This window comes from Eptatretus burgeri, chromosome 11, assembly GCF_056783735.1.
Source record: "Eptatretus burgeri isolate ZD-2024b chromosome 11, Ebu_testis_v1, whole genome shotgun sequence".
Classification (NCBI taxonomy): Eukaryota; Metazoa; Chordata; class Myxini; order Myxiniformes; family Myxinidae; genus Eptatretus; species Eptatretus burgeri.
The window spans coordinates 47,494,781-47,616,685 of NC_140971.1; the positions used below are offsets into that span (position 1 = coordinate 47,494,781).

The 121,905-nt window shown below is 43.2% G+C and overlaps 2 protein-coding genes and 1 long non-coding RNA gene across 7 annotated transcripts; all 3 read right to left on the reverse strand.

Annotated features, from left to right (window-relative positions):
• Nucleotides 1-6,491: 6,491 nt before the first annotated feature.
• On the reverse strand, nt 6,492-21,303 carry C1QTNF3 (C1q and TNF related 3). The gene is made up of 6 exons (XM_085846348.1): nt 21,117-21,303; nt 14,802-14,922; nt 10,775-10,929; nt 7,858-7,987; nt 7,234-7,333; nt 6,492-6,983 (listed from the first exon to the last, which is right to left on the reverse strand). The coding sequence occupies exons 1-6, from the start codon at nt 21,183-21,185 to the stop codon at nt 6,824-6,826; spliced, it is 735 nt and encodes a 244-aa protein (XP_085702474.1). The 5' UTR covers nt 21,186-21,303; the 3' UTR covers nt 6,492-6,823.
• Nucleotides 21,304-33,006: 11,703 nt separating this feature from the next.
• SIRT6 (sirtuin 6) lies at nt 33,007-108,372 on the reverse strand. Of its 5 annotated transcripts, none has more exons than XM_085846350.1 (8): nt 108,176-108,367; nt 83,799-83,926; nt 67,952-68,134; nt 60,696-60,755; nt 60,125-60,220; nt 54,153-54,233; nt 45,432-45,555; nt 33,007-40,144 (listed from the first exon to the last, which is right to left on the reverse strand). In XM_085846350.1, the coding sequence occupies exons 1-8, from the start codon at nt 108,239-108,241 to the stop codon at nt 39,839-39,841; spliced, it is 1,044 nt and encodes a 347-aa protein (XP_085702476.1). In that variant the 5' UTR covers nt 108,242-108,367; the 3' UTR covers nt 33,007-39,838. The 5 variants fall into 5 exon arrangements, with proteins under 5 accessions (XP_085702476.1, XP_085702477.1, XP_085702475.1 ...); XM_085846351.1 differs by lacking the exon at nt 108,176-108,367 and adding an exon at nt 107,946-108,149; XM_085846349.1 differs by lacking the exon at nt 108,176-108,367 and adding an exon at nt 91,725-91,744.
• Nucleotides 108,373-119,285: 10,913 nt separating this feature from the next.
• LOC147017014 (uncharacterized) lies at nt 119,286-120,155 on the reverse strand. Its single transcript, XR_015049707.1, has 2 exons — nt 119,451-120,155; nt 119,286-119,325 (listed from the first exon to the last, which is right to left on the reverse strand). It is a non-coding gene; the product is annotated as an uncharacterized LOC147017014 (long non-coding RNA).
• Nucleotides 120,156-121,905: the final 1,750 nt, after the last annotated feature.

The following is a 121,905-nucleotide window of genomic DNA, read 5'->3' on the forward strand; positions in this document are numbered from 1 at the left end:
CAAATTCTCTTCAAATTTCAAGTCCGTTGGATGAATTGACTTTCTGAGGATGAGGATTTATGAGGATGAGGATTTTAGAAATCCCACCCAAGTTGTTGACCTTTGGCCTATGTTGACATTTTGGATTGTGTTGACCTCAAAAATAATTGGTGGTTGAATTCATGAATCAGATATGCAAATCCTGTTCAAATTCCAAGTCAATCGATAGAACATTGACTATTTTAGAAATTTGACCTTTGATATTTTGACCTCAAAAATAGTTGGTTTCCCAATTCATTGATGCTATGCAATTGCTGTTTCATTTTGAACTTAATCAGACGAATAATTGATGATTTTTCAGATGAAAATTGATGATTTTAGAAGTTTAACCTCAAAAATAGTTGGTTTCCCAATTTATTGATGCGCTCTGCAATTGCAATTTAATTTTGAACTTAATCAGATGAATAATTGACGATTTTTCAGATGAAAATCGATGATTTTAGGAGTTTGACCTTTGACCTCAAAAATAGTTGGTTTCCCAATTCGGTGATCCAATCGGCAAATCCTACTCAGCTTTCAAGTCAATCGGATGAAAAAACTGACGATTTTAGAAATTTAACCAAAAGATAACTTTTGACCTTTGACGTCAAAATCAATAGCCTTCTCAGTTGTGACTACCTCTAATACTTGGTAAAGTTTCATGACAATCGGTTTCGAATTGTTATCTGTAGGCGAATGACACAAACAAACAAACAGAAAAACAAAGTCGACTGACCAATATAACCTGCAAAAATTCGATTTTGCAAGTTGCGACCAACCAATATCTTCTTCTTCTTTCGGCAAGCTCTCGTTCGGGGTCGCCACAGCGGATCAACCGTCTCCATTTCACTCTATCCTCCACATCTTCCATTGACACTCCAACCACCTGCATGTCCGCCCTCACCGCATCCATGAACCTCTTCTTTGGCCTTCCTCTTCTCCTCCTGCCTGGCGGCTCCATCTTCAACATCCTTCTCCCGATATACTCCACTTCCCTCCTGTGCACATGTCCAAACCATCTCAATCTCGCCTCTCTCACTTTGTCTCCAAACCGACCTACCTGCGCTGTCCCTCTAATATACTCATTCCTTATCCTGTCCATCCTCGTCACTCCCAACGAGAATCGCAGCATCTTTAACTCTGCCACCTCCAGCTCCGCTTCCTGTCTTTTTGTTAGTGCCACCGCCTCCAATCCATACAACATAGCTGATCTCACTACCGTCTTATATACTTTTCCCTTAACTCTTGCAGCTACCCTTCTGTCACAAATCACTCCTGCAACTCTTCTCCACCCACTCCATCCTGCCTGCACTCTCTTTTTCACTTCTCTCCCACACTCTCCGTTACTTTGGACAGTTGATCCCAAGTATTTAAACCCATCCACCTTCCCCACCTCAACTCCTTGAAACCGCACCATACCACCAACCTCCCTCTCATTTACGCACATGTACTCTGTCTTACTCCGACTGACTATCATTCCCCTTCTCTCCAGTGCATAACTCCTCCTCTCAAGGTTTGCCTCAGCCTGCTCCCTACTCTCCCTACAGATCATGATGTCATCCGCGAACATCATAGTCCATGGGGACTCCAGTCTGATCTCGTCCATTAACCTGTCCATCACACATTGCAAACAGGAAAGGGCTCAGAGTCGATCCTTGGTGCAATCCCACTTTGACTTTAAACCGGTCCGTCATTCCCACCGCACACCTCACCGCTGTCACACTGTCCTCATACATATCCTGCACGATCCTCACATACTTCTCCAACACTCCCGACTTCCTCATACAATGCCACAACTCCTCTCTTGGCACCCTATCATAAGCTTTCTCTAAATCCACAAACACACAATGTAACTCCTTCTGGCCTTCCCTATACTTCTCCATCAACATTCTCAAAGCAAACATCGCATCAGTGGTGCTCTTTCCTGGCATAAACCCATATTGCTGCTCACAGATCATCACCTCTCCTCTCAACCTAGCTTCCACTACTCTTTCCCACAACTTCATGGTGTGGCTTGACAACTTTATCCCTCTGTAATTTCCACAGCTCTGCACATCACCCTTATTCTTGAAAATCGGAACCAGTAAACTTAATCTCCACTCCTCCGGCATCCTCTCACTTTCCAAGACTTTATTAAACAATCTGGTTAACAACCCCACTGCCATCTATCCTAAACACTTCCATGCCTCCACTGGTATACCATCTGGGCCAACCGCCTTTCCACTTTTCATCTTCTTCATAGCAGTCCTCACTTCATCCTTACTGATCCACCCCACTTCCTGATTCACTATCTCCACCTCTTCCAACCTTCTCTCTCTCATTTTCTTCATTCATCAGCTCCTCAAAGTACTCCATCCACCTTCTCAACACACTCTCCTCGCTCGTCAGCACATTCCCATTTGTGTCCTTTATCACCCTAACCTGCAGCACATCCTTCCCAGCTCGGTCCCTCTGTCTTGCCAATCGGTATAAATCCTTTTCCCCTTCTTTTGTATCCAACTTCTCATACATCTCGTCATCTGCCTTTTCCTTGGCCTTAGCCACCTCTCTTTTTGCCTTTCGCCGCCACTCCTTATACTCCTGCCTACTTTCTTCATCTCTCTGACTATCCCACTTCCTTTTAGCCAAGCCCTTCTTCCTTATACTTTCCTGTACTTCCTCTACCAACCAATATACGGTACTTGAAAAGTCTTCGATTTTCACAAGTACCAATCAGAGAATGAAGACTGGATATTAATGAAGGTATGGTAAATCTTGCTTGAAAAGGTAAAGTGTAAATCCATTGAGATTTTCTGAACATCACATCGTTTCCACGTCTTGTTCCTTAAGTGACTGGAGTGACTTCAAGTGACTGGAGACTGACAATTCCATAAGTGACGGAACCAATTTGTGAGAAATCTCAAGGTTGTAACGCCATTGATGATGTAAAAGAACGATGCATTCGTGGAATTAAAAGTGAAACAGAGAGAGATGGTAGATCATCAGCACAAGGCCATGAACTCTCACAGAACATTGAGTGCAGCCCTGAAATTCCAATGTGAAAACTGTGACGTCAACCAAGTCTCTGAAATTCCAACCCAGACAGAAGTAGAAAACTGTGTGAGAGGAGGTCATCAGGAATATCTGAAACAATTTGCGATTGATAGATCATGCGACTGATAGGGTCACAAAGTTCCAACAAATATCCTCAGTTTCAAAATGCCAAACGATGAATAAATATTACATTAATGAACTCTCTCCTCTCATCATTCCTTCTCCCAAATATATATATATATATATATATATATATATATATATATATATATATATATATATATATATATATATATATATATATATATATATATATATATATATATATATATGTGGAAGGATCCTCCTTTTCTCCTTTCGTATGCATTCTGTGGCTGCTGGTTACATCATTGCTGCGGCCTGAGTGCAGGATAACATAATATTACATGGTCAGGTTTTATCTTAATATATTATATCTGAAACTTAATATATTATATCTGAAGGGGGGCTGACATTAAGTATTTCCCCAGGGCCCATTCTGGCTTCCAGCACCCTCGGGTTCAGAAGAGAAGGTTGACGAAAATGCTTTATGTAAATGTTTATCGTGTAGTGCCACCAGTGGTGGTGGCAGAGGGTATTACAAGTCAGCTGTAGAGATAACTTGCATTTTTTTGCACTGTACATGTCCCCAGAGTGGAAAGCCCCAAAGCCAACCTCTACGATCAGGGGAGGCATGGGAAGGGAGGGGGTGGGAGTGATGGGTGGGTGGGAATCCAGAGGGAGGGGAAGCGGTGGGGTGGGAGGAGCCAGCAACCCCAGGTACCCTTGCTCGTCGAAACTTTTTGGGAGATGTTTGTCTGTGTGTGTATGTGTGTGTGTGTGTGTGTGTGTGTGTGTGTGTGTGTGTGTGTGTGTGTGTGTGTGTGTGTGTGTGTGTGTGTGTGTGTGTGTGTGTGTGTGTGTGTGTCACCATTTTTCTCAGAGATGGTCAAATAGATCTTCAATCTTTCCGAAGTTCATTAATGAGTGTCAAGGAGTGTTTTAGGCTTAAAAAGACAAAAAAAAATTAAACACTGGAGAAGTTGGATTTTTTGGGGGAATGTTTTCTTTTGGTTTGCTTTTAATCGCTCTTTAATGCCTAAGCATTTGTAGGTCCATGGAAGGTAATATTAAATGATCCTCGACCACATCCTTACTGGGTGTCGGAAAGCGTTTTAGGCCTCAACAAAATGGAAAAACAACAACATATCTTCAAAATGCCAACAGGATTAAACAGCACTGGGCAATGCCGGCCAGGTACCCTGCTTGGTGTGTTTATAGCGCAAGCAATATATCTAGTTTGATGTCTGTTTTGAAAGCTGATGTACAGCACTTGAAATTCACAACAAGATGTCAGATGTTGGAGCATCTCATGAAAACGACCAATCGCAATGAAAACCACCTGGATCCTGAAAGTCCTGAAATTCCCCTGGATCAGGAGCAACAGTCACTCAACCCCCCCCCCCCACCACAGACCCCCTTAGACCCTGATTTTTTAAAATGCAATGAACAAACATTGGTACATAAATGGTGATGAAGGTTGTGGTCAAGTTTCATCAAAATCATGTGTGTAGTATCTGAGAAGAGAGCAAATGCCTATTTTGGGGAGGCGGGGTCAAAAAAACCCATGTATACCCCCTTCATGAGCACAGATTTCGATGTGGTCAATACACCTTCGTTAGGTATCACACATGAAGTTTGTGGCCAAATTTCATCAAAATCACGTGTTTGATTCAAGCGATAGTGACTGAAACAGTTACGGATGGACTGACTGACTCACTCACCTACGGACACTGCTCGATTGCATCAGCTCACCTGACTAAAGTCCAGGTGAGCTAAAAATCATAAAATACACAATGTCGTGCGATCCTAAATTTTGCGATCACATTTTTCTACAGATGTCGAGGCTCATGGCAGTGCAGAAAGCAGACAATATTTACCACCAGCCTCCAGGGATGTTGCCGATGACATCACAGGAACGTTTCTGCTTTACACTGAAACAAGTGGAAGTTGAAACAGCAATGAAGGAACTTAATCTTTTTGTTTTATCTGACTGCAACATTTTACATCAATTCCAAATAAATTATGAGAATTCCTTCAAACATCAAAGAAAAGTATTGACTTTTTTTATGCAAAGGTCAAAGGTAATGGTAAAATGAAGACATATTCAGAGGGGAGAATATGGACGAGTGAGAGGTTTGGTGAGAATAGACAAGATAGATGAACGGAGAGGGGATAACACAACATGCTGAAGGGTTGCCATCTTACAGAACAATCGTTGTCCCGACCGCCCTTCTGATCCCTTCCTATTCCTTTGCAAAGGAATGCAGTTTTGCGTACTTTTCGTTGAATCCTTCAAGCTCTTGAAATGTTGATCAGTTAGCACCTTCCCACTACAAAATGCAGTAAATTCGTGTTCAAACAAAGTTCGTAGCTCAAACCAATTTTGAATTTGTTCTTCAGAAAAGAATAGTGATAAGATCGAAGTATGATAAACGGGCACTTTTGGGTCTCTCATTTTCTCGTTCACCGATGATGTTCCAAAGTTTCATGAGTGCTATTGGATGGGGAATTATCTGCAGACAACTGGAAGGTAACTTATAGGATTACAACTTCTATCCTGGTGGATTTATTTTTGAGGACATAATATGTTGTATTGAGTCAATGGAGTGTCTGGGCCATCCCGACATAAGAAGTCTACCGAATATATATATATATATATATATATATATATATATATATATATATATATATATATATATATATATATATCATCAGATACACAAACGTTTCCTCTACATCTTCATGCTTGATGGTGTTTTTCATGAAGAGTAGGTTCGTCATTGCCAGCACCATGGTCAGATTAAGAAATTCTTGCCTGAACTGCAGGTAGGAAATGATCTCGTTACCTCTGCCGCCAAAGATGGTCGGAGGTTATGTATTCACCCATTTGTCTATCTGTCAGTCTGTGAGCAGGATATCTTCCAAGTTGGGGACGGATTCGGACGAAACCTGGTGGACATGTCGAGTGTGTGACAAGGAAGAATTGGTTCAATTTTGGTGAAGATCCGAATCCGGATCTGGATTCGAGAATTGTTTTTTCATGGATCCTGCACCATTGATAGGGCCAAAATGTACAGCACAATATCTCAAAAGGTTGTGGATGGATTCACACGAAACTTGGTGGATGATTTGGCTACGTATCAAGAACAAGCCGATTTGATTCTGGTTCTGGTACAGATTCAGATCCGGCCTATCAGTGAGATACAAAACATAAACTTTTCAGCCTGGCAGAGGTATGCGTTCTACCGAGCACCGTTTTAGTCTATCACTTAATGAGGAACAAGATGTGGATGCGATTGATAATACACCCTCATAAGACCTAAAGTTGCAATAAAAACAACTTCGTCTCGAGAAAAACATACAATTTGGCATATTTTATTGACAAATCTGGGGGGTGACTGGGGAGAGGGGGGGGGTTGACATAAAAGTGGTAAAATCAGGTTTCAGGAAGTCCAATGCTCTATAGCAGAGGTCGAAAAAGACACAACTCGGCTTCTCTCATTCGTAAAGTAGCTTGTACTCTGTGGGAAACGTCCCTGTGGTTAAGCCTCTTGAGAAAACGCCCACCACAGCTGCCTCAGGATAGACCACCACAGCTGAACACAGAATGCAGATAGGAAACGCACAATGTGTCGTTTGTCATCGGTGTAACGATGCCAAACCAATCAGGATGCAAGGAATCATCGATGGATCACAAGCTCTCGAATAGAAGGAATCCACAGAATGTGGAGAAACGCTGATGGTCTCCGTGGATCGCTCCATTGCCCAATCTCAACCACACCTCATCACCATCCTTGAGCTTCAGGACTGCGCTGTTTGCAGCAGTGTCATGTTTTCCTTTCAGCCCATAACTATGTCAGACACAAGGACACAAAAGGTCACGTGGACATTAAACTGCTTGAAATTGGATCCAAATGATAATTTATTGACCTTTCGGGTCAGTGAGACATCACAGACTTGGAAAGGTGGTCGACCCGATACTTAGCTCATACAGGGAATGTGGTCTTTGGGGACAAATGAGATCCAAAACATTTTCATTGAAGGACAACAATATCTGGAATGAGTCACCTAACGCAGGTTACGACATCTTAAGGAGCTGACCTGAACATGGTGATAACTGTCTCTCCATTAAGCATCAGGTACACAAAAGTTTCCTCTGCATCTTCATGCTTGAGCATGGAGAAGGTAAAGAAATATGCACCTGTGGGAATGTACATTGCAAACAGTGAAGACTGTGCAAACTACAGTCTTAAAGAGCAAGAAGATGTCTCACATAAAAGGTCAGAAATAATTAGTATACAGTTCCTGACAAAGGCTAAGGGGCTCTTTATTTGTTGTGTATGTACATTTGGTGGAATTTAACAAAGTATTCCTCCCCTTCCCATGACACATATCTCCCCCCTCCCCTTTACGCATACTGTAAATACTCCAAACATTTTAAGTGGTGGTCCATGGTAATACCATGGAAAGTGACGATTGTGCAATGCTCATTTTCAGTGGTGGTCTCTGATAATTCCGTTTGAAGATCTATTCCCTTTTCTTAACTTTAATTTTCTCAATTTATCTCCCTCTGCCCCCCAACCATCCGTTTGTACATAGTACAATGATGACCTCTAAAATATCCTAAATATCTCTTAAAAAAAAAACAAACCTAAAGGATGGTGCCCCAATTACACAAATAGTTGGCCATGAGAGCAATCAACATTATAACAATGTCCAAATTACCAGTTACAGGTGCAGTGAACCTTCCAGTGATTATGTCGAAGTAGTTTCCAAGGTTGGCTTCCACACTGCTGAAGATGATTCCACTGTTTTGGTTGGTGAAGTGCGTTGCCATGGAAGCCATGAACGCAACCTGTGAGAGAAGATAAAAGCAATGGTAATTCAAAGGAAGATGTTTTCCCACACTATGCATGATTGTCATTGGCCCCCCCCAAGCAAAATCCCGGAATGGAGATGTCAGAGACAGCTGAAAGGTGCGGAGAAAGAGGGGGGGGGGTATGGGGGATTAACTACCTACACCCTCAGTAATAAATCGCTGAATAATTACATGAGAAATGAGTTGTAAATTTCATGAGGGGTAATCATCTAACTGGCTAAAACTTCTCAGGACATTTATTTTTAAATTTGTGTATCGAGGCTCATGGAAGATAGTGTAGTAGATAGTAGAAAAATCGTGCAAATTATGATACAAGCATCAAATTTGGAAATTCTGTTCTGCAGGGCTTTCTGATCAAATCGACCTGATTGGCCATTTGAAAATCCAAATTTTGAAAAACAAAATTTTTTTTTTCAAAAAAATTTGAAGTCACAGCTGGCTGAAATTATTGAAGCACAAGTGAACATCCCAGACAGAGAACCAAGGGGAGATGCAGTCATCATCGATGGCTCAGCACTTATCAATGCCCTACCTCCATGCACTTCAAAGATATTTGATGACTATGCTGAAGAAGACATCATCCCAAAGGTGGAATCCAATGGTGCCAGGTACGAGAGGATGGACGTAGTGTTTGATGTGTACAAGAAGTCAAGTCTGAAGTCCGAGGCAAGGTCGAAAAGGGGGCAAGGAATCAGAAGAAGAGTGACAGGAACCAGTAAGACCCCAAGTAACTGGAGAAGCTTTCTTCGAGATGACAGCAACAAGACTGAGCTGTTTCACTTCCTTGCGGAAAAGATGTGTGAAGCACAGACGACAAGCACAGTCATTGTCACAAAAGGAGAAGATGCCATTAGCAACACAAGGAAGTCACTGGATGCTGTGTCTCCATGTTGTCATGAAGAAGCTGACACTCGAATATTTGTACACGCCAGGGATGCAACGACGGATGGCAGCAAGTCCATTATCATTAAGGCTGATGACACGGACGTACTAGTCATCGCAATATCTGTACTGCCATCCTTACAGGAACTAGGTCTTGAGAACATGTGGATTGCCTTTGGCCAAGGAGCCAAGGCACGATGGATTCCAGTCCATGAGGTAGTTTCTGCAATAGGGCCTGAGAAAGCTAGAGGGATCCCATACTTCCATGCGTTCACTGGATGTGACGTCGTGTCTGCCTTCCGCAGTAAAGGGAAGAAAACTGCATGGCAGACTTGGAACGTCTTTGATGATGTTTCCGAAATATTCACCAATCTCAGCCAGAATCCAACATTGATTCGTGATCTTGACTTTTTTGAAGTTTTTTTTTTTTTTCAAATTTTTCAAAATTGGGATTTTCAAATGGCCAATCAGGCAGATTTGATTAGAATCCCCTGGAGAACAAATGCGCCAAATTTTATGCTTGTATCATCATTTGCACGATTCCTCTCAAAAATTGCTGTTATCTGCCCCACGAAGAGCAGAATAACAGGGGCAAAGGTTCAACAAACACAACATGGGGCAAAAGGAAAACAATAGGACAACGACATATGGATACATTTAAGCACAAGAGGAAGAATGCTTTGGTGAAGAGTGCGGACAGGGTCTTAGTGGGTTTCAGAAAGCTGAAATGTAGAAATGGGAGAGACAGAAGTTGGCAATGGTTAGCAAACTTAAAATCGTTGAGGGAAGATCTTGAGATAACACTCAGGAATATGGTTCCACAGCTAAGAGAAGAGTGGGATGAATGAGGGTGACTGTTAAGTAGGTATTATGGGAAGGCAACAAGGAAATATTTTTTTCTGGTAGGATGCGTGCAACCTGGAGGGTTATGGATTGGGCAGAGCAGTAAAAAGGTGGAAGGAACAACCATCAAAATATTGCTGGCGAAAAAAACAACTTCAAGGCTTCAAACCTGTCTACGATAAACAAGTAGAAGACCCTGGGACGAAGATTCCTGTCGTGAGATGCCAATGTCATGTAAGGTCATAAATTCCTCAATTTCAACAGGGGCAAGATATAAGGTAGCAGCACCAATTAATGTCGGTAAGTTAAATTCCATGACAATTCAGATGCAGGCATTGTACACCATTATAAATTGAGGCTGGCAAAGGAAAGACCAAGTCCTGTGGAGAATTCCTGGGTGGTGGCTGGCTTTAGAAGGGAGCTTGGATATATGACCTGCCCAAAAAAGGAAAGAGCTGAGACCAGTGGCAGCATTAGTCATTTAGGGTGCTCAAGCAAAATGTAATAGTGGCCCAATACAGGGGTCCCTGTGAGCACTGTGCCCCTGCCAATCAATCACCACACTAAAATATGCAATTTGGCATCCCTCTGTCTGACATCGATGTATGCAGTTGTTACTTATGGAATATCAACCGATGGTGAGGTGCTGCAAATTATCTCGTAAATGTGTACTGTGTAGCACCGTTCCCGGTGGAGGTGGGAGAGGGTATTACGAGTGATGCTTCAGAATCTTTTGATATATCGTGTTATATATCATTTTTAGCCCAATCTCTTAACGGTAAAGAATCACTGAAAAAAATTCTAGTAGCCAGATCCGGATCCCGATCTTCACCAAAATCTAATCAATTTGTCCTTGTCACACGCCCAACCGGTCCGCCACCATTCCCCACACTCCTTTCCACAACTGTGGAATTATTCCACTGCGCTTGTACATGATAACCTAACATTGACCAGTGAGCCATAAAATGGAATTTTAAGTATTTTTTTTTTGTTTCATAAAGGTACAGTCAAGTGTTGAAGAAAGATGTTTTGTCCGACCTTGAGTTCAGATGGAATTCCCGCTTGTCCTTTCTCTCCTTTGAGCCCAGGGAGTCCACGCTCTCCTCGAGTACCTGGAATGCCTTTGTCACCTTTCCTGCCATTTTCGCCTTCATTACCTTGAAGTCCATTGTTTCCATTATTACCATGGTTACCTAAGGAGGGTGTGAGGGGGAGGGTGGAGGAGGGAGGAGGAATAATTCATAAAACCTTTCTTGTTGAACTCACTCAGTGTTTGCTTCCCAGGATTCTTGTATTTTAGGATGTTGAAAATAATTAGTTTCTCAAATTATCATAGCTGCTCCTGGGTTCTACGATATTGTTATGGTTTTGGAAACTTACCCCAGGGGGGAGAGCATACATGGACACAGAGGAGAGCTGAGGATTTGTTATTTCATTAATCTATGTAGAGATAGTCCTTGGCCACTTGTCTAAGGGTTATTCGGGTGGCATGCGCTGGTTAGTTCATGTTTTCCCGGTGTGATGTCTTCCCTCCCACCCCCACCCCCCTCCTCCTTTCACCAATCCCTCCTTTACCCCATCGATCCGTTTTGTCCTACCCTTACTTTGCTCCTTTCACCAATCCCTCCTTTACCCCATCGATCCGTTTTGTCCTACCCTTACTTTGCTCCTTTCACCAATCCCTCCTTTACCCCATCGATCCGTTTTGTCCTACCTTTACTTTGCTCCTTTCAACAATCCCTCCTTCACCCCATCGATCCATTCTCCCCTCTGCTCCTTTCAATTCCCCATCCTTTATCCCAACACTTCATTTGCCCACCCTCCTTTCAACAATCCCTCCTTCACCCCCATCGGGCTTACCTTCAACCCTGTAGCCATCCCTTCATCCCTCTGTCTGGCTGCATCCCTCTCTGCATTTCACTCCATTCGCGCATTGTTTAATTGGGCACATTTGGTCAGTCTGCATCCTTCTCCATTGCATCGCTGTCTACGCATCATCTTATTTCACACATTCATGGAGGGGGTGGGGGTGGGGGCTGCGTTGAAAGTTCCCATAGAATGATGTGGCATTTTCCACAAGCTGTCATGGACCTGCCACCATAGGATGTGCACCAATGAAGAAGAGGCTCACACGAGCTGAGACGGAGAAAGTGATATGAAGAGGAATAAGATGGGAGTGTGAGAGACAAGACGAGAGAAAGCGATGTCTTGCAGGGAGAAAGGAGCTGAAAGCTTGTCCTGTGAGGAGCAAAGGCTCAGAGATGGGAGAAAAAGTGACATCCTGAGGAAGCATCTAAGGCAGAGGAGGGCGAGTCGCATATCTTGCACACCGGAGAAGATTTTTTCTGCTGGGTCTGGACACCTCAGGGACGCAGCTGTGTGCCCCCATCACGCCGCATCACCACTGCCATCTTCCCCATCCCCCCCCCTTCTCCCATTCTCTAGTATATTTGGACTTTGGCACAGCCCCATTGGGCTGTGTGAGGTGAGAGAGAAAACAATGGACCTACTTTTCTTTGCTTCTTAAGTTCTTCTTGTTTTATTCTTCTACCCTGATTGAATGATGGCTATGTCTTGTGTTAATAAGATTTTATAAGAAAGAATATGTATTATAGTTAAATCTGCTTTTCTGTGCTTTTTGCTTTCTTACCTGTAAATACTCACTTTTAAATGATTGCTTGCTTGAGTGTGTGCAAATAAATAATTGTTTGTTGTTATTTGCAATCTGGCTCGGTTGTCCTTCCCTTTATTGGTCTGACACAGTGTACAAGAACAATTAGATGGGAAGTTGTACCCTTCCTGACTTGCTCTGTTAGCTGGTGCTGCAACGATCTGTTCTACTTGGCAGAAAATCACCAGGTGTGGCGCCGAGGGCGTGACCTCTAGCTAGGTTGCCGTGCCAACAGAAAGGTATCGCGGAAACATCGAAACGTAACCCTGCTCGGCCGGTAGTTCAAGTCAATCGGCTTTGGCAGTGTAAGAATGACAGCCCGTTGGACCATGGAGTTATCTGTGATCGGCGACCTCGGGACCGGGTGTTCTGGAGAAACTCGAGTGCTTCCCCTTGTGGTGAGAGCCAGGAACCCCAGGCCGTAACAAAATGTTCAGTACTCTCATGTATCAGGAATTACAATTATAATGGCCCATCAAATTATTTAAAAGGTGTGAAATGAAATGGGTTGTAATGTGAAATATGTATAGGTGTAACAGCTACATATTTTACTGACTTGGATGGTTTATTGCACTCATACCAATAATATAAGGATATACACAGTGAAATACTTTGGAGATTGTCACTCGCATACATTCAAAATTTAACTCGTTAAACAAAACGTCATTGTTGTCAAAACGTCAAAAGTGGATATTAGTATTTATGGTAAGAAATGTTTTCCGACACGTATATTTGCACAAAGGTATGCAACTACCATTTGTTTTCAAAAAGAATGTTGATCCCAGAAATTGCGATGATCATTTAACTTGAGTTTTTAATTTTTATTTATTGGTATGCAGCCTGCGGCTGCTTGGCTGCATCATTTTCTGCAAGTGTGGCTGTGCAGCTGATGCAGTGCCCCTTGTTAGCAGGAATCTGGTACTCGTTTTGCTGACCCACCTGATGTTAATTCAATGGTTCGAAAACAGTGGCTTGAACTCAAAGACCCTACGATCTGAGGTTGTCTTCGGTGAGATTTGCCTTCCAGGAGGAGCATGTAAGTTGTTTCAAGGCAACTGCCTCACCACAGGATTGCGGGGAGTGGGTGAAGCCAGGAAGTAGAGGGGCAGGGAGGAAATTGGGAGGTGGAGAAGAGCCGGAGAAACCACGAGAGTGAGGAGTTGGGGGAAGGGGGGAGGATCTGAGAGGGGTCAGAACGAGGAGGAAGCTGAGATGGGATGAGGGGAAAGCAGATTGTTGGGGGGATAATACTGACATGGAGGGGGTTGACACCATGAATGGCTGCGAAGGGGAAATTATTGTCATGTGCACATGACCTCTGCAAAGTGGACGTCTTAGGATTCTCAAACTGGATAACCTGCGACAGACTTCCTGGATGGGGTGGTAAGAATATTTATGGCTGAAGACAGGCAGGAAAATTTGGCTGTTGGTGAAAGAGGAGGCTGGATGAACTAAGTGTTCATGAGTGAAGAGGTTTTGAGAAATAAGCCTTGTGAAAAAGTAATGGTAGATATTTTGTTGAAGAAGAAAGACGAATTGCTTGTTCCTGATGGAGCAATAAATAGAGTCAGGAATTTTAAAATACATGATTGAAGTGTTTTTAAATCTACAAAGAGTGAAAAGTTTTATTCAGTGAATATTCCGTTTTGGGATATTGAAAAGAAGAAGGGATTTGGAATTAAGGATAAACTGAACATGGGAGATAGCTTGGTTTTTATTTATTTTTTTCCTGATGCTGTTTTTTTGTTGTTGGTGTTGTTTGTATTTTTTGGAGCAAGGAGGGGAAAGGATTGAGCTGAGGGATCAGAAGTAACAATACCTGAGATAAAAGGAGCGAAAACGAGGCATGTGGGATGAAAAAAAAACAAACAAACAACGGAGGCAGAAGCACTTCCGTGTTATGGAGAGGGGAAAAGAAGATCATCAATTGGCCAGAATTTACCATGGACACAAACTTGATGATTCAACACAACAACATATGGTTTGGGACAGAAACTTGGACAAAAACTTACGACCAGCAATGACAAGAATTAAAATAAACCAGTAAAACACAACGCATCAGGTCCGGGAACTTCGCTTCGATGAGCTGGAAGGAGCAACTCCTGAACAGGATATCCACAAGCAGCAAATCCCTGAACCGGAAATACTCTTCTAACATGTGGCGCATAATAATGTCATGGGAGAAATGAAACGTCCACATTGCAGATGGAACCGCCGGTGTAATGTCTCCTTTGAAAGATTAAATTATTTGCTCCACGATGCATTGACACTTACTCACTTTTCACCAGAGATCTTTAAAAAAAAAAAAGTTTTTAGAATACGATTCCTCACAGAAAGACAAAGTTGATCAAGGCTCAATCCCTGGTGTGATAACTGTGGTTCAAAGACTCTTACCTGGTATTCCTGGGGTTCCCACAGAGCCTGGCCAACCCCTCGGGCCTGGAATCAGAGCATGACTGTGGCCACAGCAACCACAAGGAGATACATGCTCAGAAACATCCAAGGATTCCTGTGGCTGTATGGGGATCAGGGTGGGAAGACAAATGCCTGTCAAAATGGTAAAAATGATCATTTGTATCAGAACCAAAGCAATAAAAAAAAAAACAACAAGAGCGAGGATTCAATTACAAAATTAGTCCACTGGTTGCGTCATAATTAACTAAGGGGCGGCCGTGCAGTGGCCTGTCACATGGGTGGAGAAAACTTAAAGTTTTGTAAAGGGTGCTGAGAACAACTTGCCTACTCTCATGTAAAGACAGTGTGGGATCTTTAACATCTATCATCTGAGGCCAGTGAACAGATCCACTCCATATTCACATCCATTTGATGTATGACACAATCACTTCTCCACGGTTCTGCCCGCAAGGCAGCATGAAGATTACAGTTTATATACCATAGTGAGCTTTGGAAATGAGCTGAGGTTAGACAGCTCAAAGGTGAGTGTGCTACCTCTGATGTATCCTGCCAGACATTGGTTAAATGAGAAGCTGCAACAAGTATCATAAGCAAAAGCAGTAGCATTCATGAAAATGGACTCCTCAAAAGAGTGAAGGTACAATTGAAATTGCGTGTGCGTATGTATTTATGTATGTATCGTTCAAGGATGCACTGGAGAGGATGATGGGTATGGTTGAGCAGGAGGTGATGCTATGAATTGTGCGGGACTTTAATGTATATGTGGGAGAATCAGAACTGAGTGAAGAGGTATGTGTTGGTAAATTTGGTTGGGGAATGAGGAATAGAGAGGGCCGAGAGCTGGTGGAGCTGGTGACAAGGAATGGGATGGCCATAGCTGGTTCGTTCTTTCAGAAGAGGGAGAGTCACAGAATTATTTATAGGAGAAGACAGCATACAACAGAGTTGAACTTGTTGGTCATGAGGAAGCAACAGTTGTGGAGGATCAATGACTGGAAGGCGGTTGTGGTATAGCATGTCACCACCCAGCACAAGCCTGTGGTGTTTTGTTGTATGCATGCAAAATAGAGGGAAGTGAAGAGCAGGGGTCGGAAGATGATAAGGTGGGGGAAGTTGGGACAGCATTGCCGTAGAGTAGAAGGAGAGGATGAGGGCCAGGTATGAGGAACTTAGTGAAGACAACAAAAGTTTGGAGGAGAAATGGAAGAGGTACCGAGAGGCTTTTGGGGGGATTTGCAGAAGTATTTTGTGGAAGAACATCAGCAAAGGTTTCATCATCTATAGATATAAACCAGGTATGATGCATTGATGAGTAGTGATGGAAGTTGGTGAAAAGAGGGAGGTTTGGAAAAGGACAGATAATATCAAGGAGAGAGGGGCACACAACCAGATGCAGGGTTGCTGCACCTGTTTGGGCAAAATAAGAAAGCAACAAGGAGAGCAGTGGATAAGACGGGGAATGATATGGAAGAGGTGGTGGACAAGTTGGAAGAGGATGGTGGGAGGAAGATGATTATAAAATGGCTCGTGACAGGGATGAGGATAGCAAGGATATGGGAGGCGATGATTGAAGATGGTCGTGGGACGCGAGTGACAGAGTGGGGTGGGCAGTATTGAAGGTATGGAATGGATATTTCAAGGGGTTATTGACCAGGAAGGAAGTAACGGCAAGCTGTAGCTTCTGTGTTATGTACAGGGGAAAGTGTAAAATGGGGTTAGTGATCACCTTGGAGGAGGTGAAGACAGCATTAAAGAGGATGAAGAAGGGAAGAGTGCTAGTCATTGATGAGGTGTGTACAGAGATGCGAGTTGCTGCAAGAGAAGTCAGTCATTTGGAGGAATAGGCTGTTAAATGTATGATTGAGAGAGACGGAGAGACGGGGAGAGACGGAGAGACGGGGAGAGACGGAGAGAGGGGGAGAGAAGGAGAGACGGGGAGAGACGGAGAGACGGGGAGAGACGGAGAGCTATGAGAGACGGAGAGCTATGAGAGACGGAGAGCTATGAGAGACGGAGAGCTATGAGAGACGGAGAGCTATGAGAGAGAGAGAGAGAGAGAGCTATGAGAGAGAGAGAGAGCTATGAGAGAGAGAGAGAGCGAGAGCTATGAGAGAGAGAGAGAGAGAGCGAGAGCTATGAGAGAGAGAGAGAGAGAGCGAGAGCTATGAGAGAGAGAGAGAGAGAGCGAGAGCTATGAGAGAGAGAGAGAGAGCGAGAGCTATGAGAGAGAGAGAGAGAGCGAGAGCTATGAGAGAGAGAGAGAGAGCGAGAGCTATGAGAGAGAGAGAGAGCGAGAGCTATGAGAGAGAGAGAGAGAGCGAGAGCTATGAGAGAGAGAGAGAGAGCGAGAGCTATGAGAGAGAGAGAGAGAGCGAGAGCTATGAGAGAGAGAGAGAGAGCGAGAGCTATGAGAGAGAGAGAGAGAGCGAGAGCTATGAGAGAGAGAGAGAGAGAGAGAGAGAGAGCTATGAGAGAGAGAGAGAGAGCGAGAGAGAGAGAGAGAGAGAGAGAGAGAGAGAGCTATGAGAGAGAGAGAGCGAGAGCTATGAGAGAGAGAGAGCGAGAGCTATGAGAGAGAGAGAGCTATGAGAGAGAGAGAGCTATGAGAGAGAGAGAGCTATGAGAGAGAGAGAGCTATGAGAGAGAGAGAGAGCTATGAGAGAGAGAGAGAGAGCGAGAGCTATGAGAGAGAGAGAGAGAGAGAGAGCGAGAGCTATGAGAGAGAGAGAGAGAGAGAGCGAGAGCTATGAGAGAGAGAGAGAGAGAGAGCGAGAGCTATGAGAGAGAGAGAGAGAGAGAGCGAGAGCTATGAGAGAGAGAGAGAGAGAGCGAGAGCGATGAGAGGGAGAGAGAGCGAGAGCTATGAGAGAGAGAGAGAGCGAGAGCTATGAGAGAGAGAGAGAGAGAGCGAGAGCTAGAGAGAGAGAGAGCGAGAGCTATGAGAGAGAGAGAGAGACGAGAGCGAGAGCTATGAGAGAGAGAGAGCGAGAGCGAGAGAGAGAGAGAGAGAGAGAGAGAGAGCGAGAGCTATGAGAGAGAGAGAGAGAGCGAGAGCTATGAGAGAGAGAGAGAGAGAGCGAGAGCTATGAGAGAGAGAGAGAGAGCGAGAGCTATAGAGAGAAGCGAGAGCTAGAGAGAGAGAGAGAGAAGCGAGAGAGAGAGAGAGAAAGCGAGAGCTATGAGAGAGGCGAAGCTATGAGAGAGAGAGAGAGATGAGAGCTATGAGAGAGAGAGCGAGAGCTATGAGAGAGAGAGAGCGAGAAACTATAGAGAGAGAAGCGAGAAACTAGAGAGAGAGAAAGAGCTATGAGAGAGAGAAAGCGAGAACTATGAGAGAGAGAAAGCGAGAGCTATGAGAGAGAACAGCGAGAGCTATGAGAGAGAGAGAGAGAGAGCGAGAGCTATGAGAGAGAGAGAGAGAGAGAGCTATGAGAGAGAGAAGCGAGAGCTAGAGAGAGAGAGAGAAAGCGAGAGCTATGAGAGAGAGAGAGAGAGAGCGAGAGCTATGAGAGAGAGAGAAAGCGAGAGCTATGAGAGAGAGAGAGAGAGCGAGAGCTATGAGAGAGAGAGAGAGCGAGAGCTATGAGAGAGAGAGAGAGAGCGAGAGCTATGAGAGAGAGAGAGAGAGCGAGAGCTATGAGAGAGAGAGAGAGAGAGCTATGAGAGAGAGAGAGCTATGAGAGAGAGAGCTAGAGAGAGCGAGAGAGAGCTAGAGAGAGGGAGAGAGAGATAACGCTAGGGCTAGAGCTCGAGCTAGAGCTAGAGCTAGAGAGAGCTAGAGCTGGAGCTATGAGAGAGCTAGAGCAGAGCTAGAGAGAGAGAGAGCTAGAGAGAGAGAGAGAGAGAGAGAGAGAGAGAGAGAGAGAGAGAGAGAGAGAGAGAGAGAGAGAGAGAGAGAGAGAGAGAGAGAGAGAGAGAGAGAGAGAGAGAGAGAGAGAGAGAGAGAGAGAGAGAGAGAGAGAGAGTTCGACTCTGGGGGAGTGGAGGACAGGGCTAATTGTGCCGATATGGAAGAGGAATGGCAATGTTCAAGATCCGAGGCAAAACATAGGCATTATGCTCCAAAGTTTTACATATAGGTCGATTCGAATGAGGAAGCCTGCTGTGAAGCGGGTGAACCGTTGCCTGAGAATGGTGTTGCTCTTGCTTATTGCTCAAATTTGTGGAGTAGATCTGGTTTACTTTTGGTTGGAAGGTTGTGTGTGTGTGTGTGTGTGTGTGTGTGTGTGTGTATGTATACATCTGTGTGTGTATACATCTGTGTGTGTGTGTGTGTGTCTGAAAATCACGGCTGGTAAAATCCACACCAAATTTTGCACACGTGCTGGGGGTACCCATGGCCATGTCATGGGTTCAACCCCCACCCCCCCCCCCCCCAAAAAGGCAACTCTCCATATATTTGTGTGTACATCTTAGTAGAGGAAAAAAACCCGCTGGACCAATCTCAACCAAATTTTGAAAATGTGCTGGCAGTACCCAGGGGCAGGTCAGGGGCACAACCCCTGCCCCCATCCCAAGGAATTCTCCATATGGATGCGTGTGTATGTCTGAAAATAAAGGCTACGCCAATCCACAACAAATTTTGCATATGCTATTGGGGTACACAGTCAGGTCAGAGAACAACACCCCCCTCCCCATCCCACAAGGAGGTTATTCTCTGTATGTATGTACGTGTATGTATAAAAACCAAGAAAATGATCTCAAACAAGGAAATGACGCCATTTGGCCCAACATTGCTGTGTTTTCATTGCCCAACATGTTTTATTGCCCAAGTGTTTACATTGCCCAACATTTCATTCCCTGGTTAACAACTAGGTCTCAACATCAATTTTCTTGACGTTTTGCTGAAGTCGAAATAACCTGATCTTTATCGGGTAATCCAACTTGTGTGCGCACGCACGCACGCACAATTCCACACCCTGTGTATTTTTTGTGATTGTTCCTCCAAGGCTGCGAGAGGTTGTCAAAAAATGTCTCAAAAATGATTCTAAAACCTTTGATGTGATCGTTTGACCTTTTTTGAATCTCCCCAGACTTAGATCGTAAGATCATTCATTCTATGGATTCAAAAAATATCCCTGTGCAGCAAAGTGTTTAAAAAAACACAAACAAACAACAACTTTAATTCATACTCACCCTTCCTCAAGGAATGAAAATGCTTCACTGGACACCACTCTGGTCAATGCAGACTCTTTAAATATAAATCGTTTATAATGATAAATATTCCAACAAATAAAGTTACAAAGCTGGAATATTAAGAAACATCCATTCAGCATTTTCATCCCATCAAAATGTGCAAACAACCATTTTACCAAAATCAAGGAGTACAATTGGTTCCAAGCACCATGAGTGTGTTATTTTCACATGATTGCGCCGCTTTCATCACAAGGCCTGCAATTTGATTTCAATGACAGTAAAATTACAGAGCGAGTCATTGACTAAAGTCGGACTTTGCATCTCATTGGATGAACTTGTAATTCCAGACACTAAGATGGTTTGATGAATTATATTATTGAACATCTGAAATAAATTTAACAATACATCACCTTGTGCATTTTAAGCAAAACAAAAACAATTAATTACAATTATTCACATTTGGATTGTCATTATACAAATGATAGAATTGAATTATTTAATAATGTGATTTTTAGGTTTGTGAAAAACCTTTGTGATTGCATTTCGTGCTGTCTCGTGTGGGTTCGAATCCCAACCCAGCTATAAACTGTCGGAGAGGTGCTGCACAGGCAGTGTGATGCATTGATGAGTGTGCCATCCATTGGAAGGACGTTATGCTGCCAGTCTCGTCCAGTAGCGTTTGCTTGTAATCGCGAAATATCTGTCGGTACCTTTCAAAAAGAGTATGTCATTGTGCCTCAATATTTTACAATTCCTTCAACGGCCCCAAATATTCCCACCTCCTCGTGTGAACTTATTTGGCTCAGTTGACCAGGTCTGACGTTCGGCCGAAGTGATTTGGGCAGGAATTTGTAATTTTTCAGGTTGCTGGCAATAACTCTCCCATTCTTCACGAAAGATACCGAGGGATATTTAACATCCACCAACTAGTGCTGGCCAACTGATGGTCGGTCGGGCTTAATGTCGTTCCAAGGGATGGCACACACATTGATGCCTTGCTCTCCATGAGAAACACCAGTGTGACAATCAATGCGTAGTTGGGTCGGCACTCGAACCCAGGATAGATGTGGATGCTCATACCTCGATGAGCTACCCTCCACATTACCAAGTTATCAGGAGTCTGCCTGCTGGGTAACCTACCTGACTTGTCTCACTCACCTCAAGCTGTTGTGTGAAGGACCAAGAAAGGACGAGCAACGTCAGGAAAGGTGTTCCGTTTCTCCACATGTTAGGAATCCGCGAGCTCTACTGCACACCCAAAAGTGGAACGTATTTCACACGCTTGTGGGAAAAGATGGACTTTATTGGTGTGCGAAACCCGTTTTATACCCCCAAGGAAGCTGTCCATGTGGAGCACGGATAAGGTTTTCATTACATGGTGTTTAGTCAAATGCCAGGCACCTGGCAACTTCTCCGCACAATCTCCCGTTTGTCCACTGTGGGCAAAACCCCTTTCCTGGTGGGGTTTGAATGAGCGAATTCATAAAGCGGAGACACGATCAGCTGTTCGTCGTTTTTCATGCCACCATAACATTATTTTCAACCACAAACGAATTCTTGGTAATATCTTTCTTACAAATAAATAATTCTCAAGTCATTCGAGACCAAGACCTATGAAGGACAAAAGCTTGTCCAAAGATGACGTCATAGCTAGGTTACTAAAGCCAAGAATAAATCTAAAAACACAATGGCATTTCAATTGTTGAAAGAAAACTTTTACAAAAACTTGCAGCTGCAGGGAATCGAACAAAAAGTTTGAACCCAAACTCAATTTAGCAAACGTAGTTTTTTTTTTACTGCCAATGAAGCAGAAAAAGACACCACCTCTTGTTATGTACAGAAAAAAATGTTATTAAACTTGGTTGGAGTAACATGAGAAATTTGTTTCATTCAAAAATCCGGGATGCATTATTCAATGTACATATTATCTCAGTTGCATGGTATGTGAGGGAGGAGGTACTGCGGAAAAGTTGGCGATGCCTGGAGCGCCCCTCTTTTACCCGGGCATACTCGGAGGACGCTGCTGGATGATACAGTCTTACCCCATCTAAAACATGACCTTTTTGAAGGTTAAAAAGATTCAATCCATCCCACAAAGCTGGGTCACACCACACAACCTCAACCAATCATATCCACTTAATTCAGGTCATCCAAAAGTCAGATTACACAAACGGTGGTTAAGGCCTTATATAACTATTTTACCCCCTCCCATGTATGTATATATATATATATATATATATATATATATATATATATATATATATATATATATATATATATATATATATATATATATATATATATATATATATGTGCGTGTGCGTGTGCGTGTGCGTGTGTGTGTACATATAGGGTGTCCCAAAAAATATACAACTTTTAAAATGCTTCGTTTGATCCAAAAACGCAGTAATTTTGTCACTAATGCTTCATTTCTTGTTGCAGAGACCCTGAAGTGTATTTTGATACCAAGCAAGTGCCAGAAAAATGACAAGACTGACCGTACAACAACGGATGAAAATTGTTGAACTTTGGCACCAGAAGAAGTGTCATACAGGTGCAACGTCTTTACTCGAGACATTTCGGTAATCCATTTGAGCCATGCACCAAACTTTCGGACAATAAAGTGCACCATCACGAAGTTTACCAATGTGGAAACCATCTGTGACCTTCACAAGAGTGACAGTGGTTGGAAGAGGACAGGTCGTAGTGAAGAAAATGTGGAAATAGTGAGACAGGCGGTCATTCAGAGTCCAAAAAAATCGATTCGACGACTTTCTGCCGAGACAAACAATCATAAGAGCACCGTTCAGAGGATCCTTCGCCAAGACATTCATGCCTTTTCATGCAAAATTCAAATGGAAACGGTGCTTACTGATCAACAGAAACGCAAACGACTCGACTTTGCAAATTGGTTCTCAGGAAGGTTGGAGGAAGATGCAGACTTCCTCAAAAAACTTCACATGACGGACGAATGCCATGCTCACTTGTCCGGGGAGGTAAACAAGCAAAACTTTCGGTCCTGGGGAACTGAAAATCCTGGTAATGCATCAACTGAACTGGTGCCTTGATCTGTTCTCAAAGTCACCGTGTGGGTGGCGGTTGGTTGGTTTGGGATAATTGGTCCATACTTCTTTGAAGATGACCAAGGACGCACTTGCACGGTAAACCAGAGGAACTATCGCGAAACGATTCAGGAATTCTATCTGCCTGAGCTACGTACTCAGGCCCGTAGGAGAAACAACCTGATTCAAATGAGAACCCAGTGGTTCCAGCAGGATGGGGCACCGCCCCATACAGCCAGGGAAACAAGGCGTTTTCTCAACCAACATTTTGAGGGCCGCTTTATCTCCCTCTACGAAGACGTTGAGTGGCCACCGTATTCCCCTGACCTTACTCCTCCAGACTTCTTCTTGTGGGGGTATCTCAAGGACAGGATCTATGGAAACCCTAGGCCTCAGACTCTTGATCAGCTGAAGGAAAACATCGACCAAGAAATCCAGAACATTCATCAGGAAACGTTTCCCAAAGTGATGGAGAACATGACAACGCGTTTGCAGGCAGTGAGCAGACAACGTTGAGCCTACGTCGAACATGTGGTCGAAAAGAAAACGACGATTTTATACCAACATATAAAATTTTGGTGGCAATTGTGACATTGGTACAATAAACTTCAACCTTTCAGCTTTCTATCTGGCCATATATCTTTTTTTAAAATATATATGTTATGACCATCCTCTTTGCAGATGAAAAGTTGTATATTTTTTGGGACACCCTGTGTATATATATATATATATATATATATATATATATATATATATATATATATATATATATATATATATATATATATATATATATATATATATATATATATATATATTGATGGACCCGTACCATACTCAGACGAGGCTTTGAATTCTGACCCCCCCCAATTCAGAGATTATGCTGTAAGCATTACACAACTGCATCTGGTGTGTGTGTGTGTGTGTGTGTGTGTGTGCGTGTGTGTGTGTGTGTGTGTGTGTGTGTGTGTGTGTGTGTGTGTGTGTGTGTGTGTGTGTGTGTGTGTGTGTGTTGTTATGTTTGTGAAAATAGATCCCAGGCAGAGCATCCATGAACATATTGGGAAACCCTGAGTTTCAGGCAGTTCTGGCTTGATGTCCTTCAAAGAACATCAAGAAAAGCAGAGAAAATTATACAGAAAAAAAAATCTCGCACTGCAAATCAATTATACAGAAAAATCAGAGAGGAAGAGCGGAGCGTGGTTACGACCCCTCACTTACCCGACACAAACACCCGGATTTATGTTGGTCCAAATTGCAGGGAAGGGGAGTGAGAGGGAGGAGGGGAGTTGTGTGTTTACAAGTGTGTTTACATAGTTACCTGCCCCTTGTACAGGGGAATGGGGGGAATGTGTTGTGAGATTAGCATGTTTCATCATCACAGTGTGATTCCGCCCCCCCCCCCCCCAACCGGCCTTTTCTATAACACTTACAATCATTAAATCCATAAATCTATCAGTTAAAATAAATTCCTTTCCTTCTTACGCTGCATTTCCTCAGTTTAAAACATGACACTTTTTACATCAAGGGTCGCTCTTAGCGCAAAGGTGGAGATGACGTCGCCAGAAGACTATAATGGCGGATTCTTCTGGAAGGAACTCGAAGACTCTGGGAGCCGGGAACCAATGCACAGAGTCCACAAGTGGGTGGAAGTAACCTCGGGATGTCCTTGCAACTTCTTGGTTCTGGCTACATAAATGTGACCAGACAACGAGCCGCCAGAGCCAAGCCAATGGGAGGATGAGATTCACTGAAGGTAGCCTGCCTTGAACGAGAACCTCTGAGTTTGCCCGCCTGATGTCTGTACAAGTCTCTGCCATTCGTCTTTCTCAGCAATGAGGGCTCCAGCTATTTCTGTTTGCAAGGACGTTCCTGCTTTCTGATCCACGGGCAGTGTGCAAATCAATCTGGGTGAACGGAACACGGGGTCCCCTGACTTGGCGGCTCCAGAAATACACGATATCTGACACCACACCGACATTGCCACCGCATCGACATTGACACCGCAACTCCCTCCTCCCTCTCACTCTCCTTCCCTGCAATTTTGACCAACATAATTCCGGGTGCTTGTGTCGGGTGAGTGAGGGGTCGTAACCACACTCCGCTCTTCCTCTCGGAGACTCCATACCGGAGACAGATGTTTGGTGCAAAATGGTGCGGGAAATCATCCCAAGCGATGGGACAGAACCGGCACGGTCACAGAGGTGTTGGATCACGACAAATACTGCGTCAAGATTGACGGTTCGGGGAGGGTGACAACAAGGAATCGCAAATTCCTCCACGCATTCGTCCCGGTTTCAACGGACATTACCATGCCCGCTTCCGCCCCATCGTCATACCCGCCGCGGCGAGACTCGCAGCCAACGGACTCAGACGAGTCAGACTCGCAGCCAACGGACTGGCGAGACTCGCAGCCAATGGACTCAGATGATTACCACGTTGCACAGGGCGAGCGTGGCAATTCAGAGACTCCTGCCACCGAGCGTAGCGTGTGTGAAGCGACGACTCTTTCATTTCCCAGGCCTCCCGCCATGTAGGCCTGATGTTGGGGTTGGAAAACTTTTCCAGTCGGTTCACAAAAAAGCAGCGAGTCTCGCAGCGGCTTCCCGAAGATGATTTGGGCAGGCGAAATGTCGCAGTCGGGGTCGGGCGTGTTTCTTAGTTGAAGGAGGGCTCGCAGGAAGCGGTCGTTGTCGAGCATTCCGGTGGGACCGACGTTGTTTCTTAGAAGCCGCTTGGTGGTTTTGACTGCAACCTCTGCTCTGCCGTTTGATTGAGGCTGGTATGAGGATGAGATGCGATGCTTGACGCCCCATCTAACGAGAAAGTCACGGGTAACACCGGCAGTGAACTCCGGCCCACCGTCGCTGGAGAGTTCTTCCGGTACGCCAAAAGTGGCGAATAGTGAGCGGAGGCACCCGATGAGGTCCGCAGAACCTGCATGCGAGGAACCGGGAAGTCATGCGAATACTTCCGACCAACCCGACAAGTAGTCACCGACAACCAAGTAATGGTTTCCTGCAAAATCGAAATAGTCAGCGTAGACAGATTCAAAAGGAGTCGAGGGAGGCACCGTTGATGCTGCAGGAAGAGGAGGCTGTGACGGCGTATGCTGCGCGTATCGCGTGAATGTCCGTGGTGATTCCGGGCCACAAGACGATGGCACGTGCACGGAGCTCCATAGACGAGGTCCCTTGGTGAGCGGCGTGGAGGTTGTCCAAAAAGCACGGCGGAGCGATGGTGGAAAAACAACTCTATCCTCAAAAAGGATAGCACCGTCTGAGATGCAGAGCGCGTCGCAGTACTGCCAGAAGGGGGAAGCATGAGGCAAGTCTTTGTCAGTTACTGGGAATCCGTTCACGACCGTGTGGACCAGGGCATGCAGGTTGTCATCATTCTGGGTTTCTTCGATGATTCAAGACCATGGTAGCACCGAAATCTCGGCGGCTTCGCGCTGGATCACAGCGGCGAGCGCATGTTCCATTTGATCGATGACGGCCAAGGAGCTTACTGCAATTGACGGTGAAGGATGGCGAGACGTCACATCGGCTGCCAAATTGGACCTCCCAGGAATGTGTATGATGGAGAAGCGCGAAGGCAAGGTGTGCTGCTTTAGCTGAAAGAGTCTGGTGTTGGTAATCTCATAAAGGGTGCGGTCACCAAAAATCTTGACCAACGGTTTGTGGTCCGTCAAGACTCGCAAGTTGTCGCAACCCTGCGTGAAGAAACGGGTTTGTGCCAGACCCCATGCGACGGCAAGTGCTTCCCCTTCAATCGGTGCATATCTCGACTCGGCGCTGGAGAGGAAGCGAGAGCCGGCAAGAATGATGAGTCACCCATCACCCAGCAGCAGTCCGGTGCTTCCGAGTGGCATCCGCAATGTTTCTGGAGCAAGAAGTATCCAATGCTGTTTGTGGACGAATCAGGCCTGAGGCAGGTCTTCTTTGCCATATCGAAGATTCTCACTCCTTCCTGGATCGCTGAGATGATGGCAACTTTCGAGGCCTGAAACGCCTCGTCGAGTACAGGGGTCCAGAAAAAATTGTACTTCAGACTGAGGAATGGCTTGAATATAGCCATTATGTCTCTCAGCTGAGCATAGTTGCTCACCTGGTTCACTAAGCAGAACCAGCTGTGAATGTCTGTGGTGGAGTTAGGCGTCGGAAAGTCCCTGATGGCATCTCGGAACTCAGCCAGAGGTTCGATGGAGGTGTCGGTGATGTGGAAGCCGGCGAACTCCACCTCCCGCTGCGCAAACTGGAACTTGTCCAGATTCAATACCACGCCTGCATTATCGACAGTCTTCAGAAAGTCTATGGTCCGCCACCAGTGAGAGTTCAAGCACTCGTCATAGTGGGTGGTGTCATCAACACACCTCTGCTTGCGCCTGAAGTCAGACAAGATTGCGTCAAAACGGCGGTTGTAGCCATCGCCCAAAGCGAGAAAGCCCTGTGGAGCTCAACAGTAGTGCCATCTGCCGAACAGGGTGATGAACGTCGTCAAGTGACGGTCGGATTCACGAAGAGGAGCGGAATAGTAGCCATTCCAGGCATCCATAACGGTCTTCCATGTATTCCCTGGTATTCGACGAGTGAGGTGGAAGGGCGACTCAGCGGCAAACGGTTCCCTCTTGCAGAGCCGGTTGAACAAGGAAAGATCCACTGTCCGGCGTGGGGTGCCATTGTGTTTGCGCGTGACTACCATCCTGTAGCACCACGTGGCCGGCTCGCCATAGGGGACCCATTCTATGATGCCAAGGGCTTTGTCACGTAGCAGGTCCTCGTATACTTTTTTCTGCCAGTGTACGGGGATCGGTGCAGCAGTGTGGCACACACGAGGGACGGCCGCCTCGTCCAGGTGTATTTCCACTGGCGGGCCATCCATGACTGGTAGAGGGCGGTGGGGGCACGTGTTAAAGTTGGACGATGAGAAACGGTCAAGCAGCCAATCTCGCTTCTTGCTGTTGTTCTCCGGCGTGCAGGGGAAGGGAAGAAACGAGGGTCGCTCCGGAGGGCTTGTCGTCTGGGGCAGCCGCAGACCTCGTTGCCCTCAGTGCCCGCGCTGCATCCAGCGTTCAGCGCTCTGATCGCACCAATAGAAGATTGAGTCTCGGAGTCGCTGGGCAGCTTGTGAGCGCCACCGATAGTCGGGAAGTTGGGTGGCAAGATCCCGAGGGCAAGGAGGGATTCGTGCGACAGTAAGAGGCAGTGGATGTCGCTGCTGACAGAGATCATCGCACGGCGTGACATTACGTTCTCCTGAGGATCGCGGCCCTCAAGGACACCGAAAAAGGCGCCATAGATTTTGATTTTAGACTTGTTGGTGGCTTGCAAGTTGAGCAACACAGGACAAAGATCGTTTCGGGAGAAGCCATGTGCTAGGAACTGGTCGAGGGACCACACGTCGGATTGCGCGCCACTGTCGGTGACCGCGTCTACATCGGCGAACGTCGATGAGCGGAAGGGGCGACGGGCACCAGGGGCGGCCCTGTCCATGCTGACACGCAGCTTGACGGTAGGGTGTTTCATGAACCGAACACGACGCCACTCGCCCGCCGTGAAAATGTGATGCTGTAAGACGACAACTTGGGGGTCAGACACCGGTGCGATCTGGCGTCGCCCGCGATAGCATCGAGTTGTGGCGATCGACGAGACTTGGGCGAACGAGTCTTTCTCGTATGTGACAGCGTTAGTCCCTTCCGGTTGTGCTGCACTGCGGCAGGTGCTGCCGCTGGGCCAGGTAACACTCTTTGCACCACTTGTGAGCTTTGAGATTCCACCCGCGGGCAGTCTCCGAGAACACGAAGACATTTCTGCTGCAGTCTGGGCAAGGCGCTTGCTTGGCCCTGTCGGCAGAGGAGGTGGTAGATGAGTCGGCGTTGGGCGTCGCACATCCGTAGCTGTGGTGGCCGTGTCGGGTCTGAGGGTGTTGGCGCGCTTGAACGAGGAAATGGCCGAGTTGCTTGGAGACGGAAGGGCATTTCTGGCCATTTCTCTACCTTCAACGAATCCGATGACGTCGTTAACGGACTTCAGCTGAATGCCCTCGATGCTGAGAGCCTCTCGGCGGATGTCGAGGTCAACTGTCCCCACCAGAAGAACATCGTGAATAGTCTCATCAGTGTAATTCACGAGATATATTTTCCCGCATGCGCATTTATCTGATACGCTAAAACCACAAGTTTCCGCTTTACCACGGACTCTGGCGGCAAAGGCCCGAAAGGGTTCGTCGGGGCTTTGGTGCATGGCGACAAGTTTGGCGCGTTTGACTCCGCGAGACACAGGGATGATGGCCAGGGACTTCATGGCCGCATGACCTGGTTGACGGTACGTGTTGTGATGATAGGGTCAGCTTTAAGGAGGGCATCTCCGAGGGCGTCGCCGGCGCACTGGAAAAGCTGCACCGATGCAGATGCAGCGTTGATTCCAGAGCCGTGGCAGAAGTTGTCCCAACGGTGCTCAAACGAGTTCCAAGTCTCACTCTCAACTCCCATGTTGATGCGAGGCCGCTCCAGCTTTGGGCCCTTAGGGTGGGCGGCAGCGTTCGTGTCATTCCCGGTGGCGAGCTGATGAGTGAGATTGTGGTTCATGAGTAGGGCAACAATGATGGTGTCAGTTCCATCGACGGTCCTGAAACTGCAGTCTGGCATATCACACTCGAGGACCACCATCGTGAAGAATGTTGTCCGAAGTTGCACGATATGTGATGAGCAGTCTTGACTTGCTGGGCCTCGATATAAAATGCTATTATCATGAACAAGAACTCTTTTGTCAAGTTGAACATTTTATTGACAATGATAATGGCATTTTATCTGCAATCAAAAGGGGAAATAGACAATATTAGGCTGACTACTTTCACACAGGAAAATGCCATGAACTAACAATGAAGATCTCATATCCGCATTTGCATATCGAACATTACAAACTGGCGATATACAATTGCACTAATGATAATAATAATATGAACCAACGATAATGTCCAACTATAATGAATAAAATAGTAACGGACAAATGCACAAGACACGAGGACATAGGGCAATGACAATCACTCTTCAATATTCATGTTCAGTGACATAGAAAGCTGAAATTTTGCGTTCCGACGGATATCGAAGCCAATAAACTGGGAAATATCACAAAATCATTGCAAAGTGTCCGTAAATGAAAATATTGGAAAATAAGTGCAGCCTTGTGATCACTGCAGGTGAGCCACCCAAGACAATGTGTACAGCATCGTGGTAAGTGATACAATTTGTATAATTTCAAAAAAAATGCTCGTTTATACATTTACATAACTATAAACTGTGAAACACAAACCTCAATTGATATCTAGCATTTGAAAATTGTAATTTGTACAACTGTAAACTGAAATGAAAAACTCAATCGATATCGAGCAGGTCGGTGATGCTTGCCCATAATCATAAAGCTTCTATTCATTACGTACCTGTGTATGAAGTACGGTTCGTTATTGCTTCCAATGTGTAAGCACAACCCACGTGTGTGTGTGTGTGTGTGTGTGTGTGTGTGTGTGTGTGTGTGTGTGTGTGTGTGTGTGTGTGTGTGTGTGTGTGTGTGTGTGTGTGTGTGTGTGTGTGTATATATATATATATATATATATATATATATATATATATATATATATATATATATATATATATATATGTATATATATATATATATATATGTATATATATATATATATATATGTATATATATATGTATATATATATGTATATATATATATATATATGTATATATATATATATATATATATGTATATATATATGTATATATATATGTATATATATATATATATATATATATATATATATATATATATATATATATGTATATATATATGTATATATATATGTATATATATATGTATATATATATATATATATATATATATATATATATATATATATATATATATATATATATATATATATATATATATATATATATATATATATATATATATATATATATATATATATATATATATATATATATATATATATATATATATATATATATATATATATATATATATATATATATATTTTATACACACACGATACCGGTCAAAAGTTTTAAAACACCCCCATTTTTCCAGTTTTTACTGAAATTTTAGCAGTTTAATGTTTCAATGTACTCTGAAATTAAAGCATAGAACAAATAAACAATTGCAGATAAAAAGAAATCATGGAATCGTTTTGTTAAACAAAATTTAATTGAAATTTTTGACTCATCAAAGTAGTCACCTTTTGCAGATATAACAGCCGAACATAATCGTGGCATTCTTTCTTCAATGGAAATCAAATATTGTTCGGAAAGTTCTTCCCAACACTGTTGCAGAAGTTCCCACAAATGTGTTGTACTTGTTGGTTGCTTTGCTTTCACCCTTCTGTCCAGTTCATCCCAAACCAGCTCGATGGGGTTTAAGTCTGGAGACTGTGATGGCCATTCATTGATTTGAAGCAGACAATCTTGTTATTTTCTTCTACGGTAGTTCTGACATAGCCTGGAGATATGTTTGGGGTCGTTATCTTCTGTAGGATGAACCCCTGACCAACTAGGCGAAGACCAGAGGGTATTGCATGGTGCTGCAAAATGCTGTGGTAGCCCTTTTGGTTAAGGGTGCCAGTCACTCTGTGCAAGTCGCCGACTCTGGATCCAGCAAAAGAGCCCCAGATCATCACGCTTCCTCTTCCATGTTTGACAGTTGGTGTCACACACTTAGGAACCATCCTTTCTCCTACTCGACGGCATACAAAAACCCTGCGTGATGAACCGAAGATTTCAAATTTTGATTCATCGGTCCATGAGACCTTCTTCCAGTTTTCAGAAGTCCACTGACGGTGCTTCATGATCTAAGCAAGCCTCTTTTTCTTATTTGCCATCTTTGCAATGGCTTTCTTACTGCCACTCGACCTGTCAAACCTGCAGCTAGAAGTCTTCTCTTCAGAGTTGAATCAGAGACTTCCTTACTTCGACCAGCGTTGAGCTGTGCTTGAAGCTGCTGTCCTCTGAGCCACCTTTCACGCAAGCTGTTGACTCTCAGAAACTTTTCTGATTGTGTTGTGGCTTTGGGTCTGCCAAACCTCTTCCTGTGAGAGTTTCCTCCAGTTTCCAAGCACCTTTTGATGGTGTAGGAAACTGTACTCACTGTCACCTTGGCTTGCTTTGAAATTTCTCAAAAGGAAAGACTTACACTTTTAAGGGTGAAAATGGTCTGTCCGTCTTCCTTTGTTAATTGTCATTTTCTCACCATTATGATAGCAATATACTACTTCCTGCAGTGCAATATTGTCCAAATAATGCTTCAGAGATTGTCGCAACAGTCTGTTCCAACACTGCTTATATACAGAGGGTTTGTCACGAATGAACAAAATTGGGACACCTGTTGTAATTGTTTGCATCAACTTTCAAGGCTTAATTTACTTCCATTGCTGCAGAACAGCTGCAGTTGCGAACCCATTACTTGTTCCCTGAAAAGGGCCTTTTTAACAACTCTGAAATCTACATTATTTTTCAGTTTTTGGGAACCTAAACTGTTTTTTTAACCTCTGGCAGTTTACCGCTTAGCTTTGTACCATTTCAGGTTATTCACTGGACTTGAACTGCTTAAATTTCAGTAAAAAAACTGAAAAATGTGGGTGTTCGAAAACTTTTGACCGGTAGAGTATATACACATACTGTATATACATAAAAATGAGGAAAGAGACCACTTTTTATCTGCAAATTTTATTTTGTTTCTGAAAGGTAACATCACGATTTCACCGATACGTACTGTTCGACGATAATACAACCACCAAAAATTATGCAATAGTTTGGAGTCATTCATGCAAAACTCTCAACATAATACAGGAATTGTTTTGTCATTTTGTTTTCTCCGAGTTAAACTCCCTTATTCACATGAATTCTTGCCATAAAATAAGCAACTCCCCCACAAAAAACAAAAACACATCCAACACATTATATTTCTTTTGTAAAAAAGAAAAAAAAAAAAGAAGAAAAAAAAAGGAGAAAAATATCAGCAGAAAAACATCAAAAAGATATTTAAAATACATTTATGCATCGATTTGTTAAAGTAGCCGGATTTCTTTGGCCATCCCTGGGTCTGTCACGCTCTTTTCACTGGGAAGTCATTATGTCTATCACCAGGATCGGCCTCTACAAACGTGTTCAGCACTGAACCCATCCATTCGCTTCGCTGACAGCAGTTGAACAACACAACCCATACATCTGACTGAAGTCTGTAGGTGACTGGCTGAATGCCAGACACTCAGCGTTGGGGAGGATTTTGTAAGATGGCGTTACATCTGGGACATCATTACGGTGTTACGTCTAGCACTAGGCTACACCTTTATGGTGGCGTATTATTATTCATGACTCGATGAGAATTGCATTTTGCAACTTCGAAAAAAAAATGACATAACAGCTGATCCCTGGGAACATAAAATGAATGAATGGTATTGTTTTTTTGGCGAATAAGTAGGCATATTAATTACTAAAATTAATGCTGGGTTGGTAGCAGTCAACAAAATGTTTCCAAAACGAAAACAATTGCAATGAGAAGGGCACTCGGTAGAGCGCATACATCCGCCACGTAATGCCTGATCCACGAGAACATATCGGGCCTAATAAATTCTTCAAATATCATGCTACATATCGATTTTGGCCCATCTCTCAATGGTGAAGAATCACTGAAAAAAGTTATTGGATCCGGATCCGATTTTGGATCTTCACCAAAATTGAATCAATTTGTCCTTGCCACACACCCAATGTGTCTACCAAGTTTTGTCCGAATCCATCTACAACATTTTGAAATATCCTGCACACAAACAGACAAACAAGCCGGTAGGCGACATGGGTGGTCGCTACATAATTGCATATTAGTCATACAGGTTTTGACGGATCGGGATGAAATTTTTTGACAAAGAGGTTGATTACAGTGCGCATAAAAGCCTGGAAGCCGATTTTTGATTTTCGAATTTTTTTTTTTTTTTAGGATTTTTCAAAAATTTCAAAGTGCCGTTGCTCGGCAACGGTGGTGTCCATAGCAACAGTGCTCAAAAGCATAGAACTAGATCCTGGTATGAACCTACTGTCAAGTTTCATCAAAATTGGTAGACTCCTCTGGCCTCCAGAGCTGTCCATTACAAACAGACATACAAACATACATCCAGACAGATGGAAAAAGTGAAAATAAGGGTACTCTAGTGACCACCCAACAAACAAACATACAGACAGACGGAAAAACTGAGAATAAGGGTAGTCTCGCAGCGACCACCCAACAATCAAACAAACAGACAGAGAGATGTAAAAACAACTTCCTTCCACCTTCAGTGGCGGAGGTAAATGATGACCATCAATTAACTATTACTGTACAGTAACATATGTTTTGTTGTTCAACTACCGTCAGCGAAGTGACAGGTTCACTACCAACATTATGACCAGAAGGGGTACCCAGCGAAAAATTAACTTTCCCTTTTTAAAATTGTGTGAATATATTATTGAAATATCAGCTGCTTTTTTGTATCCTTTTCTCACCTGTGTTGCAAGTAGAGCGAAAGGCAGTGCATCATCAGAAATAGTTTGATGGGGGCTATATATTAGTCATATGAATAAAATGGAAATGTTGAAAAAAAAAGAAGTATTTAATATAGCAAGCGTTTTCTGAATCTAATTTTTTTTAATAACGGGATTGAGTCACCATTATTATAAGTGAAGAAGTAAATGAAGGAGGAAGTTTTTGTTTCTATGTAAATTGAATCCAGACCATCTATCCTCACCTTGCTCAACTATATCATGCTGTTTGAGGATTGGGCTTGATTAGTGGTATCCCCTGTGGGACAATTGTGGACGGACGCAGGCAGGGACGGACAAGGCACGCAGAGACTGGGCTCCTTTTATATTATAGATTGGAGGGTAGAATAAAATCATTGTGGAATGCAGAGATTAATATATGATTGAAGTGAGTAACGATAGTAAGGACGAAATAGTAAATGTGACCTCATTAGAGCTATTAACTTCAAGGTCAGCTTCGGAATGATTAGGTGGAATATACAAAATGTCATTCTGGTTTGCTCAATATGCCTAGTGTTGGCTTAATGGCTAGAGTGGTGGGTTTGGGATCTGAGGGTCCTGAGTTCAAATTCTGCTTGGCTGTTGAATTAATACCAGGTGGGGTTGACTCTGCCTGTCATCCTTCTGAGGTTGGCAAAATGAGGACCAGCATGCTGATATCCTGTGTCAGAGTGGTGACCCATCCAGGATTTTGCCCAATAGCCAAGGAGACTGCTTAAGCAGCACCAACGCTCTGCACAGAGTATGATCCCAATGGATGGATGGTTCACTCAATAACATTAAATATCCCACAGTACCTCTTAAACAAAAGTATATATTATTTAGCAAATATACCGTAGCTCAAAGTGAACCAAAAGGCGAACATCAAAAACAAGTTATTCCATCTGTTGTAGAAATTTTTTTCACTTTACTTTATATGAAGGAATGCACCACAAAAGCAGCAAATGCAATTGCGGTGAATTCCCTCTGAAATTCCACGAAAGAGCCGTCATTTTGACAAGTGGTTGAACCATGTCATGCCCACTTGTATATATTTGTACAATTGGTGTTCAAATCAAGTTATACAAATGAGATACTCACATTAGTCTCAATACATGTGAAAAGGACTATGAGACATAGAAAAGATTTTCTTCATTATAATACATCCTCATTTACTGAAAAGATAATGTCAGTGTGTCTTGGGCTATAATATTGTATTTCCTTGAAACCTGCTTATCCACCACTCCTCATAAGCCCCTGGTTACGAAACGCTTGTGATGCTTTTGTATTTCAGCCAATTGTTGACAAGATGGTCAATGGTCGAATATCAAAAAAGGAGTAATTTTAAAAAAACAACAAAAAAACATTTAAACGATCTGCATGGGTTCGTTCGGAACACTTTTAAGTACAAGCACAATTTCAATTAACATGATTTTGAAGATAAAATGCAGTTTATTTGACATCAGGTAATTCTCTAAAATTACATCTTTTTTCCATAATGTGAAGCACCATTAAAAAAAAAAAAATCTGGATTTTTACACAAACCATTGGAAACATAGCCTTTTCAGTAACAGGTGTACCAAATAAAAAACATTCACACTGTAGTGATACACTCCAGTCATGTTGTTATAAGTCTAGTCCTGAAATATTTCATGATAAACTGCCACTTCCAGGCCATCCCTTTAGCCATTCTTTCATCAAAAGATTTTCCCTTGTGGAGATTTTTCCCCAAACTCAAGTAGATAGGTCTGGACACCATGGCACCTGTCAGTTATAACTGTCATTCATAACTATAAATTATAGTCTTGACAAAGCTTCAAATGATTAATCATAAATTCACTTTCAAAAAATTGCCATTGCTCACTCTTTTCTATGATTTTGTTCATGTGCAAGATGCCTGCACCTTTAATACCATTTTGGAAAAGAAAGTCAAACGTAGTTGGTATTTGGGAAGAAATCAGAAAGTACTGCATTAAAGTTTTAAAAATGGGGATTGAAGAAAAAACAGAAAAAAAGAATAAACATGAAAAGTTATGTTGATAAAAGAATGTGCTTATACATTGTTTGCAATAACTTTCACGAAAAGTATCAAGTGACTGACATTATTTAATACAAAGAAGTGAGGGACAGACGAAGGATTCATGACTCCTTGCGTGTCGTTTCCGTGGTCTCTGCATATGCTCCGAAAGAGGTGAGTGATCTCACCGTGAAGGACGCATTCTGTGCCACGCTCGAAGCTGTGGTTGATTAGTGTCCTAGGAGATACTCTTCTAGTCTTGTGGGATTTCAATGCAGACTGGAACTGATAGGGATGCTTATGAGACATGTGTTGCTCCCCATGGGTCTGTAACTGTGAACCAGAACAGCACTAAGTTCCTTGACTTTGCAAAAAGTCATGGACTTAGGGTGGCTGGTTCATGGTTTCAGTGCCCACAGGCTCATCGCTGGACTTCGTATTCCAACGCAAGTGATGCGGCAAACGAGATTGACCATGTCCTCGTTGATGGTTGTTGTAGGATGATCCAGAACTGCAGGGTCTACCGGCGTGCTCAGTGCCTCAATACAGACCACAGGCTTGTTGTAGCAACTCTGAAGTTGCAGCTTAAATCCAGGAGAATGGCACAATCCCAGCCTATGCTGGATGTTGGCAAGCTCAAGGATGAGAGGGTAGCTGAGGAGTTTGCGAACAGGCTGAGTGGAGATTTGGGGGGTCTGGGTGCTTTGGGAAATCTTAAAGAGTTGTGAAGTGCCTTCAAGACAACCAGACTTGATGTTGCTGGTGGATGTCTTGGAACTCACCATATAGCGAAGAAGAATTTTGTCTCTCAAGGGACACTGGATATCATTGACCAGTCGCAAGCCCAGGCTTAATAGCAGAGTTGAGCAGTTCATGGAGCTGAGGTGTAAAATGGGATGGGCGCTAAGGGTGAACAAGGAGGCCGATGTGTGAGGAATTTGTCAGTGAGGGGGTAGTGCATTACCTGTGGTGAAGTGATTCTCATCCTGCTTACAGGGGAATTTGCACATTCTGTTCCTCCAAAGACCGTCCCCACTTGTATATATACAGCACTGCAGTTGGAGCAGACGGTGGTGGGCTCTTGACAGAGGAGTCCAAAGAGAAGGCCCGCTGGGCCGGTAATTGTGAGCGGCTGTACCAGGCTGTGGTGAACCAGTTGAAAAGGAGTAAAGCTCCTGGGGTCTGAGGCTTCCACGTTGAGCTTCTCAAGGCTGGTGGAAATGCTGTACTCATGTCGTTGCATGCCGTTCTGTGCTCTGCCTGGAACACAGGTATCATTTCAACTGACTGTAAGAGAGGCCTTGTTGTCTCTCTTTGGAAACAGAAGGGTGATCGCCAGGACTGCAACAACTACCGAGGGGTGATGCTCCTCTCAGTGCCGGGCAGGGTCTTTGCTCGGTAATTATCAGTAAGGTCCGCCACCATCTGCTTGAGCACCAGTGCCCAGAGCAGTCAGGCTTTACACCAAAGAGGTCAATGATTGACCTATCCTTGCCCTTTGGATCCTCACCGAATGCAGGTGAGAATTTCAGCAGGAGCTGCTTGCAGCCTATGTTCATCTCTGCAAAGCGATCGATACAGTGAATCGGGATGCCCTCTCGAGGATTCTTGGTTTTCATGTGGTGCCACCAAAACTGATCAATGTGATGTCTGAACTATACTCTGGCACTGAGAGTGCTGTCAGATGTGGTGATACCATCTCCGACTTATTTCCAGTTGTTACTGGAGCTCGTCAGGGGTGTGTACTGACCCCCACACTCTTTAGCACTTGTATGGACAGGATTCTGGGGAGGATGTCAGAGAGATCAAGATGCGGTGCTTTGTTTGTGAATGTCAAGATCTCTGACCTTGATTTCACAGATGATGCAGTCATCTTTGCGGAGACTTTGGACATCCTTTTGAGGGCCCTCGAGGTGCTGCATGAGGAGTCGGAGCCGCTGGGGTTACGGGTTTCCTGGGTCAAAATTAAGATCCAGGCCTTCAATGACATCTTGGATGCTGCCATCTTGTCTGTGCCCGTTTGTGGTGAGGATGTCGAGGTCACGGAGAGATTCACTTCGCCTGGCAGCAATATTCATGTCTCTGCTGGCTGTGAGCCAGAGGTCAAAAGACATCTGGGTTGGGCCTGGGGAGTCATGGATTCACTGGATCATGGGGTGTTGTCCTGTCAGTACCTGCGCAGGATGACGAAAGTCTGAGTCTTTAGGTCCTTGGTGCTTCCAGTCTTGCTCTACGGATGTGAGACTTGCACTCTGACCAGGGATCTGAAATGAGACTTAATTCCTTTGGTACCAGGTCTCTTCGGAGAATCCTTGGCTATCGCTGGTCGGATTTTGTGTCCAACGAGCGGTTGCTGAGAGAGACTCGGATGAGATTTGTTACCTGCATAGTCCGTGAGCGTCAGTTGCGGCTGTATGGACATGTGGCTTGTTTTCCTGACGCTGATCCTGCTCAACAGATTCTCTCAGCGAGGGAGCCTCATGAGTAGAGGAGACCAACAGGCCGACCACATGCCTCATAGTTGCAGCATATTGATCAGCATCTCAAGTAGATGGGGATGGGCCAGGCATCTGCCTGGGGGATAGCCAGACGGAGGCCCCTGGAGTACTGGTGGAAATTGGACGCAGTGACGCGCTGCTCCGGCATGCTCCCATACCTGACCTGACCTGAAGGACTTCAACAAACCACATTGGAAATGAGCCACACTATGTGGAAACATGTCCAAAGGGTTTGAATTCCATGTTCACGAAAGGTTTATTGCACGAAAGGTTTCAATAAAGTCCAAACATTTATTTTCATGTTTGATGAAAATCCTACATTAATCGACAGAGATATAATTGCAAAGGGATAAAGAGTCGTCGTAATGAGTGAAAAAGGCAAGACGTAAGTGGAGAAAGAATTTATCGCTATGTATTTAAGATCAACGAAATTATTATCGCAGGTGATTAAAAAGTTGACTTCAAGGAGAAAACTTTGTGTCGTTCAATCACCAATTTCCCTTCGGTAGACTGCTCCATTCGGCAAACAAACCAAAAACTCCATTTACTACAAAACTTCATCAGCTGGATGCTGATGCATTAAAACAACAATATAAGAACACAATTGATATCCTATAATGATGGAAAGAAAAAAAAACAAAAAAACCTGAGTGTCAGATCAAAATATTTAGCAAAAATGGTCAAGGAAGCAATTCCTCTTTAGTTAAAAAAACCAACAACAAATTAATGTGCATCAACGAACCAATGTACCACCCAGTTTGGTTAATTTTGCTTCATTGTCATTGATGTGATCATCGGTGTGTGGCCTTTTTGAGCTTTGAGCCTCCTCTGCAGATGGTAGGATGTCGAGCGTGATTCGCTCATTCAAGAGATATACCTTTGACTCTTCCTTCACATCCTGTGCATGGTCAAGGTTGGCGGATGTTGTTTCCACGACGACGGGTCCCTCCCACTTAGGAATAGGCAGCTGAAGGTGTTGCATAACCTTGGACATAACAGTATCAATGGTGCTGTAAATACGGATGTCTGCATGTTTATCCTGGGAGGGTAACAGAATGGGAAAACACAAATGATCATCATGACAATTTTGGCGGAAATTGATGCTGCATTTATTGTATGACATTGTCAAACCATGTGTATTTGAGCATGGCACCAAGTAAAATCTGTGACAGAGAATGCCAAGGAATTACAATAACAAATGGTTGACAAGCTTGCTGCGAAAGGTTCAGAATTAAGAGTTAACTTTTAATTAATCTGACTCGATGGCGTAATGGTTAGGGCGTCTGCTCCGAGTCTGGGAGGTCAGCGGTTCAAACTCCGACTGAAAAACACTTAAAAAATAAAAAATAAAAAAAAATTTAAAAAGGTACAAGCGGCTTCCTTGTAAGAAGCTCAGCAAATAACCCTTTGAATTTTAGCGGCCGTTTTACCAGCCGCTACTCAAAGCTCCATATGCCCAAGCGGCTGGAACTTTCTCCAGGGAACCCAGGGTGAGGGAGCCGAAAGTCGAAGGAGCTTGGGGTTCAAAGGTTTAAAAAGGATAGAGCACGAACAACCATGGGTTGGCGACCATTGTGCAGGCCTTCTGGGCCAAAAGGGCTCCTCATGAGTCAAAGTTCCTTATGAATTAATCCGTATCCTTACAATAATTCACGGACCGGTGTTTGTTTGTCGCGCGACTTCTGCGACAGTTCTGGGCAGATTACATCCAGACTTGCTACATAGGATCAGCATGACCTAAAATAATGTAGAGGGGATTTTTAATCTTTGCTAGTGGTCTTGGGGTGGGGAATAGGGGAGGACACAAATTCTCTATGTAAATGTGCATCATGTAGCACCACTCCAGGTGGGAGAGGGTTTGACAAGTCTCCATCCTTTATAGGACAATATTCCTGTCCATACGTTTTCCAGTGCAGTGAGCCGTTTTGAATTATAAGCAATAGGTACGTTTTTGCTTCATGTACGTGACCCGAGTTTTTTGTTTGCCTATATACAGGCAGCGTGAGAGGAGGAATGGAAGGCAGCGTGAGAGGAGGGAAGGAGGTGCTGCTCCGGCACATGCTCCCATACCTGACCTGACCTTTTAAATAATCACAAAGCAGCTCACTCCACTTGCAACACAGGAGAGAAAAGCATACGAAAAAGCACTTGATATTTCAATAATTTTTTCACACGATTTTTAAAGAGTGAAAGTCAATTTTAATTCCGTTTTTTTTTTTTTTTTTAAAGGAATTACGCAAATATTGGTATTTCCATCAGCGAAGTGACGGGATTACTGCTGGTGGCTTTGAAATGAACAACCAAGCAGTGTGGTGAGGGCTCACCAAGTTGGCTTAAGCACCCAAGCAAGCACTCCAACAGAACGCCTGGCTTAGCAAGCGACTACCGGTCATATCAACCCATGCACCCAGAAAAACCCAAGCAATACCGAATTGGACAAATTAACACATTTTTAGCAGTCGGATCTGCTGCCAAGTTCAATTCTGGAGGTTACATTTTGTAATTCGGCTTGGTTTAAGTGACTCAAAGCTACGGCATGTGTGGAAATGCAATAAAGCCACAAACACTAGCGTCTCCGGGTGTTTATAAGCATTGCAATTTATCCAGTGATTTGTAGGTATGATGAGCTATTAGATGATGTAAGTTTTTTCAATAAGTAACATTCGATGCTGCGAGGAAAGTAAAAAAAAAAAACTATCGTGAAGAAATCGTTGTGGCCTGTACCAAGTCAAGACATGGTTCAACAGGCCAAAAAACATGGGGGCTTCAGACCCCAGCGAGGTAACCCAGGATGCGCTTTAACACCCCATGGAGAGCGAGGTGGCTGAGGATGCGCCGGGTAATGGATATAATTAAATAAGGCTGTTACATCATCTTCAAAAGGTATGTTTTAATTAACCCAAACACCCAAATTTCACTCATGCACTCCCATGGAGAGCGAGGTGGCTGAGTATGCACCAGGTAATAATTAAATAAGACTTAAATCATCTTCAAAAGGTACGCTTTAATTAACCCAAACACCCAAATTTCACTCATGCACTCCCATGGAGTTCCCTTAGTATGCATGCAAAATTTCAGGCCATGAGGATTCATGGTTTTGCAGTTATGGAGGGACACACACACACTGACACACACATAATTTATTCATATAGATGTATAAAATAAACTATAAAAGGTGATTAAAATAGTATTCAAATATGTTTTCATACAGGCTGCGACAACAGTGACCTGGCAGGGGAATTTATGCATTACATCGCAGATGCTGCACATGAGAAGCTTGCCCTGATACAATGCTCTGTGAATGCTTTTTCAGTACTCAATGATGGGTCACAGGTGAGGAAAACTGGCAATGAAAAAGAACTGGTACTCATACATGTAGTTTGAGATGGATTTCCTATGTACTATTGTGTAGCTCTGCAAAATATTGCTGAATTTGGTGATGCAAATGCCAACAACTTGAAGCAGTCCATCGATGACGTATTCACAAACAAGGAAAAAGTTGCTATTTGAAGTGATCACTACACCAAAGCATTTATTTCTGCTCCAGCCATTGGTGCATTGAGGAGGAATAAGCATGGGTCAATACTGGTATATACATACAATGGTCTTCTTCTCCAACATAAAAATGACAAACGCCCATGGTTAATTATGATACAGTGTGTCCCATCGCGTGGAGCGTGCTATCAAGGACTCGTTACTACAAGCTGTGGACTTTGAGAATGGTAGAGAATTTAAGATTTATCTATACTACTTATTCAAAGTCAGAAAGATTTTCTCATCACTTCAAAGCAACAGCTGAAGGTCATGGAATCACCGTTTCAAAAGTTCAAGTTTCAAAAGGTTCACGGAATTTGCTTTGTGAAACATCAGCGGAGGAGCACTGCCAATCTCCTTCACAATTGGCTAATTCTGGCTCGAACAATTGAAAGCTCCATTGAAAGCGACCCCAGAGGTAATAAACACACACATCAACAATGACGAAATCAGATGTACTTTGCAAAAAGCAGGACACATGGCAAAGAAGAAACAGAACAGGGAGTGCACAACAGTAAGCTACAAAAGAATGATGAATGTAATTCAGGAACAACCAAAGTTAAAGCTCTGAAATCAGATGTTTAACCATCACTTCCACAGGGTTTGGAATAGAGATTCAGATCCTTTGATCAAGAGGTTTACAAGCATAAGAAGTGGCTTGAACGAGCCAACTGCGGTGATGTCGAATCCGATTTCCAGTCACTTGAATTGCTGGCGTCCTGGTTTTAAGTTACACTTAGCCACTGCAACTTCGGAAAGTCCAAACTGAATAAAATTACCCCCCCGTGTGGGGGTGACGGTCATCTCTATAATGTTTTTTTACCATCATAATTGATGAACCGTTGCCAGATATCTCCTAAAATGACAGACTAGATAGGTTTTGAAAATGGTGACTTTCACAACTTTCGTGACCTCGTGACCTTGACCCTGACCTCGAATCCGGGAAAAAATATGTCGTTGGGTATCACTCATCGACCTCTACCCACATACCAAAATTCATCAAGATCGGAAGTTACAAGTTTTCTTTGTACCGGGAGGTGTTTTTGACCATCTTCCAGGTTACGTGGCGGCCAAACGGGAGGGAAATTCAAAAATCTGTCCGGTTAGATACAAGATAATATTTTTTACTATCATAATCAATAAATAGTTGCCGAATATCTTGTAGAATGGCAGACTAGATAGGTTTTGAAAATGGCGATTTTTATAACTTACGTGACCTCGTGACCTTGGCCCTGACCTTGAACCCGGACAAAAGTTATATCGTTGTGCAACACTCATCGACCTCTACCCACATACTAAGTTTCATTAAGATCGGAAAGAAAAATTGTTGACAGACAGACGGACGTACGACGGACATTTAGTCTGGCTTTATTAGGTCATCTCGGTAGAGATGACCTAAAAAGGAGTGGAAAGACCTGAGATAAACAGTAAAGGTCACTCGTTTAACAAAGTGAAAGCCAAGTCTATGTGGAAAAATATATTCGAGTACCACAAACATGAGTTTTGAAATTTGTGTTTGTTGGCAGAAATACAAATGTGCACAGGCATCAGCAATAGTATTGTGGGGGGGGGGGGGATTTGGCCATCTCACTCGCATGTTGTCAGACAGAAGGCTAAATGTCAAGCATGGCACCGTGGAGGATCTTCTTGTTAAAATCAGCAATTTGGTTTGGACAGAAAAAGAGGGGGAAGAAGTGATGGAAGCTGCTCTTAACTACATGAAACTATGGTGAAGGTCAAACTGGATGTCACTGACTACCCATCAGGCAGCCTTGGAGCCCCAGCAAAATGGTGTAAAATCAGACACAGTGGCTATGACAAATCAAGGAGCAGCAGTGACAGTATTGTTCGCATTAGCAGTGATGACAATTATTCTGGAGGTGGAAGTGGCTATGTTCGGAATGATTCAGACATGTCAGATGTGGATGACGACGCTCAATGATGCTGAAACAGAAGTGTTTTTGGAGGCTCTTGTTGGAAACTCTGAGAATGACGACATTACATTGGCTGTGTTGAACCCAGGCTGCTATTGGATGACTTAGCATTAAGAATGTTTTCCAGTTATAGGTTGGCTAGATATTTGTATCAGGGACAATATGTATGAAATTGACAATGCATTGGAAGTGTTCCAAGTGTTTTCTCTATTTTTTGGACATTTTCATTATAAAATACAATGTGCAGCACTTGTTCTTTTCTATAGTTCTTCATTTACTTGAACAAATGCAATCTCACTCGCAAAAAAACATATAAAAAAGTGAGGAGAGCGATATTGACGGGAGCGATCAATCTCACAAAAAAAATCCAGGAGAGCAATTTACAGCTCTCACAGATTTTACAAACACGAGTGCAAATCAATATATGTATCTTTCAAAAACGACATTTTCCTCTTATTGGGCAACCGACTGAAATAATCATAGGCCATAATCGTATGCGATATGAACAGGATCTCCTCTTTCCATTTAAATTCTTCCTTTAACTCGACCTTATTTATATTCACCCGATGCATGCAGAAACAGTTCATTAACTTGCATTTATTTTCTTTTCTGCATTCGGATATTTTCAAAGCCCAATCTGCATTTAGAGTGGTGAGTACACGCAACATGGGCACAATGGGCCAAAATACTTATTTTTGCATTTTTATCTCATTATTTTCTGGTCCTATTGTCTATGAGTTACTTTTCAATATTACATTAACCTTATGAACCATTCTTCATGCCAAGTGAGAAAAAGAGTTGCAATTCATGGAGACTGAACAAGAAATAAGACATTTACATATCAAACAACAACTTTACCAAGTTCGTTGGCTGGAGATTGATGATAACAAGCTTTCCTCCTCCACGCTTTGTCAACAAAGGGAGGTTACTGCTTGGCTTGATCTGCAGTGATGTGCCCAAAGCAACAGCAACATCGGCATTTCTATCCAATGAGGCAAAAATAGAAACAAGTGCAAATCAAAATCAAGCGACTGGTTGTTCCATTGCAACAAGAAAAAAAAATGTCGCAAAGGCACATTCACACAAACCAATCATGTAAATCATCATCACTGTAACATGCTAAACTACAATCAGATATCTATCTATATATTACTAAAACTCATCTTGTATGTATGTATATGTATGTATGTACCCAAAATACAGCCAAAACGGTACACGAGAGCACAAAAATTTTAGGGCCACCTTACCATTCTCCTGTGGTGTGCAGTATCACATTTCGTTCAAATCGAGCAACGAAAAAAATTATTAAAAAATAAATTCCCACCCGATTCAGTCAAGTACTCTTTGGGAGTATTTGATCAATGCAAGCAACCTCAGGGGTATAGTTTGCTGGAGCTATCTTTTTTTTTTCTTGAAATAATTTATTTTAAAACCTCAAACATTTTGTATAGACAAAGAACGATTTATTTTTAAGCATAAAATAAACATCACCATTTTGATCTAATACTTCCGTGTTCATTAATAAATAAAATTGTGTTTAGAAGATTACGCACAATAATTTATTCGACTTTCTTTTCTCTGCTATTTTTTTTTTTTCACATTGACGCAAAATATCAAGTTTCGTTCAAATCGGGCAACGAAAAGAATTATTAAAAAATAAATTCCCGATTCAGTTAAGTACTCTTCGGGAGTATTTGATCAGTGCAAACAACCTCAGGGGTATAGTTCGCTAGAGCTATCTTTTTTTTTCTTGAAATTATTTTTTTTTTTTTTCATCAACTGCTGTCACAACGGGAACCCAACTGGTTCATGGGCATCTATATATATATATATATATATATATATATATATATATATATATATATATATATATATATATATATATATATATATATATATATATATATATATATATATATTGTTGCGGATTCGCGCCCGCCGGCGTGCTGACGGCCATGTAACTCGAATCGCGGCACGTCGCCCACCGGACGGACAATCCAGTCGTGACCCTCTCGGACTAACGCCGGGAACTAGTCACGGGTGGACCTTTCGGTCTCACCACGATCGTGCCAATCGGCCCCCGCGTGGGATAGGGTTGCTCGCCAAATTCAACCTACCTAAGTACCCACACGGAGGGTAGACCGGGCGATCGCACCTCGCCGCAGGTCGACTTCGGACACGGGCCACTTTAAGCGACCCGTTCCGTACTATCGGGATAACCGAGCGGTGTTATTCCTCGGCCTCGACGGTTCGATTAATTATCGGGCATTTTAGCCCACGACCAACCCTTTACGTGAAGCAAGATGGAGATTCAATAGAGAAAAAGACGAAGCGAAGCGGGAAAAACAGTTCAACAATAAGCACATTTATTTTGCGATGAACGGAAAGTACACATATACAATTCCACCAAAAGCACATGTAAAAGAAGAAGACAATGCAATATTACACAAAAAGCAAATGCAACAATGCAGATCTAACCGACTACCGGGCACACGGCAACATTTATACAATTTTACTTCACAGACGGCGCCGACAACACATATTCCCAAAGCAAAAGAAAAGAGAACCACCCTCCAGGATGAGGCGGGCCTGGGGCCGAGACCGGGTCGGGCCTACCCGTCTGATGATGAGACGCGAAGTGGCGGTGGTGCCTCAACTCCGCGGGCCTCGCGGACAGTGTCTGGTAGGGGGTGGGAAAGGGGCCCCCTTTGTCGCACTATCTCAGCGCAGGGGGAAACAGGAGGGGGTTGCTGATGCTCGGGGGAGGGAGGATATCACCCTGTCTCGGGTCCCGCGGCGAGCGTCTCCTCCTCGACCTCGGTCGCGTTTCTGGCCTCTCCCTGTGCAGCTCCCGGCACCGACGCGTGCACCCCCTCGTCCGCCTTCGCCGCCGTCACCTCTCCACAGCTCCGTCTACTCGCCCTCTCAGTCTCCTCTCTTGGCTCGTCCCAACTCTTCACTCTTGACTTCTCTCACTTCTTTCCAGCTCCACCGACGACTCTCTTGAACTCCGCACAACTCTCAACTTTTCTGACGAACGCAGCCGTTTATATAAGCCCCGTGGCTTCGCTCTTTCACCCTTGACCCTTTGCCTCCGACCCTTCACCTCTCTAACTGGCTCCCCATTGGCCCGAGGAAAAGTGGGCGTGAATGCTTTGTGATCCATGAATTTGCATATAGCGACCGCCCTCCAACGCCCTGGAGGCGGGGCCAAATCGCCCCTCGCTCACCGATTGGACGGAACAAAAGTGGGCGCGAGTCATTTTTGATCCGTTTTCTGTGGAAAGTCCGTGATGTTTTTGAACACGCTGCTCGGTGCGCGCCCTACACGAGTCCCGTATCGGTGCCCACGAGTGGCGCGAGATGGTGTGGATGCGATGGTGACGAGTTGTGACGGTAAAGGTCGTGGCGGTTGTGGTGAAGCGGCGTTGTGGTTGGTGGTTGTTGTTGTGAAGCGGCGTTGTGGTTGGTGGTTGTTGTTGTGAAGCGGCGTTGTGGTTGGTGGTTGTTGTGTGATGGCTGTTGAGAGGTGGTTGGTGGTGGTAATAATGGCGGCTGGTCCAAAATAAAGATAGTAAAAGAAAAACGGCTATCCTGAAGAATCGCAGCCCGCATGAATGACATTTATTCCCTCTAGACAACGGGTTTGGGCCTAACTACACAGATACTTACAGAGATATCTCACCTAAGGGACCTGAATGGTGGTTTGTGAATTTCGTCAACCACAACAATATATATATATATATATATATATATATATATATATATATATATATATATATATGTAATATTCCATATTCAATTTGTTATGCAGCTTAAGGTCTGAACCACAGCTCTCCATGCTTTCCGATCTGGCACTAAAATCCTGTTTCCTCCATCGTAATTCCACATTCAATTTGATCCTTCTCCACCGTTTGCTTCCATCTCGTACGAGTTGTTGGTCTACCCATGAGCCTTCTCTGGTTCGTCCAACTTTGATAGCCTTCTTTTTTCAATCACTTATCTTTCCTCACCAATCTACAGTGGACTGAAAAAGTATTCATCCCCGACCAATAACGCAACAATAATGTGGAAACAATTTTTCCAAATCAACTTTTTTTATTCATAACTGAAGAGGTCAAATTAAAGCGTTATAGTTGGAGGTTAAATGTCAGGAATACCTGCAAAAAAAAATGTACAAATCAAAATTCACTGGCTGCAAAAGTATTCATCCCCCTTAGGTCAGTACTTCGTAGAAGCACCTTTTGCACCAATGACTACAATGAGTCTTTTTTGGTCGGTCTCTATCAGCTTTGCACAGTGAGATGGTAAAATAGTTTCCCATTCTTCACATGAAAATTGCTGTCGTTCTGCCAACTTTGACAGGGATGTGATTGGTCGGAGATGCCAACTTTGAAGTTTCGCCATAAATATATATATGTATATATATATATATATAGATTTTTTTTTTTAATACCTTGTGGAGGCTCGTATGAAAGTGAACACACAACGCACAGCAAGGTGGGCATGAGACAAGAGGGGTGGGAGTGGGAAGGACAAAACAGTGGGGAACAGAGAATTTAGGAGATCTGTGGAAGGGAGAGGGATTGGGTGGGGAACACAAGATGGACATTACAGGAACTTTTAGGAAGGAAAGCAGAGAATTTGAAGGAGATAGGTTTAGGGTGGATAACGGGGGCAGAAAAGATCGAGGATTTGGATGGGGACAATAAGAGGTGGTGGTGAACAGCTGTTTTGAAGGCCTGGAGGGAAGAATGGGATTGAACGGAGTGAGGGAGTTTATTCCAAAGGCAGGAAAAAAGAGCAATGAAAGAGTGAAGGTGAGCAGTGATTCATGATTTTGGTAGTTTTACCCGAAGGGGCTTGTTGGCGGACCTTGGGTGCCCTGCGGAAATATCGCAGACACAGCGGGGGGCGGGGGGGGTTGAAGCTGGAGAGGAGACAGAAAGACCACCGACCTGCCTGCGGTGAGAGAAGGAGAGGCCCAAAGACTCAGCTTCATCGTGGGAGATGCCAATGATCCTAAATGCCTTGGTTTCCACAGCGTGAAGCCGAGAAATGTGGGAGGCAGGAGCACCAGCCTGGAAGGGAGAGCAGTACTTCATCAGAATGCGGACGAAAGCTTTCTATATGGTCAGGAGCTCAGGTGGGCCGAGGAAGGACTTTGCACGACGGAGGATTCCCAGTCGGCGACTGGCTTGGAGGCGAGGTTTGAAATGTGGCTTTCCCAGGAAAGAGCATGGCAGATAGTGAGACCCAGAAGCTTGAAAGAAACGACTTCTTCCAGAGGATTGTTGAGAAAGTGGATGGAGGGTTTTCCAAACGGTCCTTTCAGAGAGACATCATGTGAGTGTGAGATTTGTCCCGATTGAAAGACATGTTCCACGTGTTTGACCAGTTTGTGATTTTACCCACATCTGCAGTGAGCGAAGAAGCTGCTGCATGCCAGTTTGTGGGATCGCAGATGGTACGGCAGAGGGTGGAGTCTTCAGCAAAGAGATAGAGGATTTTCCAGAGTCGGAGAGATCATCTATCTATAATTCCAGCAATCTCTGTGTGTCTGTCTGTCTGTGAGTGTCTGCGACTGCCGTTTCTCGACAACCACCGGTCCGATCTGCTTGAAACTTGCCAGGAATATTGCTGGGGACCCGTGGATGTGCCTTTTCCAGGTTTGATATGAATCGGACAAGCGGGTCCCAAGTTACGGCCATTTATTTGCCAACCAATGACAGGACACGGTGCTATGACATCACGATTGACGTCACAAATTTTTTTCCACGATTTACATCAATTCTTCTTCTTCGTTTGATATGACATCACAATTGACGCTGGGGCCCTCTGGATGTGCCTTTTCAAGGTTTGATATTAATTGGACAAGTGATTCCCAAGTTATGGCCATTTATTTCCCAAACCAATGACAGGACATGGTGCTATGATGTCACAATTCTTCTTTTTTTTTTGCACATACGGCCACACACGTATGGGCCCGCACTAGTTGATGAAAACCAGAAAAAGAACAGGGCCCAGAACGCTACCTTGAGGAACTCCAGCCTGGACACGAAGAGGGGATGAAAGAACTCCATTTAGGGCCACATGTTAACTGCGACAGGAGAGGAAGTCTGTGAGCCATGAGTGGAGATGGCCTTAGATACCTTAGATGAGCAGGGCAGGGTGCCAGACCGTGTCAAAAGCACACGATATGTCTCGGGATATGGCTCTGATTTCATATCCGGCATTGAGGACCTTCATCCATTGTTGGGATTGCAGAAGCAGCAGATCCAGGGTAGAGTGACCTGGTCTGAAACTAAATTGATGATCGGAAATCAGGCCATTGGAGAAGAAGGATTTAATGTCTGACGTGATGATGTATTCCATAACCTTGCTGAAGATTGGGAGAAACACACACAAACAACAATTGGGTTTGAGTCAGGACCAGCATTCATTTTCTTCTCATTCAGCCACTCCAGTGTGACTTTAGCTTTGCGCTTTGGATCATTGTCCTGCTGAAACATGAATCTCCTACACAGTTTCAGAATCATGGCCGACTCAAGAAGGTTTCCATCAAGGATTCTCCTGTACTTTGCACTGTCTATTATCCATTCTGCTCTGACAAGCTTGCCAATCCTTCCTGATGAGAAGCAGCCCCACAACATGATGGATGCTGCCAGCACCATCCTTGATAGTATGGATGGTGTTGACTGGATGATGTGCAGTGTTCGGCTTGCGCCAGATGTAATGCTTTGAATTTACACCAAAAAGTTCAATTTTTGTCTCGTCTGACCACGAAACCCTTTTCCACATACCTGCAGTATCATTAAGATGCTTTTTCGCAAACTCCATATGAGCTTGTAAATATATCTTTTTCAGTAATGGCTTTTTCTTGCCACCTGTCTCTTGAGACCTTTGTGAAGGGAACGGGATACTGTTTATTTTTGAGCACTGACCCCTATGAACACTGACCAGACATAGAGCCTTGCAGATCATTCAAAGTCATTGTTAGATTTACAGTGACATCTCAAACCAATTCCATGCTTGCCCAGCTGCTGAGTTTGGATGGGAGACCAGATCTGGGTGGAGTCTGGGTGGTATGATACGTCTTCCACTTCTTAATGATGGATTTCACCATACATTTCAAGGAAAACGAGTTATTTAAAATCTTCTAACCCTCTCCTGAAACGTTGGGTGACCTTCAACAATTTGTCTGACTTCTTTGGAAAGCTCCCTGGTCTTCATGTTTGCCTTGTTGGTTGACCAAATGAGTTGCAAATTAAAATTAATTAGATAAGTGGGGGAGCCTATTTTTTTTAAAGTTAACCAATGCTGACACAGGGGAAATCTATTACACTTATTTTGTAACCTTTCAGTAACCCTTCCTGAAGTGATATGTTAATTAGGCAAAGTGGTTGAATAATTATGCACATGAGAAACATCTGATTTTTTTAAGTTGTTGTTGTTGATCTAACTTGTTCACATATTATCTGTATTTTTTCATGTTATCGCTTTGGAGTCATTTGTGAAGACTCTATATGTTGTTTGATTTGAAAGCATCATGAAACTAGAAGGGCACTCGGTGTTGCGCATACCCCCGCCACGCAATGCCTGACCCACGAGAACATGTCGGGCCAAATAAATTTTTAAAATATCATGTTGTATATCATTTTTGGCCCCATCTCTCAATGGTGAAGAATCACGTTTTAAAATTAAATAATTATCGTATCCAGATCTTGATTCGGATCTTCACCAAAATTGAACAAATTTTTATTTGTTGCACCCCCAATGGGTCCACCAACTTTCGTCCGAATCCGTCCACAACCTTTTGAGATATCATGCTATGTATCATTTTTGGCCCGATCACTCAATGGTGAAGAATCACTTTAAAAATTCCAGTCATTACATACGGATCTTCCCCAAAATCTAATCAGTCATCCTTGTCACACACCCAACCTGCCCACCAAATTTCATCCGAATCCGTCCACAACTTTGAGATATCCTGCACACAAACAAACAAACAGATAGAGAGGGGTGAAAACATAACATCCTGCACCTTCGGTGGCGAATGTAATAAGCTCAGGTGGCATCAAAATATGAAAACTTTAGAGGGGGCTGAATATTTTTGCAGGACACTGTCTATATAATGGAGGGAAAATGTTGTGTGTGTGTGTGTGTGTGTGTGTGTGTGTGTGTGTGTGTGTGTGTGTGTGTGTGTGTGTGTGTATATGTGTGTGCGTGTGCGTGTGTGTGTGTGCGTGTGTATATGTGTGTGCGTGTGCGTGTGCATATATATATATATATATATATATATATATATATATATATATATATATATATATATATATATATATATATCTTCTTCTTCGTTCGGCTGCTCCCGTTAGGGGTCGCCACAGCGGATCATCCGTCATGATCCGCATACTGATTTGGCACAGGTTTTACGCCGGATGACGTAAACCCTGGTTTACTTCCTGACGAAACCCTGGTCGCCTCTTACGACACAGGGATATGAATTGGGTTTCGCCATTATTCTGGGCTGCCCTCCACCCTCTCATAGCGTGGCCCAGCGCAGAGCAGAGCTCCCGTCCTCAAGCGATCCTCCAACCCAAGCCTCCGAGTAGCCGGATTACAGGCGCACGCCACTCTGCCCGGTGTATATGTATATATATATATATATATATATATATATATATATATATATATATATATATATATATATATATATATATATATATATATATATATATATATATATATATATATATATATATATCAATATCATCGACTTAAGAGGATTTGACCAAGGAAGCTGAAACTTTCAGAGATTGATGATAGCACCCTGAAGTTCTTCTGGTGCAGGTTTTGTTTGATTCAAAAAGTTAAAGAAAACAACATTTTTTTTCACCTTGGCATTGTCTTCCTCTGGGTAGAAAGAAGTGGGGGTGGGGGGGCAGGGGGAGGGGGTTGCAATTGGAATTATCCGAGCGATATAATCATGGCGTATTGTTTGTGCATTTAAACAGTACACATGTTTTTGCCTCAGACACATAACCAGGGTTATTTTTATTTTCAGAAGCAATTGAGTCAGCAATCTGTTGCCTATACACCACCCAAATAAAGGGATGTGTCAGAAGAAATTGTTGCACACTTAGAACAATATCACCCTGAGGGCAGGTGCTCTGTTTAGTCTTTCAATATATCCAAAACACTTCAGTCATTCACGTATTCTCACGTTCAAGTCTTTTGATGAAACATTCAGTTCTAAAATCATCCCATTTTAGAATCAGCATGATTCTCAATAAGTGCATTTCAAAGGAAATCACCAGAAATCACTTTCGATGAACATTTTTTTAAAAAAAACGCATTTTCTAACAAAGTAAATACTGTATGCGATGACAGGATAATATGCAGTACACAGATGGAGTTCACAATTGGTTAACGTTTCACCTATTTTGGAGAATTAAGGTCACAGCCTCGAAAGTTACAGGCAAAAGTTAACAAACGGACACAACAAATCAAGAGTAACATCCTTTTGGCGACATTACCAACATCAAGGTGCTCATTGGTCTCTTCAAATGTGCTACCCACCGGCTGGCTTTGTCTGCTTGGTTCAGCTCTTCTTCAGGTAGAGCATCTTCCCAGTCAAGGATTGTGTCTATAAGTTTTCCTCTGAATGAAGCACCAAAAGAAAAAAAAAATGTATATTTTGGCAATAATTTAGGCAATCCTGAACAGAGCACACAGCTGCTTATACTGAAAGATAAAAGTATTGTACCAAAACTTGAAAGCAAAACTATGACTATTATACAATTTTTAAGACATAGGAATGACAATTTTCAATACTTTTTGTTTTCATGGCTAATTAATTGCTTTCTTATCCACACGCTTTGAAAAAATAAATAAATAAAGCGTTTCATCGAGTCTGCGTCTTACAGATTGTCTGTCTACCAATCCATCCGTATGTATACATGTCCGTCTATCTGTCTGTCTATATGTCACGCTATCTCCTCCTAAACCGTTGTGCAGAAATTCACCAAACATGGTCAATATGATCAACATATGGCAAGAAGGTGGGAGAGCACTATAATTTTTGGGCTCCAGCCCCTTGTGCCCTCAGGCAGGGTCAAAAACCACAAAATACAATTACAGGCACATTTTAAATGAAACTTTGTATGTGCTATTAACAATGGGAGAGTCATGAAATATTGTTGCGGATTTGGAAGTTTACTGCACTCAACGTACAGGTCCTATAGATCAGTTATATCGGTATGTACATGTTGCCAGTTAGGGTCCCCGACCCGAGTCTAATGGGTAATTAAATGTTCCTGCGCTGTGGGGTTATTTTAATAGTCAGGTTTTCTTTTCGTTTATTTTTACACCAACATCAACGCCGACCATACCGCATCACCCTCACCTTCACTTCGCTTCCTTCACCTCGCTCTGGCCGACGTCATGGTGGGGGGAGTTCAAGGAGCCGCGCGGTGGCCCTCGACCAATCAGCGTGCAACAAGTGAGGTGACTGTCGTCCTGCCAATCAGATCCCGCGAGAGGAGGAAAGGGCTCCGCGTGATGTCACCACGCCCCCGGGCCAATCAAGGAGCTTGCTGCCCGTTTTGGGGAGTGAGAGACGAAGAGCGAAACCAGCCAGTGAGAGAGGGAGGGTGGCGAGGGGATGCCTCCCCTCCCTCTGAAGAGGGGGGTATAATTATAGGCACGGTCTGCGCGTTCTGGGTTGTACTGGTTCTGGCAAGAAGTGTGCGCAGTGGTTGTTCTGGTTCTGGCAAGAAGTGAACAGCTGCGCGCAGGGCGATTGAGTTCTGAAAGCATCTGCGCACGGTGTGGTCTGTGCCAGAAAGGGTCCTCTCCTGCCAGCTTTCGCCGTGCCGACTTCGTTCGCCTGGAGCCCGGTCGTGAGGGCGTCTGGATCGTGCTGAGGGTCCAGTCCTGCCCCGAGGACCTGGTCCTTGAAGACCGCACGAGGCGGACAGGTCCGAGATAGGCATCGATAAAGACCATTTGGTCCGATTCTTTGGGTGTGTGCGTATGTGTGTTCGTGGCACCAGTCAGATAAGTTGTGAATTGTATAAGTGCCGTGATGTACATACGTGCCTTTAATAATCGGTTTAACTTTGCTCTTGTGTGCTTCCCTCGTTCCCCAATTAGTATTGTGAATAAATACCCCGATTGTTGAATGTTTCAGCTCGTTCGTGTCTTTTCCTCCATTGACTTAGCATGCTGCGTGTTGGGAAATTAGCCAGGCTTTTGCCGTTGTAAGGGGATATTTGGGACCGACGGACCTCGGCGATAAACTGCTCGGATCGCATGCGGTTCGAGTACGCTAAGCGGCTCGTTCCGTACGGGTGCCGGCGAGGGTGTGGAGACTCGGTAAATTGCCACGTGGTCTTTCGGTATTTTGAAAATTGGCGAATAACCCTGTACCACGTGGTAGAAATATTGACCCTTCACGGTCCGATAAGGGACCCGTACTTCTCAGACATTTCCGAAAAAGTTACGATCTAAGTTCCGGGTGATCGGTCGAGCCGACTCTACTGCTCCATCTGGTGGTTGTGCCCGTGGCCGACGACCGGCCCCGGAACAATATGTCACGATTATTTGGTATTTGAGACCAGGTTCATGCCCATGACCACCCGTTTCATGCTCATTCCACAAAACACGCAAAAAATACGCAAAGAAACTGGAAAACCCACGACGTGGGAGTACCTCCTGTGCAGCTCCCTTCATAGGGTAGGTCACAGATGATGGGATTGGGGGTAAACCTTTGGGACCCCATTCTTTGATGATGAGGAAAATCATGGGGCAACCTTCTTGGGTTGGATTGCGGTCGTGTGTTGGGATGGTGCTCAGGTGTGTCCAGCAGACGGTGGTCTCCTTGTGTTAACCTGAGGCGGTCCCTTGGGGTGGGTGCCTGGAATATCTTGTCCCTAAGAGAGGATGATCACTTGTCTCTGCTATCATCTGAGCTCCAGCGTTTGAACATCAGTATTGCAGCACTCTCTGAAGTTCGGAGACCGGACAGTGGTGAAATCATTGTGGACAGTTGTACCTCTTATGGTCTGGTCTGGTCTGGTGCACCACTGGTCTGGTCACTCCGATAGTTACCATACCCAAGGAGTTTCTGCAGCTGTGTCCCATAAGTTGACTCCCATGAATATTGAGATATCACTGGTCAACGAGCAGATTTTAAGCCTGAGGATTCGTCACTCCTTGGGTGTAATTTCCCTGGTCTCTGTACATGTTCCAATTTAGGCGAGTGATCTCACTGTGAAGGAGGGATTCTATGCCGCGCTTCAGTCTGTGGTTAATGAGTGCCCCAGGTGAATTATTCTTCTCGTCTTGGGGGATTTCAATGCATCGACTGGCACTGATATAATTGAGACATGTGTTGGTCCCCATGGGTAGGGAACTGTGACCAAGAACAGCAATAAGTTCCTTGACTTTGAAAAAAAAAAGTCATGGACAGAAGGTGGCTGGTTCATGGTTCAAGCACCCACAGCTTCAGCACTGGACTTGGTATTCCAATGCTGTGGTGTGGCAAAGGAGATTGACCATGTGCTTGTTGATGGGCATTGGAGGATGAGTCAGAACTACAGGGTCTACCGGAGTGCTTAGTTCCTCAACATCGACCAGAGGCTTATTGTAGCAACTCTGAAGTTGCACCTTAAATCCAGGAGAATGGTACCATCCAAAGCTAGGCTGGATGTTGACAAGCTCAAGGATGATAGGGCAGCTGAGGAGTTTACAAACAGGCTGAGTGGAGATTTGAGAAGTGAGGGGGTGGAAGTGGAAGGGGGGGGGTGGGAGTGGAAGGGGGGTGGGATCTGGATGTTTTGGGGATTCCTGAATAGTTGTGGAGTCCCTTTAAAACTACCATCCTTGACGGTGGGTTCCAAGACATCCACCGGCAACATCAAGTGAAGAGGAACTTTATCTCCCAAGGGGCACTGGATATTATTGAAAAGAGTTGCAGGGCCAGGCTTGGTGGCAAAGCTGAGCTGTTCAGGGAGTTGAGGCATAAAACTGTACGTGCTCTGAGGGCAGACAAGGAGGCCTATTTCCGAGGAATCTGGGAAGGGGCAGAGCATCACCTGTGGTCAAGTGATTCTCTTCCTGCTTGCAAAGGCATTTGTGCATTGCATTCTTCCAAGCCCATCTCTCAGTGTACTGCAGTTAGAGCGGAAGTTGGTGGGCTCTTGACAGAGGAGTGCAAAGTGAAGGCCCACTGGGCCGGTTACTTTGAGGGGCTGTACCAGGCTGACCACCAGCTGTTGAGTTGGAAGTTAGGGGTGTAACTATCCCTATTGATGACCCTCCAATCAACTGTGAACCACCTTCGTTTGTGGAAACACACGCTGTGGTGAATCAGTTGAAGGGGTAAAGCTCCTGGGATCTGTGATTTGGAACAGTTCTGTGCTCTGTTTGTAACACAGCATCATCCCAACTGACTGACAGAGGGGTCTTGTTGTCCTTTTCTGGAAAGGGGAGGGTAATCGCCAGGACGGCAACAGCTATCGAGTAGTGATGCTGCTCTCATTGCCGGGCAAGGTCTTTGCTCGGATAATTATTGATGGAGTTCGTCAACATCTGCTTGAGCACAAGCTCCCAGAGCAGTCCGCTTTTACACCAAAGATGAAAACGATTAGCAGTATCCTTGTTCTTCAGGTCCTCACCGAACGCAGACAAGAGTTTCAGCAGGGGCTGCTCACAGCCTATGTTGATCTTTGCAAAGAATTTGATTCAGTGAATCAGGATGCCCTCTGGAGGATTTACTGTCTTTGTGGAGTGCCATCAAAACTGATCGATGTGATTTATGAACTATACTCTGGTACTTGGAGTGCTGTGAGGTATGGTGGTTCATTCTCCGACTTATTTCCAGTTGCTAATGAAGTTCATTAGGGGGTGTGTACTGGCCCCCACACTTCTCAGCACTTGCATGGACTTGACTCGAGGGAGGATGTCAGAGAGATCAAGCTTCAGTGCATCGTTTGGGAATGTTAAGATCGCTGACCTTGATTTTGAAGATGATGCAGTCATCTTTGCAGAGATACAAAATATCCTCATGGGGGCCCTCAAAGTGATGAATGAGGAGTTGGAGCCACTGTGATTATGGGTTTCCTCGGTCAAAACTAAGATCCAGTCTTTCAATGACATCTTGGAAGCTGCTACCTTGACTCAACCTGTATGTTGTGAGGATGTTGAGGTCACGGAGAGATTCACTTACCTTGGCAGTGATATTCATGTCTCCACTGGCTGGGAGCCAGAGGTCAATAGACATCTGGGTTAGGCCTGGGGAGTCATGGATCATGGGGTGTGACACTGTCGGTACCTGTGCAGGACGACGAAAGTCTGAGTCTTCAGGTCATTGGTACTTCCAGTCTTGCTCTACGGATGCGAGATTTGGACTATGACCAGAGATCTGAGATGGAGACTTAATTCCTTTAGGACCAAGTCTCTTCAGAAAATCCTTGGCTATCGCAGGTTGGACTTTGTGTCCAATGAGCGGTTGCCGAGAGAGTCTCAAATGAGATTTGTTACCGGCATAGTCTGTGAGCGTCAGGTGCGGCTGCATGGACATGTGGCTTGTTTTCCTGACACTTATCCTGCTCATGCCTGGTGTTGGCTTAATGGTTAGGGTGGAGGGTCCTGAGTTCAAATCCCACTCAGCTGTTGAATTAATACCAGGTGGGGTTAATTCGGCCTGTCATCCTTCCAAGGTCAGCAAAATTAGTGCCAGCATGCTGGCATCCTGTGTCGGAGTGGCGACCCATCCAGGATTGTATCCAATACCCAAGGAGACTGCTTAGGCAGCACCAACGCTCTGCACAGAGTATGGTCCCAATGGATGGATAGATCCTGCTCACCAGATTTTCTCAGCGAGGGAGCCTCGTGAATGGAGGAGGACAATGGGCCGACCACGTGCCTTGTAGTTGCAGGAGGTTGATCAGCATCTTAAGTAGATGGGGATGAGCCAGGCATCTGCCTGGGGGATGGCCAAACAGAGCGCCCCTTGTCTACCGGTGGAAAGTGGACACAGCGATGCACTGCTCTGGCGCATGCTTCCATACCTGACCTGACCTGATATGGTATGCATAAGTATGAGAATGCAATAAATGACTTCATCGTGTGAAGAAAAATGGAAGTTTGCTGATGATGCAAAAATAGTAAACCACCACGCACAGAATGGTCCCTTCAATAAGCAGCAATAGGGGGTTGGAGAAATAAACACCCAGGGCATTTATTTGAGGAAATGCGCTACATACGTGCACGCATGCACACACGCACACCACCAGAATGTCAAAATGATCAGTGGAAATAAATTGTATCATGTACAAAGAAAGTATTGCATCCAAAATGAATATTTCCAAACAGAAAATACAATTTTGAAAATGCACCCTCCCCCCTATTTGTTTTGTCAAGCAATTGGGGGATTATTTGTTTGAATACAATGAAATAAAAATGTATTGCAATAGATAAGGTGTTTTAACTGTATCTGTAATCGCAAGCAATTAAACACATACATGACATACCACACAAATGCTTACCTGCAACCTCTCAATCGCTTTCCCTTGGCAACTTCACAAAGCCTTCCAGTAAACTTTAAACCGATTGTTCCCACCACATTTGTGCGTACATACTGCCTGAACAGAAATTGATGATTAATACCTTAAAATTATCAAAAAGAAACATTTTAGTATATTGATGCAATCGTAGTACAATTCAAAGATTAAGGATAAGCTAAAAATATGAGCATTATCTTATGGTGACATAAGGGAGTATGAATGATTATACTTGCATGCAAAGCTGAAGGATAATTGAAGGTAACTGAAAGAGTTGAAGGAAGACAAACTAACCTCTGATGGACAGGGAACAAACAAGCAAATAATAATAAAGTGAGTAGATAAAGCTGCAATCAGACAGAGGTGGTATAGTTAACGAGGATAGAAAAGATTGCGAGTCGGTCTCCTGGACGATAAATACGATCGATTTTGGCAATCATTTCTTCGACACTACGTACATTTACATCCCGGTGAGTAAAATCAAGCAATGTAAGCCGGGACCTCACAATTAACCCAACTGTGAATGAAGACTCACAATAAAATTTGAGATACTTACTTTCCACACTTGGTGCATTCTTCAACAAACATATTGCCATGAAGTTCTGACAATTTATCCCTGTCAAAAAACAGCAACAACAAAGTGTTTTGAAAAAAAAAAATTACATTTCCAACGATTTATTAAGTCATCATCAAAGCGAGTGTAATTGAGGAACAGATAAGCAGCAATATGTCAATGATTGAGACAGAGGGGTTAAGAGGAGACTTTCCATTGCCAATTGACATCAAGCTTGGATGCAAGGTAGATAGCAAAAGGTGGGGGTGATCACCTTAAAGAAAATCAAGTGGTTCTCAGAACATTGGCAGAAGTGGCAGATGGAGTTCAACATTGGAAAATGCGACCAATTTGGGTGAACATGAGCAGGAATTATAGAAATAAGAACTCGTGTACAAAATAGAAGTAGAGTTTTTGGAGTGTGTGACGCAGTAGAAGGATCCAGTGGTTGTTGTGGATTTGAGGCTCAAGCAGTCAGCAGAGTACTACATAAAATAATGGAAATGAGTTTTCATTATTTTTGTTGTTAGATACAAGATAATTATCGTTTGTACAGTTGCCATGGAAAGGGTAAAGAGCAACTTAAATATTTCTAATGACATTCAAAGTTGCTCTAAAACAACTTGCTGTCACTTCCTGAAAAGCAAAATCCGACCAAGGGCAATCTCAGCTCATTCCACGGAACCCACAACAAGTGTGTGTCCACTCTCGGAAGAGCCAGGAAGGAACATCTGTCCAACCTCAGCATTGAATTTTAAAACTTGTCTCCCTCATCTAAACACTCAGTGGCACCTTGTTAAGTCTGTCTCTGGTGGATGCTCCCCTTCCACCCCTTCCCTCATGTCAAATGGCACTGCAGCTGACTTGTGAGAAGACCAAATGCCTCAATTCTGTGTTTGCTTCCAAATATCGTGTCCCCAACACCTCGCTGTCTGGACTTAACCGACCCAGTTGCACACAACTGCTCCTGGACTCTGCCTTTTGCACCTGAGAAGGGGGAGAAGTTTCTGGCAACCCGAGACTCAGATTCTGCAACTGGACTGGACAGAATCAGCCCAAGTGTCCTAAAAACCTGTTTTGGCACATCCTCTTTCTGTTTTTTTTTTTTACTCTATTTGCCCTACGTCCTCTTCCCTCTGTTCGGAAACCAGCCAACATCACTGCATTACACAAAAAAGGTGCAAAAAGGATCCATGAAATACAGACCAATTAATTTACTTCCAATCATTAGCAAGGCCATGGAATCAATCATTGCAGTTGATATGAAATCCTTCCTTTTCTCCAAAGGTGTCATCTCAGATCACCAAGTTGAATTCAGACCAGGACATTCTATCTTGGACATGCTGCTTCTCCTCTCCGAACAATGGATGGAGGCCCTCAATATCAGACATGAGATCATGGCCATCTTTCTGGACGCAAATCAAGCTTTTGATAGAGTATGACATCCTGCCTTGCTTTCCAAACTCTCTGCCAATGGAATCCAAGGACAACTTTACTCGTGGATTACTGACTTCATTCCCTCTCACAGACATGTGGCTCTCAACGGAACCCTTTCATCTCCTCTCCCTGTCAAGGCTGGAGTACACCAAGGCAGTGTTCTAGGCCCCATAATATTACTAATCTTCATCAATGATCTCACTGGCTCTCTGGAAAATCCTCTTTATCTTTTTCCTGCTGACTCCACTCTTCACCGTGACATCTCTCATCCTTCTTAAAGACAGGCAGCAGGCTCTTCCCTCTCCTTAGACCTCGTCAAATTAACAAACTGGTCAAAACAATTTCACTTACGTATCTATATTGTCCATCCTTTGCATTCTCCCTTACCCCTCATCGTTACCGCATTCCCGCATCTCCATCTATTTTCTCACTCCACCATGCTTGTTGGTGTTTCCCCTTTCTCTTACTTTTCCCTTTGTTATGTTATGTACTGATTACCTCCACCACCGAAGGTGAAGCAGGTTATGTTTTCACCCCTTTCTGTTTGTCTGTGTGCAGGATATCTCAAAAAGTTGTGGACCGATTCGGAAGAAACTTGGTGGACACGTTGGGTGTGAGACAAGGGCGAATTGATTGGATTTTGGTGAAGATCCAGATCCGGATACGAGCTGCCCCTTTCTATTTAACATATGGCCATCATTCTGGAAACACTCCCTTTATCCCTGAAATGATTCCCACTGCTTCTTAAATGTAAAACCTTCCTCCCTGCACCATTCTTCCAGCCATTGGTTGATGTCTATCACTCTGCTTATAATTTCTATATTGTTTGCCTTGCCTTGTCTATGCATTGCCTTGGGAGAATCACAGAAAACATGACCTCACACCCCTTTGCTTTCAGCCACCTACCTAATATCCTGTATCTATTTTTCAAAACCTCTGAGTAAACATTCCCAACATCATTCGCTCCGAGGTGTACCACAACTAACTTCTTCCTGCCATGACCCGACACAATATCATTTACCCTTCCTTCAATGTCCCAAACACCTGCTCCTTCAAAGCTGCACAGAATTCTATGTCTACAATCCTTCCTGTAGAATGAAGAATGAAGAATCTCCATATTTAATTGTCTCATCAATCACAAAAACTATTTACAACACCTAATTTCCATTGCTGCACAGACACCACTGCCTACATCCGCTGTACCACTACTGCTTGCACCCAGTGCATCTCCACCACTGCCTGCCCCCGCTGCACCGTCACCACTGCCTGTACCCGCTGCAACGTCACCACTGCCTGTACCCGCTGCAACGTCACCACTGCCTGTCCCCGCTGCACCATCACTACTTCTAGTATCCGAAGCAACCTCACTCCACAACGAGAACCAACTATTATTTACAAATTTCTCACATTTTGCTACTTGCTGCAAATTATCTATGCATTCCTTCAACCTTGTAATAACTATCATCAAGTGGGCTATTCCCTGCAACAATAAGAATCCTATGCTTCCCCTATTGTAGACGTGGCCCACGTTGAGCAACCATCACATTTTATAACTCCTCTTCCTTTCACCTTCGGTCTCTATTTATACCCTTTTATATCCCCATACTCCCAAGGCCTCAACTGACTTAACGCGACACTTAACACGAGGCCTCCCCCTGCTTCTTTATTAAAACTAACACAAATACCCGCTTTATAAATACAGCTCCACGTATTGGAGATGTCATATTCACAATCCCTATGATAAGTTTTCCCTTTAAACCTACCAAAGCGACACACACATGCGTGTATGTATGTATGTATGTATGTATGTGTATATATATATATATATATATATATATATATATATATATATATATATATATATATATATATATATATATATATATATATATATATTGTTGCGGCCACAGGTACCGAGACACAAGCTTGTCTCTCAGGGGGATTAATCCCCGGTTGTCCGAGTTAGAGCCGGACCTGCGGCCACCGCTCACAATTAACGTTGGGGTACGGTGGGTTGTTTTAAAACCACGAATGCCACCCAGTCAACCACGAGTTCCAGTGTCCGCCGTCTAATTATTCCGTTTAACTGGAGGTCACGTGGTTATCTGAGCGGGGAGTGCGCCCTCGGCAAAGCACCAATGTTATCTGATTAGATTTTAATTTGGGCAGCCGAGCGTTGTAAACCGCTGGTGCGTGGACTATTTTTGGTGAAATCTGTGGTAATTACCTCCCAGTCTATTTCGGTTCTGACAATGCTAGACCAATGGAGAGAAAGGACAAACACAGACAGTTTGGAAATCGACAAATGATTTATTAATAATAAAATAAATAAATGGAAATAACTTTTATTTTCTGAGGTAAATGAAAGAATAAATTTCAAAGCAAAATCAATCAAAATGCCTAAGCCTCGTGTTGGCTCAGTGCTTCGGGTGGCGGCTTGGGGTCCTAGGGTCCTGAGTTCAAGCCCCATCGGCCGCTGAATTAATACACCAGGGGGTTGACTCAGCCTGTCATCCTTCCGAAGTCGGCGAAATGAGTACCAGTTCCAGTGTGTGTACTGGTAGAAGGGCACTGCATCAGCGACACAGTCACGCTTCAAGAAATGATAGCTACCCCGGCAGCTAAGCTGCCATACGACCACCAATCAAAATGCCAAGAAAGAGACAAAGAGCAGATGCTTATCAGGGGTTGACTTACAGCTAAATACAGACATGGGTACCCAACAGATAATTGGGGGGGGGGGGGGTGGGGGTGGGGAAGAATCATCTCGCTCACCAGAAAGTAGTCGTCCGTGAAGTGAAAACGTCGTGAACTGCGTGCGTGCATGTCACATCCATAGTCAGCACCCAGCTTTGCCGTGTACCCTCTCGCGAATAGCATTGAACGCCAGTCGAAGTCTGGAGGGCACCGGGATCATCTGTCGTGGGTTTAGACCCCGGTGTTGGTGACCGACCCGTGCCTCACTTGTTGGCGGCGCTGCTCACACCCACACGCTCGCTTCCTTCTCCTCTATTGCACGCTTCCACCCACTTCTTGCTCGCTTCTCAAGCTTACTTCTCGTTCTCTTCTCCCTCCCTGGCTTTCTTTCGCCCCGCTTTTTTGCCCCGCTTTCTTTTGTCCCCGCTTTCCTCTCTCCCGCTTTTTTTCTCACAGAAAGTACCTCCCGTTCGTTTTATATCTCCGGGCCATCTCCTCGGGTGCAGTCCGCACCAAGCTCACCCCGCCCCACTTGTGCACAGTTACCATGACGACCCGTGCGCTCTCAAAAAAAGGCGGGCGTCGGAGCTCGCGAAAGAATGTTGCTGAGGAAAAATGAGGACGGGCTTCAGAGCTCGTGAAAGAAATGTGTGTAAACGTGTCTGTCATAATGAAAAAAGCTTCCCATAAGAGAGGGCATCTACCCTTTGCCCTTCTCAACGCATTACATTTAAGATCGCATTAGACATGGGCATGGGGCTAATCTGAACATGCATTTAAGGAAATAACTGTCTGAGGATCTTGATGTGTGGATGCAATCAGGAAGACCGCGGGAAGAGAAATCCGGGAGGTTGGAGTTTGGTACAGGAGCTCCGGATCGTGTCACGCCGGATGTGTAAATGAAACCGCTTCCGGCCCCAGGAGCCTGGCAGGGCATGGCTCGGACCGCTGTGGCCCAATAGAGAAGTGGGATTCGGGTCACAGCGTGTTGCTTTGGGTCGTCACCCCACCCTTCACACGGGGCTTATAAAAGGCGGATCAGAGCCATCCGCAGTCTTCTTTGCCTCTCCCTCTTCTTCGCCTCTCTGCCTCACCCTCTTCTTCGCCTCTCTGCCTCACCCCCTTCTTCGCCTCTCTGCCTCACCCTCTTCTTCGCCTCTCTGCCTCGCCCTCTTCTTCACCTTCCTCTTCTCCTCTCTGCCTCACCCTCCTCTTCACCTCGCCCTCTCCTTCGCCTCTCTTCCTCACCCTCTACTTCGCCTCTCTGCCTTGCCGCGTCCCTCTCCTTCGCCTCTCTTCCTCGCCCTCCCCTTCTACTCTCTTCCTCGCCATCTCCTTCACCTCTCTTCCTCTTCTCCTCTCTTCCTCGCCCTCTCCTTCGCCTCACCCTCTCCTTGGCCTCTCTGCCTGGCCCTCGCCTTCGCCTCTCTGCCTCGACCTCTCCTTCGCCTCTCCGCCTGGCCCTCTCCTTCACCTCTCTGCCTCACCCTCTCCTCTCTGCCTCGCCCTCGCCTCTCTGCCTGGTCCTCGCCTTCGCCTCTCCGCCTGGCCCTCTCCACTCTGCCTCGCCTTCTTCTTCAATGCTAATCATTGTCTGCCCGTCGCATGATCTTCACCCATGGGTGGTGTGCGACAGACGTTCTTCTGGGACCAGTGCGGGGCGCATATTACCACGAGTCCCGGCAAAGTAACTAAGCAACAGATAACGCGCCGACTCCTGAGGTGGGAATACTCAAGCGGAGCGTCCCACGGAGGTACAAACTACACTCACAGACCTATGCACGACTTGGCGAGGTATCTTTTTCCTCACACATCTTCTCTCCTCCATCTCTTTCCACCCCTCTATCTTGTCCCCTTTGGACGCACAAAAGAGCATCCATCACCGATGCACAATCACAGTTTCCTCTGGCACGACACCACACCCCCCATATTTCACTACATCACACCGCACACTCCCACACCTTAGACACCAGTATTTCTCCCTCCCCCGAAGCGTACTGGGTTGAGTTGGTCGGCCGACCGTGACAGGTACTGCGAGGCCATTTATCCTCATGTGCTCTCTTTCTTTCTGGCGATCTAATCTTCCATGTGTGTGTGTGTGAGAGTGAGTGAGTGAGTGAGTGAGTGAGTGAGTGAGTGAGTGAGAGAGATGGTACGTGTCGTAGCATAAGTTAAGGTTGAAGAAGTTCCAACGGGAAAGTCTGCTCTGTCTGCTTTTGTAAATTGCTTGCTTTTTGTCACATCCCACAAATTCCTTGCTAACACTGCTGTAAATGCCAATAAACCCAATTTACTGTGCCACATACCTTTCCTCACTTGAGTGTAACTAAATGCTTGTATAGAAATGTTCCCAGCTCGTTTTCGTCTTTTCCTGCATTGGTCCAGCGTGGTTCATATCCGAGCCTAGCCGGGACGTTATCCCCAAACGATCTGTTTTCCTCACCAGTATGTCCTTGGACAGTTACACTTGGTTGCATCTGATCCAGTAAGGTGATCCGGTTTGAACAAGGCATACCGATGGCGTGTCCCCAGGTAATTAGATAACGTGACAGTAGGTAAACGGTATTTATTAGACGGAGGACCCCAAGTCACGTGGTCGAGTTATTGGCGTTCATGGTCGATCAGCGACCCGCCGCGTCACAAAGTTGTTTGTGTGCGATGGCCTGCGATTCCGGAGAGTCTGGTGGGAACCCGAGGGAGCTTCCCCAACCCCTCCCCCCACCTCCCTCGTGGTCTTCTCGTCTCCGACACAACACACGTATATATATATATATATATATATATATATATATATATATATATATATATATATATATATATATATATATATATATATATATATATATATATATATATATATATATATATATATAATCAGGTAAAAAAGGAGGAAATTTGGCCTTAAAATGTAAGTTTCTTAGTTTAATACTTGAAAAATATTTTTATTCCAACAGGTATTGTGGTATTTTTGGCATCATTATGATGTGATAACGCACAAGCGAAGTATTAATTCAGCTTCATTTGGACCAAAATAAAAGTTTTGTTCAAGTGCAACTCATAGGTTCATTGACTCAATTATAAGCGTTTGAGAGTTAACACACAAGCAAATGAATAACCGAGATAACCTGGGAAAGCCTGAACGGACGTGCAAGCCATCGACGTTCTGACTAATGAGGAACTTGAGTAAACCAACACGCTGAAGCACCGTTAGTGCGAGATGGGTCAGGGTGGGCTTTGCTTCCTCAAATGTCACATCAAACTTTGGTACCAAGCCTTTCTCCTCCATGGTCCACACTCCATTAGGGCCTCTGATGGGGGTTGGGGTGACAGTGGATCAAATGAGAGATCTTGGTAACAACACCAATTGCATTTAAAATTCATTACATTCCCCTTTGTATTTCACATCTTCATAAGGACTACTAAACCGCTCTTCTCTTTTCATGTCTCTCATGAGCTCAGGTTCAATCGTATGAATGCGCCTCAAACTTGACCCAGGCTTTCATTTATATTCAAGCTTGTTTGTATTTTTAAAAAAAAACAAAAAAAAAAACATTTTACTTGCATAACTTTAAGGTATTCTTCATAACAGTATGCTTTCCGATAGCATGAACTACGGTATGTAGTATCGTGGGGAATATCCACAATTATCTTTCAGTATAGAATGCAGGAATGTTTGTTCGTTATAAAATGGTTTATGCATCTTTCTGGTGTTCATCTTGTTTTTGTTTGTCTGTCTGTCCGTCATCTATTTTAGAACATATAATTATGTTACCGGCTTGAAGGATCACCAATGGGAACTGAATAGGTTTGAACCAAAATGGGGTGGGAAAAAGATGTGAATCAGGGTTTCCCCGATGAAATGTGGGTGGAGGAACTATGGGCAGAGGAAGTGGTGCAGGCTTGCAAGTGATTTCATTTATGCAGGAAGCATGGGTGTGAATAATGAAGTGGAACTACTCAGATTAATTGTCATCACATAGATTCCTGTGCCAGTTGAATTTGTGACAAAAAGGGGTGGGGTTCAGATAGAGAGTCAAGGTGGCCTGAGGGAGAGTTGGGGGAATCAGAATGCAGTCATGGCCCAGAGATGTTGATGAAGACCTAGAGATGTGGTCAAAGAGCTAATCCATAGACAAGAGGTTGATCACATCTTTTGGGAATTCTGATGATTCATGGACTGCTGGGGGTGGGGCCTTGATTCCATGAAGCTTGCTTGCTCAGTTTGAACATGCACTCCTTCAGCTCTATTCAAGCTTGCTTGGAGGCAACACCTTTGTTTATGCTCTGTGTGACAGGACTGGGAGATTGAACTTTTTTTGTTCTGCTGCTGATCTCCATTCATCATACCTATAAACCAACGCCGAGAAAAAAAATTGATTCTCAAGGAGTAAGGTTGATGTCCAGAATTGCTCTTCTTTCCCTTTTTCTGTGGTCCATGCATTTGTTGTGTTTTTTTATTTTAAAGCTTTCATTCATTGTTGAAATTTAGTGTATAGATTAATTGTGCAGAGCCTTGATGTTGTGTACGACCACTTAAAATGGATGTCGGACTGAAGTGTCAAATTATTTAAATATCGATATTATTGCCCAAATAATTGTCACTGTAATGTTTGGAATCGAAATGGTGTAATAAATATAATGGGGCTGACAGGATGGCCTAGAGGTACATACAATCACCGCTGAGCTGTCTAACCTGGGTTGAATCCTGACCCAGCTATGAACTGTTATCCTGGTGTTTCACAGGCTGGGTGATTCATCAATCTGTGTGCTGTCCCTCGGATGGACGTTAAACGACCGTACCATCAACCAGAGTTAGTTGTTGGATGTTGAAGATTCCATGGTGTCCTTTGCGAAGAGAAGGCAAGCTATCTCTGGGACCATGACCAAATTCCAAATCACTGCCCTGATTCAATGTTGGAGTGGCGATCCAACCAAGATTGTGCTCCCTGGCCATTGAAACTGGCTTGGCAAACGTATGCGCCTGATGGTGCGATAGGGGAACCAGAGACAGACAGAGAATAAATCTCATCTATCTACAATTCCAGCAATGTGTGTGTGGTGTGGTGTGGTGTGGTGTGACCGCTGTTTCTCGACAACCACTGGTCCGATCTAATTGAAACTTGCCAGGTATATTGCTGGGGACCTGAGGATGTGCCTTTTCAAGGTTTGATATTAATCGGACAAGTGCTTCCCAAGTTATGGCCATTTATTTACCAACCAATGACAAGACACGTTGCTGCGTAGGCGTGGCCGCTGGGGAAGAGAACCTCAACCGCGTTCCCCATTACGGGTTACAACGTACGGACTTCCGGATAGTGATGACTTACTGTATTCCAATAATTTCTCGATTTCTTATGCGTATTTAAAGATAAACACAATGCCCCAATCCAGTTGTCGGTTATGAGAGCGAAGGAACGGCCTGTGTAGTTGTTTGAAAGGTTTTTTTATCTTGCCAAAACGAAGTTTTGCAAGATATGTTAGTCAGCTTGTATGTTTTTTTTTTTTTTTTTTTTTTTTTTGTCTGTAATCATGCATAAAAAATTCTGCAGAGCACAGTTATCATCGGAAATTTTTGTAACTTCGCATATCAGAGGCCATAGAGGTCCCTTTCAGTGCACAAAATTTTGAAGGTCAAGGTCAAAGGTCAAGGTCACTTTGGCGCAAATCAGGGGAGTCGACGAAACCCTTATTTTTTGAGTAATTTTGATCGGATCGTCTTCAAACTTCATGGGAATATAGTTCATGGTCTGGCGCTCAGCTGATTAATTTTTGGTGGTGAATGCGAATGGCCTTGACCTTCATATGTTTTTTTTTGTTTTTGTTTTTTTGGTCTGTAATCACGTATAAATCACTCTGCAGAGCACAGTTGTCATTGAAAATTTTTGTAACTTCGCATATCAGAGGCCTATAGAGGTCCCTTTCAGCGCATAAAATTTTGAAGGTCAAGGTCAAAGGTCAAGGTCACTGTCGCAAATCAGGGGAGTCGACGAAACCCTTATTTTTTGAGTAATTTTGATCGGATAGTCTTCAAACTTCATGGGAATATAGTTCATGGTCTGGCGCTCAGCTGATTAATTTTTGGTGGCGATTGGCCTTGACCTTCATGGTGAGCGCCTCAGGTCAAACATATTTGACCCCAAGGTCAAATTTTCAAGTTTTAGGAACCATATCGTGTAGTACCTCAAATTGAACACCTCGATGAGTGCTTTCTAGATATGTCAAGCTTGAGATATTATGACGTCATTTGGTGACGTTATGAGGCAAAAGCATATTTTTCATGGTTACTCTGTAGAACGATTCTCTTCGGAATCTCTCGTAGGCAGATATTCCTCAAGGAGTCGCTCCTGGTGGATAGCAGCTCTGTTCACCTCAGTGTGACCTTAAAGAAGTCACACGTGGTCACCTTTTGGCAAGATACGGGTCAGGGTGACATTGTTTTTTTTTTTGTTTTTTTTTGCACGTACGTTTTTTTTTTTTCTCTTCTCTTTGTGTTTTTCCTTGCGATATCGCGAAAAGGCAAAATGCGTTGGTGCTAATTGAATAATTGGCCATTAAAACTAAATTGCGAATAATCATAACTGCGATATGCAAACTTCCAGACAGTGAGGACTAAACTTCCAGACTTCCGGATAGTGACGACTTACTGTATTCATTCTTTCTCGATTTCTGTACTTTCTCAATTTTCTTAAACACAATGCCCCAATCCAGTCGTTGTTTACGACAGCGAAGGAATGGTGTGTGATGTTGTTTGAAAGTTTTTTTTGTTTGTTTGTTTTTTGCATGTACGGCCATGCACGTACTCGTGTTTATAATTTGCCAAACTGGACCTTGTTGTCATTCCTTACCCAAACTGCATGAATTATTGAATCAATCACCTCCACAAGATGAATTATAATTTGAATAAAAAAATAGTTCCTTGATTATTCTTGCAACAAGCTTGCAGTGACTTTGGATATTTAGAATGGGTACATGATAGTAAGCCTTCAATGAAAAGTTTACCACTGCAGAATGTCATTTTATTTTATTTAATCCCCACGACAGATTTAATGCCCATGGGTACCCCAAGCATGAATGAAACATTCACTGGAGGTCTGCCACACCATTTTGGATTCCATAAGTAACAGACATACAGATCCAAAGACATTGCTTTGTTTGAGTTAGATTCCTCCTCCCCATGTATGCCAACTTATAGGGATTTTCCATGCTCTTAAACTTCTAAATGTTGACCGACAACCTCGGAAGAAGCATGTACCACTTTTAAAGTCTTTGGTATGACTCGGTCAGGTATTGAACCACCGACCTCCCAGACTCGGAAAGGTCGCTCCGACCATAACACCACCAGATCTGGTGACCAAGGTGCCTTCCATCTCGACAGCAATATGGTGAGGAAAACACAATTGAAAAAAAAAATTACATACATTTAATAATAATAATAATAATAATAATAATAATAATTGGAACCATACTCTGTGCAGAGAGTGTCGGAGCTGCCGAAGCAGTTTCCTGGGCTATTGGGCACAATCCTGGACGGGTCGCCACTCCGACGCAGGATACTCGAATGGCTCAATTATCCCAGCAAGTTGGTACTCAATTTGCCGACCTCGGAAGGATGACAGGCTGAGTCAACCCCCTGGTGTATTAATTCAGCGGCCAACGGGGTTTGAACTCAGGACCCTTGGATCCCAAGCCGCCACCCTAACCGCTAAGCCAACACCAGGCTTATACATACATTTAAGGTGTGCGTGAATCCACACCACACAATCATGGAATTAGATGAAAACCCTCTGGTAACAAATCTGGACTGGAAGATAAACCTGGTAGGATTTTCCAACCGATGTTCTACAAGTTTGCTGTCCTTAGCTGCATTGAGTGAGATCGAGTGCTGTGCATCATGTGACTCTTCCTTATTGTCGGCATGCATATATGTATGTATGTATATACTGTATATACATAGACAAATAAATGTCAGTATGTGTGTGCCAGTGTGTTAGCGTCTCCTCCATAACTCCAAAACAATGAAACCTCACAGCCTGAAACCTTGCATGCATACGAAGAAAACTCCAAGAAAGTGCATGTCAAAAAAAATTGGGTGTTTGGGCTAATTTAAATACCCCTTTTGAATATAATTAATTGCCCTATTCAATTACATCGTTTATCAGGCACTATTTATTAAACCTACCACCCACTTTAATAACGAGAAAAAGTGGCGCAGTTCTGGTGGAAACTCAAAATCACATTTGTATCGAGATATTACCGAACCAGCGAATGGTTTCACATGCAGTAAATGGCAAAACTGCTCATGCCAAACCAATGAACAGTTTACATGCAGAGAGGGAGCTGTTTTGTACAGGTGGAAAATCAAAATAATAATTGTATTGAGAAATTTATGAAATCAACCACCTACCATGTGCAAATTCTCCTGTAATCAGGATGCGAATCACTTGACCACAGGTGATGCTCTACCCCCTCACAGATTCCTTGCACATAGGCCTCCTTTTCCACCCTCAGTGCACGTAGTTTTATGCCTCAACTCTATGAACAGCTCATCTCTTCCATTAAGCCTGGCCCTGCGGCTCTGGTCAATGGTATCCAGTGTCCCGAGAGACAAAATTCTTCTTCACCATTCGGTGAGTCCCATGACGTACACCGGCAACATCAAGGATGGTGGTCTTGAAAGTACTCCACCACTCTTCAGGATTCCCCAAAGCACCCAGACTCCCCAAATCCCCACTCAGCCTGTTCACAAATGCCTTAGCTACCCTCTCATTCTTGATCTTGCCAACATCCAGAATAGGCTGGGATGGTACCATTCTCCTGGATTGCAGCTGCAACTTCAGAGTTGCTACAATAAGCCTGTGGTCAGTATTGAGGAACTGAACACTCCGGTAGACCCTGTAGTTCTGGATCATCCTCCAGCGAGCATAAACGAGCACATGGTCAATCTCCTTTGCCACATCACTAGGGTTGGAATACCAAGAGCAGCGATGAGCCTGTGGGTGCTGAAACCATGAACCAGCCACCCTAAGTCCATGATTTCTTGCAAAGGCAAGGAACGTAGTGCTATTCTGGTTCACAGTTCCAGAGACTCATGGGGACCAACACATGTCTCATAACCATTCCTATCAGTTCCAATCGATGCATTGAAATCCCCCAAGACTAGAAGAGTATCTCGCCTGGGGCACTGATCAACCACAGACTCAAGCGTGACATAGAATGCATCCTTCACGGTGAGATCACTCGCCTCAGGCGAAGAATATACAGAGACCAGGGAAACAGCACCCAAGGAGTGACAAATCCTTCGTCTCTCAATATGCTTGTTGACCGGTGTTACCTCAATTATCATTGGAAACAGCTGGAGCAACTCCTTCAGCATGGTAACCATCAGAGCGACCAGACCAATAGTATGTGTGACCACCCGCCATGATCACGCCACTACTCATTCTCTGAGGTCAACCGTTTGCACATCAGTATTGGAGCACTTTCTGAGGTTCGGCTGAAAACAGACAGGTGATTATCCTCTCTTCGGCATAGGATATTCCAGGCACCCACCAAAAGGGACCGCCTCAGGCTAAACCAAGAAGACCGCTGTCTGGTGGATGACACCTAAGCACCACCCCCACACACACCACCACAATCTGATGTGGGAAGGTTACTCAGTGGCTTTCCTCCTATGATCAAAGAGTGGGGGTCCCGAAGGCTTTTCCCCAATCCTTTCATCCAGTGAGCTGCCCTGTGAAGGGCAGTTGCACAGGAGGTACTCCCACGGAGTGAGCTTTCAAATTTCTTTGAGTTTTTCTTGTGTTTTACTGAGTGAAGGATTTTACGGTGGCCGGAGTGCAAATCCTGCTTCTAATCTCCTCAAAAACAAAGAAACCCAAATGCAGGAGGACGTCCACAGACAGTTGGGCACTAGATATGGATGGCCATTGGCTCACAAGGAGCTCCTCCACTCACAAGATCGACCGACGTGAAACTTCACAATTATGATTAAATAGTGATGAGGAAATATATGTTTTAAATTTCAAGCTGATCAAGCACATGATCTGGTAGCCAGGGTTATTTAAATTTTTTGATCTGGGTTTTTTTTTTTTTATTCTTTTTTTTTGACCAAGACTCACTTTGCTGTGCCTTGTTGGGTTTGAGAGCAGAGGAGTAGCAGCTGAAACCCGAATCTTATCCAGGTTCCTCCTGATGAGTTCATCTTTGCTTTTTACTTGTTTGCGTTCTTTATGACAACTCCTTTGCAGGACTGTACCTACAGTATTTGGTCTTCCATTTGATTTAAATGGAATTTATTTTCATACCATTCTGAATTCAAATGAATCAGAATAAAAGTAATGGGTCAGGGTGAAGTGTAAAATCAAAGTGTGATTTCTTGGAACTCACACTTTGCCATCACTGCCAGCAGTTATAAAGTGGCAGTTCTACTGTGGTTATGTCTGTTATTAAGAACAAAACACACCACTACACAAACACCACAAAAAAAAAAAAAACAGTCCTGGTAAGGGTCTGCAATCTCTGATTGCTCTTTTTCTTGTTGTGTGCTGTATTTATTTTATAAATGTTAATTTCAATGTTGACATGCTTTTTATACGAGGTGTGTTCAAAAAGTATCCAACCTTAATTTTTCGTGCGTAAACAAATGAAGCTAGGGAGGCGTGGTTTGGTGCACGTATGTAGGAGATCCTAATTCGTATGCGTGAATATTTTCCCGGCTGCAGAAACTGTCAGTCTCCGACAGACCGCCGATGAGTGAGGAAGTGTAAGTGAGCGCCGTTGGATTTTCGTTTTTGACAAAATGGCGGAAAAACTTGAACAACGCTACTGCATCAAATTTTGTGTAAAGCTTGGCGATTCCCAAGTGGAAACAATCCGCAAGATTCAACAGGCCTTCGGGAACGAAGCAATGGGCACCACGCAGATAAAAGAGTGGTACAACCGCTTCAAAGATGGTCGCACATCAGTGGAAAATGAAGCACGTTCTGGTAGGCCCTCAACATCCCGAAATGAGATAGTCATTGAACAAGCGAGGACCCTGCTGATGCAGGATCGTCGAATCACGATCAGAGAACTTGCAGACGAGGCGGGCATCAGCATTGGATCCATGCATTCCATTGTGACTGAGGATTTGGGCTTAAGGAGAATCTCAGCGAAGTTCGTGCCAAAGCTGCTAACGATCGAGCAGAAGCAACTCCGTTTGGAGATCGCACAGGACATGCTGGAGACTGTGAACAGCAATCCCAACTTCTTCAACACAGTGATCACTGGTGATGAGACCTGGGTTTATGGGTACGACCCAGAAACCAAGTTCCAGTCATCACAATGGAAGCATTCAACATCTCCGAGGCCAAAAAAAAGCAAGGAAGGTCCACAGCAATGTCAAAGTCTTGCTAACCATCTTCTTTGACTCCAGTGGCATGGTTCATCACGAGTATGCACCACACGGCACAACCATCACCAAAGATTACTACCAAGAGGTACTGCGTCACCTTAGTGACGCTGTGCGACGCAAACGGCCGGACCTGTGGGCAGCGGTCAATTGGCAACTCCATCATGATAACGCACCCGCCCATTCTTCACATTTGATAGTTTCCTGGCCAAACACAACACACCTGTGCTTCGTCAGGCTCCCTACATGGCTCCATGTGACTTATGGCTTTTCCCCCCCCCAAGCTGAAAATGCCCTGAAAGGGACCAGATTTCAGTCCAGAGAAGACATCATGCGGAATGCGACGGACCAGCTACGCACCATCCCAAAAGAGGCGTTCCAGCGCTGCTTCCGACAGTGGCAGAACCGTTGGGAGAAGTGTCTCGCAGCCCAAGGGGACTACTTTGAAGGAGATTAGTGTAAGTTTGGTGTATCTGGATACGGGTATTTTTTTGAACAAAGGTCGGATACTTTTTGAACACACCGCGTATATATATATATATATGTATGTATGTATCAGGCCTTGTCACACCTTAACGATTTAGCCAGCAGATGCCGACGTATGAAAAATTTGGCTAAAACGCTGGAACACGTCGAATACGTATGGGTAAGTTTTGTATACTTAAAGAGCACGCTGGCATACGTCGTAGCACGCCGAGCTGTTAGACAAATTTTCCATGCTTGAAATTTTTCGACGTATGCCAGCGTATGACTCACACGTTCCGCATAACGCTGGCCATAAGTTGTAGGCACGTTACGCGATCGTTGACACACGTTACTTGTAAGGTACTCACAAGTCGAAACACATCGAGGTAATGGTTAGCGTCAGTGTTCCAGACTCCCTGGTTTTTTTTTTCTTCAGTATGACGGTGATGTCGACACTTGGATTTCTAGTGCGGTTATAATATAATATAATTAATAGTCTGCCGCTCAACGATTTAAATCATAACCGCACTAGAAATCGAAGTGTCAACATCACCGTCATACTGAAGAAAAGAAAAAAAATAATAAAAAAAATAAACCAGGGAGTCTGGAACACTGACGCTAACCATTACCTCGACGCGTTTTGACTTATGAGTAACGTATGTCGACGTGGGTCAACAATCGCGTTGCGTGCCTACAACTTATGCCAGCACATGCCTAACGTGTGTCATACGCAGAGTACGTTAAGAAATTTTCAACATGCTGAAAATTTGACGTACTACGACGTATGCCAGCATGCTCTTAATGTATACAAAACTTACCCATAACGTATTCGACGTGTGCCAGCGTTTTAGACAAATTTTTCATACGTCGGCATACGCTGGCTAAATAGTCAAGGTGTGACAGCAGCTTGACACTTCGATGTCTAGTGCGGTTATGATTTGAATCGTCGAGCCGCAGCCTTTCAATAGGTGATGCCACGTGATAGTCGACGATACACTGCCGCGCTATGCATAAGTTAGATTATCGTTGGGCATAGGTTGTGAACGTCGACAACACGCTCAGTATTCGTTGGTATAAGTTATCTATATGTGATTGAAACGTTCTATTTACGTTACTAATACGTTATGCATACGTCCAAAACTGGAAAAAAACAGCAATAGTTCAGCGTACGCCAGCGTTTTACATACATTTTGATACCTTGCCATACGCTGGCTAAAACGTCAAGGTGTGACAGCGGCTTAATGTATGTATGTATGTATATATATATATATATATATATATATATATATATATATATATATATATATATATATGTATGTATGTATATATATATATATATATGTATGTATGTATGTATATATGTATGTATATATATATATATATATATATATATATATATATATATATATATATATATATACAGTAGACGAGGCGTAAGTCGTCACCATCGGGACCGAGAAAAAAAGTGATGACTTAGAAATGTGACGACTTACGCGTATGCGAACATTCATGATGACTGTGGGGTGAAGGATGAAGTCGCGCGTGGCCTGGACACATATGTGTGAGAGCCTGCTATTGAAAACACAATCTTCGGGGCATAGGTGGGGGTGAGTTGGTGAGTTGGAAAGTGATCAAGCAAAGATGGAATTCATGAATCAGTTTATCAAAAGTAAAGATAATGAACAACTCTGTAAGACAACTCGTATACCATCGGTGATGGTATGGTGACAAATTACATGACACACAGTCATCGTGGTGATGATTACCACTCAATGCCTATGTGTAAGTGAGTGCGGTAATGTACAAAACAAGACAATATAAAACCATGATCGGTCTTCAACACTCAGCTCGATCGATCCTTTACTTCTTCGTGAAGTAATCCGTTATGTTTGAATGCCTCAAACTCTTGGGCATCTGGTGCATGAGAAAGGATTCAAACCGGTCATTGTATTCCATGATGTTGGCTGGGCAATCCTCCACCGAAAGACAGTATCGGCCGAATCCGAATATTTGGCTGAGCCAACATTTGCCGAAACCAGATGATGAGCGCGTCATCGACATCTTCAAAGGAAAAACATTTCACGCATTTCACACTTCCCACCGGCCTCACGATCTTCTCCACTTGTCCAAATATCTTGCCCTTATTCTTCAAGATATCGTTCAATGCCTGCCGTTTGATGTCCAACTTCTCAGCTATGTCTGTTTTCTTAATCAGTGGATTTGCCTCGCAAAACTGGATAATGTCGTATTTTTCTTGGTAGGTTTTAGTTGTAAGCTTACACTTAGTCGCCATTGTCCTGCCTGCAGTGTGATCAGCGTGTGTACGCAGTTATAAACAGCCTATCACTGGCGGTGTACACCAATGAGCGAGCATCACGATTCCATGAAATCGGGCTTCTCATGAGGCAGCAGTTCCGTATGACGAGTTAGGAGTGATAATTTACTTGAGTTTCCATTACGTGGGAATGGACAACATCTGACGACTTAGACGAAGTGACGACTTAGAGAGGGATGACCCTTTATTCAAAGGGATTTAACATGAGATAAATTTGGGACTTTTTGACGCTGCCGACTTAGGCGAAGTGACGAGTTACATGCTGCCGACTTACACCTAGTCTAGTATATATAAAAATAAAATATATATATATATATATATATATATATATATATATATATATATATATATATATATATATATATATCTCTTGGACCTTCATTTAAATTGTAATGTGTTTATTTCTGGCTTCTGTTCACCTTCTTCTATAATTCCTTAAAGTCAAGGAACTGAAACCCCTTTCCCCATTGGCCCTTGATTTCCAAGATCGTGGAATTTTCCAGGAACCGAACCAAACACAATATTTGAGGATTTACTGCAATATATTGTTACGGTTGTGGAAATTCACAGAACACCATTCAGGTTTCCCAGAGATCAGTTATGTCGATAAGTGTGTTCAGATTAGATTTCCCCACCGATGTCTAAAGGGGTTTATTCGTGTCACCGGGCTGTGATCTTTGAGTCAGCCATTATTCTTTTGCTATCTTCATTTTGAAACAACCACTACTTCAACAACCACGCCACCCCCACCACAAAGCAACCACAACATCACCTCACCTTCATCTCCACAAACGCCGCCATCTTTTCGCCAGCCACGGCGAATCCCACGGACGAGCGGCATCTCCACCGACAGACGCGGGAGCTGATGATTTCTACAACGTCCGCTTTCCACGGCTGATGATTTCTACAACGTCTGCTTTCTCCGCATTTCGCGATAAAAATCGGATCAAAATATCAAAAGGGGCGGAGCCAGCGGGGGGTGATAGGTCGAAGGTGGGGGATCAAACTCACCTCCCACAGACCCCATAAAAAGGCGCGCTGGAATGCACAGCGAGTGAGTTTTTCTTGCCTGGAGAGTTTGTCTGGAGTCGGTCTGGGTTCACCAAGCAGTGAGTCGAGTTGAGTCGGTCTGGGTGCGCCGTGGAGTTAGTCTGAAGTCTGGGAGCGGAGTCGAGCTGCAGTCGGGAGAACACCACAAGGTTCGAGTCCACTGGAGGGCAGTCGGAGCGCAGCGAAGCCTGGAGCACAGCCAAGCCTGCAGAGCCGTGCAGCACTGCGGGAAGGTGGAGAAAGCCGGAGAGAGAGGTCGCCAGCCAGCGAGTCACCACGAGGGTGGCAGGTAACCAGCACGGTTTCCTGGAGCTCTTGCAGTCTTCACAGTTCCACGAACATAAAGGCCGACGGGTCCAGTCTGCCCTTTCCTTTCCTGGGTTTTTCTTTGTATGAAAGTTGTGGCCCGTGTCCATAAGTAGAACTGTTAAGTGATTGTGTACATCATAAATAGACAAACGGCTGTAGGTCTTTGTTTGCTCATGTCCTGTCCCTTACCCCCATTGCATTCATTGCCTTGACTGCATAAGTGTGTAAATAAATGTCCTTGTTTAAATATTCACCTGTTCGTTGCGTCCTTTCCTGTCATTGACTGCCATTATTGCATACGGAATATTAGCTGGCTTTTAAATAGCCGATAAGATAATTGGGTCCAACGGGGCCTCGCGATAATACACAGCTTGGCAAATCGCAAACGGAGCGAGCTGCTTAAGCGGCTCGTTTCCATGCAGGTCCCGTTGAGGTGTAAATCCCTGGCATTTCTGTCTGCGCACATACGAAGGTAAATCGACAATTCGGCAATCGGACCCTGACGCGCGTGGACAGAATAGTTGGCTGATTTACGGTGTGAGTAAAAACACACCCGTAGCTGGATTTCGGCATTGATCTGAAAGCTGCGACTAGGTTTGCCACGTCCGGTGGGCGCACGGCTGCGATTAGTTAAAAGCGGTCGCTGGCACGCCAGAGTGGTGAGAAACTATATATATATATATATATATATATATATATATATATATATATATATATATATATATATATATATATATATATATATATATATATTATAGATAAAACATACACAACATGACCAAAACTATGTGGACACCTCCTCATCTGACATCTCATTCCAAAATCATGGGCAATAATATGGAGTTGGTTCCCTTTTTGCTGCTATAACAGCCTCCACTCTTCTAGGAAGGCTTTCCACTAGATGTTGGAACATTACTGCAGCTGCAGAGATTTGCTTCCATTCAGTCACAAGAGCATTAGTGAGGTCGGGCACTGATGTTGGGCGCTTAGGTCGGGCTCACAGTCGGCGTTCCAATTCATCCCAAAGGTGTTCGATGGGGTTGAGGTCAGGGCTCTGTACAGGCCAGTCAAGTTCTTCCACACCGATCTCGACAAACCATTTTTGTATGGACCTCGCTGTGTGCACAGGGCGAATTGTTCTGGTGAAACAGGAAAGAGTTTTCCCCAAACTTGGAAACAGAATCATCTATAATGTCATTGTATGCTGTACTGTTAAGATCTCCCTTCACTGGAACTAAGAGGCCGAGACAGAACCATAAAAAACAGCCCCAGACGATTATTCCTCCTCCACCAAACTTTATAGTTGGCACTACGCATTCGGGCAGGTATCATTCTCCTGGCATCTACCAAACCCAAATTCGTCTGTCGGACTGCCGGATGGTGAGGCACGATTCATCACTCCAGAGAACGCGTTTCCACTGCTCCAGAGTCCAATGGCAGTGAGCTTTACACCACTTGAACAGACGCTTGGCATTGCGCATGGTGATCTTAGGCTTGTGTACGGCTGCTCGGCCATGGAAACCCATTTTATGAAGCTCTCGATGAATAGTGCTTGTGTTGACGTTGCTTCCAGAAGCAGTTTGGAACTCAGTAGTGTGTTGCAACTGACGACAGATGATATTTCCACGCGACACGATTCAGCACTCAGTGGTCCCATTCTGTGAACTAGTGTAGCCTACCAATTCACGGCTGAGCTGTTGTTGCTCCGAGATGTTTCCACTTCACAATAACAGCACTTAAGTTGACCAGAGCAGCGCTAGCAGGGCAGAAATTTGATAAACTGACTTGTTGTAAAGGTGGCATCATATGACGGTGCCACGTTGAAAGTCACTGAGCTCTTCAGTATGACCCATTCCACTGCCATCGTTTGTCTATGGAGATTGCATAGCTGTGTGCTTGACTTTATGCACCTGTCAGCAATGAGTGTGGCTGAAATAGGTGAATCCACTAATTACAAGGGGTGTCTACGTGGCACACATACAAGGCGAGTCAACGGAATGTACCAGTTTTTAAAGCGTTATTGTGGAGAACTGGGTTGAATAAAATGCAAAACAGCAGTACAATTCAATTTATTCATCTGTACTTATTTTTTTTTAAAAACAACATCTTTTAAGTGGCCTCCACCACAACAGATACACTCATATAATCTGGACTTTAAATCGCCATAACCAGCCATGATAAACCTGTCAATTGCTCAAAGTTCTTCAGTGATGCGTTGTTTCAATACAGTGATGGTGCGAGGTTTGGTGGAATAAACTTTTGACTTCAAATACCCCCATAGGAAGTAGTCGGCAGCTGTTAGATCAGGGGACCAAGGCAAACAGTCGATATCTCCAAATAGTCCAAATCTTCTCTGCACCTGCACTACCGATTGACATTCAAAAAATTCCCTTCCTGCAAACACGAGTTGTGGCACTGACCAGTTCTCCATACCGTTTCGAGCTACACCGACAGGAGAAACTGTGTAACTTGCAGATCACGTGACACACAAGGTTTCCCCCACCACAGTGTGGCTTTAGCTGCAGCTGCTTTCTGAAAACCATCACATTCCATTGACTCACCCTGTATATGTATGTATACAGGTAGTGGTAAAAAAAAAAATGCATCAATGCAAAGTCACTTAATAGGGCATTATGCCACCACATGCAGCCAGTATGGTCTGTATGCGCCGTGGCATGGAGTCCACCAGCATCTGGAATTCTGCAACAGGGTACGGCACCATTCTTCGAAGAGAAAGTCATTCAACTCACATCGGTTTGATGGAGGTGGAAAACGCTATCTCAGGCGTCGTTCCAGAATATCTCATAAATGCTTTATTGGGTTCAGATCTGGTGACTGAGAAGGCCATAACAAATGAGTAACATCAGTGTCATGCTCATCAAACCATTTGGTGACCAACCACATGTGCTCTGTGGATGGGGGCATTTTGGGGATCTCCTCTTGGTCTCCATAACTATGGGCAACCAGGCCTGTGCAGCATTTTTATACATGACCCCAAGAATGCTGTGATGTTATTTGCTTCATGAACACGTGAACCACACCTGTGTGGAAGCTGTTGTTTGGTGCTCCTTATTTACCAAGGTGTTTCCATTTTTTGTCCACCTGCATTCAAGTATCAAGGATTGTTTAAAGAATAGAAAAATAGGTAGAAAAGGGTCAATGGGCACAAAATCGACTGAATGAAAATAGCAGGACAAAAAAAAATATGAATGCATCACAGCACAAGAGGCGGAATCATGGGTGAAGGGTGAGGAACATGGTTTCAGTGGGTGCTGTAAACGTCAGAGGTCGAAACTGGAGACACAATAAGCATTGTGTTTAAAGGAAAAAAAAAATTGAATAGCCAACAAATGTCAAAGCTGAAAAACTCAAAAATCATTCATCAAGAGTGAGGTTCACACATATTGCCAATAGTTGAACATACCGGAAGTCTGGAATGCCAGCAGCCGTGCTAATGCCAGCACCAGTGTGCATGACAAGATGTCGAGAATTCTTTATCAGTTCCGCAAGCTGAGCCACTTTTATATCCAGATCTTCTGGATCGTCCATTTTCTGGAACAACACAATTTGGAAGTAGGTTTTTGTATCATCACCTCATGCACATCTACATATTAATACTGAAGGACCAATTTTGTGCTCCTCCTAGCGGTCGCGTCACGTTTTTCTCCATACTGTGACCTGGAGTGAAAGAAACTTCGTACCTGTAAGAGTGCATCGCACATAATGGCAATAGTCAACTTTCAACTCTGAAGCAGAATAAAGACTTTTCGTTTCACATTCGTTTACATGGCGACGTGCGACGTCACTGCTGAGAGGCGTCAGGACGTCCTGACATCATCGGTCATTCGGTGACGTCATTACGTCTGTCGTCGACAGAGCGTTACCGCTAAGAGGTGTAATTCCACTCCTCGAAAATAGCGTCTGCAATGTAAAACCCTCTCTGCACATGCTGACCACCTCAGAATGTGAATTTGACACAAAAAATGTAACAAGAAACATTGTATCTTCTACATATTAATACTGAAGGACCAATTTTGTGCTCCTCCTCGAGGTCGCATCATGTTTTTCTCGGTACTGTGACCTGGAATGAAAGAAACTTCGTACCTGTAAGAGTGCATCGCACATAGTGGCAATAGTCAAACTTCAACTCTGAAGCAAAATAAACACTTTTGGTTGAGACGGGGGTGAGGAGGGAAGAGGCGGGGGCGAGGAGTGAAGAGGCGGGGGCGAGGAGTGAAGAGGCGGGGCGAGGAGTGAAGAGGCGGGGGCGAGGAGTGAAGAGGCGGGGCGAGGAGTGAAGAGGCGGGGGGCAAGGTAAGCAAATTGAAAGCGGGAGATGGGGGGGAATGGGGCGGGGGATGAGTGGGCGGGAGCTGAGGTGAATTAGGCGGGGTTGAGTGTGAGGGGGTGGACGGGGGCGGGGGCCCGGGGGCAAGTGTGGCGGGGAATCAAGAGACGGGGGTCGGGGAGTGAAGGGGCGGGGGTGGGACCGGGGTAATTAAATTTTTGGGCGGGGGTAAGCAAATTGAAGGCGGGGGGCAGAATGGGGCAGGGGCGGGGGATGAGTAGGCGGGGGCAAGCACGCCCTGTCCAGTCCATGTCCCTCAAGTGTGAGTGAGCTGGTGAGGGTGGTTGAATGAACGGAATCCGTCTGTGATGGGGTTTCGGCTAGTTACATATTATGAATATATTGTAACTTTCATTTGTTTTGAACAAGAGTTAATGAAATAATCCTACAGGCGACCAATTTCAATATGCTGGCTAGCTCGGACTAAGGGCACTATAAAGAAAACGAGATGATCACAAATGGCAGGAGAACTACTTTTGATAAAAAATAATTTTTTCCACATTTTCCAAAATGGGGAAGGTGTTTTGTCACTGGATAACAAAATTGCAACAAAAAAAAGGAATCATAAAGACAAAAACAAAAAGTTGGAATTTTGATTTTCTCCCCACCATGCTCAGCATCCTCTCCACTTCCTTTGCATTTTCTTTCCGTTATCCTCACACTCTCCCACCGTCCCTTTTGTACTATATCCCCTTGCTTCTCTGATATTTCCTCACTTTTGTTTTCAATCACTATTACCTTGACAAGATGAAGATGGCTTGATGATTTTGGTTTCATATCATTACCTTCGCCACCGAAGGTAGACAGGGGTTATGTTTTCACCTCTGTTTCTCTGTTGGTTTGTGAGCACGATATCTCAAAAAGTTTTGGATGGATACAGACGAAATTTGGACAGGGTCGGTGTTTGACAAGGATGAATTGCTTCGTTTTTGGTGAAGATGCGCATCCGGATAAGTGAAAACGATGATTCACCATTGAGAGATGGGGCCAAAAACGATATATAACATGATATCTTAAAAAGTTATGGATGCATTATTACAAAACTTGGTGGATGAGTTGGTTCGGTGACAAGAACAAGTCAATCCAGATCCGACCTATCAGTGGGATACAAAACGTACACTGTTCAGCCTGGCGGAGGTATGCGCTCTACCGAGTGTCGTTCTAGTTTGATGCATTTGCTGCATTTTATGTCCTCTGTTCTTTCAGATTATCATAATCGTACAGAAGTGGATTGAAAATTGTCAGCAATTTGGCAAATTTGGTCCTGAAAATCTTTAACAAAATACTGATTCCTTTGAGCCAAACAATGAAAACAACATCAATGAAACAAACATAACAGATGAGAATATGCACAACCATAAAAAGGGAACAATATCCATCACCAAACATGAACAGTTATGGAAATATTAATCAACCTATTGTTTGATTTGGCTCTGGAACACAATCTGGGCTAATACGTGTGCTGTCCATTTTCACTGTACTCGATGCAAAGCCACTTGCTCCTTGATGAGTCTCATTTCATACAAAATTTCCTCTTTTTCAATTCCTACTCTATTATCCCCATCTCAGTCTTTTGCTGGTCTTTACGCTTTGAGAAACTCCCTACTAGCTGCGTTTCAACATCAAATTTCACTCTCCCCACCCCTCCCTCCCAAGAAAGATGAAATGTCTCTTTGAGTGGCGATAAAATAACTGTAATCCAGCATTAATGCTTGTGCTCCAGGTTACTGTTTGTGCTTCCAAGTTAATGGCATGGGTGTATGGTATTGACTTTGACCCGTACATTTAATAAGCTTGTATAAATCTTTTTTGAACAACTCAAAAAGTCGAGGACTCGTGGAGGAGCTAGAACATAGAATGGCTCAGGACATAACAGAACAAAAGGAACTGTTCAAAAGATAGGGTGGAAACACACCAACAGCAAGGTTAAGGGACAAAATAGAGGGGAACGTGAACAAATAGAGAATGTGGAGAAGAATGAAGAATAAAGGAGGACACATGGGGTGGACAAGATGGATAAAGCCACAAAATCTCAGGAAGGAAAAACTGGAAATTTGGAAAGAAATGGGCTTGAGAAGGGTTCAATGGGGATAGAAAAGATCATGATTTTAGAGTGTGTGTGGGAAGGGGGGGAGGGGTGATCTGATATGGTGGAGAACAGCTGTCTTGAAAACCTGGAGGGAGGAGTGAGATTGAAGAGAATGTGGAAGTTGGTTCCACAGGCAGCAGAAAAAAAGGAACGAGTGAGTGGGGTTGAACACCGACACTGGATTTTCATCAGAAGGGGGTTGGTGGTGGACCATGTGCACCCTCCAGAAACCTGGGGGAAGGGAAGCACAGAAAGGACAGAGGGTGCAAGACCAGAAAGAAAGCGGTAGAAGAGAGAAAGACCACCGACAAACAATTCGATATATATATATATATATATATATATATATATATATATATATATATATATATATATATCCATCAAACCATCCATCGGGACCACACTCTGTGCAGAGCGTTGATGCTGCCGAAACAGTCACCTTGGCTATTGGACACAATCCTGGACGGGTCACCATTCCGACGCAGTATATCAGCAAGCTGGCACTCATTTTGCCGGCCTCGGAAGGAAGACAGGTAGAGTCAACCCCACCTGGTATTAATTCAACAGCTGAGTGGGGTTTGAACTTTGGATCACAGGACCCCAAGCCCACCACTCCAACCATTGAACAAACACCAGGCATATACATAATTTTTTTTTGTTGTTACAGAAGGTACTTCCAACCAAAAGTAACAAACGAGATCGATTCCGCTCATTTGAGTAAAAAAGCGAGAGCAGACCCGGTCTCAGGCAACGTTTCGCCAGCTTCGCTAGGCACAATCATGCCTCCATTATGCCTGATGAAGCCGGCGAAACGTCGTCTGAGACCGGGTCTGTCTCACATTTTTGTCAAATTAGCGGAATCGATCTAGTTTTCTTACTTTTGGTTGGAAGCGCCTTCTTCTTTAAAAATGAGAAATCCCAACCGCTCCAATCTTAAACAAAACAAATATATATATATATATATATATACATATATATATATATATATATATATATATATATATACATATATATATATATATACATATATACATATATATATATATATATATACACACACACACACACACACACACACACACACACACACACACACACACACACACACACACACACACACACACACACACACACACACACACACACACACACACACACACACACACACACACACACACACACACACACACACACACAGTAGACTAGGCGTAAGTAGTCACCATCGGGACCGAGAAAAAAAGTGACGACTTAAGCGTACACGAACACAAAATGTGTTCCGAACACAAAAAAAAATAAGGCTATTGTACCAAAAGGGAAACACAATCCTCGGGCATAGGTGGGGGTTCATTGGCGAGTTGGAAAGTGATCAAGCAAAGATGGAATTCATGAATCACTTTATCAAAAGTAAAGAAAATGAACAACTGTAAGACAACTCATATACCATCGGTGATGGTATATGACCATCGACAAATGTGGAATGAATGGCTGTTAGAATTAATTCATTGGAATGAATGTAGAAAGTGTTTTCATATGGAATGAAAACTCATATACCATCGACAAATTACATGACACACAGTCATCGTGGTGATGACTACCACTTAATACCTATGTGTAAGTGAGTGCGGTGATGTACAAAACAAGCCATTATAAAACCATGATCGGACTTCAACACTAAGCTCGATCGATCCTTTACTCCTTCGCCAGAGACTGCATTGCGCAGCCTGTCTAGCTCTTCAGATGCCTGTGGGACGGCACGCTGACTGAGCTGAACGCAGCGCAGTTATCAATAGCCTATCACTGGCGGTGTAAACCAATGAGCGCACATCACGATTCCATGAAATCTGGCTTCTCACGAGTTAGAAGTTCCATGTGACGAGTTAGGCGTGGTAATTTACTTGTTTCCATTATGCAGGAACGGACAACACCTGACGACTTAGACGAAGTGACGACTTAGAGATGACGACTTACAGACTTTATTCAAAGGGATTGAACATTAGATAAATTCGGGACTTTTTGACGCTGCCGACTTCGGCGAAGTGACGAGTTACACGCTGCCGACTTACGCCAAGTCTACTGTACACACACACACACACACACACACACACACACACACACACACACACACACACACACACACACACACACACACACACACACACACACACACACCTGGAAGAATAATGATACTGAGGAGGAAGTCAACGTGGGACGGAATCAGGAAAATATACCAATGAACCAATGTTATAGCAAATACCGATTTTGGGGGGCAACCACCATCCCCTAAATCCCCTCTGACCCCATTTTTTAAAAAATAGAGTGAACAAACTTTGGTACACCTCGGGTGATGAAGGTTGTGGTCAAGTTTCATCGGAATTGTGTGTGCAGTTTCTGAGAAGAAAAAACAAATACCTATTTTGGGGGGTAACCGGGTAGAACCCCTTAGACCCCAATTATTTTAATGCCGTGAACAAACTTTGGTCCATCATGGGTGATGAAGGTTGAGGTCAAGTTTAATCGGAACTGCCTGTGTAGTTTCTGAGAAGAAAGCAAACACTTATTTTGGGTAGCAATGCTGCAGACCCCCTTAAGGCCCGATTTTTTTTAATGCCATGAACAAACTTTGGTACATACCGGGTGATCTGTTCTGTTCTTGCGTATGGCAGTAGCTATCATTTCTTGGAAGCACGGCTGTGCCACTGATGCTGTGCCGCTCTATCAGTATACTGGTACCATTTCGCCGACCTCAGAAGGACGATAGGCTGATTCATCCCCCCCCCCCCAACCCCACCCGCCCCAGTGTTAATTCAGCAGCCACGGAGCTCAAACTTAAGACCCTGAGATCCAAAGCCAGCCACCCTAACCACTAAGCCAACATCAGGCTTATGCAGGGTGATGAAATTTGTGGTAAAGTTTCATCAAAATCATATGCATGGTTTCAGAGAAGAAGTTGCAAGTATTTGTGGATAGATGGACAGACGACATGCCATCCCATTAGCTCCCTGGAACTACGTTCCAGGTGAGCTAAGAACACAAAGCACGGTCCGTCCATGAAGACGATATGCCCATTAACCACGTCCTGTTTGAACATTGTTTGCAGATTACACAAACATCTGTAAATTACGTGCTATTGGAATGTACCTTTCACAGTGAAGCTGTGTGACTATATGTCAATCAACGTACTGTGTGAACGTCGATTAGACTGCACATACATCTATTAATTACGTATTGTTTGAACGTTAGTTGTACCATGACAAACACATATGTCTATTAATTACGTACCATTCAAATGTACATTTTGACACTTAAGACTGCTGAGACCCTTTGACCGTTGAAGACCCTTCAAGAATACCAAGATCCTTCAGACCCCAAAGACCCCTTCAAGACACAAAAGACTCAGAGGACTATAGCAATACTGAGGACCAAAATATCCTCAAGAACCTTCCATCCCCTTAGACCTTAACACCATTCAGACAGAGTAGACAGCTTAGATCCTTGACAACTTATACCATTTGGATCTTTTTATGTTAAAAATAAATTTCAAATAAACATACCAGTAATACCACCAATATTACAAATAAATGTTTGTATTACAATTGGTGTAAATCATGACAACACAGGAAATCTGTCACATCAATCTCTACAACAGCGTGTGGAGAGGTGAGCATAGCAAGACGATCCACACTCGAGTGCAATAAATTTTGGAAAAAGCATTTATGGTTGTAACCCAGGCATCATGAGGATCCTTCCTGGTGCATTGTGGTTCCTTGATAAACAATGATGGTTGTATCAATTGCACCCATTCATGGAAGTAAACCAATTACCCCATCAGAACTTGACGCGAGTGAAGCATCACTGAACAGACCATTATGATAAATATCCAGGCAAAAATGCTGCAGTTACAACTACAGTATATAAGAGTTGTACTCTCATATACTACAATAGTCTGCAGAGAATTACTACAGGAAAGGAATGCTATTTTTGCCTGGGTATGTCAGATATACCTCATGGAACTAATCTCCAAACATTGTTCTTTACGAATGGGAATGTTGTCAGGAACTGGAGGAAAATGGGGAGGGGAGGACAGAGAGTTGGGATGGGTAGAGAGGGGATAGAGAGATGGGAGAGGAAGGTTGAAAACTTCAACTCACATTTGGCAAAATTTCCATGGGTACCTGCACTGGTATTTAACAAAAGGATTTCAAACACGTTTCTCACTCTTTAAACTCAACACAAACATTTAACGCGTGTGCCAGATGTAAAAACAAATAAGGAAAGGATTAAAATGATGTATCATCCTTTCGTGTTTAAATAGCTTTAACTTGGACAAATGAATAAATGTGGAAACTCGAGTGACAGGAAACTATAAAAATATACGCAGCATGTGGAAACGCTTTTATTCAGCTAAAGTGCATCTTGCAACAACATATAAATCTTTACAAAGTCAAATCTATGACCCAATTAAGTGCCCATTAAAATGTTTGAAATTGGCTTTTTCAAAATTAAAAGTCGTCATTTGGATAACAGAATGCAAGCTTTGGTTAAAAATATCTTTGCACATCCTCGTTTGGAAAGTCTCCAAAAGCCCTTCCTGCATGGTACAGTGAATAAAAGTATGCCTTTGGAATGTCATCATGGCCAAATATTTTCAATTTTCTTTGGCAAAATTTCCTTGGGGCAGTGTAACAAAACCATTATCATTTCTCACTCACTTAGCTGACATATTATACTCTGTTTAACCAGTAGATAAATCATGCTGACAATTCTTTATTGGTTCCAGCTGCACTCAGATATTTTCAAGGAATAACATCACAGATTTCTGCAAAAGGAAAACTAGCCTTCAAAGCCAGTCGCAGATTGGGCAACCAAGTTATTCCAAGTTCAAAGTCATTCCTTGATAAATCAGATTGACTCACAGAATATATGGTACAAGGCCTTTCTTCGTCTGTAGCGCAATGGAGTGCTGCTCTCCCTGATGATGGGGGTCCCATCATGTAATCCGTCTCTCCTGGATTTTGTGGAATCTAAAGCGCTCAACATCATTGGAATCTCCCGCAATGAGGTCGAAGCAATCTGCTGCTCTCACGTCGCAGATTGGTTGAAGGCCACTGTTTTTTCACAACCTCTTTTTACGGTCTAGGTCCCTCTGCTCTCTCAGCCTTTTGACCTTCCCCAAGTCCCTCCAGTAATCCCATCCTGGTCAAACCCCAAAAATTCAAGCTTTCCACCAACTTCCACCCTTTTGTGCCTTTCCTACGATTTAAGCAACTGCTTCTGTTCACACATAATCCCATCCACATCAATGTAATTCCCTCTACTAATCTTAGTTCAATTATATTCCTCCCTCGAGTGGTTCAAAGAACCAGTGCACGATCATTTCAGTCTTCCTCATTCCTTTTTGTGACATTTTCTACCTCTATTAATGCAACCTAAACCAACCCAAAAGCTCTTACTTGCAGATAGCTGTTTTTATTCTCTCCACCCCCATTTCCTCTCCTCTCCTCTCCTCTTTCTCTCCCCATTCCCTTGCACAGATACCTGCTCATATGTCAAACTGTGTTCCACACTGTCCCACTGTCAGTTTGTTACCATTTTTCCATCTCACTGCTTTTCCAAACTCAATCCTGCACATAGAATTTTTTTCCCCCATAGATTTGGATCTGGATCTTTCAAACTACATTTAAAAATGCCAATCTCACAAGTCATTTCAGTTTATATCTGGTGTATTACGGCAAAAAGTTCAACATATCGAGTCGACGAAAAGTCAAAGTTGGTGCATCACATGAAATTTATTGAACTGCAAGTTGAAGGCAACTACACTGCACCGATTGATATGGGGTTCCTTTGGAGAAAGTCTTCCCCCTCTGTTAAAGACGAATGATGAGACTGAATACACATGGTTGGATTGGTCTCCGTTAATCTTTACATCTATATGTCAGACACACAAGAATGCAACAACAATAATCTGTGTCAATGATTACTACGATGATGACATTGTTAACATCAAAGATCGTGAGCACGCAACGAGATCAGGAAGCAGCGATGCGACATTCGTTGGAGATTCAAGGAATGATCAGGAAGCAGCGATGCGACATTCGTTGGAGATTCAAGGAATATCTATCCATGCAGGAATAATACATTTCCTGCAGCAAGGGAATTCAACCAAAATGTTTGCAAATAAAGGGAACAAACGGATAACACAATTCTTTCTACAAGAAGAGTTTTCATCCTTGTCCAAAGAGGAAAACATCAAAGTGATCTACAAGGTCCATGATAAATGCAATGATATATCAGTCACGCTCCATCGTCACATTACGGAATATGATTGTAACCATTCTGAAGCCGATAAAACATTATTGAACTTTTCTGTATGCAAGAATGAGAGAATCGGGGATCACTGAAGATATTGTAATGGATGCAGAGGACACAGATGTTGTTGTGCTGTGTGCATATCCTGCTCACAAGAGAAATGGTTCACTGGGAATGAAGAGAAAGGGGTCAATTTACGATTGCAAGAAGCTGTGTAACAAAGAAGTGGCTAATGTTATCATTCCTACACATGCTAACAGAGGGGCAGATGCTATTTCAAGCATTTTAGGGTCAAGGAAAGAAGGCCATATTTGACAGAATAGCGAAATCGAACCAGTACAGATCTCTTCTTTCATCTGTTAGGCAGACGCGCCAAGTTTCCAAGAGGACAGTCCATGATCTAATGATGTTCACAATACAATGTGTCTCCAATGACAATAAAAGTAAAAGCTTGGGTGAAGCACGTGCAAAGAAATGGTCTCCCATGAAGCAAAAATCCACATTGAAACTTCTCCTTGATGAAGAGTCACATTATCTCAGAGGTCTTCGCGTTGCATGTTGAGAATATGTTTGGTTCCACTTTGAGATGCCTGAGGCTCCACCGTCCCCACTGCATTACGGTTGGCAAATGGTTGATGGAAAATGTGTGCCAATACGGTATAGATCTGCTGCACTTCCTCAAGTGCTCAACATTATATGTACAAAGCACCAATCAGTACTTTCAGGAAACCCTGAAGACTCCGATACAAGCGATGAAAGTGACGAATCTGGAAGTGATGATTCAGACAGTGACAGCAAGCACGATTAAGACGTTCCATATTCAGCTACTGAAAACATTGACGTTACACAGTTTATGCATTTTGATTTTGTTTTGCTTTGAACAAATTGTTGGTAACATTACTGGTTGTTTGTTTTTGTTAAAACAAAGACTGAAAACGATTTTTTGTCAAATGTGGTGTTTCTAATGTACATTTTATTGAATATAAATAACATGTAGACAACTGATACGACTGACATACTTTGAGCATGACCTCAACCTCTGATCGTATTTTTACTGATTCAATTGTACCCAACTGGTCTAAATTACTGAAAAAAGACCCCAATATTTATTTTCTGTCTCTGCTGGTTCAAATTTAACAGCATTTTTCACATTTGACAATTTCATGGGAGTCAACTTGGATTTGACCCTCCAGCAGATTTTCCCCAGACGTTTGAGAGGGTCACCCCAATCATTTTGATCAGGGGGTCTCAGTGATCTAAAACAAGCTCAAATGAGCTAAGATCCTCGTCCCTCTTAATGATGACGTCATAAAAACGAATATGACGTCATTGTGATGTATCAGGTTTGCGAAAAATTATCTGTGCTAATGCCCGGCTTGATTCCCGCAAACAAAATTCAAACAGCTTGCCAAGTTTCGGAGATAATGGTATAGGCGATATTATGACATCAACATTTTTTCTAGGAAGAATTTCCAAAATCGGAGATGGTTACTGCCTGCGCGTGGCCTTTCTGCATATACATGGCAAGTTTCACAAAGATCTGATGAAAACTCTGGGTTGTGAAACAAAAAATGACAAAAAATAGGAATGACGTCATAAAAATTGATATGACGTCACAGTGATGTATCATATGTGCGGAAATTCATCTCTGCTAATGCCATGTTCAATTCTCGCAAACAGAATTCAAAAAAGTTGCCTAGTTTCGGAGATAATTTTTAGGCGATTTCCATTAGCGGATATATTTTGGCATCATAACTTTTTTTCTAGGAGGAATTTTCAAACTCGGAGATGGTTACTGTCTGCGCAGGGTATTTTTACATATACATGCCAAGTTTCAGGAAGTTTTGATGAAAACTGTCGGCTGTGAAACAAAAAAATGAGCTAAGATCCTCGTCCTCTTAATGATGATGTCATAAACTAATATGACGTCATTGTGATGGATCAGGTTTGCGAAAAAATCTGTGCTAATGCCCAGCTAGATTCCCGCAAACAAAATTCAAACAGCTTGCCTAGTTTCGGAGATAATGGTATAGGCGATTTCCATTAGCGGCGATATTATGACGTCAACTTTTTTTCTCGGAAGATTTTCCAAAATTGGAGATGGTTACTGCCTGCGCGTGGGCTTTCTGCATGTACATGGCAAGTTTCACGAAGATCCGATGAAAACTCTGGGTTGTGAAACAAAAAATGTCAAAAAATAGGAATGACGTCATAAAAATGGATATGAGGTCATAGTGATGCATCATATGTGCGGCAATTCATCTCTGCTAATGCCCTGTTCGATTCCTGCAAACAGAATTCAAAAAGCTTGCCTCGTTTCAGAGATAATTTTTTTTAGGCGATTTCCATTAGCGGAGATATTTTGACGTCATAACTTTTTTCTAGGAGGAATTTTCAAAATCGGAGATGGTTACTGTCTGCGCAGGGTATTTTTTTTACATACACATGCCAAGTTTCAGGAAGTTTTGATGAAAACTGTAGGCTGTGAAACAAAAAAGTCCACAAGAACAATAACGTGAGTAAGACTTAGAGATCCTCCACGAGGATCTAAAAACTCTTTGAAACTCAGTACCCCAAATATTTGTCACAAAACTTTCATTATTGGCTCTACTAAATTATACTTTATTGTCCTCAAGCCAACATGGAGGTAGAATGAATATTTTTTGCACACTCTGGGTGAAACTTTTGGATTTTTGCATCATCAAGCTGCATTTTGAATGCGAAAATGGTGACTTAGACAGAGGAGCAAAAGGAAGCACAACTAGGCAGAGAATTGTTCGTCAACAAACAGATGATGAGAGGACATCAAGGAAGACACAAAATAGTCTCCAGAATTAAAGAAGGTGGCATTCAGCTCGACACAGACAGCACAGTCTGCACAGTCTGGTGAGCCTCTAATCTATAATATCATAAAACAGTCTTTTTCTTCTGCAGCAGTATTAGCCCACTTCAAGTGGAGTCACTGACACAGATCCTACCCCACCACTAGGTCTCCTAATCACCTTTTCGCTTACCTGCAGTCAGACCAAAAATCTCTTTTCCAACATTCATGATCTTGTTTGAAATCTCCCACCCGCTCCCTTTTCATACTTCACTGCTCTCATCTCTCTCAAGACTCGTTCAGCAAACACTTCACTGTATTCCTCATCTCCCAATTTCCACCACCTCACCTTTCGTGTTCGTTGTTGCTTACATCGTTTCACTCCCTTGATAACCATATCCAAGTCCAACATTCCATTTGGGGTGTTACTGCATCACCAGGTATGACCTTACAGTCGTTGACCTCCTTCCACTCACCCCTTCTGCACAAAATATAATCTTCTGTGACAGTTTACCTCCGCTCATATATGTGATCTGATGTTATTTTCTTTTATGGAAAAATGTATTTGCTATCGCCATGTCATGTATGCAACCACAAAATCAACAAGAGCGAGAATAGCTTTGCAATACATGTCCCCAAACCAGTCACAATGAATGTTCGGGAGATAAAAATTAGCGTTTAACGCAAGCTCAGACCGATACAAACCAAAATGAAAAAGAAACCCTATAGACCACTGTGTTTGGGTCTTTTCGGCAAAATAAAAGGAAAAGCAATTTTCATTTGGCGATACCTTTTGTAGACTAAAGGATAACAAACCGGAGATATAAAAAGAGTTCGTAAAAATTATAACCAACACTGGAACCAAAATGACGAAGATGAACCTTTCTAACTGATCATGGTTCGTTTGTTTTCTTGGCGTTGCTCATTTCATATTAAAATAACCCAATGTACAAACACAAAAGCAAAAACATGCGAATGACTTATGTGCATACACTATATAATACATCGTGGTTATATACCTGGGATCATACCAATTGCAATGGGCCATGGACCAACTCCTAAGCCTAAAGCCTGCAGATCTGTGTTGCTTCATGCAATGGTGGTGCATGATTATATTGGGGGTGGATCATCAGGCCAGCTGTCCAGCCAATGGATGCAAAGCAGTGAGGTGGTGACAGGGCAGCTGAACACTGACCCATGTATAATATACGATATTTTGTAGATTTTAAAAAATGGTAAAACTCTGTGAAAAATTGATGAAACGCCCTGAAACATATCATATCATAAAGCAGCTATGTACTAAGTTTCAGTTGAATATGTTAAAGGGTATGGGGGGGGGAGAGACTGAAAAACCACAGGTGGGTTGCAAGGACGGATGGACAGACGGAGAGCAAACCTACAGCCACCTCTGATGAAACTGGTAGGGGGACTAATAAGCTGTTCTCCTTCGTTTCTCTTTCTAAATCCAAAATGACCTTGCACTCTCTCTACACCTCCATTTGCCTCACCAATATGCCCAATAAAGTCATCAACCACGAATCTTTCTGCCCCAGTTACCTTTGCCATCACTCAATCCATCTCACCACCTTGGCATCCAACCTGAGGGGCATAACCACTTATCCACAAACATCTAACCTCATGCTCATAACTGTCACCCACTCTCTCCACCTCCACCAATCTTTTCTTAAATTACTTATCCAATATGATACCAACACCATTTCTGCTCCCATCTCCACGACTGTAGAAAAGCTTGAAGCCACCCGCTAATGTCTCGCATCTTGTTTCCCCTCCACACACAGAATATGTACCCTCCTCCTCTCCATAACATGTATCCCAACTATAATTCATGGACCGGTGTTTGTCATGCTACCCTCCTACAGTTCTGAGCCAATTACATTGACTTGCGACACAAGATCAGAATGACCCCAATTAGTGTATCGGGGTGTTTTATCTTTTCCGGTGGTCTTGGAGGGGTTGAGAATGGGGGATGCAAATTCTCCGTGTTAATGTGTATCAGTATCATGTAGCGCCCCTCCAGGTCGGAAAGGGTATTACTAGTACCAACTCTTTACAGTGCAGTATTCCTGCCCCCATGTTTTTCAATGCAGTGAGGTGTTTTGAATAAGTATGTTCTGGCTTCATGCAAGGACAGCAGGCTTTTTTTTGGGGGGGGGGAGCGATCGAGGCAGTTGTCAGTCGTCTATACACTACCCAAGTAGAGATATGTGTCAAAATAACGTTTTGCATGCTTGGAATAAGATCGCCCATTGTGAAGGTACTTTGCTAGTAACACAAAAGAAAGCCCCCCCCTTTGCTTGGGATTGGGTGATTCTAGTAGTTATCAGGGGCTGATCTAGAAATTTTTTAGGGGGGTTCACATAAGGTAAAGATGTTCTCATATTGTGAAATATACCACCAAGCCTTATTCAAGTCAATGTAATCGGCGAGGAAAAAACGGTTAATTCATCCAGAGCTGGCAGTGTCAGACCATAAATTTACATTCTCCACAGGAAAATTTGGGAATGTCGAGCTACTTGACGGAAAGGCCTCAGAGCTGTCAATAACTGATTCTACAGAAAAGCTGAAGATTTTGGAATCTTTGTGATGGATCATCACAACAACAATGTAAATACACAAAATGTTTCCAAATCAAATCAATGAAAATATCGAACGGACAAGCACAAAATGAGGGTAAATGACCCCGAGCACTAAACCTAAACTCACCATTGTGAATCATCACATCATCTATATATTACTAAAACTCTCATCTTTTATGTATGTATGCTTTACAATACACACATGTATGTATTGTTACGGTTCTCGGAACCGTATGCATACAACATACAGTTGTCCCGAGTCAGTTACTCCATTAATATACGTGGAGTTAGATCCCTTCCTTGTGTAGTGGGAAGACACGGGGGTGTGTTGCGATGGACTTTAGTTCGGTTATTAAATCATTTTTCCCTTTTATTTTATCCCCACTCCATTTCATTCCTGAGAAAATCCACGACAACCCATGGTACCCTCCCCAACGATCTGTTCTGAGGCAAAATCGCAACGTGCACCATGGAGTAGTAGACCGGCGCTTTGAGTATTCCACCGTCTACTCCAAACCAGACTTGGGTGGTGGATCACTATCGTTTTGCACCCAGGTGGGCGGGCCAAACTAGCGTCTGGCCGAAACCCCGCCCAGAAAGGCGGACCACATGAAGGCCCGGTCCAATCGGAATGCTCGGATGGGATGATGACGTCCGTTTCGCCATGGCTCCTCCCTGAGCTCCATGGTCTATAAAGTATGGAGCAATCCTCAGAGTTGGGTCGAGCTGGGTTTTGCGGGTTGTTGGAGAGGTCGAGTTAGAATTGCGAGTTGTTTGGTCGTTGAAGAGAATTGCGAGTTGGAGAGGTTGAAGAGAATTGTTGTGAAAGTGTTCCTGCTGCCTGGTTCTGCCTACGTCTCGCCTCGATGGCCCGCCTACTGTACTGGACCTCGACCAAGCCTCCTATCTGGTCCTGCCTACTGCTCATCTCTCGCCTCTTTGGACTCCACCAGACACAATTACCACGTGTGCGGCTGTGGACCGAACCACACAACTTTTGCCGGGTGCCGCACCATGGAGCATTCCTTCCCCCCGAAACGCTCAGGTACCAAAAACTGTGACCTCAACTCCTTCCCTCCCTTGCTGCAAAAGTCCTTTGCCTTTCATTGGGTTTATTTTGTCTGAGTGTGTGTCTGAGTGTGTTGGCGCCTGTCCGTTAGATAAGCCTGTATAAGATCTTCATTGTTCTGATTGCAATTGTTGCTTTTATTAATCTCGCGTCAAGTCTGCACTGTGTCCGCTTTTGTAAGTTGCTTGTAAATTTCTGCACCACACCTCTCATCTTTCCCCTGCATTACATACCGAACTAGAACTACGTTGTCAATGGCACACCATCGCATATTCCCACGTGCACTGCTTTGTCCCATTAACACGAGGTGAAATTATATCTTGCAAAATGGATTGACTATTCTTTTCTATTTGATGTGCTTTATGACCAAAGACTTACTATGTTTACAAAATCAGAAGTAATTGCAAGCATGTCAACATTTCATGAAACATTAATTTAACATTGTTCAGCAATATAGAACTGTGCATCAATTTAATCAGAGGAATGAACTGTGTATAATATTAATTATAATTATTCATAATCAATTAGATAAATACAGTAAAACCTGTGACTGTTTGTCACTCATGGGGGCCACATAAGTAAGTTCTTTATGAAAGAATTTACCATGTACAATGGTAAATATACTTAAAAAAAAAAAAATCAGCCCCCATGACCCCACCCCCTCTGGCCCAGCCCCTAGGGGTCATATCAAAAATCCGACAGTGTTGTGCACTTACCCATACATAAATCTACTATGTCCCAAAGTTTCAAGTTCCTATCTCAAACGGTGTAGGAGGACCTATTTTGACCCCCTATCCGCTAAGCACCCCCTACCGCCCCCCCCCCCCAAGCACCTTCTGATCATCATGTGTTTAAAAAAAACGTTGTTAAATGTATAACTCATGAATATGCTTGATTTAAAAAGCTGTAAGAAAAATTTTTTTTAATCGACCCCCATGACCCAAACCCCTGTGGCCCGGCCCCTAGGGGTCATATCAAAAATCCAAAAGTGTTGTGCACTTCCCCATACATATATCTACTATGTCCCAAAGTTTCACGTTCCTATTTCAAATGGTGTAGGAGTTACAGGGTAAGACAGATAGACAGACGGACGGACGGACGGACGGACCTTTTTATGTGCCAATGCTTTTCCCCGCTTATTGTAAACTAATAAAGGTGCCCGTCTTCGACGGGCGTCACTGGCAACATATGGTAAAAGACAGATAGCATGAATGTATTTTAAACAATATATTATATCATTTTTATCCATTGATTATCATTCAGGTTTTCCCCTTCGACTGTCCCGCAGTAGCTCCACTTCGATGACATTACCACGTAGTTTAGTGACTACACAACGTGTACCATTCGTGAGTTCCGGAGGATCCATAGAGCGCATTAAAATTACAGGGCACCCTACTTTAAAGTGATCCAAAAGGCCGGATCAGTTTCGTCTACATATTCATATCTTGTAGATTTTAGCTGGCCGGATCAGTTTTGTCTCCATATTCATATGTTGTAGAATTTAGCTGATTCTGAAACTGTTAACAGCATGTCGATCGGATGGTTCTGTGATTTTCTACGGTAGTAAACAGAAGTACGACTTAAGCCTGTACGCCACTATGCGGAGAGCCGAGGACCTAATATTTCACAACAAACTAAAAACTCACAAAATTTGAAGATATTTTAAATAAACAATTTATTATAATATCAATTAAATATCATTTTTATCCATCGATAATATGAATTGTTCTGTACAGCTATAGTTGTTCTCCTGGGATCTGCGCATTCATCCACAATCTATGTTCTAATGAAGTGCAGTCGGAATAATAAAAAGTTGGATGAAAACGAATTTTGAGGGGCCTCTTCAGGAAGACAATAATATCATTACTAGATATGTCAAAGCTTGTTTCATTTCATGCAGTAACAAAAATCTGATGGTGGAACAAAAAAAGGGGCGTGCCGAAATATTAATATATATATATACATATATATATATATATATATATATATATATATATATATATATATATATATATATATATATATATATATATATATGATAAGATAATCATGAAAACGAATTTTGAGGGGCCTCTTAAGGAAGACAATAATATCATTACTATATATGTCAAAGCTTGTTTCATTTCATGCAGTAACAAAAATCTGATGGTGGAACAAAAAAAGGGGCGTGCCGAAATATTAATATATCGATAAATAATTGTAGAAATGTTCCCAGCTTATCTTTGTCTTTTCCTCCATTGGTCCAGCATGGTTTGAATCTGAGTTTAGCCGGGTCATTATTCCCGATAATCCGTTCCTTCGAGCCGGTATTTCCTTGGCAGTACAGCTCAACTGCATCCGATCTGGAAAGGTAGTCGGTAGTTGGTAGAGTGATCCGGTTCGGGCAAGGCGTACCGAGGGCGTGGTTCCCCAATAGTCGAAACCACGTGGTTAATTAGATAACTTGATTCTAGACAGGAGGACCCTACACCACGTGGTTGAGGTATTGGCGTCCACGGTCGGTTAAGCGACGTGCTGCGTCACGGAATTATCTGTGAGCGACGGCCTACAATTCCGGTGAGTCTGGTGGGAATTGACTTGGCTTCCCCCACCTAATGGTCGTTCACCACCAGACACCTGGCCCGCAACAGTATATTACCGAAATACAGCCAAAACGGTACATGATAGCGCAAAAATTTTAGGGCCACCTTACTCATCATTCGCCTGCGGTGTGTAGTATCAAGTTTCATTCAAATCGGACAACGAAAAAAATATATTAAAACAAATCAATTCCCGATTGTCAAGTATTCTTCGGGAGAATTTCATCAATGCAAACAACCTCAGCGGTATAGTTCACTGGAGCTATCTTTTTCTTTTTCTTTTTTGAAATGATGTTTTTTTTTTAAATCAACCGCTGTCACAACGGGAACCCAATCGGGTTTACGGGTCGTCTAGTTAATTATAATAATGGACAATGTAGCCACTGAAACTTTGAATTACCAAGTGAAATAGTTCAGGATTGTACTGCGCTTTACTGTTGGACACAATCCCAAAAATGTTGCCTTTCTTTTCGGAGCCATAACTTAACACCTCTTCGTGCTATTCTTGCGTATGGCAGCTTAGCTGCCGGGTTAGCTATCATTTCTTGGAAGTGCGACTGTCGATGATGCAGTGCCCCTCTACCAGTACACACTGATACTCATTTTTCCGACCTCGGAAGGATGACAGGCTGAGTCAACCCCTGGTGTATTAATTCATCGGCCAACGGGGCTTGAACTCAGGACCTTAGGATCCCAAGCCACCACCCTAATCACTAAGCCAACACGAGGCTACAACGAAACACTGAGTCACAGGGATTAATGCAGAACCAGCGGAGAAAAGTATCACAGCTCAGATTAATTGCTGAGTGAAAGCGAAAGACGTGCAATTGCCGATTGTCCAGTGATATCTCGCACGATGATCACGGGACATAATTGAAAGGGTGGAGGGGAGGGGTAGGGTTCACGTGCACCCGGTGAACCCTCCTGGATCCACCATTGCTGGTTATAACTTCTTATTACCTCCGTAACCTCGGGTTAAGGAGGTTATGTTTTCACCCCTTACTGTCTGTTTGCTTCGTTTGTTTTCAAAGTGAATCTTCAAAAATGCTTTCAGCAAGTCGTTTTGGCACCTCAAATATTTTTCTGAAGCACACTCAAAGAACCAGAGGGGGAGCACTCGGTAGAGTGCAAAACCTCCACCACCAATACTGCTAGGTCACTCAAGTGAACCTGATATCCTATTCATTCAATTTGACGTCAACAGTGCTCACAGAGTTATAGTTTGCAACTTTCCCTTTTACATACTCAATTCATTCGTCATAACTAGATTACTTGAGACAGAAATTGATTTTACGTGGATATATCCACCTGAAGTTCCAAAATGAGCCGCAATTATAATTTTGGCATGTTTTTTTGTTGGAAATCACTTATAACATGTGGAAATGCAAAAAGAAAAGAAAAAAAAAATCGAAATTTTGTTGAAAAAAAAGTTGCAAAATTGTTTTTTTTTTTCCTTTTTTTCTCTAACAATTTTTTTTTTTTATTTTGGTTGGAAATCACTTAAAACATGTAGAAATGCAAAAACAAAAATTCAAATATTTTTCAAAATGGCCACCATAGCGACCATATTGGATTTTGGACCAAGTCCAAAATATAATGGCATGATCCTTGGACCATACCTAACCCTCCCCCCCACCCCCCGCCCCCACAAAATTTCGTCGAAATCCGTCCAGGAGTTTCCATAATACTGTTCACAAACAAACAAACAAACAGACAGGGGTGAAAACAGAAACCTCCGTCCATCTTCGATAGCGGAGGTTAAAGAGGGGGAGCACTCGGTAGAGTGCAAAACCTCAGCCGCCAATACTGCTAGGTCACTCAAGTGAACCTGATACCCTATTCATTCAATTTGACATCAACAGTGCTCACAGAGTTATAGTTTGCAACTTTCCCTTTTACATACTCAATTCATTCGTCATAACTCGATTCCTTGAGACAGAAATTGATTTTACGTGGGTATATCCACCTGAAGTTCAAAATTCAGCCGCAATTATAATTTTAGCATGTTTTTTTGTTGGAAATCACTTATAACATGTAGAAATGCAAAGAAAGTCGAAATTTTGTTGAAAAAAAAAAAGTTGCAAAATTTTTTTTTTCTTTTTTTTCTCTAACAATTTTTTTTTTTTTTGGTTGGAAATCACTTAAAACATGTAGAAATGCAAAAACAAAAATTCAAATATTTTTCAAAATGGCCACCATAGCGGCCATATTGGATTTTGGACCAAGTCCAAAATCTAATGGCATGATCCTTGGACCATACCTAACCCTCCCCCCCACCCCCCGCCCCCACAAAATTTCGTCGAAATCCGTCCAGGAGTTTTTCCATAATACTGTTCACAAACAAACAAACAAACAAACAAACAGACAGGGGTGAAAACAGAAACCTCCGTCCATCTTCGATAGCGGAGGTTAAAGAGGGGGAGCACTCGGTAGAGTGCAAAACCTCAGCCGCCAATACTGCTAGGTCACTCAAGTGAACCTGATATCCTATTCATTCAATTTGACATCAACAGTGCTCACAGAGTTATAGTTTGCAACTTTCCCTTTTACATACTCAATTCATTTGTCATAACCAGATTACTTGAGACAGAAATTGATTTTACGTGGATATATCCACCTGAAGTTCCAAAATGAGCCGCAATTATAATTTTGGCATGTTTTTTGTTGGAAATCACTTATAACATGTAGAAATGCAAAAAAAAAAAAAAAAAAAAAAAAAAAAAAAAAATCGAAATTTTGTTGAAAAAAAAGTTGCAAAATTTTTTTTTTTTTTCCTTTTTTTCTCTAACAATTTTTTTTTTTTTTGGTTGGAAATCACTTAAAACATGTAGAAATGCAAAAACAAAAATTCAAATATTTTTCAAAATGGCCACCATAGCAGCCATATTGGATTTTGGACCAAGTCCAAAATATAATGGCATGATCCTTGGACCATACCTAACCCTCCCCCCCACCCCCCGCCCCCACAAAATTTCGTCGAAATCCGTCCAGGAGTTTTTCCATAATACTGTTCACAAACAAACAAACAAACAAACAGACAGGGGTGAAAACAGAAACCTCCGTCCATCTTCGATAGCGGAGGTTAAAGAGGGGGAGCACTCGGTAGAGTGCAAAACCTCAGCCGCCAATACTGCTTGGTCACTCAAGTGAACCTGATATCCTATTCATTCAATTTGACATCAACAGTGCTCACAGAGTTATAGTTTGCAACTTTCCCTTTTACATACTCAATTCATTCGTCATAACTCGATTCCTTGAGACAGAAATTGATTTTACGTGGGTATATCCACCTGAAGTTCAAAAATCAGCCGCAATTCTAATTTTAGCATGTTTTTTGTTGGAAATCACTTATAACATGTAGAAATGCAAAGAAAGTCGAAATTTTGTTGAAAAAAAAAAAAAAGTTGCAAAATTTTTTTTTTCTTTTTTTTCTCTAACAATTTTTTTTTTTTTTTTTGGTTGGAAATCACTTAAAACATGTAGAAATGCAAAAACAAAAATTCAAATATTTTTCAAAATGGCCACCATAGCGGCCATATTGGATTTTGGACCAAGTCCAAAATCTAATGTCATGATCCTTGGACCATACCTAACCCTCCCCCCCACCCCCACGCCCCCACAAAATTTCGTCGAAATCCGTCCAGGAGTTTTTCCATAATACTGTTCACAAACAAACAAACAAACAAACAAACAAACAGACAGGAGTGAAAACAGAAACCTCCATCCATCTTCGATAGCGGAGGTTAAAGAGGGGGAGCACTCGGTAGAGTGCAAAACCTCAGCCGCCAATACTGCTAGGTCACTCAAGTGAACCTGATATCCTATTCATTCAATTTGACATCAACAGTGCTCACAGAGTTATAGTTTGCAACTTTCCCTTTTACATACTCAATTCATTCGTCATAACTCGATTCCTTGAGACAGAAATTGATTTTACGTGGGTATATCCACCTGAAGTTCAAAAATCAGCCGCAATTATAATTTTAGCATGTTTTTTGTTGGAAATCACTTATAACATGTAGAAATGCAAAGAAAGTCGAAATTTTGTTGAAAAAAAAAAGTTGCAAAATTTTTTTTTTCTTTTTTTTCTCTAACAATTTTTTCTTTTTTTTTGGTTGGAAATCACTTAAAACATGTTGAAATGCAAAAACAAAAATTCAAATATTTTTCAAAATGGCTGCCATAGCGGCCATATTGGACTTTGGACCAAGTCCAAAATCTAATGGCATGATCCTTGGACCATACCTAATCCCCCCACCAAGTTTAGTCGAAATCCGTCCAGGAGTTTTTCCGTAATACTGTTCACAAACAAACAAACAAACAAACAAACAGACAGGGGTGAAAAGAGTAACCTCCGTCCATCTTCGATGGCGGAGGTTAACAAGGAAATCCAATACAGGTGGAGACCATTCAGCCCATCATGCCTGCGCAAACACCACACCAACCCATCCAAGGAAGAAAATGCAAAAAATGATTTTAATCAAAAAAATTTTTTTGTACCTTTTGTATTTATTTATTTACTCATTTTTCCCTTTTCTTCCCCTCAGGAGAGGGGGCATGGGCTTGGTTAAAAAGCCACATCAACCACACAACCCCCCACCAACAGCACTCCGAACACAATCACCCATCAATACTCAAACTACCGAAAAGTCTTATCAACATCCCCATAACTTTCAGGTACCTATCCAATTCCAATTTATACTTATCTACTTTTTCTGCTGTTACTACCTTTCCAGGGAGACCATTCCATGCATTAACACTCTCTGAGTGAAAGTCCCCTGCCTTACTATCTTAACTCTCATCTTATTTACTCTCAGGCTACAGCCCCTGGTCTACTCTGTTGAATAATTCATCTGCACTTATTTTATCCATACCTTTCATTATCTTAAACATCTCAATCACATCTCCTTGTAACCACCTCCTTTCTCGTGAATAAAGCCCCGTCTCCTTTAACTGCGCCTCATAGCTAAGTGTAGCTCGGCCCAGAATCAATATAGTAGCCCTACGCTGAACCCTCTCTGTGGTCAAAACTGTGGTGACCAAAACTGCACACAATATTCTAGATGTGTCCCTCACTAAATTCCTGTACAATGTGAACACCACCTCTTATGATTTATAATTGATCCCCCTCCTGATACAGGCTAAACCCCCATTTGCTTTACCTATAGCTGCCTGGCACTGTGCTGCCTGCTTACCTCCCATATCTATTACCACCCCCAGATCCTTCTCCTGTGTGACCCGCTCCAAAATTACCCGTTGTATCCTGTAATCTCTATTTTCATTGTTATTCCCCATCCCCAACACCTTACACCTGCTCAGGTTAAATTCCATCTGCCAAATGTTTTGCCCAATCCATACAAGTATCAATACTTTCCTGAATCTGATCACCACCCCCTCTGCTGTCCATCTAACCTCCAAAGTAAATCATTTAACCATAAACACCACCACTCTTGCGGAATTCTATCGAGATCAAGCATCGATTTGCCGTCCTCTGCGGGTTGAGGCATTCGTCTCCGGCACACTCCGAATACAAAGGACGAGGTGTGAAGAAAGTAATGGTCTCACGTTGCCTCTTCTTCATCGTCATCTGGTGGTCCACATTTTATTGATGCTTTCTGAATGCCACCTCAAACGTGGAGCTCATCGATAATTACAAAGCACCTCGTTCTTTCATACAAACGACATTTTACTTTCTTTCTCCTCACTATAAACCTCCTTCTGTTTCAGTTTATGCTTTTTCGATTTTCATTCTTGATACTCACGAGGGAATGAGACCCGACCTAAAAAAAAATGCCGCCTTGGTGCAGCGCAGGACGTGGTAGGGCAGGCTTTGTCCTCTCGACAATCGAATCGGTTTTAAAATGTCGAAGCAAGAGTGGATTTCGCTCGAGTTGGCCTTTCGAATAGAATTATAAAAACCACAGCAAATTTCAAGTTGCATCAACAACACCTGTCGATGGTGATTACGTTTTATACAAAATGTAGTTCGTACCTCAGCTTGTCCGCATTTCCCCTTAAAGACGTATCGAGAGAGGCCTGCCGCATAGTTCACCGACATTGTCACCGCACAATGAGCGCCGTGGCGGTAACTGAGCTTCCACAAGCCTTCCTGCCTTCCTGAGGACGATTTAAACAACAACTACTATGCCTGTGGTGACGAATTTTGATCTCTGAACCCACACGCACGTGACGAGGGTGTGTGCCCCATTACCAATCCCCTTACTTATCGCTTGCCAAGCCAGCCGTTCCTTATCAACCGTTTCGATGGAGTACTTAAACTACTTGGGGAGAAGAAGAAGAAAAATTAAGAAGAGGAACAACAACAAGAAGAAGAAGAAGCAAAGAAAAATTCAAATAAATAAATAAATAATTGCATTTTCTTCTTTGGATCTTGTGTTGATAAATGAGTGTGGTGTTCGCGCAGGCATGGTGGGCTGAACGTACTGATCTCTACACCTGGATTGGTCACGTCCACAGCGATTGTTTTCCGAGGAGTGGTCACCGGAAGTTCATTTTCCGCCATCTTGTCTCCCCCAAAACATCACTCCAGCGATTACGAAAACAGAGGACTGGCAGGAAGAAATCTCCAAATGCAAACAATAAACTTTGCATGTGACTCATGCAAAATTTTATTAGTTGGTGCAATGAACTTGTGGAAATCACAGACCTCGTGTGACCGTGAGAGAATGTCACTTTGCATGGTTTAATTCTAATTAATTAATTATTCTTCTAATTAACAAAAATTCAATCACCTTTTACGTCTGTGCGCTGACAAGGAACGTTAACATTTCACATTTTCATGTGTTGAGTGTATTTTGTGACGTCATACACACGGTGATTAAACGCAGGTGGAGACCTTCGGCCCATCATACCTGCACCACATCAACACAAGAAAATTCCGGACTTTTTTTTCCAACTTCCAGAGGAGTGGGCATGTCTTGGTAAAAAAAAATAAAAATAAAAATCAACAACAATCTGCAGACATGCACAAAATCATCCATCAATGTTCAAACTTGCAAAAAGACCTGCCAAAATCTCTCTCTCTCTCTCTCTCTCTCTCTCTCTCTCTCTCTCTCTCTCTCTCTCTCTCTCTCTCTCTCTCTCTCTCTTTCTCTCTTTCTCTCTTTCTCTCTTTCTCTCTTTCTCTCTTTCTCTCTTTCTCTCTTTCTCTCTTTCTCTCTTTCTCTCTTTCTCTCTTTCTCTCTTTCTCTCTTTCTCTCTTTCTCTCTTTCTCTCTTTCTCTCTTTCTCTCTTTCTCTCCTTCTCTCCTTCTCTCCTTCTCTCCTTCTCTCCTTCTCTCCTTCTCTCTCTCTCCTCCTGGCGTATATTAATTCAGCGGCCCAACGGGGCTTGAACTCAGGACCCTGGGATCCCAAGCCGCCACCCGAACCACTAAGCCAACACCAGGCTTTTTCCTCCACCCCTCAATCTCCATAACTTCCAAGTTCCTGTCTAATTCCAATTTAAACCCATCGACTGTTTCTGTCACCAATTTATTTCCAGGGATACCGTTCCATGCATTAACTACTCTTTGAGTGAAAGACCCCTACCTCACTACCTTCTTAACTCGACTCTTCTTTACTCTCAAGCAATGCCCCTGGTGCGAACACTGTGTCTACTCTGCTGAATAATTCTTCTGCACTTATTTTGTCGATGCCCTTCAATACCTTAAACATCTCAATCATATGGCCTCGTAACCTCTTTCTTTCTATTACATACAGCCCTGTCTCTATAAGCCGCTCCTCAGCTGAGTTGAGTGAGGCCCGGAATCAATCTGTTCGCCCTGCGTTGAACCCTTCGACATGGCAGCTATGTCCTTCCTGAGTTGTGGTGACCAAAACTGCACACAATATTCTAGATGTGGCCCTCACTAAATTCCTGGGCTATGTTAACAACTCTTTTGATATATAATTGATCCCCCTCCAAATACAACTAAAATTAGAGGGGTTTATACTTTTGCACTCAGTAGAGTGCAAAACCTCTGCCATCAATACTGCTGGGTCACTTAAGTGAACCTGATATCCTATTCATTGTAGGTCAAAACGGATCAGACTCTACTGAACCACAATTGAATAAACTAAACAAGATCGATGCGCATGTAGAAATGCCCAAAAAATAAAATCGACATTTTTTTGAAAAAAAAGTTGAAAAAATTCTAAAAAAAATTTCTCTAACAATTTTTTTTTGGGGGGGGCGGGTTGGAAATCACTTAAAACATGTAGAAATGCAAAAAAAAAAAAATTCAAATATTTTTCAAATAAAATCGAAAAATTTTTGAAAAAAGTTGCAAAATTTTGTTTTTTTTTTCTCTCACAATTTTTTTTTCGTTGGAAATCACTTAAAACATGTAGAAATGCAAAAACAAAAATTCAAATATTTTTTCAAAATGGCCGCCATAGCGGCCATATTGGACTTTGGACCAAGTCCAAAATCTAATGGCATGATTCTTGGACCATACCTAATCCCCCCACCAAGTTTCGTCGAAATCCGTCCAGGAGTTTTTCCGTAATACCGTTCACAAACAAACAAACAAACAAACAAACAAACAGACAGGGGTGAAAACAGTAACCTCCGTCCATCTTCGATGGCGGAGGTTAACCAGATTTGCTTCACATTTTGCTGCCTGACACTGTGCTGCCTGCTTACCTCCCATATCTCTTACCACCCCGAGATCCTTCCTCTATGTGACACACTCCAACATTACCCCTTGTATCCTGCAATCTCTATTTATATTGCTCTTTGGAAGAACTTCTTCCCCATCCCCAACACCTTACACTTGCTCAGGTTAAATTACATTCTCCAATCTTTTGGCCAATCTATGAGAGTATGAACACTTTCCTGAATCTGATCACCACCCCCTCTGCTATCCACCTTCCCTCCAAGATTTGTGTCATCTGCAAATTTGGAAAACCTCTTCACCCCTGTCTCCAAATCATTGATGTAAATAATTAATACTAATGGTCCGAGTCCTGACCCCTAAGTACATTTAAAGTTGACAACATTAAGGGAAGAAAGAGAGGTGGGATGGAAGGGATCCATGGTGTAAGGGAGGGAAGTGACCAAGGGGGAGAGTCTGATGGGGGGGGGGGTTCCTTCCCCCACTCCTCCAAAAGGTAGGGAAATGTTGATTTAACCTGAAGTTTGTGCATTCTAAAACATTCTTGTGTGCAAAATGAAAGCAGTCTAATAATCTTCTTCATTTATTGATGCAATTTTTCAGTCTTTAACACGTAACTCCTGAATATGTTTTGAACTTTACATTGTATAACACATAAGAAGTGTTGAGATGGGGGGGGAGGGGGTACCCCACGCTGCCTGTGAGAAAGGTACACAGCTACATGATATTATTTACGAGAAGGATATTATATTCATAAGGTTTCAGGATGTGTTGGACATTGAAAGGCTATGTATGGAGTTATTGGCCTCGTCGTAGTTAACTTTTGCCTGCGAACTTTGGTCTCTAAATGGCCTTGGAGCCAACATCTCGTAGCTTACAACCTTGCCCCGAAAACATGAAGAAACGTAGAATAACAAAAAAATTGCCTGAAATAACAAAACATATTTTAACTAACATAAAAAACATGACTTTAGTTTTGTTTTGTTATTGATGAAGTGAGCTGGAGCCGAATGTAACTTGGATGTTTCGCCTATGTTTGTTTTCCGATCCAACCCAGTGTCGGGCCTCATAATATGCATCGATCGCCTCCTTGCAATTGCCAAGGATCTCCAAGGGAATTTTCCGGAATTCGATTGAGTAATAGGAAAAGTAATTTACTTCAAAATCCATTAAAATATTAGACAGAAGTTGAAATATATTTAAAGAAATATATTTTGCAAAATCGGCCGGGCCCGGATCAACGTTGCGTGTTACGACAGTTCGCCTCTTTTGGGGGAGACAAGATGGCGGAAAGTGCACTTCCGGTGGCTTCACGCATGAGCCGTCGTGACCAATCCAGTAGTAGAGATCAGTGGCTGAACGGCCTCCACCTGTGTCTTTCCTTGTATCAGAGTAAACAGTAATCGTAACCAATACACTGCATAAAATCTTGAACGTCAGGATTTATCCCTACAACATATATACCGTATGGTATACACATGGTGATTTTAACAGCGTGGCGACATCGCGCTGTTATATAATTGGCTATTCTGTCCTGTTAGTCGGGTGGTAGGAAGGGGGAATCACCACCGGAAGAGGGACAAGTTTTCATCCAACTTTTATTTGTGCATTTTTTTGTGTAGATTACGAATATGAAAGGTGATCAGCCAGGTTTGGGGGCGTTTCCGAGATATTGCGGGTCAAATGGCAACCGGGGTCAAATTTAGCCAATTATGAGTTTTTACTATAAAACTGATTCTGAAAGCTAAAACACTCTGTATTTATGGCTCGTTTATACTTTCAAGTGTCTAATCTTTATCAAAACAGAAAATCAAATCATTTTAGGGCTGACCTTAACTCAAAGTTCAAAGGTCAACAAATAACAACTAGTGAAAAAACATAAAATGCCTAAAACTGGTCTATGTTGCTGAAAATTGTGATCAATGTTTCATCTAAGCTAAAATAGAGGAACGGGCACCCCTGCCCATTTTCCCACCCATTTGTCCTTGTGGGGTCCCCCAGGAGCACCTCCTTGCCCCCAGAACGTTTTCAAAAATATTGATTTTTTAAAATTGCAAACAATTCAAACTGGTAAAATAGCCTGAAGTCTATGTAAAAAACGCTAAAACTGAAAAGAATAAATTGATGAAAATGATTGAGTAATTTCCATCTTTTGCAGCCAGTGGCGTATCCAGTATGAAACTAATGAAGCTAAAGCTTTCGGGCCCCCAATCCCGGAGGGGCCCCTGACGCAACTTTTTACTATCATCGGCTGTTACTATGCTGATGTTGTACAGTCTTAAAGCCAATATCTTATTCTTCTTTTCGATAATATGCCACCAATTTTCTCTCATCTTTCCACTGCAACAACATGTTTTTTTGTTATTAAATTACAAGGCGCTGCAGTAATTTATCGGAAAGTTATGTAACTTTAAATATATTGTTACTAATATATTTTTTCTCTTGTCACCCACGGAACGAAATTCCTTTTTTGCACGGTTCAGCTGAAACTGTAATGTGAGACCTTGCGACATTTATTTTGAAGTGAAGATCGAAGTGAAGGCGCCAGCTGCAATTTAGGTAAGTAAAGTTTTTCTTGTAAATTTTCCCATAAATGTACAATTCAGTTGCATATTTTCATTACTTCGATCGTATTTTTTTATTGTCTGTCACCCCGGAACGGAATTGATGCAGTTAGCGTTCAATAAATTTCATTTTCGTAACGTTTGAATTGAATGTCATTTGAGCTCACAGGCATCATGTTTAAATGGCACACAGCAGAACTATCAGAGCCGACCAGTGTTGCCACTAATTTTTTTCGAAAATCCATAAATGTTCCCAAAAATCCACATATTGCATATTTTAACTAGATCAGTACATATTTTACCAGTTTAATGCACTTTTCTGTTCCTAAGAAGCGCTTATTTGCTCTGACCTTTAATTATGGTTGAAATTCGTCCGATTTCCAATTTTTCTTTTGTGAATTGCTGACATCTTCAAAATTGCGCATCCTTTTTGCGCATCTTGTCTGTCCACAACAGTGACAAGATGATTGACATCGCGGAAGGACTCCAATTCCCCAAAAACTCCCATTTCCATGGAAAAATCCATTGATCAGTGGAAAATCCATGAAAATTCCCATTTTTTCAAAAAAATCCATAAATCCATATGCTGATGCAAAATCCATAAATTTGTGGTAAAATCCACAGGAATAGCAGCACTGGAGCCGACAGTCTTCTAATTGAACATAAGTAAAATTGGTTTTCTTTCTTTTCAGGATGAAACCAGTGAAATGATCCAATATGACTGAAAAAAGGAAGAGGAGCTGTGTTGTCCATTACGATCACCTGAACTGTGGCAAATTGACTGGTCTGAGAAATGAAACGTTTCAACGCTTACACCAGGCAAAGGATGCCAGAAATGAATGAGGTGGTGACAATGCACATACGCTTCAGGCTGAAGCCATACCGGATGTTCTGGACCACAGAATTCATTGTGTCCACATGAACTTTTACAAAAAATTCACAAAGGGTTTATCAATTAGAAATGCAAAACGTAAAAGACAGGCAAAATCGGATGAAAGATTAATTGCGAGGAAAAATAGAAATGTAGGATCGAGTGATAGCAGGGGTATGTTCCCTAAGAAATGTATGAATCCAAACTGTAGTACAGCGAAACCCATAAAAGTTGACGGGAAAAAACAGCAAATATCAGTAATCCAGACGAAATCAGCATGTGAGAGAATCATGCAAGCTGCAAGCCTGAAAAATAATTATGGGATGACGTTGGCAATAGAGGGCAAAGATCTCATAGCAAAGGAATTTATGATGTTAGCATCTATGAAGCTCTGGACAGAAATATATGGACTCGATGGCGAGGATACTAGGTTACGAGCCAAAGTGAAGAAAAAAAACTAGAGGACCACTTTTCTGGAGAATTGTTTTTTGTCAGTGTGTCTTATCATCACCCACTCATGGTTATCAGTCAGAAAGTACTATCGAATAGTACCCTATCTGTGTATGTGAAAGAAAGCAATGATTTTATTCTTGCAGAAGCAGCAAATATACTGCAGACAGCCATACTATAAATTATAGAAAGTGATGAAGATCTACCGTGGCCTCCAACTCGTGATTCATTAGGAGCATAAAATCGCAGATCCCCCAAATGTTTGATCAACTTTCTCACGAAACTGATACATTTGCAATCCTCACGTCACACAGCTAGTGATGAATCGCGAAAGCTTGCCGAATCGTTTTCACAAGATTTGATCTATGCCTATTCCAATGGAAAGTTTCTGACACAGAAACATACATCGCTAGGAATGGGACTACACAACATGACTGGACAGAAAGCTGCAGTCTCTGTTCTTGGACGATTGGGACATTCAATCATTTATAACCAAGTTCGTCTGACTGAAACGGCACAAGCTGAACTAGCCCAACAGATGGCAGACAGGGGATATTGTCTACCTTTAATTCCATCTTCTGCGAGCGACACTGTTCAAAAGTTCTTTTGGTGGGATAATTTTGACTGTAAGAAGGAACATGCTTGACGAAGTATTCATACTACACTTGGAATTGGATTCCAAGAGAGGGACACACAATCAGTGTTGCGACCAACACCTGAAATTCAAACATCATAGCGACGGACCATGGAAGGAACTCGAGCCGTGCTTGATGAGCGAAATATAAATCCACACAAGAACCCACCCGGATTTTCTACAGTCAACACCGTCTTTGATGGGGATCAGGATGAAATAAGCACTAGTGAGATATTCACATGGAAACTACTGCGACAACATTACAGCCTGATAACACAGTCAGTACCCCGTTTTGTTGGTTGGGTTATTCAGCAGCATGAATATCCATCGTCTCAACCAACACTGATTACATTTCTGCCACCAATCAGTCTCATTACAGAGTATCCAACTGTACTGGAATGTATTAAACAATCTCAGCTGATGGCAGCTCAGGCCAATATGCGATACGCTCATATAACAACTGATGTCGGGGCTGCTGCCAAATTCTATCATGTCATATGGAACAATGCGAAGGACTTTGACAACGTCATCATTCACCTTGGTGATATGCATGCCTTCATGGAATTATTTGGCACTATTGGTAAATTTGTATCAGGTAGTGGATTTGAAGAAGTTGTGTATCAGGCAGGGTCAAGCACATCTGGTACAATCAAAGGCGTGCTCAGTGGAAAACATTATAATAGATCATGGGCAATTCACGAAAGCTTCAGTGAAGCACTGCACCGTCTGTTCCTAGAAGCTTATATGCCAGACTTATTGAATGGACTTGTGGACATTGTTCACAATAAACTCCCCACAGATGCTGCTCAGGAACTTTCAGAAGAAGTTGGCTTCTCTGGTGTTGAACAACAATACCAGCAGACAAAAATATCAGTGTCTTCGAGGAGACTATGGCAAGACTCCACAGTTCTGGGCAATCTACATTGAAGCTGTTGATTGTAAACATAAACTCCATTACTCGATAAACCTGAATGAGTATGACCTTCGACTGAAATGCTGGACAGACTCATTGCCATTTTGTTTTTCTATGAACAAACATAACTACGCTAGATATGGAACATTCTATTGCCGTCAACTCATGACACTTGATGATACGCATCCTGGTGCCAAGGATGGTCTTCTGAAGAAAGACCTGTCTGCCTGTAGGAACAATACTGGTATCAGACAGTCAACTGATGCAGCTGGAGAGCAGACTTTTATGAAAAATGCAAAGACACCAGGTGGCATCAAGAATTTCACTCATTAGGAAATAGCATACAGAAAGTGGGTGCTGAATCGTCCATTTACGTCTGCTATGGTTTCTTCTCTGCTGGAACTTACCAAGCTCGATGACATGAGTCACAACCCAAGGAAGTGCATAAGACCACACGAGATCCAAAAATCAGATCATCATGTAAAAAAGACTATGCAAGTTATCAATTCAGATTTTATCAATCCATTCTCACATGAAATTGATCCTAACAAACTGTTCAACATAGTTTCAGGCAAACCATTACCGGATGATGTTGCTGCCCACCTTCTGCCAACATAACAACGAGGAAGAGAACTCTTCAATGCGTTCATCTCCCAACTCGATACCGAAAAGAATGGTGAAACCACACGCTTTTTTAATCTGATATCAAGAATTCCATGGAGAAGCTTTCAAGACAACCTGAAGAAGACAACAGTAAAATCTGCAGCAGGAAAGACCAAAGATGTAACAGTACAGAGAGATATCCTTGGATTACTGGCAGCAAAGTCATGTAAAGAAAACAAGTCCGTCGATTTGGATAAAGCATTGAAGTATCCTTTAGCAACGGTACCTCTACCTCTTGCGACAGCAGATGGCAGTCGTCGGACAACACCAAACAGTAAGATGATGGAAGCTGCACTCACATCACTGAATTTAACGAACACAGCCTATGATGTCCCAGAAAATGCAGTTTACGTGATTGACCTTATTGCGTATTTACGTTCGTTGGTGAATGCACCAGATACGTTTCGGTTGTTAGCCAGGAGAATTATGGCTGATATACCCACACGTTACAAAGTGGTATATTTCGCGTGTGACACGTACAATGCTCATTCCATAAAACAGGCTGAACAAACTGCAAGAGGGCAGTCAGATGAGTACATTCTGCGCACACCTGATATCAGAATTCCGGCTGCAATTGGACAGTTTATGTGCAATGGAGGGAACAAAGAGAGAATGATGGAGCTGATTGAACAGGTTCTCTGTGAAGAGGAAAGTCTCATTGGAGACCAAGTTGTGTACTATGCAAGGGGGAATCTCTGCATGAAGATAACGTCACACTGCTCAGAGGAAATACCAGCCCTGACTACTGACCACATCGAGGCTGCTACAAAGATCTGCTACCTCACCCAACATGCACTAGATGAAAACTCTGGTGGTCCCACGGTCTGTGTAGTGCGTTCAAGTTCTGGGGATACAGACATTCCAATCATTTTACTGGCCAACGGACGTGAAAATTAAAAGATCTTCATAGATCATGGGAGTGGCAAAGGTCGGCGATTCCTTGATCTGAGTCAATGTCAACTCACTGAACTCCAGAAACGTGCATTGCTTGGTATCCCCGCCTTTTCGGGAAATGACTACGTTTCTTCATTTTTCCGAAGAGGGAAGAAAACTTGGTGGACACTGATAAAAGATGATGAAAATATCCAGAAAGTATTCGCAGAACTGGGCAACGAGCAACAACTTTCCAGCGTAGTGTTTGATGGACTTCAAATATGTACTTGTGCAATCTACAATCAAAGGAGATGCAAACGTATGATTGAAGCCAGATCTACTATTTTCTGGAATCGATTTCGTGATGGCAAGGTAGCTGATCTGTGTACATTACCCCCATGTGAGTCAACACTGGCATTACATTCAGCTCGAAGTAACTATGTAGCCGGGATGTGGCGTCTGGCTCACAGACCCCAGCAATTCTTGGACACTCCAGTAAACCATGGGTGGACTGAAGATTTATCAATCCATTGGGTTTATATACCATATCCTGTGGATGTTGTGGAACTTCTGTGTAATATTTCTGATGAAGATAGTGAAGACGAGTTATCAGACTACAGTGAAGACAGTGATTGTGATGAAATGTCCGACTAACATCTATATTTGGTGATTGTATCCAGTGACGTAGGTATACTACTTCCACTGTCTTTAGCTAGATTTCTTAAATGTAATAACTGTTGATTCATCTGACTGTAACTGATTGAAACATGTTTTAGGGGTATTACATACTAAAGCATCTTAATGTTTCATCTCGAATCTATGAGAAGCAGGGGCAGTTCAGACAAAAGGGCATTTATGCGTTAAGAAAAAGATTTTCAGATATTTTAAAGAAAAATGTGTGATATATATTTTTTAAGGCAATGTCTGAATAAAAATCAATAGACAATGCATGAATTTTTTATTACTATAGTGGCTAGAAACTACATTTGATAATGAAATTTAAATAGAAAAATAAATTATTATTTTTTAAACATTTGGGGGCAAGTGGGTGCCCTTGTGGCACGCTACAACGGTGGGGCAGAAAGAACGGACGTAGGATGGCCCGCACCTCGAGTTTAGCTTAGATGAAACATTAGATAATTACTATTTTGAGCAACCAAGTTATCTCGGTGTCAGCATCGTATCAGTTTTTGCATCGATTGTTATTTGTTGACCTTTGACCTTTGAGTTAAGGTCACCCATAAAAAGATGTGAGTTATGTTTTTTTTTTTTATAAAGATTAGACACTTGAAAGCATAAACGAGTCATAAAGATACTGCATTTTAGCTTTCAGAATCAGTTTTATAGTAAAAACTCATAATTGGCTAAATTTGACCCTGGTTGACATTTGACCTGCAATATCTCGGAAACGCCCCTGAACCTGGCTGATCACCTTTCATATTCGTCATTCACACAAAAAACTGATCTAGAAAAGTTGGATGAAAATTTGTCCCTGAAATGAAAGCGAGAGAAGAACCTTCAGAGTGTAGGCTTTATTCCATTTGATTGAAGCCGCTTCTACGGGCACATCAGGGAATACAGGCGCAGCAAGGAGTACATAAGCAGTAAGGTATACACGCGCAACTAATCACCGCAAAATAAATCAGTATAAGCACGGAGTCCGATATACTCTCAATTCTCACCATTCAACGAGCACCAAGTAGACCGCCGCCGTAAATGACAATGCCCCTGGGACAATCACCCCGTCCGCGCGGAATCTTAGCTTTATCTATTCCGTGCTCGAGCCGTGCGACATGTGATCACACGTCACGACCTTCAATTCACCACATTTTCCCCGTCTTTAAAATATAACTAGAGGCCCAACTAACGCACCATGATTACTTCAGCGCTACAGGAGTATACATTTCAAGCAACACGAACTATTTAAACTACAGAAGCATACATGCCAAGCAGTGAGGATTATTTTGAGTTGTAGGAGCATGGTAATGAGCATCGATATATGATGTAATGAGCATATAGGAGCATGAGCATCGAGGATGCCGGTAATCCCCTTTACAGATTGAGTCGGCGAGGGGGTTTTATCCGTCGACCTCTCCGGGAGTAAATGGCGGTTTCACTTGAGGGAGGCTTCTGATCCCTTGGTGAGCCTCGACTCGTGCCGGAGATGACTCCCCGATCGCTCTCGGGTGGAACGCGGCAGCTCCGTCGCCACCGTTCCCGGGTGGAGTTCCTGGGGGGGGGACACCTGGGGAGGGGATGTCAGAGGGAGGAGTGCCAGATGGTGGTGTACCTGCGGGAGGAGTACCTGAGGGAGCCAAATGGCGAACCGACACAGTGGTCTCCCTGCCATCCGGGAGTCTGACATGAGCATACTCTGGATTAGTATCGATGAGTTCTTCCGGTGGTGATTCTCCCCCTCCCTATGTAGCCCTCCCTATGTGTCTTCAGTCACACTTATTGAAATGAGAGCGAGAGATGAACCTTCAGAGTCTAGGCTTTATTCCATTTGATTGGAGCCGCTTCTACGGGCACACCGGGGAATACAGGTTCAGCTCGGAGTACATAAGCAGTAACGTATACATGTGCAATTAATCATTGCAGAATAAATTCGCGTAAGCACGGAGTTCGATATAATCTCCATTCTCACCAGTCAATGAGCACCTTCAGTTAATGAGCATCAAGTGAACAGCCGATGTAAATGGCAATGCCCCGGGGACAACCACTCGTGCCGCAGAGACCTCCCCTTATACGCGAGACGCACAACATGTGATCCCGCGTCATGTCCCTCAATTCACCTCAATTCACCACATTCTCCTCACCTTTAAAATGTAACTAGGGGCCCATCTTACACACCATGATTGCTTTAGCACTATAGGAGTATACATTTCAAGCAACGCGGACTAATAGATCTACAGAAGCATACATGCCAAGCAGTGATTATTTTGAGTTGTAGGAGCATGGAAATGAGCATCGATATATGATATAATGGGCATATAGGAGCATGAGCAGCGAGAATGCCGATAATCCCCTTTACAGATTGAGTCGTCGAGGGGGCCTTATTCGTCGACCTCTCCGGGAGTAAATGGCAGTTTCACTTGAGGGAGACTCCCGATCCTCTTGGTGAGCCTCGACTTGTGCCGGGGATGACTCCTCGATCGCTCTCGGGTGGAACGCGGCAGCCCCGTCGCCCAGCGGAGTTCCTGGGGGGGAAATGTCAGAAGGAGAAGTGCCAGAAGGTGGTGTACCTGCGGGAGGAGTACCTGAGGGAGCCAGATGGCGAACCGACACAGTGGTCTCCCTGCCATCCGGGAGCCTGACATGAGCATACTCTGGATTAGTGTCAATGAGTTCGACCCCCTCCACCAGCGGTTCATACTTGCTTTGTCGTACCGGGCGTTTCATGAACACTGTACCGGGATGGGTCAGCCAGTTGGGCACCGTTTGACCGTCAACATAACGTCGTTGGTGAGTAAACATGCCAACGAAACATTCGTTCGTGAGGAGTGGCATTTGTGGACGTGCAGAGCAAAGAGCGTATGGAATTCAGAGCGTTGAGAAGGGTAACCTCCCACCGCTCGGGGCCCAGTCCTCTCGATTTCAGCGCCAGAGTTACGGCTTTCCAAATAACTCCATTATACCGTTCCACCTGCCCGTTTCCCTGTGGGTTGTAACCCGTCGTTCGACTAGTTGCTATGCCGTGCTCTAATAGGAATTGTTTTAGCCCGGCCGACATGAAACACGGCCCTCTGTCTGAATGTATGTACGAAGGTCTCCCAAACATAGCGAAGAGGTCAGAGAGACATTTCACGACAGTGCCCGAGGTCATATCCGAGCACGGAAACGCGAAAGGGAACCTTGAATATTCATCAACAACGGTGAATATGTATCTGTTGTCTGTTTCGGTCGGCAGGGGCCCTTTGAAGTCGATGTTTAGTCTCTCGAAGGGGGAAGTGGCCTTGATCAGTCTGCCAGATGCCGCGCCATAGAATCTGGGTTTTAGTTCAGCACAAACAGGGCATGAAGCATTCATTTGTTTAATATCTTCAACAGAATAGGGAAGATTTTGTCTGCGTGATTTAAATGTGCCATCCTGGTTACCCCTGGGTGGCACAGAGACACATGGAGGTCTTGCAAAGC

Bases quoted from the DNA above. Each gene is read 5' to 3' on its own strand.
- C1QTNF3 (XM_085846348.1), bottom strand. From the start codon at position 21,185: ATGTGGAGAAACGGAACACCTTTCCTGACGTTGCTCGTCCTTTCTTGG. The intron at 7,988-10,774 runs GTCGGACAAAAC...CTTCTCTCACAG, and splicing joins GAATTCCATCTGAACTCAAG to GTTGCGTTCATGGCTTCCAT. The intron at 6,984-7,233 runs GTCAGCTCCTTA...TGTCTGACATAG, and splicing joins ACAGTTATCACCATGTTCAG to TTATGGGCTGAAAGGAAAAC.
- SIRT6 (XM_085846350.1), bottom strand. From the start codon at position 108,241: ATGTCGGTGAACTATGCGGCAGGCCTCTCTCGATACGTCTTTAAGGGG. The intron at 60,756-67,951 runs GTTATCTCGGTT...GTTTTTTGACAG, and splicing joins GTCCGTTCAGGCTTTCCCAG to GGATAAATTGTCAGAACTTC. The intron at 60,221-60,695 runs GTAAGTATCTCA...ATTTCTGTTCAG, and splicing joins GAATGCACCAAGTGTGGAAA to GCAGTATGTACGCACAAATG.